The 122,691-nt window shown below is 38.6% G+C and overlaps 1 protein-coding gene across 6 annotated transcripts; it reads left to right on the forward strand.

The window, feature by feature from the left end:
• The first annotated feature begins 29,101 nt into the window (after window positions 1–29,101).
• RAP1GDS1 (Rap1 GTPase-GDP dissociation stimulator 1) lies at window positions 29,102–119,883 on the forward strand. 6 transcript variants are annotated; one of them, XM_041424543.1, is made up of 15 exons: window positions 29,102–29,341; window positions 60,952–61,062; window positions 76,162–76,284; window positions 81,259–81,384; window positions 93,898–94,044; window positions 101,830–101,958; window positions 104,294–104,419; window positions 106,991–107,134; window positions 107,398–107,529; window positions 107,933–108,067; window positions 109,644–109,769; window positions 110,749–110,888; window positions 113,620–113,746; window positions 115,029–115,157; window positions 119,215–119,883. In XM_041424543.1, the coding sequence occupies exons 1-15, from the start codon at window positions 29,338–29,340 to the stop codon at window positions 119,340–119,342; spliced, it is 1,827 nt and encodes a 608-aa protein (XP_041280477.1). In that variant the 5' UTR covers window positions 29,102–29,337; the 3' UTR covers window positions 119,343–119,883. The 6 variants fall into 6 exon arrangements, with proteins under 6 accessions (XP_041280477.1, XP_041280478.1, XP_041280480.1 ...); XM_041424544.1 differs by having other exon boundaries at window positions 60,955–61,062; XM_041424545.1 differs by lacking the exon at window positions 29,102–29,341 and adding an exon at window positions 53,515–53,545 and having other exon boundaries at window positions 60,955–61,062.
• Window positions 119,884–122,691: the final 2,808 nt, after the last annotated feature.

Genomic DNA, 122,691 nt, shown 5'->3' on the forward strand with positions numbered 1-122,691 from the left:
TTCTTTGAGAGCAATAAGATGTACTGCCTGAGGCAAAGAGCATCCCTGCTCAGCTCCCAGTAGCAAGAGACACTGCTCCCATACATTTATGTTTGCTAGCAGCTAGGGGGAAAAAAAAGTCAAAAAAACCTCCAACACAACGCTTAGAAATACTCAAAACAGCACGAGGAACATCAGATTTCTGCACCCTCCCTAGAGGTTCTTAAAAGATAAGTAGATGTGGCACTTAGGGGCATGGTTTAGTGCCAGACTTGGCAGCGTGGGGTTAGGGGTAGGACTCTGTGACCTTAAGTCTTTTCCAATAAACTATTCTGGTTTTCCAGGAACAGGACTGCAATTGCGGCACTTTGTGGTGCAAGGATGAAGGAGGGAGAAGGACTGAAAATGCATCTCTTTCCACAGATTGCACAAGAGTCACATCCTGGATTGGTTTTTTTTCACCCAATCCCCACTTCACACTTCCCAGCCAAAATACCTGCAGTCCATGTGGCATCAACCCGGGACCTTCAGCCTTGAGACCTCCCAAAATGGCAGGTCAGGCTCCAAGGCAGGAGAGAGCAGAATTTCTGCTTTAGCTGCTCTCTCTGATCACATAACTGTGCATCCTTTTGCTCTGAACATTCCACTGGATTTCTCAACATCCCTTGTTTTTTGCATTGAGAAGAAAAAATAAATCACAAACAGTGACTTCCATTCATCTGCTCTATGGAACTCAACACTACACAAACATCCATCTTGGCTGTAACTTTTTCAAGATGATAAACATAACCTATGTAATGAATCCTTTAAAAAAGTACTTGCAGATCTCCGATCATTCTTGATGTCCTTCTTCATTCACTCTAAATTTCAAAATACACTTTCAGGACACAGCTAAACCAGAACTTCAGGTAAAAATGAATCTGCAGGCAAATTATGGCATTTATACAAAGCATAAGTTTTGTTCCTTTTCTAATGCTTCTTAATAGTCTGCTTGTCTTTTTTTTTTTTTTTTTTTGACTGCTACTGTGCTTTGAGCTAGCTAGCTGATTTGTATAGAACGGTGTTCAAATTTTAAGTTCTTGAGCAAAATTTAATTCACTGTCACTGAATTTTATGTTTTAATGCAGAAAATTAAGATTGGATCCCAAGTGCATTTATCTGCACTAAATCTCACACACCATTTTATCACTCCATCATGCATTATCATCGAGTCTTTTTACAGCTGTTTGCAACTACATTTCATTTTTGCTACTTTGAATAAAGCAGTGCAGAGTACAAACTTTACAATCTCAGTCATCCCTTTTCCAGATAACTTATGAGAATATTGAATATCAGTGAACCTAGAATAAATTTCTTGAGACTCCCTTACACAGTAAAGCCAGGAAGTTTCTCACATTATTTTCTATTTTGTTGACATTTACTAAACCTCTATACATAGAACTTTAATTTCTTTAAACCCATTTGATGACACCAAAGTCTTTGTCAAAATGTTTACAGAATAGATTAATTAAATCAAAATTACTTCTTGTTTCTGTTGGAAAAATCTTCTAAAATGTGTGTCATGCACATCCTCATCTCATCTGTTACTAACCAAATTGTAATAATTTGCATACCATAGTTACTCAGTAGTTTCATAAGTGAGTTTCATTAAAACTATTATAAGTTCTTTGCTATATTGCCAATATTATTTTTTAAGAGGTATGTGTAAAATAAAGTGGTAAAACCTGTGTACCTTGGAAAGGTCTCTCCGCATCATTGAATTCACTTCTCTTTCAGAGACAAGGGTTTAATAAAACTAATGCACAGCTTCTCTTTATTTAGAAATTGTGCTCTTGTTACTTCATTGAGCTACAAGGACATTTTTAGCTACAGCAAAATCTAACTTCAGATAAGTAGCAAAAAACAATTTAGGAAATATGACAGCCATCAAAAACAACAAATGCAAAACTGATTTTTAAACATCAGATAACATTCACCTTCAGGGGCTGCATTATAAGAATCTTACTACAGAAAAATAAAAGAAACTAAGGGAAACCAGATACATGAGATAAATAATTGTAACAAATGGTGCCTTCCTACATTCTTTCCATTGTTGGCCACCTTACTTGAAAGAAGAGAATACTTTAATCAAATCCATTATAAGATTGCTGATGACTGTTGCTATGGTAAGTACAAGGTTTCAAACTTTCCATCTCCAACTCCCCACTATTGTTCACCCCTGAAGTTGCAAGGGAACTTAAACAGGTTAAACTGGAATCACTATAATCACATATGGTACCATAAGTAAAAAGTGTCAGATCAAGAAAAACACGGAGAATAACTAAGATTGAACCTGTTTCCCTGTGAGCAAAGCAATGCCTAATTGAAAATTTATTTTCAGCTGAGATTTTGCTGTGCTCATGTTACTGTCTGGGGTAACACTGAGAACTGCTGCAGTAGAGTCAATTTATTGTTAATTTATTTCTAAACAGCAGTAAAAGTGAAAGATCAAGAAAAATATATCAACAAGGCTCAAAAGCAGCTAAACCATCAGCTGGAATGATTATTGCTAACTGTTATAAGTTATTATATGTGCTGTTTCCATCTTTGTTTCCCAAGTCTGAAGTGACAGATGCTGACCACGACATTTTCTGCTCCCACAGCACAGTGGCTGAGCTACATGGACCCTTCCAGGCCTGCCCAGCACTCATTCCCAGGCTGCTGACAGCAGCCTCAGTGCTGGCCCTCAAAATGCAGTGCTCTACTCAAACGTGCCCCCTTCCTGCTTGCACCCCAGGAGCAGCTGGATGAGCTGGTTCTTTGCACGAGGTCTGCCATTAAAGACCTCGTGCACAGATTATTTCCTAAAGACACCTGAAACCACATCCAGGGAGATCTTTCCAAACCACAGGGAAATAAGGGAAGATAAAAAAAGGAACACATTTCCTCCTCTGACACTCAATTTAAATTCAGAGGGATCTCATTCTCCATAGATTTTTTTTTCCTTACCATTAGACTGGAGAGTTTCTTGAAAAAAGGAAGAAAAAAAATAAAAAAGGCAACATACAAAGATTAAAAATATTCAAAATATTCACTGTCCTTCCTTGGTACTAAGAGGTAGAATTTCTCGCCAAAGTTTTCAGCAACGGATTTGTAGAAAAGACTGACAAAGCCGCACACAACCGCAGGAAAAGAACTACTACAGAGGTGGCTATAGATGGCGCATTTCCCCAATTTTTCTCAGGCTAGGTGGGTGAATTCTGCCCACTTCACCATTGCAAACGTGATGCAGCAGAAAGCTTTGCCCTTTCCAGTGCCTCCAGTAATTTAAAAAAAAATTTATAAATAGTAACTTCAAGCTACTGCAACGCCAAGAATAAACATATCCATACTGCACCCACATGAAGAAATCACACTATCAACATTTGTTCCAGAATTACAGACAGTAAGGATCACTCTAGAAAGTTGCTACAAGTGGAGCTCAGTAATGAAGCTCTTCCCTCATAAGTGATATTCTTCCCATTTCGGTGAAGTATTCATGATTTTTATTGGGGTTACATATGTGAAATGTTAATGGAGCTCTCACATGACAAATGTCTCAAATGTGCAGTCAGAGCTCAGCCAGTGTGGTGATCCAGGAGAGCCAATAACTGCAGTCAGGGTATGGAAACCTCTGCTCCTCTAATCATTCCTGGAGAAGGCTTTGTGCAACAGAAACTGCTCCTCCCTCTATCTGCTGTCACCCTTATTTGAATTGAGCAGCAATATATATCTACCTGAGGCTGGAAAGAAACTGCTGTGATATAAAGATCTCATGAAGACAGTAAGCCAATAAAAATAAAAGCTTTTTTATTTTGTCTCTGGTGAAAGTTTTACACAATTCACACAGACATCCCCATAGAAAACCAATTTCATGGCATGAAGCTAGCACATCTAAAGTTTTTCAAAATATCAGAATAAAGATATAAAAAGTAATTGTATTTTGGCTGGTTTACATGAGAAGTCCCAGGCTTCAAATTCAGTATCAGAGACAGAGCCATTAGACATGAAGGAAAGTTTCCTAGTTAAATGTGCTTTATGAAACTTGAAAAAATAAAATAATGTAAATACTTTGAAAATGACAATTTAAAAAATAAAGCACCAAATATATTTTTAAAAGGTGCCTAAGCAGTGTGAAAAGGTGCTTTAGTAATGCTGCATTACTATTTCTGATGCACCTAAGATCATGCAGATTTTGAATTTAATCTACTCTGAATTGCACTACACAAAGATGCTGATTAAAGAATGTAGCAGTGAGACATGAGTACATTTAAAGTTAAAAAAAAAAGGGGGGGTGGGGAAAGAGGGACACAGGAAAAATGGCTTATTACAAAAAGAAAGTGATCAGGGAAGCTGAACATCATCAAATCACTGTGAGAATAAATTATAAATGTTTTAAGACACTGCAGATGAAATAGTCCAGATTTCTAATCCTGAGCCAGATGTTTTTTTATTGTTGGGAATATTCCCGAGAGATGATTCTCCTTACCCTAGCATTTCTTTCTACATCCTGCAAATTCAGCATCTGTTTCATTTTTCAAGCTTGTCATGTGAAAATACCTAGCCACAGCTTTCCACCAGAATACTTCCTGCAGCTCAGACCTCACTCTGCTCACATTATCTTCTTCCAACCTGGTGTGAGATTTTTTTTTTTGTTAATTTTCTTTTCCTATTGCAGCTGAAAGCAATGTTGCCTATTGGGTTATTGAATGGATAAATTGCATGTATAGTGTTTGTCTGGAGAAAAGGAGATGCTGGTCTGGTTGAGGACAAGTTTGGTATAAAGACACACTTGTTCCAATTGCTTTCCCTGGTTCCAATACTGTCTTCTAAATTTTTCATGCAGCTTTTCTATTTATCATTATTTATATATATATTTCAGTTGCACCCTAAACATCAAACTCAGGATTAAATTCTCAATGCAGTTACGTACAGTTCATACATATGAAAAACACAAAGATTCTGCAGCTCAAGAAATGCCAATGCCATCACCAGAACAATTTTTAAAATAAGCAAGTTGTTTGATGAGTGCAGTCCCAGATTTGCAGTTCATAGTGCCACAATATGTCAATGACAATTGCACAACATCTAAAACATGCTCTGGAGAGTGTGAAAGGTCCCATGTTGTGTTACTTGCTGAAGCTGAATATTAAATTTCTATAGTGGGGGGAAAAACTAAAGTAGTGGGGTTTGAGTTTTCATTGTTTGCTTGTTTTAAAGGTTGTTTTCCCAATCAATGATCCCGTAAAAGAAAAAATGTTATAAACAAAAAGCATTATATTACAGATGTGGCTCAGGAGATGTTCTCAGCTTTCACACCATGTAATATAAACGCATTACATATTGTAATTCTCTCCAAAAGGGTGATTATTAGATATAAAATGCTTTGGAGGTTGCCTTTGACAGCTTAGTATTTTCTATTAACACATGTAATGTGTGCATCTATGTATGTAATGCCCTTTGCATTCAACCATGCATGTCAAAAAGAATTCCAGCAGGTTTCTCTTATCACATGAGCATTACTAGAAATAAAAATCTATTGCTATAAACCATGGAGTCCCATAATGAGTACTGAAAATGGATTTATATTAGGAAGAAAAAATAAATGCTTATTGGCATCCAAGAGTGTCACAAGCCCACCCTTCTCAGCTGAAGCTGCTTAAACAGTATCATCAACACAGCTAGCTGAATTTAGTACATTCTACTGTTTTCATTAGGAACCAGACACTGACAATATACATGTGTCACCAGAGTATTCTCATCTTACCTGTAAACTTTCCTTTGTTAATAAATTAGTGGCATTTGGCTTTTTTTTTTTCCCCATCTGATAGCTGAGAAACTTCTCTTTCAAGTTCCATAGTCTTACAGAACAGATTAAAAGTATTAAAATGGTGGGGTTTAAAAATCACAGTGTTCAGGATATGGGAATTTTTCTTTATCATGTTAGAATCATAGTAATTCCAAAAGAAAAATAAAACCATTCTGGAAAATACAACTACTAATGAGTTTTATTAGGTTGAGTAAGACCCACTAAAGTATAGCGTGGAGGCTACACAAATATGATGTTGAAGGCTTTAGGAAAGTTGAATAGTACAGCGAGGAGGGGGAAGTCAGTCCTGTCTCATTCATAATGCATGAGGTGAAAAGCAAACATGAGTAAATCAGTGCACAACTTCAGACTCCTAACTATGAATGAGACCAGGCTGTAGCACCAGCAGTGACAAAGAGCAGGCAATGGGATCCAAAGCCACTCCTCATCCTGCTGCAGTCACAAGCCTCAATAGAAGGCAGCTGCCCCAACAGCTGCTCAGCAGCCGCTGGGAACTGAGAGCACAGTGTTCTTACTCCAGTTGCCAGTGAACAGCTGCCTGGCTTGGAAAAAAAGCAGCAGCACACACTGTCAGTGAGACAAATCAGCAGACTCAGCAGTTCTGGCCTTATTTAGCAGCATCCAAAACCACGTGGCTGCAGTAAGCCTCACGACAGCCCTGAACTATCTAGCCCCCTGAAAGTCTCAGCATCAGGCTTAGCTCATGATCATAGAGGTATTGTCACATCACTTGTGGTTGGCTTTAAGAGCAAGCTGTGCTTGCCCATGGCTGCCTGTACCAACCTTGTGGGTGTATAGGGTGCATGTCACCCCAGGACACCCTTTATAACCTTCCATCAAGAAATCAGTCAAGTAAGTAGAGCATTTTGTTCATTAAACCTTCTTCTAACTCGGCATCCACAAAATCCTGGACTAAATAGCTGATCCTAAAATCCTGAAGTAAATAGCTAACTAAATCTGTCTCCTGCTAAATCTTCAAGTTACCAAGCTGAGCCTTTAATAAATCCAAAGTGGGCTTTCTCCCAGTACCTTCCTACCACTGGAGAAACAGAACCCAAGAGCAAGACAAGAGCCAGAAGGAAAATGACTCAAGCTTCCAGCTCCTCAGTGTTCTGGGCACGCAGAACCATCGCTTCAGTGCCACCCAAAATCCCACCCACATTCAGAAGCAGCACGGATTGCTGAGCCTGATCTTGGATGTCTCAGTTGCTGTTACATTCCCCAGCTGCAGGTTTGCCAGGCTGCAGCTTTCCTCAGCCTTTCCTCCTGCCACTCACACATTATGTGATCACTCACACCAAGTCTATAAATTGCCCCCAGTGCAGAATACCTGTGCTCAACATTCACATCACCCAGCTGAAAACAACCACCCACACCCTAAAGCTGCAGGACATTTAGGATCACCCACTTTCAAAGGAAAAACTGGATTTTGTTTCAGAACTGAAGCAAGCTGCATTCAATCTCGTTCACCAAGCCAAGAGATCCTTGTACAAGCCTGCACAAATGCAAAAGAGACCAAGATTTTCACCTATTCAAATACCATCAAACTACCTCACAGCACCACCAAAATTCATGCTTGGCTCTGTATGTGTCCTTGAAAATTAAAGTGTTATTTGTTCTCAATCCTACACTTATTATTCTATTTCAGGAACTAAAAGGCTTCTCCCTTCTTCCTTGTCTCATCAGTGGCTTTATGCAGCCTGTGGCCTGTTTCCATGGTAACCACAAAGCCAGGTGGAATGCACAGATGCCATGGAAAAGTGCACTCCCAGCAGCAGGCAGCAAGGGGTCAAGGTGAAAGGACTTCATGGATATATGTTTCTTAAAGCCTTTAGAAGTTAGATCAACATGTCAGAGGTGAAGGGAAAAGAGAGGGTCCAAAGCTAAGCAAAAAGTGATTACAAGGCGAAAAAGAAGAAAGAAAAAATTGAAAACTAAGACCACAAAAGTGAAAACTTATTTGGAGTATAAGGTGGAAAGCTGTTACCCATCTCCAGAAGCAACACTTGCATCAGCAAAACCCAATATTTGTACTTTGTTCTGCAAAGACATGTTCATAACTGAAATAGGACTTGCGCAATTGGGGTTTTGCTTGGCCCTTCCCCTCTACTTAGCGTTGGACACATTTTTATTTTCAAAAAAGCACTAGTAATTTTACAGAGAGGCTTTTACTAAAATCCCACTGCTAATCCCCTTTGGGATATTTGATAGCATGCCAGCTGTATTGTGAGCTCAGAGGCAAACAATGTAGGCATTTTACACAGCAAGCACTATAGGCTGTACAGCTGCATTCCATACCCCCCTCTCTGCCCCCTAATACCCAAACAGCACTTCAGGAGACTCCTTTTCCTGTGCATGAGCCGCCCTCCACCTCATCTGTAAATGAGTTTCTCACTCCCATTTGTGAATGCATAGCATCATTTGGTAATTCAGCCCTTAAGTACAGGCAAAAGTTACAATAGAAATTACTTTTCTGGAAAAGTAACAGGAAAGAAACAGCAAGTCAGCACAACTTGTCTGATCACTGTGGACAAGGGCTTGTGAGGCTCAAAAATCTTTCAGTGTGCTCCAGCTAGTAGCCACATGCACATCCAATGGCAAAAGAGTCTGTCAGAGCTGGCAGCAAAGGAGAAACAGCATTAGGGTGAATCAAGTGGGATGGCAAAAGGTTGACTTTGTCCTTCTGAGCTCCTAGGTTTTCCCCTGCCTGCACTCATTTACTTCCATACGTTTCCTTCTTCTGGAAAATAAAGTGCAAATCCTCCTTTTGTCTTTCAATTTAAGTCAGATCTCTCCCAAGCAAATCTCAGCTCAATATTAATAAATATAGAAACAAAAGTAATGCACTGTAGATCTAACAGGTTATTCCACTAATGTATGTACAAAGAATATGTGGAAAGGAGGACACACCATATTAATCCCTCTAAAAACATAAGTTCTTCAGGGAGTGAAAGACCTTAGCTGAGGTCTATACATGCTAAAATACCTACTTTGTAAACAAAGATAAAGACACAGCAGTGGCACAGAATTTAAGATCCAGTCTACATGCGTGAAGGTTACTGATGAGATGGGAAATAAGTATTTCTTTTGTTTTAAACACACTTCAAGACAGTTTAAGTATAAAAATCTGAGTAGTAACTGACAAGTCAAATCAGCACTTTGCAGAAGTAAAGATCATAATCAAAATGCTAAGCAACATTGTGCATTTCTACTGTTATACTTGGAAAGCAATTATGTAAATGTTTCCTCTGACATGAAATCAAACTTTTACAAATATTTTCTGAATTATTGATGTTTTTTACAAAATACAAATGTTTTGCCAGGTGGCTGACTTCATATGATAAAAGCTTTTCTGGATACTTCCAATTTTGATCTCAAATCCTACCTTCAGCAGTTGGATTTGTTTCAGTTACTAATTTTGCAGCAAAATATAAGGAATTCTCTTTAGAAACATATCCAATTCAGTTCCACTTCATTAGATATACTTTAAAATCCCAGAATTTATAAAAACTTCCAAATCCAAGCATAAAATAAAGCAATTTTAAACATGGGAAGGAGATGAGTGCCCCAGTGATTAAATATGCATTGATGTTGTGTTCTTCTCTACTTGTTCACTTCTGCTATCTGGTTACCTTATGTGCTTAACTTACCATGGACAAGCACAGCTGCAGCTAGCCTGTGGAGCCTGTTTTCTTCTTCTCAAACTAAGTTTCTATTCCTCTCACATAAGCATTCATGACACAGGATCCCAGGCAAAGACTTTTGAGGTTTTAGCAATCTTATTCAATAATGTGGACTGTCTCTTCTATTTAGCTTTTAGGGAGGATGTCCATGCACTTGAATTCATCTTAAATGAAGTCCACAATTGCTTCCTAGTGCTTCTCCCACATAATGCAGTTTCCTCCCCTGCTTTGCAATCCTAGCTCACAACTAACTCAGTTAGCAAAGTACATTCTGCCGATATTCACTGGGCCCTTTGCAAGGTCTCTGGAAATGGAAAGGTTGCTGTATTAACCATGCCTGTGGGGTCACAATTCATCAAATGTTATTTACTGTGTGCCCGAAAACCACAGAGGCTGACAGGCACCCTATCAGCAGTCCACAGTGATATCAACCCAGAGCTCGCATGGGCAGTTTTAGCTACCGAATTATCTCAAGTACCCAAAGGCTATTTTGGCTTTGACATTACACACAATGAATCAGGGAGTCCTCACAGTCTGCAACACCTTCCAGCTTCTTCCCCCACGCAGTTCCTTCCTTCTCCAAACCACCAGAGCAAACAAAGCTTCCAGCACTTCCTTGTGCAAGCTACCATCTCATCAGAGAACTGAAAGCAGCCTTCAGCCTGCTCCCAGATGGAAACTGAACTCTAGAGGTGTTTTGCTGGGTTGGCATGCATTCAGCAGGACAATTACGGAATCAAAGCTCATACAGCTGCCTCTTTCCTCACTAATTTCTTACCATGTGCTTAAGTGGCCCATTGCTTTGCTCTGTCAAAGGCTTCACATATCAGGTGCAGTACAAAAGCCTGCAGTCACCTTAGATCCATCGCTGCAACCAAGCTAATCAGGTCTTTTCAAAAACCTGATTAATAGGCAAGTCATATTCGTGCACCTCAGCTGCCTGGTGAGAAACCAGAGAAAACCTGGGCAAGGTTTCAAGCTTTGGCTCTTGGCCAACTCTGCAATGTTCTTCAGTCTCTGTGTTTCAACACCAACACCTGAATTAGCCAGGGTTTCTCTTATTTGCAAAGTTACCCTATTTCTTTGCTACTCTCAGAAGCTGAGAGCAGCCTGTGCAAGAGATTATGGTATGCCACACTGTTGATGGGTGAGTCTGTCTTCAATAGAAACAGTAGTTAGCAGATTCACATCCTTTTATTTCCCTGCTGACTTGAGGAAAAAGCTAGGATGGCTGATATTTCAGTCCCTTTTTATGTCTACTTAGAATTAAATATTTGTAAATCAGATTCTCAAGTGCAGTGACGAACACCTGAGGTAGTGTTACAATATTTCTACCTCCTTATGGCAGAATTTCCAACTGTTTTATAAAATACTCTTCTAGCCCAGATACTAGAGAACACTGACTTTCAGACTTTCTCAAGCAAGACCATATCACATCAGTATTCATACAAAACACTCTTTAGTATATTCTCACTAGCATTTGTTTTGTCTTATGCTGGGGCTTTTCATCTTTAGCCTTAAATTCCAATGAACAAGAAATTGGCATGCTACCAATTTACTCTAGAATGCCTCATGGGGTTTCAGCTAGGTAAGGAGCAAATACCATTTCATACCTTTAACAGTTCAAATTTCTTTTTTCTTTCTAGTTCTGAACTGTCTCTTGGCCAGCTGTGATGGATGAGTAGTTCTAAGGCACATATTACAGACTTATTTGAGCTCTGGGTAATGAGGTTTCTTTTCCTGCAGGTAAGCTCTGCAGCATCCTCAGAGGTGGGTCACTTCAGCTGTCTACCAAAATTCTTCTTTTCATCCATTACAGTAAAATAATCATCACAAGGAGTTCTCTCTTCAAACATAGTAATTTAAACTAAGGCAATCTAATTTCTTGGCTCTGCCTTCTGCACATAGGATATTTTCCCAGCCTGCTCTTACTGTACACCCTTGCTTACCTAAGCCCTTTGAATGTTCAGCACATCTTATGCAGAAGGCAGTCCAAAACCTTCTTGTTTGTTTGCAAGCTAATTATTTAGTTCCTTCACTACTTACAGCATCTTATCTCAGCATTTTCCAAGCTGACCAGCATTTTCAACGTCTCCTTCATTTCCTGGAAAACTTTCTGGGCCATGACAGCCAGGTCACTGAGCACCTCATCAATCTGTCTTGCTCTCACAGACAGAGCTCTGTGATTTGGCTTCCACATTCACTCAGACACTTTAAATTACAGGGTCAACAGAGTGTTTATCTCCCCTGACAAAGCATTGGAAGTATCCCAGAAGAGACTGGGAAAGAATATTTGATTTCTCAAAATCTCTAGTTTCCGGGCTCATTTCTTGAACTCCTTTTAGGGTGGGGGTTTTTTGTTGCTTTTTTCACCTTTCAGTGCTTTCAGCATCTCTAACTGTTCTGTTCGGGTTTACTGGGAATATCAGTTCAGTAACTTTCTTCTTGGAAACTCTCTGACACCAGCACACCAAATTTCAGCCTTCCTTTAATGGAGAAAATTATAGGGTCTCTGTGTAGGTTGAACGCCTTGGGTAGCACTTTCATTGTTTCATATCTTACGGCACTTAGAAGTGACTGAAGAACAGGGACAGGGATAGCAAGGCCCACTACTGTCCAGCTGGACAAGTCCATCTGAGTGTCCCAACACCTGCCTTCTGTCTGTCCCCGACATAGCACCTGAGCAGCAGGCTGGCTGTGGAGGGCATCAGCATGCAAAGCCAGCAGCCCAAAGTTTCTGGGATACAGCCACACCTTTTACCTACCAATTCCCTCTCTGCTGGCATCTGGAGAATGTAGAATCATTCTATAATCTCTGCATCCTGCCTGGGCTGTGATGCTGCTGTGAAGGCACCTGTAGGGCTGCCTCCTGTCTGGCACAGAGCAGAGACTGCTCATCTGCAGGGCAGCATTCCTGTTCGGGGTCAGATAAATCTTAAAGCAAACAGTAACAAAAACTCACACACCACACCGAACTAAACATGCACAGACAGAAAGAAAAACTGCACTAGTCTAAGGACTAGCTCTTGTCTGGATCAGTGCCACAAGATACCAGACATTAGAAAGAACTAATTGAATTCCAATTGCTTATCATTCCTATAACACTACAAACTCCAACTCACTCAAAAACTGAGTACCTCACCTTGTTGATGTTGATAAATTAAGAGATGTGTTGTCCAACTGCCATCTATTTGCAACAGCACAGGTTATAAGCCACTTTTAGTACAGAGACTCCATTTTCCTGTAAACCAAATTTGAATTTGCCTTTCCTGGACATGGGTGATCATACTTATGTAGAGATCCTAAATAAGATCTAACCACTACGACAACTTACAGCTTGAATTTTCATGCTGGAAACAGATCAAGACATCAGTGAGATGCTAAAGAGGAGGTATTATTAAGTATCTGTATATTTGACAACCTAAGAGGAGATAAAGCCCTGGATTAATGCACATGTCCCTCTTAACTGAAGCCTCTTAAGCCCGATGTTATCCATTGCAAAAGAAAAAAATCAGATCCTTGATTAGAGGCTAGACTGAAAGAAGTGCAAGATGCAGCCAATATTTATTCCCTTGTTTCACTGAAGTAGAAAGACTGAAAAGTCTGAAAAAGTTGGGTTTAACCACTTTCTGTGGGTTTAACCCTTTGCTGCTCGTGCATCTGGTTAATGCAAGCAGGCTCAGGAAGAACACCAAGTTACATTTTGAAATAATTTTTTTGTTGATGTTTATTTATACTTCTTTTTCATTTCTGGCTTGTCCACACAGATTTTTGTGCTGCTTTAACTAAGGACCAGATGCAGCAAAAGAGATACAAAAACACACATACAGAAGGATTCTATCTATGCCAGGGCAACATCCAGTTCTAATGCCTGTAATCAAAATTAACGTTGGCAGAAAATTAACACTGAACTAGTAAATATTAAACTGTACTTGGTACTGACACAACTGAACTACAACACAACTCTTTAGCTTACAACCACTGTTCCTGCCAAAATACTCAATTTCAGCAATTATTGTCCAAGTATTATGAAAATTGCCTCCATTATCATCAGTACCAGAGTGCTTGCTATCTTTTAGATCCCTTTCCTTATCAGTCCAAGATGCAGCAGTCAAACAATTTCCTCAGTGTTGTCTGAGAGCCATAATTAGGCTCAGCCCATTCCAAAACCTCATGCCCAGTCCATTTAATTTCCCTGACGACCTCTCACGAGGCACAAGTCTGTTTCTCTCACCAAGCTCATTAGTATCTATTCCCACTCCAGCAGGTAGATCTCAGACTTCCAGGGTCTTTTACTTGAAAGGCTATTTTATTGACAAGTGTATAATAAGAAAAGGATTATTATGAATAAAAGATGAAAGGAAATCAGTGGCTATCAACCATTCAATAAAAGTAACAGCTATGCCAGCAAAACTCTGTAGTGCAAATTTGACCTAAATGACTACTTGAACCAAGTTTGAGAAAGAAAAGTGGGTTTACATCCTAATATGCAATGGATATAGTTAAACAAAACCTATTTTACTGACACACTGATGTCTGCATAAAGGTGACAGCTACTGCTAGTTATAGATGTTTAAAGCATCTCTTCCTTATAAAATTGCTTCCACAATCAGGATTTTATCAGTGTGTTAGTTTTGTATTTAAAGGGGAAAAAAATCATATCTTTATTTACTAAAGCCATAGCACCACACAATATTTGGATCTGCTCTTTAAAGCTTTGGATAAGATATAACTTAAACGAAGCAATTAGAAGACAAGGATAAACACCCTTTCCCTCAGCTACAGAACATTTAACATTTTCCAAGGTTTAGTCATGCTTTGATAGCTTTCTGTCTCTGCCCAGAAAAATAACAGATTTTCTTCCACTAGATATACTTGCATCTCAATATATGTCCTTAGTAACTCTCAATAAGACTTCACTGGGTTTTTCTGAATGAAAAAATTCTCTGTATGTCTTAAAAATACAGCATACTCTTGCACTTAAGTGTTTCATAGCATAAAATATACAGCTCTGTCTCTGAATTGTAAATCGTTTTTTAAAAAATTATCTCACAGAGGAATGGTAAATTCAGATTCTGGAAGAGGTACTAATTCATATAGGAAGAAGAATGACTCATCTTTTGTGAAAAATTATCTCAATGTATTCAGCCAACACCAGCCTCATATCTGTCAGGCTCAGAGAATTTCTGGGAATCTAAAGAGCCTGACATTCCTGTCAGCTCCAACAATGTGTACCCTTAATCAAGATATGCACACGTACATTGATGAGACATCATTCCTGTCAACTGATCTGAGGGTTTGCCTGCCAAGAGCAGCTACCCCAGGACTCACAAGGGTGTGAATGCAGCCTGTCCACACCAGGAGCTTGCATTGAACTGGTATCCTGGGGTAGCTCTTTGATCCTTTTTCCTCTTTAACAAAGGACAAATATGAAAGCCATCAGTATTTTTCTGGGTTTTATCAACTTTAAGTCATATTTGAAGTCTTATTTATGTCCAGATCTGGATTTTAATAGGGTACTATATGTGGTACATTGGGGAAAAATATAGTACTTACATAAAAAGAAAAAAAAAATATGTTCAGATTAAGACTCAATAGAGTCAGAACACCAAAAGAAGTGAGAACACATACTTTTAACTGAAACACATTACCTACAGTGTTAAAGACGCTTGCAGCAGTACAGAAATCTCTTATTAAAATTAAAGACTGAAGTTTTACTGGGGATTACATGATAAACTTGCTGAATCAGTTTCTGGATATATAGGATAGCCCACAGGCTGTAAGTATTTGCAAGGAGGCCATCCTTAGAACAGCTCAAGGACTAACTTCCTGTATATCTTTTGCAACCATTTATTTTAGATTGTTTCAAATACAAATCACGTACAGAAAAAACACAGCAAACCCACAACAATTCTTGTGCTTGCTGTCTGGAGTATTTCTTCTTCAATAAACTCTGAGAAGTGGAACATGAAAGATGGCAATTTGATAGCCTAAATCTATAGGCCTGGATTTTTTTTTTCTCCAAAGAAAATTAAAAGGAGACAGGGCATTGCATATATCCCTCCCAGTCTGGATACTTCTATCTGTGGTTCACATTCACCCTAAAATAGAGACAGACAGCATAAAATGCCTGGAACGCAGTCTGTCTGCTCTTTTTCCTTCCTAATTATTTTCCTGCACTATCTGTGATGAGACACAAGTGACAGTCTAGTTTCAGTCTGGAATTTCATTTTAGTAAGCCCAAGCATGACAAGTTAATTCTGCTATAGAGAACGTCTGCTGAAGGCTTTGCAAAGCCCCCAAAAATAACATCTTGGATGTGTGCCTCAGCAGGGCAGCCAGCAGCACCCACACCTTGCTGCCAGAACACAGTCAAGACCACCAAGAGCCCTACAACCAACCAAACACATACACAAGAATTACTTTGATAAGTTTTAGAAGGCAAAAATTAGAATAATAAACATTGGCCATCCTTCTTATCTTAATTTAGCTCTACACTACACAGTGAAATGGCATAAGTTCCCTACATATTTCAGGAGTTAAGAATAATTTTTTTCCTCAGACTTGTTTATCACCATTTTGCTCAGTTAATACACCTTACAGAAATTTAAGCCTACATGATGAAAGATTATCACAGTTCCTACCCAACTGAACAAAACTACTATAATTCAGCAACTGCTCTGAAGAGTAGGAAGGAAGATTAACTATTATTTTCAACATCAAAACACAACTCCAAAGGCATAGCAGTCACAAAAAACCAAGATAGCAGGTGTACCACATCGCATGTTGCCACTTGTGTCATTATAATGTTCCTCTCACTTAGCAATTACAAGTTTCAGCCTGCAGTAACTCCATTTAAAGAACTGCTACAAGAGCCAACAGCAAATCTAGGCATTGAGCCTGCCCTGAGTACATTGGTTAAACCACTTAGGATCATACAGACCAGCTATACCTGAAAATTATTATTTTTAAAAAAGTCATATATATAACCAAGCTTATTTCTGGTATATGGTTTAAGTTCAGAGCAGAGAGAGTGGGAAGAAAAAGAAAAGCTGGAGCTAATGATTCTGAACAGCATGGCAGCCAAGTAAATTGCCATCTTTTCCTCAATCTCAAGATAACACCCTCCCACCTACAAGGCAGAGACAAGTTCCTTTTAAATAGGACTCAAAGGACGTGTGCAACCTCTGGCTGCAGGACTTGGCAATTGTGAACAGCATAAAACATCACAGGCAAGGATTCTGCAGTGGGGCAAGAAAAAGAAAAGGTAGGGGAACCTACAAGTGTTGATAAAGCTGATAGAAGAAATAGTCCACAGTTCAATGTATTTCTAATGTCAGTAGAAAATGTCAAGTTCAATTTATACACTTCTAGTTTTCTCCTAAGATTCTACAAAATCAACAAGCCATTTTAAGATGCCATGAATGCTAACAAAAATACCTTAATAAAGCCTCTTCTTTTTTAAGACCAGTCATGGAGGTTTTCTACACTACAGGTTAGAGTGTTGCATTCAGGCTTTTCAAAGAATAAGAAGGGATGTTTTCCTTCTTGTCCAAAACCACCACATAAAATGTAGCCTCAGTGTAAATAAAAGGCAACCTCTTCAAAATTACAATATAAATCAGCATGAAAGAGAGCTTAAAAAGCAAACTCCATTTTATTCTTAAGCACATATCTGTTCAAATAATCTCCTTTGATTTAATTGGAACTTTATCTTTTGCACTGAAATAAGAACACTGGAAAGCATGGTTAATTACCTTTTCATTTTTCTATATTTTTATGGTCATGTCTTAGAAACCCAAAAATCATGGCTGCAAACATAGAAATGATTAGAAGAGTTCATTCTCCTTCCAGACACAGTACATCTGAGTCAGTAAAAATGCACGGAAAGTTACAGTAGGTTATAAGGACTCCATGAAGGGGTTATTTGAACTCATTTTCAATACAGAAAACAATAATTTTTCACATCACTGGCCAATTAAATGAGTTCAAACAAACCTCTCATATCCTGGGGCAATGCAGATTTGCAAAAAAATAGCACTCAATCTTAGAAATCCGAAGTAGGAGATCAAAGGAAAACACATAACAATGCCATAATGCAAATGAGTTTTTGCCTGAGAAATAAAAAGCTCTGCTAAAAAGTCCACGACAGCAGAATTCCTAGAGCTCAGAGTTCTATAAAGCCAGTTAGCAGGGTTTGACTCATCTTCTTTGAGAACAAAAGCCTGACCCTGTGGAAAAGTGCTGGGCTGTTGGAAAAGCAGTTTCAGCTCCCCAAAGTCTGAAGCTTTGGAAATGCTTAACTTCCACTAAAACATTATCTATGACTTTTTTTTGTTCATATTGAAGTGATTGCATCCTATCTGCCCTGCACAACAAGAACAAAAAAAAAAAATCCATTAAAATAAGCAACCTCAGGAACAGCAGAATTTTTCAGTCAGAATAAAGACCTAGGGGTCCAAAAGACTACAAGGAACCGCAGTACATTATTCCCTTATTTTAAACTCTGACAACCATCTTAATAAATAATGCTTCTAATTTGGTAGAGTAAGATATCAGGGGAAAGCAGATGAAATATTCCATTGAAACTCTGAGGCAGAAGTTACAGTTATTGAAGGCTCCAGTTATTTATGTTTGTTCCCTCCTGTAAAATTACCCAAGGACTTTTCACTTGCAAGCCTTCCAATTTATCAGGGTAATAAGCTATCGCTATGCTACTCACTGGTTATTGTTTGCTCTCACTTCCAGATCCTTTATGTAGATAAGCTGTTAGTGATGCTGAATTTTGATAGCCTTGGATCCCACAGGAGTCAGAGTATGAGTGTGGGCTCTAGGAGGCTCACCTTAGACTTGGGTGAGCATTGATGCTGTCAGAACACACAGCCATGAAGGCTCAGGTCTCACTGCTAGTCCTAGAGGAGACACAGAGGTCACCTGGAGGCAGACAAGCACAAAGAGGAGAAGAGGCTTCCCTGCACAACACACAGCCCTACAGTCTCTGCTGAGGAGGCGAACTAGCAAAACCGCAATGTATACAAGACAGTACAAGGGACCAGGTGGGCAGGAGAAAAAAAAAGGAACAAAAAGATGAGGCAGGCACAGCTCTCCAGCTACGCAATTTCAAGCGTTTTGCAACAGAGGAGAATTCAGAGTTTTCAGACTTACATCGCCATTAATCTGCAGGTGAGATTTGAATTTTTTTTTGCACATACTTCACTTGAATGTACTTGTGAATTACACATCCAAGTCCACTCTTTTCACAATATTAGCATAACACACAGGTGTAAGCACAGGCCCAGCTCCAGCTGATCCCTGAACTATTCCTGGCACATCACCAAGCAGCAGCGACTATAACGAATGACAACAGCAAAGACACGATAGCCTTATCTTTCTGGCAAGAGCTCTGAAAGCTCCAGAAACTCATCATCACTAATGCAAACCCAAGAAAGGAGGGCAATATGCTTTCACTAAGCAGCAGTCTCAGTGGGGCCTCCACTTACGATAACGTTCACAGCAGCTTAGAAAACTTCCTCTAATAAAACACTCAGTAAAGGCTCATACAGGACAAGTGCATCCAAGTAAACAGAAAAGCAAATAGCCATTTTAACTACACTGGTTCATTACTTTTCTGTTTCCTGCTAATTTTTCATTTGTTAACTAGGTCTGTTGAAAAATAAATTTTTTTCAGGCCTGTTAATTAAGAGCCCCTAAAGCTAATTTAAAATTTAAATCTTGGTTAGTTACCAGCTTCATACACAAAAAAAAAGGCCATGACCTCAAACATAACATCAAAAAAATCCAAAAATCCAGCAATACAAAGCAGATATACAGATACAAAACATTACTTGAAACCCCTTCTTTCACTGAAACATTCTTGCAGCTCTTGCCACCAAGAAGTGCAGGAAGTGCAGCTGTAATCAGCCCTGCAGCAAGAAGTTTAAGACTTCAAAGCTAATTTTTCAAAGGCCTCTCCGTTTGTTGTTGACAACAGTGTTTTTGTTGCAACTCCAGAGGTCCTTCATAACTAAAAATACTAAGATACAGGTACATATAGGGTTGTTAGTACATATATGGTTGTCCCTGAATGCAGACTAGGATCAAATAAGAGACTTTTTTATAGAGTAACAAACAACAGGCAAACCACAGTACCATTTGAGGTGACAGAGCTCAGGACTGTAAGAAAGGCAATAGTAGACAATAGCGGCAAACTACCATTTAAATCAAAATTTTCTTTGTAAGGCTAAAATATGAACACACCCCTTATAAAACTTTCATTTTTAAATCTCCTCCTTTATAGGGTCTCCCTCCCATCACCTCCCCTGCAGCATCAGCGTACCCCCCCCATTGCTGATGGGCTCTATGTCCTCTTCCAGATGGCAGCTCGTGTGCTGCTGCAGTTCTCCTCACCATGCCAAAAACCACAGAGTGCACCGAGTCAGCACTGCTGACTCCCACCTCCCCCTTCTCCCCTGAGGGAAAGCCCTCCTAACCACAATCTCCACTGCCTGAAGATCAAGATATGTGGTAATTACCTTTGCTGCAACTTCCACCCCCACCTGCAGTGTTCAGGATAATGTTTTCAGGCATGACAAGTACCTGCACGGTCTTGCAGCGTGTCACAGTGCCTGACAGGCTAAATTAACACTGGTGGTGGGAAAAATATGCTATCAGAAATACACAGCACTAAAATAGGGCAGCTTCAAATCAGCTTCAAGCTTTAAAATTAGAAAGCCTGATGAGTAAAACCAGTACATTAATACCTGTTATTAGGAAAAGGAGCTATCCAGCAGTTTTTAGAAATAAAGCTGTGACTGTGAAGACAAATGTACCTGTACAATACATCTACGCTGTTAAAGGGTCATGCTCAGCATTTGATCCACAATTACCTAGGAATGGCCCCAAGCACACCCATACAGTTCCTGGAAAACAAGATCCAAGTTCCTTCACATGGAGTCAGAACACAAATCTGTCACAGTCCCACATCTGTCCCACAATATTCTCCTCAGTAACAACAAGAACAATGAAAATTTCTATTCTTGCACCTTCTTATATTATGTCAATTTTGAGACTTCCACATGAGTAACCCAGACTTTGGCATACAACACTGATGAAAATAATCTTTAAATTATTCAACAGTGTGGATTTGATTTAATTGTAATTTAATTATTTTTCTATTTTGTTTGGATAGCTTGTCCAGGAGACAATAAAGGAATGGAAATATGAAAGAGTCTCTGCATTTCTAATTGTGGTGCCATTCACTTCTGCCTATAATCTGCCTCTCTTAATGCTGCTATAGCCAGGATGTTTTCTAGTTTAGCAGCTTTCCCTACATGTCAGAACACTACTGTTGACCACAAACCCTTTTCCATCCTGCTTTTTAAGTGTCAGATTCTTTTAGTCTCTCTATTGTATTCTTTTCTCCTGATGCACCAGATCAGGTTTCTCCCACAAACTGGAGTATAATAGATAATATTTTTTCTTGATCTCAGGTCTAAGTTTACACTACAGTTGGTATGTCTTACTCTCTAGTCCCTTCATAGTCCAACTGGTGCAGCAGCTGTCAAACCACTGTCATATACTCGGAATTATCATCCATCAAGCCAAACCATCCTCACAGCCCTTTCAGATATCATCTTAAAGAGTCTAGAGTAAGCAACACCTCTTTCACACTCACCAGCAATCCTGATGCCCTGTGCTATTCCTCAGCTTGTTCTATTGAAATCTCCATCTTTCCCAAGACAAAAGGCTTACATACAACGCCAGGAACTTAGAGGCAACTGAACCTGTTCCCATAAGCATGATTTTTAACAATAGTGGTTTTGTGTTTCTACTCCCACTGGGGAAGGTAAGAATATTTTTTGATACTGGAATATCCTTATGTTTAGTTTTTAACATGGATCAAACCTTAGAAAGGCAAGCAAGAAGTGATAAACCTGGCTCAGTGAAATTGGTTTAGCACACTTGAAAACTTTTGAGGTCCTACTACTACATATGTAGATTAATGCCCTTTTTGAGGAAAAGTAAAGGGCATTAAGGAAGGAGAAACTGATACCAACATTTTGAGATATAAAGGCCTCTGTTGAAGCAAATCCTAAGAAATCAACAGAATCAAACATCTAGATTTAACTTTTCAAGCAGCAGCAAAGTGAAATGCTTCAACATCTTGAGAGTAGCTCTTGTGGGCATTTGAGTGTCTCAGAACTGGCCTTCTGAAATTCTCAGCCTCAGCAAACAGGCAGGCTTGCTAAGCACTTGCTAAAATATTCAGAGGAGATAATGGTCTCACTGCCAGTGCCTAGGTACAGATTTTCCCTAATTCTAGTTTTGGAAGCCACTGTCTTCCTTCAAGAAATGCTACAGTTTATTCTTAATGCTATCATGGTTGTGGGTTTATTGGTAATATCATTACTGGTACATAGATTTCAACATTAAAAACAAATTCAAAATTTGCAATCTGAGGCACTTGCCCCACCCTTCATGGAGACCAGAATCTTCATTGCCTAAAGCAGCACCTTACAACTATAGCTCCATCATGTACATTTTACACACATGTGCTGATACACATTAATCACTTTTACAGCATGATGTGCTTTCCCACCCCAACTTCTTCAGCTGTATGGTCTAAGGAAATTAAAAAAAAAACCTTGAGAGTGAGAAGCTCAGACCAGAACTCAACATCTGTCTGAAAATTCAGTTCTCAGATTTGCCCAACTGCATGATTTCAGCTAGAGATATGACAGATGCTATTGCAGGCTAAATTTCTTGCAGTATCTCAAATACATTATGAATTTTGAGAGCTTTCCCACGAAAAATGACAACTCAAAAAGTTACTTTGATCACCAGGATGTACCCAGACTTGCCTGTTGGTAAAGGGGGCTCTACCTCCAAGACCCAGAAACAAGATATAACTAATTATTTACATTCTGGAATTCAGTCCAAGAAATGTGATTTGCAGCAGCTTAAGGCAAAGAAAAACCAAAAAAAAAAAAATTAACCAAAAAAAAAAAAAAATAACCAAAAAAAAAAAAAAATAACCAAAAAAAAAAAAAAATAACCAAAAAAAAAAAAAAACCCAACAACCCACAAAACAAAACCAGAAAAGACTAAGGCATGCAGCTGCAGCAAAATGCTGTCTTCAACAGGAATGTGAAGACTAACTTCTTTGGGAAAATGACTAATTCTGTAGCATGGAAAAATGTAAGCCTAAGGATTTTGTCTGTGGTATTCAAAGTTATTATTTCATGCTCCCACAAATGCAAAAAACCACTTTTTTTCCATTCCTATGCAATTCATACTTTTAAGATATCCAAGAAATAACTATATATGAACACATTTGTGTGCATGCAGATAGACATATACATTAAATATTTGTGAGGATAGGTAGATAGATGCATATATTGAAAGTTATTTTATTAAATTCAATTAAATCTATAGCCAGTTTTACAGTTAAGGAACCACTGAACATACAGGGTCCTTCACACATAAACATACTAAACCATTTTTGCTACCTTAAGATACAGCCTGAACTCCTATACCAAGGAACCAAAAATTAAAAACTACAGAGTTCATATTTTATCTGCCTCAACAAAAGACAGGCTTTAAAAGGACACATCCCAGGCAGAAGAAGATTGGTAATGTTCATATGGAGAAAGGAAAATCCAGATTAACACTACCAATAATGCTGTGGGCAATAAAAAGGCAAGTCACTGCCTCAGAGTTGCAAATGCCTCTGAAGAGAGTTATCTGACAAATACACTATTCATTTCCTAACTCCAATCAGAATTAAATCAGTCGTCACATGTGGCAAAAATTATTTCCTGACAGGGACAAAGAAAATGGAGTCAAAATTAAAGGGCACCAAGGAAGCCCAAGCTCACTGAATTGCAGTACTGAGAAATGGCAGAAAGATTTTTAAAAGGCTGTAAAAAAATCTCTGGAATTTATTTAAATTCTGAAAGCTTAGAGATGTTGGTAAAGCACTGCAGTATTTTGTCTGGCAGAGAGCACTAGTGGGATTTTTCTTGGACTTTTGGGGGTTCTGGCCATTTGGTTCTAGCAAAATACAGGCAGTTAACAACAGACCACTCGTTCCCCATCGATTGTTGAATGGGCATGCTCACGACCCCACAATCACAGACCAAAGTAACTTGCCTATACCACCTAAGAAGTATAAACATGATATTTCAAACCAGATTTTGCATAACTCTACTTTAAAATGTGATTTTCCTTGTATTGCAAGCTTATGGTTTAGGCATCACTCAGGGCTGAACACAGCGGCGTTACCTAACAACAGCTTTGCTATTATAATTATTATTGCTCAGGTAGAATTCAAATTATTTCCACTGGTATTCTCATGTCTACAGTAGCTTTCACAAATTAGAAGTTACTTACAGAGCTTACTTTTAATTGCCTTAGAGAAATTAATGGAACCAGAGAAACAAATAGGGCATAATTGTCCTAACAGAGGAGTATTATTTGTGCTGTACTAAATAATATTTAAGTATAAAATGCCTCATGCTACTAAAATAAAACTCAGCATAGCAAACTGCTGCAGATGTATTTCCTACACTAGCTTCAGCCTAAAAACATTTATCTGCAAGTGCAGAAGTACTAAAGGTATACAATTAAAAATAAAGAGCACTGTGTAATTGCTTTGTACAGCTAACCCCAAACAAGCTGACCCCCAAACAAGCCTTACACAAGAACATGATTGTGTATTAGCACTTACTCATAAAGAGCACTGTGAATCAATAAAGGGGATTTTCGCAATGTAGCTCACACACCTCTGATTTAATAAGGAAAAACAGTAAAATTAGGAGTTGCTATCAGCCCACATGGGGAAGAATATACTTACAAGAAAGTTGGAAATATCTGCAGACAAACTTGATTTTTGGTGAATATTTTAACCCCTCTCATTTCATGGTATTTAAATTTGCTGAGGGAAGCTGAGCTCTCACCAGCCTTGAGGGGGAATACAAACTCTCCAGAATTCTCCTTCATAGTTTTCAACTTTTTGTCTCACAGCTGTTGTGAATAACTTCTGTGAGCACAATACCAGCAGAGGCCATCAGGCCAACAATTTAACCTAAATGTTTCATAATTAGTCTCACTTAACTCACCTGAACCCTACCGGGATTTAGTCAGATCCAGCTATGTGCCATCACTGAGGAACAGCAATCACCTGCCCAAATTCTCCTACCGAAGACAGCTGCACACCTGGAGGCCAGTCAGGCGAGATTTACAGACAGAAGTCCAGCTGGCAAACCACCTCCATAGTGAAGGGAAAGGCAAATATTAGCAAGGCCCTACCAATTTCACCTGGAAGCAAAATCCTTCCAAAGGCCTTCCAAAGGCCAGACCTTATGACTAGGTCATTCAAAGAGATTCTAACCAGATAAAGTCATCTTAGAACAGTTTTTCCCTTCAGTTGCTCTCCTATCTCTTCTTGAGGGCTGTAGAAAAAGCCATAACAAATACAAAACCCTAACAAGAAAACAAAACACAATACAACTGTCCAGTTAAATCTGAGAGCAAGGAGGAAGAAAATCCTTTTTGACTATGCAGGAAATTTCTTTCAGCTCTAAAGTGTGAGTCAAGCCTACACCTACCATAACTTCATGAGCTATGAATGCACCAAACATCATATGCCATTTTTACTGTCCCCAATACACATAGAAACACTGCCATTGAAAAAAGCCCCAAATTTTTAGGCCAGAAAGGGTTACTGTATTCTTGCAGCATAACACACAATGCATACAAACTCACATACAGACTTTTGTTTTTCCTTCAGACAGATTTAAGCATTGTTTTTTGAAAGCTGGCATTTAAAAAAAAAAAAAAACTCATTTCTCAGATTCCATTTTCCACGGTCAGCCACTCTTGCATTTAAATTGCACTCCAAAATAGAAAGGGTACCTGTCATAGCATCTGGCGCAGTTGAGACAGCCACAATATGCAGAGTATCACCATACAATTCCAGAAAGCTTCAACCCATAGAGAGTAACATCCCTTCAGATGGCTGCAAGCATCTACTCCTCCTGTGCTTTAGCCCAGCCTTTTATAGTCTTCATCTTACATGCAGTGCCCCTGTGTGCCCTCTGCTCCCTTTGGTGGGTGCTCAGTGCACCTGGGCACTCCATGGCTCATTGCTTTCACCTGCTTTTCACAGCTGTAGCCTACTGGGGATGAGGCTTGGCCACAGTCCCACTCCCAATTACTACAAACTGTGTGGTAATTTTTAAATTACCTTTTTCAGGTGCCTTTTTTAAATTTCAACTTACCAGACAGGCATATCATGAATACTTACACAGCAGATATGGGAATATGAATGAGTTAGCATAGAAAAAATTAAGATGTTCACTTCTCAATCAATAACTGCTTTGATCCCATGGACCATGTGAGGCAGCTTACCTTCAGGGAGAAGGTTGCCAGCCATCCCTTGGGAGTACTCTTCCCTCTGCACACTTTTATTGTCTCCCCATTCACATACCACAGGAAGGTCTCAAGAAGTAGCTTGTCCTATTTTCCATATGCAAGCTCACAGATAGCCCTGCACTATTTTTATTTTTATGGCCTCTAGTTTTACAAAAACTGACATTTCTCAGGGTGCCAGGATTCAAAATGTTGCCTGTACCTCTAACAGGAGTAAAGTGCTACCCACACTTTTGCTTTCTTTGCCCTTCATTACTGAACAAGCTGTGATAGCCCATTCCCATCAGATGATGGGACTTCCACTAAATTACAGTAGCATATCATATTTCCTTATGTATTTGAGTATCCCAGCATGCTCCTGTAGCCTTCTAGCATCCACACAGAGGCAATTTAAAATATATTCCTTACATGTGCCTTTGTGCCAAATTAAATGGTATAATGTATTCGAGAAGATATTCAAGGAGATGTGCTGAGAATTTGAAATTGGTGCAAGATCTGAGAAAGAACATTCATGAAGTGGTAAGCACTGGAAGGTCACTTGGTCAAAAAAAATTTTCCATTTCCTTGCAGGACATCAGACACAGTCAATGTTTGGGAGTGCAGAGAAAGCATTCATTAATGACTTCCTAATTTCTGTAGTATGCAACTCAATTTTCACAGCTGTGTTAGAAGTGCAGAAAGAAAAGCAGTGGTAAGCCATCTAAAGGATATTTTTATGAACAAATTTTTCAGTCTTTCCCCCACTGCTGAAATTAAACAACTTCTGAAATCCACAGAAAACACTTGTACAGGCTCCTTCCCAATTTCTACTGCAAACCTCACCAGTAACCCAATACGTTGTTTCCAGTTGCCTGTTTTTCTCAAAAACCTGGGTTTTAATTTTTTTTCCTTCAGGAATACATCAGGAGTATCCTAATTTCATTGTTTTTAATGATATATTCTAGCAGGTATCACTGGACCACACTTTGCAGGTGATGACCACATTTTAAAAAGTCAGGACACTGATTTTGTGTATGATCTTCTATACATATGCTATCTAAGCCTAAGGGCCCAAAACTCTTCTATATAGTGTTTTGGGGATGGACATTCCTCTCATGAGGATTCCTCTCCCTTTTGAACTATTCCATGTGTAACCATACATGCAGGACCTTGCATTCAACTTTAAGAATGGCACGACTTGGAGGATTTTTTTAACAACACCCCTTTTTCCTGTTGTAATCTTGTACCTAATTAAGGGATTGACAAAAATCGAGCCATCAGCTTGTTTAGAGCTTTCACTTTCTGTTCTAGAATTAATAAGTATTCAGTCAAAAGAACAAAAGGTCTCCCTAGTTTTGCATGGTTCTTTTCAATCCACTGAAACTAATTAAAATCAAAGACATTCTATCGTCTCTTTCTGGAAGTGTTTTTGAAAGCAGAATTCTTTAGAAGTTCACTGCCCTCAAAATCCTTTCTTGAAGCAGGCAATGGTCCTACCTTTCCGGGTCTTGCAAAGGTATACGTGTGCATTTCAGTTAGGACAGATAAGTAAACTAGAGCAACCTGAGCATTTCACAGTTTCTCCAGTTTATCCTACATGGGATTTATCCCACAAGAAATAATATGTGGAATATATCCTCCATAACCCCTCAAAGACAGATCATTAAGAAGAGAATTTCACTGCTTTTTCCCCCAGACAAGTGGAGGAGACATCTGGGATACAGTTAAAAAGCCAAAGCAAAATTTATTGCTGAGTGAAAGAAATAAGGAGGTAAAAACATAGGACAAAGATGAATTTCAAACAAGGTTTGAAAATAGAGGAAAGCAGAATAAAAAAAACAGCTTTTCACCACTTAGACTCATTTAAGAAACCTGTGTTTTTTTAAAGTACTGAATTAGATAAACCCTGCAGTTAAAAACCCAACATGTTCTGGTTTGAATTTCCTGCAGTCTCAGTCAACGAAAACAATAACAAAAGTGGTTGTGTTGTCCAGCTTTATAAAACATACTAATTTTTAGCATCAGTTGATCATAAATTTACATATCTTCAGTGTCAAGTTCTGCATACTGGGACAGTGGTTAACCCTGCTGAAGTCAACTACAAAATTCCGCTGCGTCCTAAGGAAAGAGGTGGTGAATCATAGGGCTACAGCAAAGTAAATGGATAAACCCCAACGTGTTCAGTCTGGACACTGCAGAAAGACTGATGAATTATTCTTTGCTTGTCACATCACACTGCCCTTTTACAGGCATGAAAGCTCCTGGGATGTGTTCCAGAGAGGAAATCCCTGGCAGCTGCTGACTGCTGGTGAGAGGGACTACTGGTGTCACTTGTGAAGCCACTGTGGGGGATGATTCAACTAAAACTTTTTTTTTCATCACTCATCAGAATTGTCCTTGGCCTATCCATTTCTACACCGCAAGCAAACCCCTCTTACCATGCTCTGTGGTCCTACTCTATTTAACCACACTTTAGGATTTACTCAGGTAATACCATGAATACATAACCATGAGATTTGGCAAATGCCACAAAAGCTACTCAGTTCAGCATCTCCTTCCCCCTCAAATGCTTCCCACTGAAAATGCTATGAGAACTGCTACAGCGAACAGTTCCTTACTGTTCCTCACTTTACAGATTCTGAACCCGAGGGCAGATAGGAATCGGGACCACTGAACACAGACATTGGTTTTCTTGTTAAAAATGCCTTCCACACAGAACTACCTCGTGCCTTTCAGTTTCGGATGTAAAACCTATCACGTTGATTCAGCAAAATATGCAGCACTTGGACATCACCGCTGATCCTTTCCTTATACAGACCACCTCAAAAAAAAAAAAAAAAAAAACGAAAAAACCCCATTTTTCATCCAGCATAATCCCCTCCTTCTTGGAAAACGCTCCTCCTTTGAGTCCGTATCATTAAACACGAACTTTAGAACGGCGAGCGCTGTGTTTAAACCACCCCACGTTCCTAGCGGACCGAGGAACACGCAGCGACGACGGAGCGGGGATGTGCAGACCGCGCCGCGCCCTCGGTCACCGGCGGGGCCGCACCCAGCCCCGGTAACAAAGGAGGCCCGAGGGGCGGCAGCCGCGCTGTGCCGGCCCCGCCCCGCCGCCGCCTCCTCCCCAGCCGGGGGCGCTGCCGCCGGCCCCGCGCCGCCTCCTCCCTCCCTGCGCGGCTCCCGCCCTTCCCCGGCGGCGGCGGCTCGGTGCGGCCGGGCGGGCGGGCTGTCGGGCGGGGTGTCTCCCGGCCGTGCCCGGATGTGCTGCCCTGACTCATAGCCCGCCGCACGCAGGCTCCGCGCCGCGCCCCGCTCCGCGCACACGCCTCCCGCGCCTCCCTCCGCGCCGGCGGAGAGGCGGCGGCTGCAGAAGCAGCAGCAGCAGCAGGAGGCGGAGGAGGCCGCGGCGGCACCATGGGTAAGTCGCCCCAGCCCCGCGCTGTGCAGCCCCTGCCGCCGCCCCTCTGCCCCGGAGGCCGCCGCCCTCTCGTCTCAGGCGGGCGGGAAGAGGTGGCCGGTGCAACTTTCGGATCGGCCGCCTCCCTCGCAGCGCCGGGGAGGAGGCTCGGGGCTCTGCCGAGCCCCCCCGGTTCCCCCGGCGCTGCCGCGGCCGCTGCCCGGCCCCTGCGGCGCAAAGTTTCCGCGGCTGCCGCTGCGCTGCCGCCGCCCGCCGGCTGCGCCCAGCCCGGGGAGCGCCCGCACGGCACTGGCGGAGCCGGGGCTGCGATCGCGCCTGGGGGAAAGATCAACTCCCCGGGTGCCGAGGGGGGCTCAGAGCAAGGAGTTATGTAAGGCACCCCCAGGACGCTTTCCCAGTTACTGTTTGCGTAATGGAGATAAGTTGGGGTAGTACGCTTAGAATGTTTTATAATCTCTGCTCATTGTTTGAGGGAGACAAGGGTCCTCGTATTTCTCCGTCTTTTGGAACGTTAATCGTGGGTAAAAATGCAGCCATATTACCTCTCCCTTTTTTGTCTTAAGATTATAAATTAAGTAGTTTCACGCTGATTGACACTTGTATGGAGTGCCCAACAAATGCCGCACGAGACCAGGAAGCATGGTATTTGGGTTTGTGTAACAGAGCTGCCGATGAATTTCTCTTGCTTTCTTCACCTCATCCTCTCGCACAAAGCTACATCACTCCCGGTATGAAACAGCTACCATAAAACAGATTTTCCAGAGATCTGGCTGTAATGTAGATCCTAGAGATGGGTAGGAGGTGCCCACGTTGAGCTGCCAAAGACCCAGCCAGTCTGCCAAACGTGATGGTGGGATCAAGGTTGCAGGTCCAGAGGGCGAGGAACTACGGTTCACAACCAGGCTAAGGAGGTGGCAGCTCCTGAACTCGGCTCGGGGATTTGCCATCAGCACTTCCTGTGGCCTTAGGTATATCAGTAGTTTCTTTGCAGATCACATGCATCTTTCACTTTTAACTAGAAGTTTCCATGGAAGGAAGCTGTTGCTGTGCCTCAGTTTTTCTGGTTGCGAAACAAGGTTAAATACTTATTTAACTCCTGCAAAGCAATAGAAAACCTTTGGAGAATCACTCAAACTAGAAGCTGCCGTGGTGAGATGCAAGGAATCGCAAGGAATAACTGTCAGAGTTAGGTTAAACTCTAACTATGTAGTGAAAATTTCTTTTTCATGAGGGTTGAAAATACCAAAATTTAGTTTGCCAGTGCTTCCAATCTCCATTCACAAAGTAAGACTACTAGTCTCATCATTCTGGTCAATGTCTAGCTATTTTGGCTTCCAGAAATAGTAACTTCAGGGCATCAGCTAAAACCTGCTCAGAAAAGCTGGTACAGAATAAGCACATCACTCCTTTTTGGAGGAAACTACACTTCAGTTGCAGGGACGTTTGTAAACAGCTTGAGAATCTGCTACTAAATCTTGCTGCAAAAGTAAGAGTAGTTATAATTATTTTCAGGAAAACTGAAATAACTTGCCTGTAGACTCTGTCAGCACCTGTCCATAACTGCCCAGAGAGATTGCTCGTGAATATACAGAGGAAGGGTTTTTTGGGGCTTCTTCTATTCTTCACATATCAGGGTCTCTAAAATCAAAGCAAACTGTAAGTAGCCTCTGCAGCAGCTCTTGTGAGCAGCAAAGATTGCAATCAGTTTCACCTTGGCTGACAACTCGAGTGACTTTAAATATCTAAGATCTATGTTTAAGCTTACACAGTCAATGCAGTAGATTCACTCCTTCAGGTTATAGCTTTCTTTTTGGTAGCACATAGCATAAAAGCTGAAAATCCTTAGAATTAAATCAAGGATGAATTTGTTCTTCCAATGGCTTTTATATCTTTCCAGAAATCATGCTCAACAAACAAGTGTTTGTGGCAAAGAGTGCAGTGATATCTTACATTTAAACATATAGTCTTTTCAGTATGTGTGCAGGTTGGCATAGTATTAACTGGTTTCTATACTAAAATATCACATGGAAGCCCGAGCAGATGTATTCTAAGTCAAATGAAAAGATTTCTGTAGTTAAAAATACTTGTTGTGCATGCATGGATCTGCCTTTACTGTGTAGAAATAAGTCTTCTGCTATACTGTTTCCATGTGTGTCTTCCTCTGAAGACATTACTATGGCAGATGTTTCCTACTGGAGGGTTGCTCTTTCAGTAACACAGGTTCTTTCCAAAATTTTAACTTCTGTTGCTTGCATTTATAGTTTGTAAAGCTGTGTGTGAGTAGAGTTTGAGCACTATTCAACTTCTGACTTTGAGAGGTGGGTGGCCTCAAGTAGAGCTGGCAGTAGAGAAGTTACAGTACTTTAGGTGACATGTGCTCCACCACTACTTTATTTCTGTTGTTACAAAAACACTTACAAGGCTTTGACTTTTCAGTTACTAATGTAATGCTGCAGTTTCACCATGAACGGTCCCTTTCCTCAGTCAGTTCTTGTTTTTAACCTCGAAAAACACAACTGGTGACCTTGTACAATCACACTGTATCGAAGAAAATCTGTCCATTTTAGAGCAGTGACCTATGGTGGTTATTGTAAGCAGGCTGCAATTATTCCTCGGATGTAAATTAATGAAATAAAAATTAGGAACTCTTTTACAATTTAACCACTCAGCAGTAATCCATTGAGCCCAAAAGATGGAAAAACACCACGGATGAGAGTTTGTATGCAGAATACAAGTACAGGATACAGTTGTTTTCATGTCACTTAACACTTTGTTTGAAGTGCCAGTTACAGTCTGTAATAGTGAAAGCTCATAAAAATATTCTTCCATTTTGAGGACCTGGGTCTTGTTAGCAGGAAATGGAAGGCAGCCTCTGCTCAGACATAGGTGTTCACTTGGGCAACAAACTGCAAAAGCAGCCTGCTGGGCTCTCTTTACAACAGCTAGCATTAAAAGCTCAGTGACAAAATATGTAAGATTCCCAGTCTATAATGCAGATGGATTTGTTTTAGTACTGTTCACTTAGTTGTCAGAACAAAGATTTCTATTACTGCTGTCCTCCCAGATATACTCAATTTTCCCTCCCACTTTCCCTGAAGAATTAGCACGTGCAACCAGCCTTGTGGTCATGAACCACTAAATTGAAACTGAACCACAGAGCCGGGTGTAACAAACCATTGTCTATCTTCAGGATGATGGTTCATGAAATAGAGGAAGCAGGAGGATGTAAAGCTTCAGCCGTGGCTGTGTCCAGTATTGCTTTTGGAAGATAGAGGTAGATCAACCTGCTTTTGATTAAAAAAAGTCATCAGTAGCTTCGGATGAGACAAATGAAAATTAATGGGAAAAAGTCTTCCATCTTGGGCTCTTTTGCTAGTTTTCTTTCATGAAATGCAAATCTGACAAGAGTTGTGTCAATTGCACAAAAAGATAATTTTTAATTCTCTTAAAAGTTTTGCTAACAGTGAGACTTCTAACACCACCAGCATATTAGTTCTAGCCAGCCAGAATACACCAGTTTAAGCCAGTATAAAGCGTTGTTAGCATTTTTGAAAAAATGAGGCTGCTTTTGATAAGAGTCTTCTCTTTAAAACATAAACAGAGAAGAAGCTGCTTTTAGACTGCGTCTTTTGCTTCAGTTATGTTCCTTGAAGTGTGCTTTTAAAGCAGCCAGAAGGTGAGGTTACTTCTGACTGACCTTCCTCAATGAATAACTGTTCCTGTGATCAGGCCAGTATTTGTGATCTTCTGTTACTATGTGAGACTGAAACCAACCAATTTTGTCTTTAGCTTTAGGTTAAAGGCTTCATTCACGAGTATGTTTCCTGAGAACAGAAGATTCAGAGTTAGTTTCAGAAGTCTGTGAGGAACGTCTGGCTTTCTGTAGCATCACACTGAAAGAGGAAAGGGCAGAAGAACAGCTGAAACCTGACAGAAACAAAAGCTGTAATAATGGAAATGAGAAAGGTACCAAGACAAGAATAGAAGAGAACAGAAGTCCCTTAAGGGGAATGCATGAAGGGAGAGAAATACTAGAACTAAAGATGGATGAATAGAACAACAGAGGACAGAAATAGGAGGAAGAAAGAAGGAGGTCTACTCTATGTCCCTCCCCCCAGTATAAAGACAATAGCTAGGATAATGTAAATAAAATCAGATAATTATTTCTTTTTTTTATAGTACCAATTGTATGCTGCTGACAGTGCTTGAGAAGACTCATTGTAGTTTTCCATCTTTCTCAAGTAAAGCTGAATTATTTCTGGAAGTTCTCAGAATTTAGTTATATATAAATATGTAAAACAAAAAGAAGAGATCAGCATAAACAAGTATTTGTTCAAAAGAAAAGGAAAACAATGTAATTACTGTTTGACAGGAGAGAAGGCTATGGAGATTGTTCTGTGGCATCTGTCAAGGAGGTTGATTGTTATCCCTTCTTAACTGTCACAGGGTGAAGTTCATGTTTTAGGATAACCAAGGGACATTAGATGGTGACCTAGTTACTTATGTAAGAGGAAGCCCACTTTTCACTGCTGACTGGTCCACCTGGGTCTGTTCGCATGCTGTGCTCTAGAAAATGAGCATTCCTGCTGTCTTGATACTGTTGAAGGCATTAAATTTTAGATGCTAACTTGTTTCCAGATTAAAATAGATTAGGAACTACATTTAAGATTCTGGAAATTAGGTGTCTTAAAATGTTAATATGTGTTCTCCAGCTAATGGAGAAGTTTTTCTAATGGTGGTGTGAATTTTAATTAGACAAGGAGCTTTTCATACTAAAGGATTTTATAAGTAGCAGCTTTCACTGCAAGGACAATCTCCCAGGACCTCTTTTTGTTAAATACGGTATAGAAATTTTTTTCTATTTACAGATTTTATTATAATTGCAACCAAATGAAATTTGTTTTGGTAGAGTAAAATGGTAGTTAAAAGCCATTATTTCTGAATGCTGAAGTTCTTTTTAGTGCAGAAACATAGCTGATGTGTATTAGAATTTACGTGTGCTCCAGATATGCCTAATAGAATTTGTAAACCCTCTGGAACAAGTGGCTGTAGTTCAAGGAGCCTCAAAGCTGTGCACAGAGCCTGGCAACGTTTGTTCAGTCTGAGAACTGCACAGCTCTGCCTTAGGGAGCTTTGAAGTTGTGCAGAAACCCTGGTGATCTCATATGGTTCTTAAGCTATAGTTCAAGTAGATTACAAAGTTGGCAGATGCCCAGAAGAATTTGTCAAATCTATAAACCAGATAACTGCTGTTCATTTTATCTCCAGGTAGAGGACAGAATTTAATGCATGAAGCTTTGGGACTTGCAAATAACTACAGTGTGCCTTAACTGTACAAGTGTAAGTGTGCACAGGCAAGGCATGTATCTTAGAAATATCTCTGACCTGAAGCACTTTCAGATACAGCTCCACAAATTATGATAAGTAAGAAATGTCATGAAAAAAAAGTGTTTATGTCTGAAGTAGTTAAAGTTAACAGTATGCATAAACTGACAGCATGGATGCATGTACAAAGTTGTGTTAAACTTTGCAGTTCAAAATAAGTGAAATGCTTTAATGATTTCTGTTTCCAGGTCAGAAAAATGTATTATAAAAATTACACTTACACATTTAGAAATCAGGTGAAATGAAATATTTTAAAAATTGCACTCTTGCAAAGGAAATTTTTTTAGTGATCCACTGCAACAGTAGGTCTCATTTGCTTCACATTCAACAGCTCATACAAACTTACTGCCTCCTAGCTGTGTATTATAGGAACATCTGAGGCATTTGTCAGTTCTGAGTTTTTATCAAAACACTGAGCTATTCATTGTGTTAGCAATAACTCAGGGAGGTTCATGGAAGTTAATCAGTGTTTGAATTCATCAGTCGGTTCCATCCGCTGATACTTACCAGTCTGACGGACACAATGATTTTGAAGACATATACAAAATTTATATATAATTTAAATTTTTTGTTGACCCTTCCTATCAGTTGACTTAGGTTTGACAAGTCTTTTCAGTATGTGATTAAATCCAGTTGATCAAGTACTTAAATTCACATGGTTAATAACAGCATTTCTTTCAGTTTTCCTGTCTGTGCTCTGCAAATATATTTAGGAGTAAGACTGGACAGAGACATGGAGACTGAGAAGACTGGGATTGAAGGAGGAAAGCAGCTAAGCATTATAGGATGGATGGTGTGATGAGGACTGAACAAAACCCTTTAGAAATTTGTCAGGGCTGCCAGTGAGCCTGTGGGAAACAGACCTGTGCTTGGGAGACCTGGGGAGGTGACAGCTCAGCATCTCGTGGTAGTCTTGAGTTCTTATTTCCACTGTCAGGTGCCTGTACATTTAAGGTCTTCATGATGTACTAGCATGGAGCATCAAGGCACAAAACCTGCAGTTGAAAACCCTGTCCTTATTGCCTTCTTTATCTTTCAGTAATTGCCTTTACCTCTAGAAGACATCCATCCAGAAAGAACACAATGTACAATGGAGTACTCACCTTTCTCTCATCCTGTCTTCTGTACATTAGAGAATTACTCTTGGAAGAGAGCTCTTACTCTCAGCACAGGACAAACTCTGTTCTACCCCTTTTGCCCTTAATTATACCTAGGCTGGGAACTAAAATTGTACCATATGAATTAATTCTGTGAATGGGAACTGAAAATGCTGCCAGCCTAGATCTTTTACCTAAATATCAAAATCACGACACGAACATCTGCAAGCCTTTGTAATCTCTAGGGTAAGTGAAGTGTTTGGCCGGGGAGCTCTGCCTATTGCTGAGGGTGCCTTGCTCTCCAGCAGCTGGGAACTCCTCTTGGGAGCATATTTAGAAATGCTTCCTGTCTTTGATGTTGAATACGACAGTCCAGTGACTTTAATTAGACTATTTTAACTTTCCTAGCCTTAAATGCAACCTTACAAGTACATGCTACTATTTACAGGACCAGTAGCTTACCTTCTCCTTGCTGAGTTCATTCCTGTATCCCTTCTCCTGTGGAGAAATTCCATAATGTTCACTGTCAATAGCACCCAGTACCCTGCAGGCAAAGCTTGAGTTCAGTACTGCCAAATAGCTGCTTTTGCTACATGAAGGCTTTGGAATGATTCCTTAAATCAAAATGCTGCTTTATCTTGACAGCAGGAACAAAGCATGGGAAGAGAAAAGGGCTTTTAAACCAAAGCAGGATTGTACACATCTTTTTTATCTAAATCTTTCCTGTCCACAGAATGTTTAACTTACCCCTCCTGGGCCTTTGGAGGAGCTGACTGAAGTCAGTCTTCTGAGTCTGCTCTATTGGTGGTAGCATCTTCTGTATCTGACCTCTTCCTTCTGCAGTCCTTCATGTGCACTCTGGGCATCACTGGATTGCTGGTCATGGTAGAACTCTGTGGTTTAAATACCTGAGACACCCTGCCTGGACTGCCTGAGCAAGTTAAGAGGAGATGCAGTGAGCGACTGTGACCCTCAAGAGGGGTGGCAGCAGCAGTGTAACAGTGATGAGGCACTTTCATACTTCCTGTTCTCTCTTTTTTTCCTTCTCCCTCAAGTGATTGGGAGCCATGATTTTTCCTCCTTCCTCTTCCTTGCTTGTGTTGAACGATTTTAGGATCAGGGCGTTGTTCTGTGGGAGGAAAAAAGGACAACGGGAACAGAAAACCAGTCTGTGAACACATTTGTTGTAAAAATGTCTGGTACAATCAAATTAATTTAGAAATCCACTAATACACTTTATACAGATACAAATTTGCTCTCATCCTGCGAAGCTTGTCAGGTTTTCTTACCCGTTTCTCTGCAAAGCTCAGGGAGAACATATAGACATGCTGGCTCCTGCCATATGGAATTACAGGAAAAGCAGGGAAGCATTGGTGATTGAGAGAAAGAGGAAGAATGTGTATGTAAGGAGTTGCTGGCAGGAATCAAGCAGGTTTGGGGCAAGAGGGTTGGCTTTTTTTTTAAGCTTTTGCAATGAAAATCCTGTCACCCATTTACAGCAAGATAGTGCCTCAGTTGAACCAAAAATAATAATCAATTTATGTGCAGTAGTGCCCAAAATACAGTGTACACTTTCCAGGCAGAGCCCACGGATCTCTATCTGATGTTACAATGTATTTATTCAATTCTTTCCTAGTTTGCCTAATACTCTTTTTTTCCTCTTTGTACTCCCTTTTCACAGCTTTCCTATTCCTTCAGACTTCTTTATTTTGTTGCCCAGTTTTCTGTATCGTCTGCTTCCAGTTACCTGTTCTTTTCCATCTTCCCTTCCATCTCACATTCTCTCCTCATCAGGTTCTTTCTTTTTTAGTTGAAAACATGACAGCTTCTTTTACCGTGTACCCTTTTCACCGTCTTTGTTAGGGAAAGAATTGAAAAACTGGTGTTCAGCTTTGTAATTTCAAGAGTTTTGAAGTGTTTTGGATTTTGGGTTTTTTTTAATGTTCTTTTCTTTAGTTAAATATCAAGTTATTTACAACCAGCTTAAAATCATGCTTCAGTTCTGCCTAATGTACAATAGGTACATTATATAAAAGAATGTGTCTTGTAGGAAAGAAATTGTACAGAATTGAGCCCTATTTGTGTAAATGCTATTTATACAGCATTCTTGTACCCCCACTAAGCCCACACTGAGCACCACTGAAGTCATTGGGCTCCTGCTTTTTTCACTTGGCTGTGCTACAGCCTCAACTGTCCTGTTTTGGTGAAAGTATGTGAAATGGCATGGGTCACTCCACCCTTTCGTGGCATAGTAACATTGGCTCCCCAGCTGATGCAGCTGGGGGAGGAATGCAGACATGGAATTGATTTTGACCATCAGAAGCACTTTTTTCTAGGAACTTTCTGTTCCTAGATATGGTGTTATACTAATACACAGCCTCTGAAGCAACTTGCTAAATGAAGAAAGAGCTGTATTTGATGATAGAGAAAACAATTTGGTAAACTTGATTTTTCTTTTAAATTGAGGGAATTATGTAGTTTATGTAATTTGTTATATCAAAGAAGAAACCAATTTAACGTGGAGATCATTATGTTAGAACATCCTCCTGTAAAAGGAACAGTAAGCACGGTGCCATAAGCTATTAATTTACATACAGTGACCTTTGTTCTATCTTGTAGCAGCATAGAGAAAATACTACACTTCCAGAATGAAAGTCACTTTGTAGCCATTAGGTGATGGCTTTTGATGTTTTCTGGTATTCCCAGAAAATGTTAGGAATTTCTCTTTGCAAGACTTCTACACGTTATGCTTCTAATTACACATACCTTAGTCTGGACACTTACTTACTGAAGGCAAGAATGGTGGAAACAAACAAAAAGCAATTCAGTAGAGTTCTTTGGAATGCAGCTTTATCCCACACATCATCTGAAGTGTCTGCTTACCTTTATGAAGGTCATAACTTCTCCCTTTACAAGGTATCACAGTTCTTTTTTCTGCTGTTGGGAACAAGGTAGAATTTGAGACTTGTCATACAGTCTCTGGAAGAAGGAGGTAGAGTTCTCTGGTGAACATAAAATTTGAGTTCAGTGCATGCACCCACCTCAAAACAGATGGCTGGAGAGAGAAATGCCCTAGATTATGCAGCACTTCAGTTAAGCAAGGGGTGGCCTGTTTCAGGTTTTCGTTTTTTTTCTTTAAATTGATATTAAATAGGCTTTTAAAAGCAACAGCTGTGGACTACTGGATTGGTTTTAACCTACTTTTAGCTCTTCCACTTCTGAACAGTTTTCTGTACTTCAGTGATCACAACAGTGAGATATCTCTTGGAAGTGAGCATACCTAGCAACTGCTTAAACTACTTTATTTCTAAAATCAGAAGTTGTTATCAACAAAACAGCATCTTTGGCTGTACACAAAGAACTTGCTGGATTTTTGAAAGCTGGTCAATAGGCACATTTAAAAAATTACTTAGTTTTGGCAGGTTTTTTGAAACATAGGGCTTTTCTGCTTGACCCTTTTTATTTCTTAAAAAATATATAGATGAGCCTATTGTTTTTTTCCCATCACCAGAAGTTTACTTTTTACAATCCAAAATAAGCTGAGGAGCCTGCTTCCAGATTAAGATTAGACTCTCTTTGGGTGGAGATGTAAATCTGAGTTCAAGGACTAGATAGCAAAATTGAAAACTCAGAAATTCTTGCAAGCCCCTGATTTTTTAATTTCTTTTAGCCCTCTGACTTCTGGCAAAAGCAGCTTTATAACATAAAGGCCTCTTCTGAGCTAGGTCACAATTTGGAATGAAAATATTTATGTTTTAACAATATTTGTTTTAACACTCATTTGTCAGCATCTCCAAGAACAACCAGAATGGGGCTTTGATGTCCACTGTGGTGTTGTGTTTATGTAACAGATTCTGTACCGCTCAGGCTTTGAGCACGTAGCACGTGTTGGTGTTGGACTTCGGTTAAGTTCTAACTTTCCAAGGCTCTGTTCAAGTTCAGAATCCCATTTCTGCTTGTTTAGGTGAGCATACTATTCTGCTCTGTATCTGAGGAACTAATTTGTTCCCAGAATTCAGCATATCGTCTGAATCTTTTCATTCTAGATGTTTCTGCTGCTTCATCTAATGTAATGTAAGGGTGATGTAAAGCCATCAGACAGAAAAGTGTGGTTGCTTTGACAAGAAAGATCTGCATGCTCAACACAGCTTATCAAGAGGCATTGAGGCATTAATTTAATGAAAGTAAAACTTATATTCAGTGCTGAGACACGGCTTCTTTAAATTGAAATCAAATGACTGGTTTACATGTGTGTTGTAGGCTTAAGTGATGCTGTATTGCAGTGCCTTAAATGACCTGGTTGCAGAGCATTTAGAAAAGGTAATCTGTTGAAACCAGCTTTGCTGCTGAAACCTCAGTGTAGTCAGATTATAGCCTCAGTTCCCCATTGCCCTGTATTATGCATAGAGACTGCAGATTTGACTTAAGATGGTATTTGGGCCCAAATTGTAGGTTTTGTATTCTGCCTGAGCATATATGACCACAGGATAATGGGTAATTAAGTGCTGCATAACAAAATTATGCCCATAGTGCCTTCATACTTGAGATGACTTGTCAGTTTCATGTTTCAATACTCATAATGGTTTAGTAGAATTCATGACTATATGATCTACAGACAGAGGGGTTTGGGGTTTTTTTCATCTGTGGAAACCAGAAAAAGTTGCAGATGTTTAGTACTCTGGAGAATTTGTGGCACAGCGGAATTAGTTGTATTCTCAAATGACAAGACAGTTCAGTGTATCATGTTGTCAGATAAAGATGAGAAAATCTGACTTCTTGTGTATTAGAGAGAAAATGTAGATATGCCACCAAAGGGTGATGAACAGTTGCTAAAAAGATAAGAGAACTCAGCTCTAAAAAAAAGTCCTAAAAAAAAGTCCTCTGAAGAGGTATCTATAAACATTAATTCATCTAAATAACCTTTTAATTGCAAGAGTGTTTAATTGTGTAAAAAGTGAAGCAGGTAAATAAAACCAAGCTTAAATTTAGCCCGCTGTTATCTGTTTCTTTAAAAAAGGGGAAACAACAAGACCAAGAGAGTGAATTGTAAAAAGTTGTTTTCCTTTCTACTCCCATTCTCATGCAGGATTTAAAGTTAACATATTGCATAAGGCTGTGATTGACCCAGATGGGGAAATAGAAATTAAGTGAAAATGAGATTTTTACCTTGAACTCTGAAATGTGAAAGTAAACAAGTAACAAAACAAATGAAAGGCAGGCCATGCAAAGAAGTATTGGTTTGATACATGTGAAGACATTTGTTCCTAACATGTGGTTTTCTAGTGGGGCATTGCATCATTAATAGAGATTGCAAGGTGCAACATGTATTACAATGACAGCTACAGGTTAACTCAGCATTTTCAAAGGCTTATGTTCAGACCAAAACTCCTTATTCACTTCAAAATATAAAGTTTCTATGTATTATTTCATTACATATGCATCACCTCCTAACAGTTAATAAGCTGTGAGGTTCCTAACTGCTTGCTTTAATAGGAAAGTGGAGAGTTAATATCCTTTTGCAGCTCTACTAGTAAACAGTTCACGAAATAGCCTCTGTGGTACTCGTGTTCCATTTGTGTTGTGTATGCTGTCATCCCACAAATTCTGTGGGAATTTTTTAAAACCCAAATTCACATTTTTAATGCATTCTTTTTCTCTTCAAAGAAATAAATAATTTATACTCTTTCCTCAATACTGAAATATTTTAACAGAAGTCAAGCCTCATTCAAACTGCTTTTATTTTGCCTTTACAACTGAAGACCACAGTAAAAGGGAGTCTGTCTTCCCTGTTCTTCAAAGTTGTGCATTCTGGAATAATATGAAGGACATACTAAGTCAAGCTAATTTTACATCATAGTCACCAAGTTGCTTTTTCCTAGTAGTAAGACTTAGCTTGCATGGTATTTCACAATCACAGTCTATCTTCGTATATATAGGAGTTCAGGCAGTACCAAAACTGCATACACTGTTGAGTAAATATCATAATAAATGAACCATGATAAAAATCTTATACTAAAAAATAGCATATTGTTTGCAAGTGAAATGAAATCACTTTAGATGTAAAAGGGGTACTTTTTACTTGTGTTTGAGACCTTTTTTTTCATGAGTCCCAAACTGCTACCTGTTTTCTAGAGCAAAAGAGTACTTAACCTGTTTGGAAAGAAAAGGAAAATATTTATTAAATTAAAGTTAGATAGCAGGAATAGTCAGATCAGGAATTTTCCCAATTGTGCTCCCCAGAATGCTATTTTCTGTGCTCTGCTAACTTTTAGAAGGACCAAGCAGTTACAATTGTGACACAACAAGACTTAGGCATACCTGCGTGTCCTACTTGGAGACACTGCAGTAGAAACAGTGAAAGTGTTTTGAGATGAAATTTGAAAAAGGTTCATGGAATCATAGAACAAATACGGAACCATAATTTGGGAGAATTTTGAGGCAGTTGAACCAGGTCAGCTATGACTTTGTGCAGCTATTGCCTGAAACCTCTGTAGTTTCTGTAACATCCCTTCAGGTAGTTCCAGCTTTTCCCCTTAGCCTCCTCTTTGCCAGACTACAGAGGCTCCCAAGCTCTTACACATCATGAGTTGTGGGAACATGACCATTTTGATAGTTCTGCCCAGTCTTGCAGTGTCCTTGATCTGGGACATACGGACCTAGACACAGAATTGTGGGAGACACAAATCCTTGCAGGTGTCAAGCAGAGCCTCAGTGTGCTGGTCACGCTCCTGATGTAACCAATGTACAGTTTACTTTGGGAACACGCTGCTGCCTCATGTTTTATTTGGCATCCCCTGTAACCCCTGGGTCTTTCCAGCAGTGTGTTCTCAGCCTGCCCTGGTGCTTGGGGTTATTTTGTTGTAGAATTCTGCAGAACTTGACACTTACCGCTGTTGAACTTCAGGAGACTTCTGTTGATCCAGGCCCCAGGTTTCTGTACAGTGCCTCTGGACGACTCTTCGGTGTGCCAGTTGTTTCTTCAAATTTAGTGTTGTTTGCAAAGATTATAAATGTGTATCTGCCTTTAGGCTATAGTGGTTCCAAGCACAAACTGCATACTCAAAATCTGCTGTTCAGCCAGCCTGAATAGGGCTGGCAGATTTATGTTTGACTTCTTGATAGTATGTAAAGCAATGATGAGCCCCTTCATAACTGTGACTCCAGGAAAATTAAAGTTTATTATCTATAAAATACAAAACCTATTTTTTTATTAAGAACAGTTAAAGTGTGTATACTTGAAAAATTGCCGAGGAGTGTTTGTTGTTTACTACAAGTAACTGTGCCTCATACTGACCACAGTTACAAGTAAACACAAGTTAATGCAAGTGGATAGAGAATGGCAAACCTTTGTCAGTACACACCCAACAGACTGAATTCTGCAAAATCACACTGGGGATGAAAGATGGAATATAAGGTGTAGCCTAAATAGGATTTTCAGCTCTTTGTGCTGCATTACTTATTTAGCTGGATGAGAAATGCGTTCAGATTGACTTGCAGCAGCAGTTAATGGGAAACCAATGGGTTCAGATCTCCCAGTCATTCTCATGAAAGCCCTACTGAGCTCCCACCCCGTCTACATGTTGTTGATGTAATCTTTTTGGATTTTAATACAGCTTTCAGTGCTGTTTCTATGATTCTATGGCATGACCATGTTCCTTTCCAGCTTAGCAGGGGAGAGTGCATACCTTTCATTCTCTGACATGAAATATGATGATCCAGAACATATAAGCTCTCCTGAGTCCCGCACTTCAGTCATATCCACACTGGCTGTCATGGGCTGTGCCTGTATTAATTAGAGAGGTAAAAGCCTCTACACAAATTAAGTTCATTTATCCCAACACACAGGGGTTTTACTTGTGGAATATGACTAATTTACTTTTTTAGCTTTGGTAATAAATTTTTGGCAACCTGGAGGAAAAGGAAGCTTTTCCAAGACAGATAAATCTATCCTTGCAAAGTTACTTGGTAGCATCTTCCAGTTTTTATCCTTCTAGAGCACCTATGGTGTTGATTGGAGAACAATCAGAAGTTCTGCTCAACTAGATCAGAGGATAGTTCCTTTTGACAGAGGCATTTAATACTTCTCTAGTGGGACATAACTGGATTGTTTTGCTAGAGATTATCACAGAAGACAAACTTCAGTCTAAAAGGGTGGTGGTGACCTGGAATGTTTTAGATTTTTCTAGAACATTTTGAAAACATTTAGATGTGTTCCCTAGAATATTTTGGATTTTTCAGCACTAGTAGTTTTTAGTTCCCTGTCTCCGGGCTTTCTTGTACCCTTTTCTGTGGATGAGTCTGGCTCTGGTTATGTGTGACAGTGCTGATGTAGAGTGGGAGAGTGCTTAGTCTGAGAAGGTCTGATACCTAGATAAGATGTAGAAGGAGCTAAGCGTGTCCTTGTGCTGGATTTGTAGCAGATTTTAAATTATCAATAGTAACCAAACTACTATTCATTGTGCCCAGCTGCTTGGTTCAAAGGGACCTTAGGAAGGAGAAAGACTTTTTATATCTTGTTCTTATAGCTGAATTATCAACTTTCCTGATAAATGCTGCTTTAAGGATCAATTGCTTACTGTATGAATTAATAACATTCAATAACATTGCACATGATGCTTTTAAGTGTTAATGAAATGAAAAGTAAGAATGTTTCACCTGCTAATGTTCTTTTAAATTTTTATTCTTATATGCAGCTTCTGGGAATAAATGGGATATGGCAAGCAACAAAGCTGCTTTGCTCTGCGCCTGCTGATTCAGAAAAACCCTTTTCCTTTATTAATTTCATTAAAATATCAGCATATCTACAGTAGTTAAAATTGACGACAGCTTTTGGTTTGTGCATAATCCACACATTATTCCATAAAATGTCTCTAAGCTTTACCCCGTAAAGTGGACAACTTCTGAACTATTGTTTTCTCTACTTCCCCTTTCTTTCACTTTCAAAGGAGTTATGATTGCAAACAAAAAGATGCAGGAGAAAGAAAACAACCACAAAACTTACTAGAAGAGAGATTCTTTTCCTAACTATGGTCCCTTTGTGGCTGGCATCTGTGGGAGTTATAGATGCTGAAGGAGAGGAATTTCCCTGGTGTAAACACTCTAAACAGAGGGTATAGAAAGGACTGTGCTGTTCCTTAATGTTGGTGCAAGATGCAAGTGGAGGATGGCCTAGGGCACATTGGTGAAGTTTTTCAGACTACTGACAGACCATTACAAAGATTTTTAGTGCCTCTTGACTATTTACCAGTCCATAAATAAGTGCACTCAGTTATGCCAAAGGCTGCAACATCCTTGTTACGTGCAGGAGCTGGTCAGGAATTGCCTCAAAAATCATGGTGGGTTTTGACTTCTGTTGTTTGTGTCTTCCTTCTGAAGTATCACTGCTTCTTTACTTCCTATTGGCAAAAGGACTGGCAGCTGATCAGTAGCTCAGTCCTCCTAAGACTCTGTATGAAATAAATACCATTAATATCCTGGAATACTGCAGTGGCAGTTTCTCTGTAGATGCCTGGTTAGGGGCAGACTGCATTTTGCATATGCTCTGAATTTTAGGTGCTGGTTTCCAATGTGGCATTCAGAAACCTGAGCCAGGAGTTCTGGCTGTGTAAATAAAAAGTGCTTGGAGAGTCCAGAATAGGATGAACTTCCAAGCTCAGCAGGAAATCACCCTTAATTAATATGCATGCCATTTTCTGATCAGCATGATTTCTGCCTTAAGCCCAGGGCTTGAAATTATTTCTTAGAGCTGGATGCCTGCATGTTTTCTAAGGAAGTTTGAAACCTTTTTCTTTTCAAATGCCAGTGGAAGAAGAGGCACAAGTGGGTTACCAACTTTGCCTTCCTTGGGACAGGCATATCTTTATGTAGGAAAGAGCTTTCTGCCTGAAATTGAAACTGTACCCTCAAACTGACCAGGATATAAGACCCAATAATGATATGTGTTCATAGTGTGTTAGATAAGGCATATTTTTTAAAGGTGAAGGGTTTTAGTTCCATCACTTTTTCCTGTGACTACTCATTTGTTTTATGCAATAGCTGTTTAATATAGAATCATAGAATTTGTGGGGTTGGAAGGGATATCAAAAGTCATTTAGTCCCAAGCCCTCTGCCATGGGCAGGGATACTTTTCACTAGAACAGGTTGCTCAAGCCCCATCCAATATAAAATATGTCTCAATAGAAGAAGTGAGAAGTATTCAGTCCTCACGTGAAAAACACAAAAATCTGATTTGAGTATATTTTGGAAAAATTTTTATTAAATCCCTTTAGGTAGAGGGTAGCATTTGGTTTGTTTTCATGTTCACACTAATGTGCAAAAGGCACTTTCACATTGTTGCCACGTGCTTTGCGTTGGATTCTTTCTCCCAAGAATTCTTCTGTTGCCTGTGTTTACAGGATACATTAAAAGCAGGGCCTAGAAGAGCCATACCCTCAGAGATACCAATAAGAGTAATATATGAATTTGGTTAATAAGCTGCCTGAGAGTACTAAGAGAGTTCTGGATTTGGGCTTAAGCTATATGCATGTGGAACTTAAAAGGAAAAAAGGTAATATTTCTCCAGAATCTGTTGTCTGGTAAAAGAGTCCATGGGAGATAGGCTTGCTACAGTCATCTCTGCATAGAAACTTGATTTTTTTTCCTCCCCTGTGATTCAAGGATCAGTCAAGATTTTCATGGTTATCAAAGGGATAAACATCTCTGAGAGTACAGTGAGCATTCTTGATTTGGGGACATAGCATGTCCAACTGTATTGAGTTGACACAGATGCTTGCATCCCTTGTGAAATACATCCCAAGGACTTGTTTGTACTTCCCATCTGCCCTTCATCCTTGAGACCTGCAGATTGTGTGCAGAACCTGACCCCTTTCAGTTTCTGTCAATGTGACTCTTTGCCTAGTCTGAGAGATGGTTATTAAGCAGAGAAAGCAAAGCACTCCTCCACTTTGCACACAGTCAGATCCTGCTTGTGGGGGAAGCAAATGACTTGCAATTTAATCTAGTGAGTGGCATTTTGCAGAATTTTTTTGTCTTTAAAGATACATTTATTTTTGAAAAGAAAAGAAATTTTGCTTGCCTTTTTTATTGAGCTTCCTGTAAATATGTATCTCTTGGGAGCATTTCACTTGTTTTTGGGATGTTGCCCAAACACACTTGATTGAATGGGGGATTAATAGTTTAATTAAGAGTCCTGAGATTTAAGACATAGGAAGTAGCCCTCTCTTTCGGAGATTTTTCCCCCTGATTTGTAATGCCAGATTTTCTCTCTCCAAAACCATATTTTCAGTGCATACCTATTGCATCATCTCACTCATTCAAATATTCATCAGAGTTTTTTGAAGCAATACTTGAGGACCGTAACAACTGGATTGTGATTTATCCAACTGTGCTCATGTACCATAATGTGCTGCATCAGAACATCAGTATCATGTTTACTGGTTGTCACTCTTGTATGAATTGTACTAAATAAAGCTCTTAAAGGCTGGGCAGAGGTTAATGATCACTTCTAACTGCAGCAGTCATGCAGAATACTAGTGGGTTTTGTGAAAAGTTTTGTTTAAAACAGGGTTATATTGAGCAGTTTGTGCACCATTTTAATTTTGCTGTCTGATTCTGCAGTTTTATGTCAGCCTTACATGAAGACTCAGTTGAATTCTTTTCTTTTAGAGAGGATCTGAGCTGATCCGGTCAGTGTTTTTATTGATGCTCTGTATCCTGTGCATTCCTAGGTGAAAATAAATACCTGCATTAATAGTCAGCTATTTATCCCTAGAGGGATTAACCACTGATGTCTGCTAATCTTAATAATACCAGGTTTAAAGCCATACATTACATGTATAAAAGCAAACTAAAAACTCCAGAGTACATTTTGGCCCTAAAAGCTTATAGACGAATGATGCTGACAATGTAGCCTTCAATTTGTGATATGTGGGCACCACAATCTGCCTACAAAGTGCATATTGTTGATTTCAGGCCATTTTAGTAATTTTTACTAAACTGCTAAATTGGACGATTAGTGGCATTTCACCAGCCAAGAAGCAGGGATTTCCAAAACTGACTTCATTTCCTCTGTATCCTTCATTGACATTACAGAATACTAAAAGCCTTTTTGACCAATGCATGAGAAGTCTGTCACACATCTGTTGGCCCTTATGTGGTCAAAGGGAGTTTTTAAATTTCAGGCATTAACAGTTGTGTGTTTAGGTGGAAAGACTAGCATTTTTATTTGCTAGTCTTTCTCTCAGATTTTCTCCTTGGGACAAAAATGCTTTGATGAAAGTAACTTTTGGTAGGATAATAAACAGGCAAACAAGTACTTGCAACCATAAGAGTGTTTGATTGTAAGACATTTGTAAATAAAAGGGTTTAGAGGCACTTATTAGATTTGTAACTAATCTGTTTCTAAGAAACTTTCACTGAAAACCTAACAATAACACAAATGGCAGGTCACTTCCATTAGGAACTTACTTGTACACACTCATCAAATTTAAACAGTGTATTTTCAGAGTTAAAAGCTTTCATGCATGGTTTGTGATTATCATGCAGCTTGTAATTAAAAGTAGGGACTTTTTGGGTAATTTTGGGGAAAAAAAATTAAAACCAAATTAAACGCAAATTTTGAAGTCCTCTTGAGTACACCATAAATAACCATTAAGACTTTGTATCTAAGGAATATATACCCTTTGGAACATCATTGTGAAGTCCCCCAGTCTGACAAGATGCAGAGGCTGCAATTCAGCCTTCTGCTGGGATAGAGAACTGGAGAAAAACTGTATGTTTCCATAAAAAGATAGCTGCGGGGATGAGTGTAGTAGATCAGCTGGTTTAGGATATGTATCTTGTCAAGAAGGAAAATGGAACTTGCATGTGTGTTGTTGCATAACAGAATGCCTTATGTCTTTTTAATTAGGAACTGCTAAGCTAATTTAATTGCTACCTTTTTAAATTTGTTTCATTTTATATTTCTATGTTAAATGTAAAAGAATAGAATACAAAATGACCTTTATAATTATATCAGGGTAAATATTTACTTACTTTCCTTGCTGAGATTTCATTGAAGTGTTGTGTGAGCCCCCAGGCTTTTCAATATCTGGTGTCTGTTCTGTGTCGGACGTCAGAGATGTTTCTCACAGAGCTGACCTGCAAAGGGGACTCTTTCAGCACCAGACACTGTGGTAGCAGCTGCCACAGAGAAACTCAAGTTGATAGCTGGACCAGGAGAAAATGCATTGCTAGAGTGTTCTAATCAACCTTGAATTTAAAATGAGCTGCTTGAAGACCCAACAAACAAGACAGTTTCTTTGCCTGGAAAAGGACTGGGAAATTAAGTTATTAATTTATAAAAATGTAAGATCTCAGACCAAGAATACAAAAGCAGATTCCATAAATTATTTATTTCAATTACATCTTCATTTAAGGTGCCAAGATAGCTTTAAAATATAGCACACAGAATGTGTAGAAAGATCGTTATGTTCTGTTATTGGATCTATAATGGTCTTTCCTTAAATCTTCACAGCTTTTCCTAGGTTAGTCTCTATTTTCCACTGCTCAGATACATTTTATTTTCTCTCTTTGTTTTAGTCAAATGTTACCGCTTTGAATATTGGAGTTGCTAGTTTTAATTAAGTCCAAAGTAAAGAACTGAAAGAGAACGTCAAAGCCAAGATCTTTCTACTAAGATCCTTTCCAAAACTTCATTTGGTTGAATTGCCCACAATTTAATTAAAACAACAATAAAAATACTCTGTTGTTACAGGTTTATTCCCTTTATTACCTCACTGTATGTCAGGACCTTAGAGTGTATGCAGAAGTGCAAGACTACTCAGTTATCCATCTATAAATAGTGAGAGAATCAGACCCTTACCTGTATAATGAGTGCTTATCCTACAGAAATTTAAGATACAAATTGATTTCCTTAACTAACAGATTTTATACTTGATTCGGTTAAAAGAAGTGGAGGGATATGAATGAGGAGAAAGCATTACTAAACCACTTCAAGTGACAGAAATAGAATTCTTGTCTGACTGGATTTCTTGAATCCCAGACAACTGATCCTCAAGCTGAGAGCCTGGTGGACCATTCAGTGTTGTTTCACCTGTCCCTTTTGGCTCAGTATCACGCAGAAGTGGATGACCAGCATTACCCCTGCAAGACTTGTAACATATTGAATCCTCCCTGATAATTTGGCTATTATAATGATTGTTGGAGGCAATAGACCAGGCCAAGCAAATTCACTGTTACGTGTTAATGATTTGCACAGCCTCATCCCGTGGACTAACATTCACACAAAAAATGAAGTCATTGATGGCATCACCTAATACAGCCTCCTGTGCCAAGCTGGCTAACTTTGAAGCTGGATCAGATCACTCAGAAATTTTTCTTTTTTTTAATGGGGGGTGGGGTATTTTGGCAAACCAATTTTGATTTTCCAGTACAAATTTGAATATAAATTACAGTGTGAAATTATTTTTCTGTATTAAATACATATCTTTTATCATAGTGTCGAGAGAATAAATCTAGAACTGATTTTGGCACTAAAAGATACAAGGATAATATACACTGAGAATAGTCTCCATCTGCTGCTGAAGTCTCTCTCATTGCCCAGAGTGGTTCTTGGGATTTCTTTCCCTTGGAAGATTTTTGTCAGTGAACATTTCTTTAACTTGCTGTCTACTGAGACTTCAGCTCCCTTTCCCCTACTCCCATTCTGTTGGCTCTGAGGAGGTTGAGCAGATTCTTACTATGTTTGCAGTTTTAGAAAAACCAGGCACCAATTTTCACTTTCACTTTGTATTTGCCTAATAAGGAACTTGGAGCAGCAGTAGATTGAGCAATCCTAAATGTTAGAAAAAAACGTGTAACCCAAGCAACACCCCAAAGCAAAACCTCAGCAGTTTACTTTCAAGGTTAGTTTCAAGATTGCATACAAGTAAACTTGTTAGAACCTAGCCATCTGTATAGTATTAGGTGCATATTTGACAAAAAAAAAAGGTAAATAAAAAAGCTGTCAAATGACTCTTGAACATTCAAACAGCTTAAAAGCTCTTTGTGTGGTAATGTTGGCACAGTTCCTAAGTGACCAGATGGAATTTTATTAACAGCCAACAGGACAAGGGCTGATTTTGTTTCTCAACTTACTATTTTTGAAATGCTTGTAGAGGATGTGTCAGAAAGCTTGATGTACTTTCATACTGCACAAAATGACACATACACCTTCCCTTAATGCAAAGATGAAGACTGCTTCAGAGGTTGTCATTCCTGTAAGGTAGATAAGAAGATAGTTATGAGAGGTATGGTAATTTAGGTATCACTACTTTTTAGTGAATTTCAGAAAGGTGTTTTTATATACGCAGTTTGTGGTCATGTTAAAAGCAGAGCTTAGAAACAAGCTTTCTAATAAATAAACTTAAAGAATGTATTTTATAAAAAAAAAAGAACAAAAAATACCTAAATATTAAAGAGACTTGATTTCTGATATCAGTAACCACTGGTAATAGTGATGTCAGATTTCCATTTAAGGATCTGGTAAACATTAAGACCATGCAAATTTATGTGACTTCTCCTTTTGTGGCATCATCATGGATTTATTTATTATCAGTAAGAAATACCTGCAAACTGACAATCTCCGTTGTCTCCAGTAAATGACAGGATGAACATTAGCCCTACAGGGAGCAGCTGAGGGACCTGAGGTTGTTCAGTCTGGAGACAAGAATGGTAAGAGGTGACCAGATCAATCTCTACAACTCCCCAAAAGAAGGTTGTAGCAAGATGGGCATTGGCCCTTTCCCCCAGATAACTGGGACAAGAGGAAATGACCTCAAGTTGTGCTGAGGAGGCTCAGGTCAGATATTAGGAAAAAATTCTTCACTGAAAGCAGGAAAAGGCTCCCCAGAGAAGTGATAAAGTCACCATCCCTGGAAGTGTTCAAGAAATGGGTGGATGTGGCACTTCTCAATATGTTTTAGGGAGCATAGTGGTGTTCAGTCAAAGGGTTTTAGAGCCAGTGATCTTGGAGGTCTTCTCCAGCCTTAAAGAGCCCATGATTCTATGACCTTCAAACCAGACAGCCTAAAAGAAAAGAAACACAAAATCTGTAACACTCTGTGGACTCATGGTTGACCCTATTCCTTTCAGGTGCTTCCTTTCCATATTTAAGGTTTTCAGGGGACTCATGATAGCTAGAAAATAGCTGTCTAGTCAGAGATTAGTATTTCATAACATCTGACAGAGCACTGATGTGACATACAATTAGAGCTAGCAGTACCAATTTTGAACCTAGGTATCTTACCCAGACAAAAATTCTCCCTGTTGCTGTTGAAAGATGTGCCTGAGGGCTTTATACAGAATCAAATCCTGTATTTGTTCAGTAACTCAAGCTGGTATAAGTATAGTTAGGACAGGTATTGCACCATGTACTTGTACAGTTGATGTGGATTTGCAGAGGGTGAAAGACCAGAACCAGAGCTTGTTGAAGTCAAAGGAAATTTTACTTAGTTCTAGAACTTTGTATCCATTACCTGGTTTTTATTTATTTATTTGGTTGATTGGTTTGGTTTTAGGCTCAGTAAGAGGAAAATGTAATTTTAACTTGTTTATCTAAAAAACTAACAGTAGAGTAAACTGGTCAAATTGATTAGGAATGTATACTTCAAGTCTAAATTGTTGTCCTGCATTACAACATCCTACAGAAGTCCACTCAGACTAACTTGTAGCATTCCATATGTGTTATTTTGTTGGTTAATAAGCCATATTTTGTATAGAACTTGCAAAATGTACAGAGGATTGGCAGCCTCGTTAAATTATGCCACAAACGAAATCAGTGTTCTAATACAGTAAGGGAAATAATTTAACAAAAAAATTAAAAAGCTCTTTAGGAAAGTGTTTTCCTCTTATTTGTTTGTGTAATGTCTAGGCTGGCATTTGTAATCAACTAACTTGAGTCACATTAGGATCAAGACTTTTAGAGCAGGTACAGTCAGAAAAAGTTGGACACAGTAGTGTAGGCAAAGATCATCTCAAAGAAAAGATACAGCTGAAAAAGTTTGATACGCTTAGTTTTAAATGTGCTGTTTCTAGATTGTACTGTTTCAGTAGTTTCATTTTCTTCTGTTTGTTTTCTAGCGCTTGTTCTTGCTGTTGTGACTTGACAAAGTGACTCTTGTTTGCTAGATTAAAAGTGCTTCAGGCAGAAATCATCTGGAGGAGCAGAAAAGGAAGAGAAAGAAAACAAAATAACAGAATAAAGCACCTAAAATAAATCAAAAAAGAGCCAGTATAGAGATGCAAACCCTGCTCGCTGCATGTGCTTAGACACATGCAGACATGCAGCTTGTCTCTTCTAGACTGCCCCATATGATTATATGTAGTACAGCATTGTAGGGAACGATAGATGTGAATGGCATTAAGGTTACTTCTTTTTCCCCACAATCCTGTTTCAGTCATTCACTGGCTGTTCAGGAAGAGCTATATTCTGTCCCAACTGTCTGCTTTAGGCCGTTCATTTTGTTTCATGAGTTCTTGCATGAGCAAGAAACAGGTTTGGACTACTGTCTGAAGTAACAGTAGTCATTTCAGGTACTATTTTGGTCTTATTGTTTTTCTCCCACTAAATTTTTTTCATTCTGTGCACAGGGTGGGCAGTGATCTGGAATCATCTGGTGGAGACCTTCCCCTGCCTTTTATGTTGCAGTACTTTGAAGCCATGTCATAAACTAAGGAGGGGTGGGTATGTAGAGAGAAGCATTTACAGTTGAATGTTCCCACAAAAAGCAGGATTCCCTTTTGCCGCATGTGATACCTGACGCTCTCTTGATACCTGCCCATGATGTGCTGTGCTCTGCTTTATAGAAGTGCTGGGTGTCCTTTGAAGACTCCTGCAGAATCCAGAGTGTACAGGAATTCTGGAACCTGAAAATCTCATATTGAAAACCCCACTTCCCACACAGATACTTTTAACCCTAAATTTCCAGTCCTCCCATTGCTTCCCTCGTACTTTAAAAATACCTTCTGAAAGCAAGCACATTCCTATCTTTGAAGCATGACGGCATAATGTAATGATAGTAACTTTGTAATTGCCAGTGAGAAAGGAAATGATCCTTCATCTTTTAGTAGTACCTGGTAAATAAAAGGAGAACCACTTGCCAAGAAGGAGGATATGAAAAGACATTCAGCTGTTCTTTGACAGAACATTTGTCCTGAAAGAGAGAGGTGTCCCTTGGATAAAACAGTATTCTTCATGTGTACATCTTGGCATGCACTGTGTTGCATGGTAAATATTTTACATGGTGAAATATATGTGGGTTGATTTAATTTTGGAGCTTTCTGTGTTTAAAACCATTTTGATAATATGACTCAGTGAAGATCAGGCACGTGGAAGAAAAAAAGCTATATGAAAATAAAATATGCAAATACAAATGCAGTTTTGTCAATTAAATTGTAATTCTTTACAAATTGGTAGCCATCTTGATAGTTTTTTCAACTACTTCTAGTAATAAAGTATCAGAAAGGATCTTTCCATAAAGTGAGAACCAAATTATTTAGAATAATTTATTTTTCTATCATTAGCTGATTTTTAAATAAAATTTATCCACTACAGCCTCCCTTTATCAAGCAGTTTTCTATTAAATGAAAAAAAAAATCTATTTCATTCTTCTTCTAGGACTAGTTTTAAGCAAAATCTTTTAAGGCTTTTTGTAAAGCAGTAGAGTTATGTTGATTTCACTGAATTTTGATCAGTTTCTTTAGACCTTAAGATAATTCCAGATATGCAGTGTTTAATTATGGATAAAGATACCTAAATCTGTTCCATGTTTTCTTAGGAAAGAGAAAAAAAATTTTCCAAGGTTCTGCAAAATCTTTTGAAATGTCATTCTTATAGCCTTTGCAAGTCATGATTTAAGTAATAGATGATCATTAACGTGCACAACCCAATTACAGATCCATGTACCTTGGCATAGTGTAAATGTTTTTATGTTAGAATCTATTGTTTATCTGTGGCTACAGTAAAAATAATACATGAAATTATTTTCAAAGATATCAAATGTCCTCCAAGGGGCAGAGGGGAAGCAAACAGAAAATTTGCATTGGCAAGAAATTCCATGTGTACTGACTGCTGGTTGGTGCCACTTGTTTTAGGTTTCTCTCCTAATTTTGAATACAGATTGACTAAGTAGCTGTTAGTGTGTATAGGCTGACCTGATAATTACAAAAACAAATTAGGTAGCTTAGTGCTCAGGTGGCAGTGAGTCATGGCATGTCAGTATTTTCAGGTGATAAAAATGAAGCCCCATGTCAGAAGAAGAGATGCAGAAGATAGAGGATAAATGAAAGAGTAACAAGTCTCTAAGACCAGATGGCATATATCTAAGATTCAGAAAGTGTTTAAGAATGAAGCAGCTGAACTGCTGTCAAAAATAGACATTCATTAAAATTAGTTACTATGCTAGAAAAGTAGAGCAAATGTACCTAAGTAAAAAGCAGGTTGCAGAAGAAGCCCTGCAGTTAATGATCCATCATTATATCCCTGGAACTAGAAAATTTGTTGTCAAAAAAGCATTAACCCACCTCAATGAGCATGGTAGGACAGAAACAAACAGGGCTTCTGTTTCTAAAAAAAAGTTCTTTCCTGATTAAGATCTTGGTCTTGTATGTCTGTACAGGGGTTCTGGCATTACTAATAAAAAACTAATTCTTCACTGCTGCCCTCTGACAGCATATAAGTACCTCCTGATTAGATTCTAGGTTTAAAAATTTTGTGGATGGGCTAGGAGCAAAGAGTTGTCTCTAATGATGGGTTTGGGTGGTTTGGCAGAAAATATTGTACGCTTGGGAGTGCTTGAGGGAAGCTGCTACAAAGAAAGAAGGAGATAGAGTATTTTTTGGCAATGGACTGAATGTGAGAAAAAGATTCTTCTGTCCTCAATAAACTCTGTATTTGAAGTGTTTTTTATGCCGATGTGAACATTTGAATGGGACTAGGTATCTTCTGAAAAGTTACCGCGAGGATGTGTCTCAGTTTATATAGGTTCAAAAAGGACCCATGCTGTACATTTCTGCCAGCTTATTCCATGTTCTGGGAGCTAAAAGGTTCCCATGATTTGCACCAGTATTCCATTCTCTTTGGGGAAGTGGCATCTGGGGTCATCAAAGACCAAAGTTGTGCTACAGATCTCACCAGCTGCTGGGATTTCTGCTGCAAGAAGTCATTCAGGCCAAATATATAAATCTCACCCAAATGGATTATGTGTCTGATCTCTGTGTCAGGTTCTCAAATAATATCACATCAGAATACACTTTTCATCAAAAACTGTGGTGAGCCTGGGTGGGATTTCCCGTATGGGTTAGTTTGGACTGAAAGTCTAGTAAGTTCAAGTCTGTACAAGAAAATGAAGTAATTTCTGCAGTCTAGCCCATGTGCATTTATGTTCTTACATTTTAAGAGATTTATGCTGTTATAACACAAGGAGACCCATAAAGTGGCACCATTCCTTCTGCTCAATTTTGATGTCTCATTGTTTCCTGAGAGGCAGTGAAACAGACTCAAAAGACTCTGATGTTAATACAGGCACCATCCCTGTAATAGCAGAATTGCTGGAACTTGGTTTTTTATCTGATCAGCCTGTTTCAGTATGTCCCATTTCAATATCTATTAATTTCGAATTCCTTATCTGTTAAGTTGCATGTATAATGCAATAGTCTGTTTAATAACAACACGTCTATATCTATGAAATGTCAATCAAAAGATGCAGTCAATATTAATGATATATTCAAAATCCTTATTTTGTAGAGAAAATGTCTATACTGGATAAAATGTTATGAGATATATGGAAAATGAAACAGTCCAGAGAAAAACTGACCATCTAAGGGCTTGGCTAAGACATTCTACATACTTTATTAACATCAGTATTGGAATAGGGATTTTCCTGCGATTTGGGTGAAGATGCTGTGGACTCAGCAAAATTGGCAAGTTGGTTCTTACCCTCAGAAGCTGCATTATTAGAAAAACTATTGGGTACCTTTTCAAACTTTTTGCAGTCTAACCAGCCCTCCTGTGGCCCTGACCCTAAACAAAGTTGATGAACTATCAAATTTTTACAGATGAAAGAACAGTTCTTTTGTATAAAACAAGTCAGTGACTGCAAATAGGAGTGAGTCACAGAAAAGCTCTTAGAAAAGAGAGTACATTGAAGTGAAATAGAATATTAAAACATTCACTAATGTTAGTTTCTTACTAATTTTCTCTGTAAAAATGCCTGCACAAGAGATAGCAAAAGGTTGCAGGAGACAGTAGTAATAGTGTGCTACCAAAATGCAATGTGGGTAATCAAAGAATTTAAACCGCCTCATTTTTTATGACTGTTTGTGCAGGAGTAGCTATTGGGGAAAACAAAATGTAACCGTAGGTGGAATGGGCCAGACAGGTCTGACAGCTCTTGGCAGACTCCACTTGCTAACTTATCAGTTTGTAACATTAGGATATACAGGATTAAGGTGTGTGGGATTCAGAGCTTCCTGTCCAGATAAGATAGCTTATTTTCTGAAAGCAACACAGTAAACCAGATATGAGAGACTCCCTGTGATTAGGGTCATTAACAAAATAGTTGATACTTGTATTGAATTTCAGACTTCATGCCACACATATTCACAACTTGATACCACATTACTGACCAACTGTACCACAGGGAACATTACTAGCCAATTTTTACCTCAGCCATCCTAATCTTGCGCCCTTAAATCTTCCTAATGTGAGCTTCACACGACTTGCATGTTGACACATGTACCAACTCACGTTTCTGATGCTCGGCCAAAAAGATTCCTTATATTGCTTTTTATTTCATGGGGTTTTATTGCTGACAATCTGATCAGCCTGTGCAGCAACGAGCCTATTGGAAACAGCTTCTATAGAAGGAGAGGAGGAGACACAAAAGTAAGCAGGAGATGATCACAAGAAAACATCAGGTGATTTGTACTTGGAAAAGAAGCATTTGCAGCTTCTTCCCTAAACAGTGGGTTTGGGGCAACGGTGAGCAGCAGGAGTCGGAAAGCCTTGTGTGATTATGTGGTGAGACCCCTCTGGAACACTGCAGCGCTTCTCTGAATATCCCTGTCAGTGTCATCTCAGACTAAGGGTTTGTTCTTTTCAGGACAACAAAAGGGAAAAAAAAAAAAGATAACAAAACCTCTGAATCTGTTGAAGATCTGTTTCCACATGTCCAGGATTCTTGGATTTCAAAAGTAACTGTTTCTTTCGAAGTATCAGCTCAGTTTAGAAAGGAGATGGGCAGAAAGAACCAAAGTAAACAAATAAGTTCTTTCTTGAAGGATGGTTTCTTCCCTCTGTGCTCTTGGCCTTGTGGCATTGAGTCAAGAGATCTGTTGTTTCTACAGTATTCTTATTATATTTTCTTCTTTAGTACAGAGTGATGAAGTGTCAAGCTGCAAGAAGTTTAGAGTTGTAGGCTTATTAGGAGATCAAGAATTATTTTAATTTATTTAGAAGTACACTTTATGCGTATGGTTTCTAAATTAATCTCTCCAGTTATTTTTTAAAAATACTCACAGCACCCAGGTATACCTAGTGGAAGGCAATTTGGCACACATTGCAGCATTGTTTCATAAGATATTTTAAAAGTAGTATGGTCACAAGTACCATTGTCACAAGTGCCCATCGATACTTGAAGTTTGTCTAAAGTTGCAGTTAAATGTCCGTGTATGTCAGTGGGATGTGCGCATGCTTGGTACCATGAAAAATTGAGTTCTTTGTCCTAGGAAATGAAATATTTAGATTGTCACATTTGACTGCAAAAATGTGTAATTTTGCGTATCATCTGTAATTGTGTAGTATTAAAATAGTGGACTTTCCCCAGAAAAACTTTACATGGCACTGTGCAGAAAGGAGTGGTAGGAAAATAGACTGGGGAGACTTCTAACCATTGCAGGTTCTGATGATGAATGGAGTGAAAGAAACAACAAGTATTTTATATAAAGCACTCATCTCTGAACAGAAAAATGAAATAATAAGTGGGATCTTTTGATTTATTGAGTACAAGTGCAGTAGAACAGGCTGTAAGAGAGAAATAAAATCTGGGTGTGCTCTCTGACAGTAGGCTGCAAAATCTGGTGTGACAGTGAATTTCTTATCTTTGAATTTTCTTCTTCCCCAGATTATAGGAACCCTTGCTTTCATATATATAGTAGATTGAGTCTTCTTATTGTAAATGTTGCTATAGCTTCAAATTTAAGTGTGTGAATATACAAGAAGATGAGATGCCTGTAAGGAAGGAATCGAATTAGTGCTATGTTAGCAGAAAATTGAAGAGAAGAATATGAAAAGGAGGCAGGTGAAGAAGGTGTGAGAGGAGGTGGGGTGCACAATGTAAAATTGTAGTGCTGGGGCTGGTCATTGACAAGTTGTGTCTTTTGACAAATTCTAGTGGTACATTCTGAATATATTTAAGCAATGAAACTTTGCAGTGCATGTTCAACTTTACTGTTGGCTGAAGATGATTCAAGAAAAGTGCTGTGTAAGGCTGCTAGAGAGTAATGTGAGTATGAGGGGAAATCAAATTTAGGGTTTTTTTCCCAGCTAACTTGTTCCAGAAGGTGGCAGTTCAGTGTAGTGAGGAGGTGAGAGGGAGGAAGGTTTTTAAAATCTGGAGGAGCCACAACCAAGTGTGGTTGCATTGAGTACTGACACTCCTGGCTGTAGTGTTGCTAAGAACGTGTTTATTACTGAATAGACAAAATAACTGCCTGATCATAGAAACATGTAAGCAATTTCATATATAAATACTGAGTACTTTAGAAAGTTACGTATCTCACTTTTTTCTGTATGGAATAATGAACTACAAAAGCATATGCTAAATAAAAATTGGAGGTGGAACAAAAGCCACGGCTTTGGCTGAGAAGCAAAGCAGCTCCAGGAGTGAGATTCCACCCTTTTCATGGAATGCCTGCTGTGTCTTCACTCTTTTCCTTTGCACCATCCCATACATAGGCAAGTGAAGAGGAGGCAGAGCACAGCAGGTGCCAGCTCACCTGTCAAGGAGGCTTCCTACGCTGGTGGGAAGCTCTAAGCAGCACTGGCAGCTAGTCAGGCTCAGAAGATACCAGTGATGCACTGAAAAGAAACTGCACCTATGGCTGTGTCGGGCTTGGGTTAAGGCTCTTGATCAGCCACTGGGAACAAGAGACAGTGAGACACTATTTAACATTATTTGTTTTTAGTAACACTTTCTGCTTGCTGTCAGAGTTGGCATGGAAACTGAATCAGAACTCCTTTTGAAAAGAATGGTCCATTCAGAGTGAGGTTAGTCATCAGTGGGCTTACCAGAGGCTCAGGCTGCAGCTGCAGCCTTAAACCTTGCTCACGAAAGGATAGAATCCTCAAAATGGTAACAGTCATACTACTCCAACCATTACTGAGCAAATAGGTGTCTTTTGAGAATGATGTAATCTCATTTGCATTTGGGTGGTGGTGGGTTTTTTAAAGAGGGAAGAGTTAATTATCTGAAATCCACAAGAGAACTTTCTTATTTCAAGAAGATGCCATCTGTTTCTATAGATCAGTTGAATTTAAAGAGTTAACACAATTCCTATAAACAATGATGCTTGTAACATTGTGGTGGAAAGTGGCATAATTCTTAAAAGGCTCCAAGCTTAGCACTAGGCATCTGTGAATAGTCAAGATGGAAGCCTACACAGCATGCAGAAATTGGCATTTTCAATTACTTTGCCTCTATTGATGAAGAAGATCAAGATATGCTTATTTCTATTCTATTTTATTCCCACACACAAGGGGAGAAGAAGAAACAGCTGCTGGTTTTCTGTACCAGCGAGGCTGAGAAAACACTGAGAGATAAATTGCTGTTCTGTGGCATTTCATAAAGCCATGTCACCTGCTGTGACATCCTGTTCTCAGATGCAAAATGATAAATGTATATATAAATTTGAAAAGTTTCATTTCATCTATAACCTTCGCCTCCTGGCTTTTTTGTATCCTCAGAATACAGACCATGCATGTCTTCTTCATTGATACAGGAACTGCTTACACTAACTATTTACATTCAAGACTATAGTGCTATTACCAAATTGATGAGGACACTTACTTCTTTTTCCTTTGTGTTTCTCAAGCAGATAATTTAAATGAAGCCCTGAAAAAGCTGAAGATAACATCCACTGACAGCACAGCAGATAGCTTGGAGGGATGCTTGGACTGTCTGCTTCAAGCTCTGGCACAAAACAGTAAGTTGTGTGGACCTTTCACATTTTAAATCATATGAAATCAGTGAATTAAAATGTGGCAGAAAGACTGACTCAAGCAGTAGGCTGATAGATTGCCTCTAGTGAGTTTTGGGGGTTTTTAACCCATATGTCTGTAATGTTCTGGTAGCAACGAAGACAGTGACAGGTAAATACCTGAATATTTGGAACAGCTGTAGTCCACTCCTTTCTCCACTATGAAGTAGAACACTTTTTTAATTGATCATTCAAGAAAAAAAAGAACAGAGGTGGAGAAATAAGCCTCATAATATGGGGAAAAGGATAAGGGAGCTACTTGCTAATTCTGGTTGAAAGACCATAGTTTCCCATTTGTAATGTATTTCTCCTCACATTTCTGATCACAGATTTCTTAATTCCAGGAGTTTCAATTAGAACTAGGCTGGATATCCAAAAACAGTCCAAGTTTGATATGTAGTTTGTAACAAAAATAACATCAGAATGGAACAAGATGTTATTTTCACCAAAAACTTTAGAATGGTTGTCCCCATTCCCGATAGACAGAAAGGTAAGGTTAATGAAGATGACAATTTATAAGACTTTTCACTATTTAACTTTCATAGTGCTTCAGATTGTGGCAGAAGAAGAATATGTGTACAATTTCAGGTTGAAAAACTTCTCAGGATAGGTACAAGCCACGACTAAAACTTCTTTTATTTAAAAAAGAGCCCTCTGGAAGTATCAATACACTCAAAAGTACAAAGTATTAATAAGTCTTGGCTTTTTTCACATGATAGTATTGTACAAATCAAAGCCTTTTGGATTAGTTGGTGTAAAATACTTGATGAGGATTTTCACAACTGAATACAAGCACCATCCAGATCAAGTCAAAAATTGATTATAACAGTGTTTGCATTTAACTAGTATTCTGTTTTTAATTATCACTATTTTAGAAGGAGATTATCAGCCAGAAAGTAATAAAATCTTTAAGGTTTAGATCAGTCATTTTTTGAAGGCTCTGGATTTATTTACAAGGTATATCCAATACTTTAATCCAACCTCCAACTGGATTTACTTCCACTACTTTCAAGCCTAATACTTAAACAATAAGTTCTAAAAAGATCATATGAAAAGTGACAGCTTACTCATGTAAATAACAGAGTTTGCTGTTTTGCCTATGAAGGTCACATAGCTGTGTCAGAGAACAAGTCTGGCAGATGCAAAGTAATTTTACTAATGTACAGCAAATTTACTGATGCTTCCTTGCAACAAGACTCTTCTGTCTCAGTCTAGGGCTTTGCTCTTCCTTCCAAAATTTGTTCTTTTCTAGATTTGTAGTTGCCAGGTCAGATAAACAGATTATTAGGATTTTGACCTCTCTCTTTGGGGTAGTTCTAGAAAATATATTCTCTCCATAATTTCCCATGCTCTTTGTGTGTAAGTCAGTGCCATGGATATAGCCCTGCTGAGCTGCCCTATGGTACACATCTCCATATATTTGCATTTGCCCAAGATTGAGGGCAAGTGAAATAATGCACTGAAAATTAAATGAGTCAGATAGGACAGGTTTTTTAAACAGCTTGCTGGTAATTTAGGATCCAGTATATCAATTCTGTTTCAGGGGAACTGGACACTTCCATACCTAAGTTTTGCTAAGTCTCTTTGGACAATGGGCTTTAGTTATCAAGGTTGTCTGATGATTTGGGGAGCAGACTTCTGGCTTGAGATAATTTTATGAGAACAGCAGTACATTTAAAAGACTTCAGAGACTGATTCAACAAATAAAATACATAATCAGCTTTCTAAATGCTTTCTCACAGCTCTCATCCATCCAGTTAACATCTTAATATGGATTTAGCTGATTGATTTTTAATGATTGTCTATATTATCATATATACAATCCCTAGTTATGAGAGACACACTGTACCTTTGTGTCTGCGTATAAATTATTATACAATAATAATGAGAAATCAAATTGTTTATATAAAAGTACATGTTAATTGTAATGCAGAAATCATTTAAATAATATTTTGCAAACAGTTATTCTGCTCTCTTTTAGTATATTTCCATGTGTATGATTAAATTAATGAAGTATACATTTATATTATAGTTCAGTAAATCATCGTATTAATGTATTAATGTGAGAGAAACAAGCCATTCAAGGAAGAGTTCATTTTAAGATAATTTTATAAACTGTGATTTTGTTGGGAGTTCATGGTTGTATTGGTAATCACAGAAGTTAAAGTTTTATTCACTGCTTTAAGACTTAGAGATAAAAATACTATTTTATCTTATATAAAATTTAGTACATTACTAATATGCTAATGCAATCACTCCCATCTACTGCCAGCCAAAATCAGTAGTTAAACCCAATGATACTACAACAAATTGAGATTTTCAGTAAAGGACAACTTCAGTTTTGCATAGTGCATGTACACATGAATGTTTTAGTGACCATTACACCACTGTCTGTTGGTATCTGCATGCAGCATAGGTTTGTGCCTGCTGCAGAATATTAAATTCCCTAGTCTCTAAATGTACAGTGAAAATTATAGTTCCATTTATTTTGCATACAATACTTATGTTTTCATTATGCTAAAACATTACTTTCTTCTCATTTTTTCTACTGTATAGAAAGAGAAGACAAAGTTGTGATGACTATCGTAACTTTTCATTTCATTCTATGTAATCTGCTGTGTTTTCTTTTGTTTTTCACTCTCCTTGTCAAAACTGATCTGTTGATAATCCTAGACAGGTGTAATGCTCTGGAACATGATACGTCCTGCCTGACTTTAGGAGCTATTCTGCCATTTGTCCCAGCAGTCAAATTAGGGTGCATGCACACACACATACGCTATACTACAGAAGGGCGAGTCAAATCAGCTGAATGTGATAACTGCTGGTAAATATTTGGCAAGCCAAATTCAAATTGTTTTAACTACGGTTTGTCTAGGAGAAACTTGCATAGCTCTTCACATCTGAGCCCTGGGAAAATCCTGCACAGATGGTTTCCTTAGGAAACATTGTTTTGAAATATATATATTCCTATTTATGCAGATATTTTAGTTCTTGTCTGTCACCAGCTCTTCTGTCTGAGGCCATTCATGTATGGTCTAGCTTGTGGCACTAGAGAAAACTGAGGGGTTGTTTTTGAAGATGAAAGAGGCAACAATGACAGAAGAAAGAGACATAAATATGCATTTGAAATGCTTTAGAATAATGACATACCTCATTTTGTGTGGAGTTCCTTCAGCATTCCCAGTGAAGTTAACTAGCATTTCTGGGGACTTGGCAGCCATAAAGCTGCCGTAACCTAAGTCAAGATTCACAGGTAATGTAAGAGCTCCTTTCACCTCCATGGATCTACCTTATTCACAGAAGCTGAGATTCTGTCCACCTTTCTTCTGAAAGAAAAACACAAATATTTGATCTCTGTCCACCTGCAAGCACTCACCATCTGCTAAACTTCCTATAATTCAGATTTTTAAGGAAAGGCTGAGGTACGTGATTCATAAACATTGTTAGCAGCAAAAAACCAGAGCCAGCCATGCACTAAATGAGTTACTGGCTTATATTCAATCAAGAGGTGAAAGGTGTGTATTACTGTGTTTTCTTTTAACAACTGTACATTAAAACAAGTTATTCCACTGTCTGCTCCATATAATCTGGATTAGTTCTATACAGACATGAATTGATTGTGTTATTTTCAAAGAATTTTGGTGATCTGGAAGCAGACTGTTTACAGTGATATGGAGTGTGGAATGATCATAACAATCAGAAAGGGCACAAACCTCCTCAAAAGTATGAGTAAGACATGTACTGAAGAAAATTAATTTGAAAGATCATATGGTTACATTTCTGGAACAAAGTAAGTGAAGTATTATTGCTTTATTCTGTATCTTGCACCCAAGGAAACTATGGGTATGTACTACTATTGGATATTGGGAACAATTGGTTAATTGTATAAGGAATTACAGGAGAAAACAATACTGGCCATTCTATTCATTCAGCATATACAAATTTATACTTGTTAAGAGCCATTTCATAAATACTATGCCTGTCAAAAAAGTGCTTTTATCCTAACATCTCTAAATAAATGTCCTGCCTGAGAGAAAGAAAGCAAAAAGGAAATAGAGGTTTTCTTTTAAACAGCAGGTTCTCTGGAACACAATTATTGCAGTAACAACAACAAAAAAGTTACTGCTAGTCCAGACATGCTGTGTTTCAGATACAGGAAGTTATAGCAGACATAAATAACCCAGTTTGGATAAATGAGAAATCTGAAAAATCTGCTGAGAATGTTATTTTTAGCTCTGCTGTACTCAGCATAAGAGGCTGAAAATGCCCAGTAATCCCAGCTTTCAGCACCTGGCTCTGAAAATGTCTTGACATGTAGCTGAAGTGGAAAGGCTGGCACGTGCATTTGAAATATTTTTTACATGCACTTTTTAGAAGATTAAGAATATGAGTTTACATGTGTGTGTGAAAAAATAGTTTTGCAAAATCGCAGCAATAAAGGTAAGCTTACGTGAGAGGTCGAGGCCCCAGTTTTGAAAAGGATTTCGAAACATTGGAAATATTTGAAATAATGGACTTAAAGATGTGGCTGACTAAGATGCCTTATTTTCTACTTGTTGAGCTTTGCTGATACCTGGTAACTCAAGGAACCATCACATGGCACATGAAAATTTTTAATTCATGCATGAAACTGGAAATCTCAGCATTATTCAAAGGCTACTTCAGAGTACCATTTTTCTTCCCATAATGCACACAGTTTCGTAACAGTATTTTGCTTTGCCCCAGAATGTATATGCTGGAGCCATGCTTTGTTTAGAATATACTGGCTGTGTTGTATCAGGGAAAATAACATTGTTACAAATTACCTGAGCAATTTCTTGTAAGCTTTTGCCATCACTTCCTGCTGTTCCAGCGTTTAGGGACCGATGGCTTATCCCGTCTACCTAAAGCTTCTTGTTCAGGTTTTCTCTTGGGAGTCACCAGTGAGTTTTCTGAAATGAGTTTGTTCCTATTTGATGGCATCCCAGAGGAGGATCTAGAGTGCTTAAGAAAATCTTGGATATCTGGAGACACAGCAGATTTCTCACATTCCTTTGTCAGTGGTGAAACTTCTCATTGAATGCCCTAAAACTTTGGTAGGCACCTGCTCTAACAGACATCTAGTTTTCTCTTTTTAATTATTTTGGTGGATTTCCACTTCTCACAACCATATGTTTACACAGAGGTTATATTGCAGTTGGAAATTCATTTTATTCTGTTCTTCTTAGCCATGGCTTCCATATGTTGTTGAATATAGTTAGTGCTTGTTCTTCCTATACTTGATGTTCGTTTTTCTGATCTTCAGTGGCCATAGAAAATTGAACAATTCCTCTACTGGAGCAGAAAAATCATAAAGAATTGAAAATTTTGTAATTCTGTAATTCAGGGCTCAACTAAAAAAAACCTGAACTTTTAAAATATATTATTCTTGCTATTAATACCTTTGATTTATGAAAGAAAAAAAAGCAAGATGTACCTATTTTTATCTATTTACCTCTTTTTTTTTGGACATTCTTGATAGTTCTGTGTACACACTTATTTATTCATTGCAGAGTCAGGTAGGCAGCTGTCTGCTTAACTAGTAACACTAAGTCCATCTGATTTCAGTGAAGCCTTGTACCTATTTAGTACACAGAGGATTAAGAAGCAGTCATTTCATCTTTTGTTTCCACAGTCCTCTCACATTAGCATGAAAATATCTATCCTCCTACCCCAAACATAGAAAAAATTAAGTTGTAGAACCTTTTGTCATAGCAGAGTTATTCTACGGCACAAACAACTAAAATCACTTTCATTTTTTCCTATTGGCTAAACATCTTAAGCTTTCTCCATTCCCTTTTGTGGAACGGAGCATGGAGAAAAAGCTCCACATTTCAGAGCATGCTAAAACAAACATATTCCTAAACATCAGCACACTAATCTTTCTCTGTTTTAAAGAAAGTGTATGAACAGAATAAGGGTAAAATGATGCAACTGTTGTTTCATGCAAATTGTGGCCAACGAACAATGCTTTCCTGATTGTGAATGCTTGCACAGTATTAAAGCTTAAAACAATAACTGTCTATAGGCCCTATTCTGATCACAGTTGTTTTGTATAAATATAAAAAGAGCTTTCAGCATCTCTGCAGATTTAGCAAACTTTACATGTAAGCTGTGACAAGGCAGTGCATAAGCACATCAAGAGAGCTTAGCACAACCAAGAGGGTAGACAGTGGTACTAATTGGATTAGTGGCCTTAAAATAACTGATAACTAGTAGAATTAAGTTCACTGACAAATAGCATTTCCCTGCTTTCTTATTCCTCTTTGATCTTTAGCATATCTCTTCTGAGTAGCAGTCTCCCTTCCAGGAGGATTTTTGATCCTCCTTGGGTGTGCCCTGCAGTGATCCCTGGTATGTCTCCCAGCTGTGGTGTTGGAAGGAGAAGGAGGCCATCTGGTGCCTTAAGTTTTAGCTTCCATATTTTTTCAGATTCTGTGCTGCCTTGGGTGTACTACAGTAACTCTGAACTTCATGTTAAGTGTTGGTAAGTTGTCTTCACAGGGTAGGTAGACAAAACAATCCTTTTCCAGCCTGAGAACCAAGGACAGCTGTTGCAAGCCTGAAGCACAAAAACCATAAACAACAACAAATTGAAGAGAGTGAGCAGGGAGGATGGGACTTCATGACCAGAAGCTGTAATTGTACAATTAACCCAAATATATAAATGGACCAAAACTTACAGAAGTGTGGGATCACGTGATCAGTCATCCATTTTGTGACCATTTTGGGTCCATCTTGGGTGTAGCCCTTGCCAGGCTCTTGTGCTGCCCAAGGTGTATCCTTTAATAAACACCTGCTTTGTTCTTTAACTCTGTCTAGCCTCTGTTCTGTGTCAGCCTCTCTAGGCATCACACCCATGGATGTACACTCAGACCCAGCAGGCATGGACCTGCATGTTAGTCCTGACATGTAAATGTCTCCTCTTGAACATTCAGACAAGCAACAGACATTTATTGTGTTATCCATGAAGAGTAAATACTCAGATGAAAGCTACAACATCCTCCTCCAATAAGATAAAAACTAAACAGTATCATTGCTAACTGTCTCCTGAAATGTATAGTTCTCTGCTGAGATTAAAGTATTCTTTAGGTAGATGGTATCCTTAGCCTATGACAAAGATTTTAGGACGTTATCATTATTCCTGGTTTGACTTGGAAACTGAAAAAATATTAAGAGTAGCACTAAGGCATCATAGTACCTTGTAGGACTTGTTTTCTTTGCGTATTGAAGACATGAACTAATGTCTGTTTAGCTACTACTAAACCTTGATTCAGCATCTTTGGAATTCAGTGGAGTGGGCATAATGCATTTAACATCTATTCAAACCAAGGGAGGGAAAGGGAGTAGAAATGAAAAAGGAAGAAATGAAAGTAAGTGGATGAGTAACAAGGAATACAGTGGAACATAATATTTTTATTTTAGAGGAAGAAGAGAAATGACAGAAGAGGGAAACAGATATAAAGATAAAATTTTTGAAGGAAAAAACCCCAAAAAAACAAGATAAATGCATGTACCTGAGTGGCTGGTAGGAAGCAGTCAAACCAAAACCCCTCATCTCAGACCAGCAAGAATTTCTAGTCTGCTTCTGACACAGATAATCTCTTGTAACAGAGGCAGGGGTTCAAATTTGATTGGGCCAGCTCAGCCAATCAAGCCATTAATCTTACCTGCAAAGATTTCTAGTCAAATGCCCTGATAAAAGTTGGGAATCCTGATGAATATTTTTTAATAGGGAGTTTTGGCTCAAATACTGTGTTATAAAGTGTTCCTTCTTTTTGCAGAAGAAGGATGTTTGTTGCATTTTAGCTCATGGACTGTTGCCTTGTCATGATACTGTACACACATAATCCAGAAATGTTTCCTCATGAAGAGCTGGATATAATATATTTTTACAGTATAACTCTACTAAATCAAGGTGACTGCTTTTTATTGGACTGTCTCCCAGTAAACTGGCTTACCCTAATGATACTGAATGGTAATCACTGCTGCTTAGTGGGATTATATTTTACATAAAGTCCCCTTAATAGTGATGTATTTAGTTAGTGCCAGATAGTTAAATGTTTATCCAAGTGTTAAATTCCAAGTGCTATTCATTGAATACACAATGTGCCAAATAAAGATTAACTATTATATTATTTTTCTTTGCAGAAGGCATCAGTGAATAGCGGTTCCAGATAATAGAATTGACATACCTTTTTTTTTAGATTGCCTCTGTATTGCATTTTCAGTGAAAGAAAATGAAGAAAAAGCAGATCTTTTCTTTTGCTTCTATATTACATTTCAAAAATGCAAAGGAAAACGCCTACATTTTACAAAAAAAATTATATTTAGAGATCATGTAATTCACAATTTCAGGTCTGCAGTTTCATTCTTAGCTTTGCTCCAGTCCCTTATAATTTAAAAATGTGATCTTTTTAAGATTAGGTTTTTCTTAAGCTACTCAGATGTCACAGCTCACTAAAAACACCAGCAGATTAAAAAATTTCTGTATGTGTAGATGTACTCTTTCAATAAGCAAAGGGTGGAATTTCACAGCAGGCATTTCAGCTCACTTAAGAGCACTCTTAAGAGATTGCTTTAAAGGAACATGAAACATTTCCTGCATATAAAATGATCAGATTTCAAATTTGATTTGATGTTAATAAACTAAATCAAATTTGAAGAAAGGATTTTACTCCATAGGACTAGAATTTGTTATAAATTTGAAGAATTAAAGCATGAGAATACCTTTTACCCTGGGACCTGTACTGGGTTCAGTCAGTACAAGTAAGAGAGGAGGCAGGGGAAAATGTCCATGGAAGCATAATACAAAACATGAAGATGTGAGTGTATGACATTTGTACTAGGATGCCAGACAACAAACTTGGCAGCTGAGGCACTGACCTCAAACTCTTTCAGCAGCCTTGCTACTGAAGTGGTTACATCCTGGAGGGGTGAGTCAGAAAGGGGGAACAGCTCAGATAAATCTACCAGCTACATGCCAGGGCTCGATGCTGGATACAGTTCAGGAACTCAGGGGTGCCAAGCTGCCTAACTTTAATATTCTGCCTCGTGCTGTGACCTATTCATGGAAGTATACGTGCATTTCTCTTCATTGAAGGCAAAGATGTCACATATTTTTTACTTCATTGGTGCTTGTAACAGACTATTCAACCGGTAGAATCTCATCCTGAAATTCACTTTTATCCTTTGGATGTAGCTTTTGGAGAATTTAATCATCGGGACTCATGCAGCTAGTTGATTGATAAATCTGTCTCTCCATCTGTCCTTCCTTCCTTGTTAAAGCTGAGATTTTAATTACAAACATCTGTGTACTGTCTCTTTCTTCGTTAAAAATAGGAAGTGAAGTTGCCCTGTAGCTGCTGACAGATACAAAACAGAGCAAACACCATGATGGAAACATTTGTACAGCTGAGGGAGAATCCTCCCTCCTTGCCTGATAGGTGTCTAATTTCAAGGATAAGTGAACAGGCAGATTTTGGGGATTTCCCCATGTGAGGAGGAGCATGCCAAAAAGAAATCAAATGTCTACAGTTATTTTTATTCATAAATTATTAGTAGGAAAGGACTTTTTTCCCCCCGTTTAAGTAACTCTTGATAATTGGAAAAGACTCTGTGGTTAAGGTTTATTAAGCAAAACCACCTTATCAGTGGTGCATTCTTTGTTTCATGAGAGCATATAATTTGTTTTTCTGAGCTTCTTAACAACTCACTTTTTGTGCTTTTTTAGCCAGACTAAAATCTTCATTTAGTGGTTTGAAAAATATAGTGGCAGGCTGAGGAGAGAGGGACAATGTTTCTTGACTTAGGCTGAGAGAGCATCAGTGCTTGTGCTTGGTCACATGAAGCTTCTTGCTGTGGTGGTTAGGAGCATGTGCCAGTTCAAAAGATATCCCTTGTTCCCTTCATTCTCTTCCCTTCTGCCTTTTGAAAGAGCAGATGGAAGGTTCCTTTCATGATATATGTGGTTCATCATTATTTATTCATGTGTTCATCTTTCTGATGAGAGTACATGTAGGAGGAACAGGCAAGGTAAATTATCAAGCCAAGGTAAATTTCTGCAGTAGTTCCAGTAGGTTTATAAAATATCTTTGCCGTTAGAAAGACATGCATTTTTCGAAAGACTGCGTGGCAAACACAGTTTGCTTAATAAAGAGGACGCTCATGAAGCTGTTTATTTATAATTCTGTGGTGTGAAGCTCCAAAACATGGGAATTATTGCAATGCTAGCCACCACAACTGTAGGGTTACTAATAATAGTATAACTTAGACTCATTGTTCATAGGGGATAATGGTGAGTCTCCAGCTTTCTTCTGTTAGCAAGGCATTGTTGAGAGATATGCCTTGCCTTTCCCTTCCTCCTTTCTGGCTTTGATTTCACTTTTAGTTGTACAAAATAATACACCTTCTCTCCGAGAAGAGAGAAGAGTGAATAGAGGGAAGTAAAATTTCAGAGGAAAGAGAGCTGAGAGGGAAGAGAGTGTAGAATTTTAATTTGAAACACATTAGATTTTTTCCTATGATTTCTGCGACTTAATTAACCAGTCTGATAGCCACAGTGCTCAGCTATCCAGCTCTGATCTGTGGCATTAAAGATTTTCCTGCCCACACCCTTAACTATTGTGACTTTAGGCACTGCAAAAACCACAAAAAACAAGCATATTGACATTTTAATCACTCAGCTGTGACATCAATAAGATTTTGACACTACATGATCTGACATACTCTTTGTCTTGATATGGAGTGATACAAGGAGGCATCTAAAGCAGCACGCTTAACCTTACATGGTTTCCCCCTCCAATTATGCTGTGTTAGACTGTGTGCAAAAGGGCTACTTTTAATGCAGCATTATTACAGTCCTACAGTTTCTTTGCTTTAAGATGGGACAGCTCTAGGTGTGGGCTGGTGTAAGCAGACTGAAAATCAGCCTTTATAAAAAGCATTTGAAATCACAGATACAGATAGCAAAGGGATTATGAGGTGTGGCACCCTAATGTCATTGCTAGGTTTCTTTCAGACACAAATATAATGGATTTTAAAGGGGATGCAATTCTACTAAAAGATTGTTGGCTGTGATTTCCTTTTTGGCCAGTATAGAAACACAGGAGGAGAATATGTGGTAGAGATTTGCCTAGGTCTTTCTTGCTCCTGGAGAATTTTTTTTGGCTGACATGCTCCAACTACAATTGAAATAGCAATTTAAAAGATGACAGCTGAAATAAGTTTTCAAAATAGTTTACCCTCTAATAATTTACTAGGAAGCCCAGAATGAAACTGGCATGCAGAAGATTGATAATCTTAATGAATAATACCTCTTTAGTGCATACAGAGAGACAGGAAGCCAGGCAGGCTTTCTCCAGCCTCTGAAGTGAACAAATAAAAGCAAGAGTTGAGAGTTGCCTATGCTAAAGCCACTAGCAGTTTCTAATTCTCAGCAAAGCCTACCTTATTTCTCCTAGAATCAGGCAATGGTAGGGGTACCAGCCCTGTGGCAGCATTGGTGTGTGGTCTTCCAGTCTCAGGTTCTGCAGAATCAAAAACAACTGATGGTTTTTACAATCATAGTGAAAATACTGCTGCATAAACATGAAAATCTATTGTCCACTCCAAAGAATAACACCACACACACTTCCTATCATTTTTGTTCCTATATCTCTGTATGTTTTATGTATTTATACAGGACAGGTGTTATGTGAAGTTGAGCTCAAAGGAGAGTCACACACAGGACTGTTCTCTCATGTTTTGTAAGTGAAGCAATTGTCCCATTTGGGCACTATAAGAAATACTTATGTACCTACAGCTGTGCTGAAATCATCTTCAAGACCTCCAGCTTGGTATTCTCTTCTGCAGACATGCATTTTAATACTTAGTACCTGAACTGAGTGTACAGTTGATTCTGCAGACAAGCAAAGGGTGGTTGAAGATCTTAGTTTAGACTTCACAGGGCAGCCCTGTGAATTATTTGCCTGTTAAGTCTTCCTCCTTTAAAAGAATATAAAAAATACTGAGCAAAAATGCTATATACTTAACAAGGCAATTTTAGGTTTATAAATAAGACATCTTGTTCCAATTAAAATACCCTTCCTTGTTTAAGCATTTCAAAACTCCAGAAAGATTGGTTTCCTGTAACAAAAATATCAGCTAATAACATGTGACTTGTGAAATTAATTTGTATATTACAGCACATTCTTTTTCCCAACTTCTTTATTAGAACTTCAGTATGATGAACACAGAATCCCTGGGAAAAATGGATATTTTTTGCAGATACTAAACAGAGTAATGTACATGAGGATGGAAGAGTAATTTTCCTGGCACATTCTCTGAAGATGCCTTATATGGAGGGTCTACTATAAACTACTTGCAAAGATTTAGTGTCATACTGTCATCTCTCTATTTTGAAACTGAATTACTTTGTATATTACACCAAGTGTAAGTTGTATGTGTTCTGCAGAGGAAGAGAAGTGCTTACTTAGACTTGGAGTATTTGTATATTACACCAAGTGTATGTGTTCTGCAGAGGAAGAGAAGTGCTTACTTAGACTTGGAGTAGACAAGCTGAAGCACCCTGTGGCATTTTTTACACCTAAGGCAATTCCTGGCAAAAATGCCTCAGAGAGCACTGTGGGCTGATAGTAGTAATTCTCTTCTGCCTGATGCCAGAGTAATGTGCTTTTCCTCGAAATAATGATGCTTGAGCACTCACCCAGGGTACAGTAGAGGTGGGGTGTTCTGCACTCACTGCTGGTCTAATTAATCCATCTTCCCTCTTTTATGACTAGCAAAAGTTTGACATTGATACCCAACTGACTAACAAGAAACATTAGGATTTTGGTTTGAAGGGATGAGTGAGGTATGGCATATGCAGGTGAAGGGATATGTGAGGTGAAGGGATATGCAGGTGTGCCTCCTCTACTGCTTCAGAGTAGGAATAAGTCACTGGTCAGTTTTCATCTGTTTGATCCCAGGTAACTTATTTCCCAGTTTCTGAGAGGTCTGTTAGGGCTGTGCTTTTATGGTGCTCACTTGCTTTTCTTAATAAAATAAATCAGGCTGTATCTGCTGCACACAACTTGCCTGGAGAAGCACTTAATTTTATTTTCCCACTTCTTGCAGGATATATTTAGTTCTACTTATGTAATTTATGCTTTGCACAGTAATGAGTCCATCAAACTACAGACCAAAAAAATAGGACTGGATACTGTATATCTCAGCAGCGTGACAGGAGAAAATGCATTAATGTCTCCTGCCTAATACATGTTCACACATATCCATATTTTGCATTTTGAATTCTGTGCTTTGAGTTTTGAACTTAAGGGAGAGAGAAGCTCTTCCTTAACAGATATCTAAGATGTCTGGACTAGTCTTTAGTCCTGATATGATTTTCTCTAAATTCAGACTTTCATTTTGCATGCCTATATCCATTGGAAAATATTGCTACTAAGTATATGCTATATGTCAGAGTTTTTAAAAGCTTTCAAATAAGCCATAAGCTTCTTTACATTATATCTTCCAAGAGGTTTTTTTCAGTGTATTTCAAAAATTGCTGTTAACTAGATTGTAAGCAGGTTAATAATAGTTAGCACTTACATTATGCATGAGATGCTGAGATTGCTCTTTACTGATGCCTGATCTGTTTGTAATCAGATGTCATCACTGACATACTGTAGCTGAGTGGTCCTAGCCAAACACCAACATCCCAAATTGGAATTATATACAGAAATGGGAGGCATAACTGCAGTCCAGACTTGAAGTTCTCTGTTTTCAGTCTGTTTTCTGTCATGTAGACATAACCAGCTCTCAGACACTGAGGCATGTATATACTCTGTGTGAGCCACAAAACCCATGGGAGTCACCTCTGCCAGGCTTGTGCTGGCTTCTGTTCATGGGCGGCTTGAGTGGATCTCTCCCATTCTCAGAGGCAGCAGAGTGTTCCTGGGGCTGCCACAAATCAAATTCACTTGCAGCCCTGAGAGTGGGGAAAGGAAGGAGGAAAAGAAGAGAGAGGGTGGTATGTTATTATCAATTTACAGGTGAAGCACAGCAAAAGAGAGGTTGCAAACTGCATTCAGATGGATTTGTTTTGCTTTGCAAAAGTCATCAAGTGGAGCATCTCACAGTAAACTCTGTAGAATGCAAATAATTTCCCTTATAAATGGCTTAAGAAGTCACGCTGCTTTCTAAAATTATAGCTGCCATCTAGTTGTACTGTCACACTAAGATTCATCTCAAGTAGGCCATTTTTAAAAGCATTATCAAAATATGTCGTATCATCTAGTAGCTTGTCTTTAACTGCAGTTGAATCAAAGTTGTTTTTCAGTTTGTTACAGAGCATTGCTGTTGGCCAGCAATGTTAGGTGGGGCCCTGTTAGGGAGCAGCTACACAATTTCTCTTACTACATACAGAAAGGGGAAAGCTTTTGTCACAAGTCTTTGATATCTACTACAGGAAATCGGTGTTTTTCCCTTTGTCATCTACTGAGTCTATACTGGAGCCACTCAGTAACAGAGTAACATAGAAGATATTTTAGTGAGTGTAAGAGGAGTCTACAACCAGGATCATCCTAGCTCTCCCTCTTCTCCAGTTTCTGATTCCTACACTGCATTAAGCTGTACCCTAAACTGTAAGAACTTTCACCATCATTCCTTGAACATTTCCAATAATTCAACTCTTCAAAGAGTCATTCCTTGACCTTCACATAATACTTTTACCTGCTGCATATCACTTTATGACCTTTACTCTTACAGTCTCTCCAGTGTTTTTCACATGTAAGCGCGAGTACGTATCTGTATATACTTACATAGCAGTCACCTTAAAAAGGTGAATTGATTAGAAATAGCAAAGTGTTAAGTTCTATGAGTACATCAGATAAAATAAGTATGGTTACTGAACTTACAGTTGGCTTCTTATATGGGAAATAATGACTGTCATAATTACTTTTGAGAAGACTTCCCTTCTGCTTTTCTTTCTGTTCTTCCCCAAAGCAATTTGATGCATAAGTCATTTTTGTGTGATGTGTTTTTCAGATATGGAGACAAGTGAAAAAATCCAGAAAAGTGGAGTGCTTCAGGTGTTCGCGAGTCTGTTGACGCCACAATCTTCCTGCACAGCAAAAGTAGCTAACATCATAGCAGAAGTAGCCAGAAATGGTGAGGTTTTCTACAAGAACTTTTCTGCTGGAACATCTTCAGTTTTTCACCTCACTTGTCAGTATGTTTTACTTCATTTATGTTTTCATTTTATAGATTAGACACCTTTCATGTCCCTCCCTTTCACTCTTTTTGTTTTGTCTAATTTTTTTTCTGTGCTTTTTAATACAATCAGAACAGCAGTTGGCTGCTGGAATTTCTCTTACGTGCATTCTGTTTAGTTTTTAAAACAGTAATGTAATTTACTGGACAGAAATAGCTGATGAAATGCATTTCTATATGAAAAGCGTGTAGAAAAAGAGACATGCACAACGTGTGCAGCCAGTTATGCACAGAGCCCATAGTTATAGCAGTAGCATCTATACAGGTGGTTAAGGGATAGTAGATAATTTCTTTGGTCTGAGATTTGTCCTGAGATTGTAACCATTATTAGTCTTTGATACCACACTGAAACCAATTAGTCCCACCTAAAGAGCATTGTATGTGTTAGAGAAAGAGCCCAAAGTCCCAAATAAGAATCAGGTCCATTTTTTTATGTATTATATACATACAATATATATACAACATTGGATGTAATCAAAAAACTATTTAAATTTTTCTTTAGACAGGACTATCTTAAAGCTCACCCAATACCTGCATATCTTGAGCCCAAAAGAATGACCTCATACCTGCCAGCAGACACTATGGGCAGACCCTGTGATGAGGGTGGAGGACATTTGTGGCTAAATTTCTCACTCCTGGACTTGCTCCTGTCACAGCTGAAGAGACGCAGATTGCATTTTGACTTTCCTTCCCTGCAGGCCAGAGAGAGAACAGTAGAATGTTACTTAACTGCTGTCCTGGCAGCCTCATCCCTCACCCTTTGTAAACTCTCATGCTGATGCCTCTTCAGGGAAAGGGCTGCATTTTTGCTGACTCCTTTTACATTCCATTTCCACCTTTTCTGAGGAATCACAAACTACAGCTTTTTACTGATACCCCATGGTGATCTCCACCCATTTTACTGATTTTAAGACAGACCTATAGATGATTATTCAGAAACAACACAAATGAGAAAAGAAAAGAGATATGTTCAGTTTTTAAGTGTTAAAATTATTTAGATAAAGAGGCAATAAAATATGTATACATAGAAATTTAAATTTAGAAATGTTTCAGAATAATAGAGATTTAGGCAAATATATCACAGATTTTTTTCTGTACTTAGTGAATTCATAATAAGTATTTTTAGGACAGCACTGTCAACCATGTGTCCTCACAGTTGGTCCTTTTAGCCCCTACCCAAGGAGGGAAAAGTTAAGAATAAGATCAATGTTCACAATAGCTAAACTGATTACTATCTATTGTTTCTGCAAAGATTCCCTTACAGAGCATTTTAGCCAGTATCTGAAACCACACATGAAATGTCTGAATAGTTTCTAATGTGTCCTTTTCCCTGACAGCTTTTAAACTGATACATTATATACACTCTCAGAAAAGCTGGCATTTTACCTGGTTCATCATACCAAATAGCTTTTGTCTTTTCCTTGGAGTCATTAGCAGGTGTAACTGGGACCTCTGTCAGTCAAGGTAAAAGTGAAGGTATTCAGAAACTACTTAAGGTCCCAGTGCTTTCAAGACTGAGATCATCTGGGTATTTCTCATTGGATTCTAACTCTGTTGAAATAGTTTCTTAAGCAGGATAGGAGAGAATACCTCATTTGAATTCTGTTGCTTTCTTTGCTTTATTGCATAAAAATACAAGAGTTTAATGCTTATATTATACCCATTTTCAACAAACTTCAGGGCACTTTGAGAAATTTGTGTTATCAACATTCAATGGGTAGTAGGCATTAAACCCATTCCCTGAGTGGTCATGCCATGCGGTACTGCCAGAACTGGGAGCAGAGACTGTGATTTTGGGTCTTACTGATACAAGAGCATCTTTTCCTTCCCACTTGTTTTCCTCTTACATTCCCCTCATCTGATCATAGGCACATGCATCTAATCACATCAAATCTCTCTACTTGCCTGGGCACCTTTGTTGTTTTTCATCTTTTCACCTCTTCATGCTCTTGCTATTTCACCTCTTCTGCTCACATGACTCTTTCTCCTCCCAGCTTGAGCTCATATTTATTTCTCCTATTTTAAACACCCAAACATACAAAACTCCCTTTAGTCATTCATGTCTCTCCAACTACAGCCATTTGCCTTTCGACTGTGAGCATCATGAAGGCTAAGATGGACTTGTTACATGGAGTTTCTCTCTCCACTGTGGACCTTTTAAACCCTTTTCCAAGGTTTTTAGTTTTGTCTTCTTTGCCAGGTGCAGGAATGAGAGAACATCATCTTCACAGTCTGTAATACTACAACACAATTGCATTTCACTTTCAAAATCTTGTCCTTTTGGTTTATATTACTCTGCCCTCAGTGGTTGTTCTCCTAACTTGTTAAGAGATTCTTTGCTGTTTTCTTCAAAGGATCTGCTTCATTTCTCTCCCAGTTTAGTGGAAACCTTTCAAAGACTCTGTTCTCAACTACTTTCTCATCCTTCTATTAGTTCTGTATAGTATCTGTTGCAAAAGTAGTTGCAGTTACCACATCTTTGTTCTTGTTTCACAGATTATTTTGATACATATGGCACCATTTATTTTACTTCTTGCTCTTACATGACCTTGATAAATACAAGTTTGCTCAGTGATTGACCAATTATTTTGTTGCTGAAAAAGCTTCCGCTCACTCCAAATGGAGGGAGGGTGGAGGAAAGGTTTCTTACTCCTTTTCACCACGTGAGGAAGAACCTTAACAAAGAGCAGAACAGACTGAGACCTCTCAGTCTTTTAGGAGAGAACACGTTTCATTTCCTGATACAGATTAGGAGAAAAAAATCCGCCTGACTTTGATGATGAAAAGACTATGGTAAGTTGGTGTAAAAGAAAATTGTGTGGGGATAGCTGAGGAACAGGGAAGAGTTTTTACAGGCAATTGAGAGGAAGAGGCTGAGGGGACAGAGAAGACAGAGGAAGAAACTAAATACATCTAATAAATAAACACTGCAATGAAGGTGAAAGTGGGTGATAAAGAAATATACTGAATGTTACAAGGACATGGCAAGACCAGTTTTAAAGACCAGATGTATCTGATATTGTTATGTTCATTACAATGGATATTATCACCATCTACCACACTATAGCATCTAGTCACAGTTCTAAAATTTTGCAGTATCTTGGGAAGGTGGATTAATTGTGTTCACATCTATCTTTTCTTGGACCTTGCAAGTGTAGAGATATTGCTGATTCTTCTTAATCTGTGTGTTGATGTATCAGAGTTATATCATCACATGATAATTGCTTACCTCTGACAATTCTTTAGCTAAAATAACACTGCAGGATTAAATACAAAAGAGATTAGATTTTGTAGCTACCAAAGCATCAAAGAATGTTGTAATAGATCCAACAAACTGAGTATTTGAGAAGATCTATTTGTACTTCAAGCATTGTATGAAATGTTTGAGTTATTGGCATGAGGAATTCTGTTGATCCAGAATCAGAAAAATTTTCTCATCTGTTTTTAGGTTCATTCTGTCTCATAAATGATTAAGTAACACAAAGGTAAACTGTCTGTGAAAGATCCAATATTATTTAGGATCAGGAAGAGATATAACTTGCCCCTCTACTCAGCCCTGGTGAGGCTGCATCCTGCTTAGTGTCCAGTTTTGGGCTCTTCTGTACGAGAGAGACATGGAGTTCCTGGAGCAGGTCCAGCAGAGGCCACAAGGATGAGAGGGAACTGGAGCATCTGTTACAAGGAGAGGCTGAGGGAGCTGGGTCTGTTCAGTCTTGAGAAGGGATGACAGAGAGGGGACCTTACCAATGTATGCGGAAGAACTCCTTTATTGTATGGGTGACCAAGCACTGCAACAGATTGCCCAGAGAGGTTGTGGAGTCCCTTTCACTGCAGATATCCAAGAACCATGTGGATGCAATCCTATGCCCTGTGCTCTAGGATGACCCTGCTTAAGCAGGAAAGTTGGACCAGATGAGCCATTGCAGTCCCTTCCAATCTTACCCACTCTGATTCTGTGATAATTTGCAGTTCAGAACTAATCAAAAACATATTGACCATTTGCCTTACAATACTACATCTCTAAAGGCTGCTCTGTAGTAAACTGAGAAATAACACTGGTGTTATCAGGTGGTTCCTTCTATGAACCACCTTCTTAAAATGTGCAGCACAGTGCCTGCCTAGCTGTCATCTCCTTCTCTAGAACTGCTCTTTATGTCTCTGACACCAGGATAGTTCTCTATGACTTGCACAGTGTCAAATAATTCCTTGGTTCTTTGTAGTATTGCAGGAAAGAAGGGCAGAGAGCTTCCCAGTGGATGGGTCCTCTATCTTTCCTCCCATGGTGGGCATTAGTTAGATTGTGGAAAGCTACAGGCCTTTGGGCTCACATAAACTCTTGTATATCTCATTCTCTTTTTCTGTTCTTTTCTTCACCTTCCAAATAAAAGCCTGTTACTGAGCTTTTTGGTGTTTGCTTCTTCTTTTTTTTTTTTTTAATTCTCTTAAAACAAAAGCTTTTCTGGAATTGTAATTAAGGCAATAGAGAGTAAAAAATGCTGCTCTAGAATACTAGTTTTAAGTCATCTTTTGTGTTATTTAGAAATTCAAGTTTGTGTTGAATTTGTTGTGAATTCACTGTTCTTTGCAGCACTTCTTTGTGATGCTAAAAATATGCTTAGACTGATCTATGTTAAATTAGTTTCCATGGAAGTCAATTAAACGCCCTTAATTCCTTCTAAATTAGTAAATAATGGAAAGAATTAAGCCCAAATCCTCACTTGGGCTTATTCTCTAGAAACCTGCATGAGAATTTCCACTGTCTGTGCACATGTTTAGGGCACAGAAAAGGCCCAGTTGCCAGGCCAGCGTAACTGGAATTGATGAAGTCAGGAATAGCTGGCCTGGCATTAAGAGGCTTTGCTTTATTTGCAGAATTCATGCGGAACCCCTGTGTGGATGCTGGGTTGATCCCTCCCTTGGTGCAGCTGTTAAACTGCAAAGACCAGGAAGTTTTGCTTCAAACAGGACGTGCCCTGGGCAATATATGCTACGATAGCCGTGAGTGTTGAAATCTGCTGTATTTTGTACTTGCTCTTGTGGAAGGGAGGGGTGTGTTTTGGTGCTCTGTATATTGTGTGCTGCGGGGTCGTTTTCCTCTTTTCTTGGTTTTTATTTATCCCACGATTCTTCTGATTGGATGAGAAAATTGAGCGTCACACTTGCGTAATGCTTATGTGATAGAAAGATTAAAATGCGTTTTCAATATTGTAATATAACTGGATATAAAATAGAAAGGTTTTCTGATCCTTGGTTTGGCTTTTTGGCTTGTCTTTTTTTTTTTTTTCAAACATAATAAACTAGGTTTTTAAGGAACAGATGCTACATATGCAGAGGCACTGAACAGTTAATTTTTTCTCAGACAGAATGTGTTAGAATGGAACAGAGTCAGAATGGAACACTCATATTCTAACCAGTCTCAAATCTGTGCAGAACTGCATATGTGGCTGAAATGATGCCTGAGTTATGTTGCTGATTCTCAAAATTCTTATGTGGCTAATCAGTTACTCCAGGATTATATATTTGTATTTTTGGTAGTCAAGGGGTGTGGGGGGATGTTGGTGAGGCTTTTTAGCTTTTTATGGGCACAATAAATTTTTGCAATGAGAAGCAATTGAGTTTTGAAATGCAATTGTTGACTGCATGTGCTGATTACATGCATGGGTGTGTCATCTGCAAAAACCAAACTAGTGGTTGCAGTGTTTTGAAAATGCAGCCTCATTATCCCTTACTTCAAATGTTTTTTAAAAAGTCAGTCCACAATAAATATGGTGCAGAAGCAGAGACAGCAGGAACATGTTGCACATGAAGGAATTGTGGATGTCTGCAGATGGGAAGTGAGATGAAATTGTAAAATCATTTTGTTATCCTGAGAGTTAGTGACTTACTTTATATGGTGAGAATTTTTCTGCATATTATGTTGCATTTACCAAAAGTTCTGCTGAATGAATACTGACTGTAACCTTTCTCCTTGCTACATTTTTTCATCTGAGTTCAAAAATATACATTTTATGTTGTTTTAAATTACCTTGCCTTTGACCTCACGGAAGTTAATCATATATTGGCATTTCCAGTTACAGACAACTACTGCTTGAGGATGTTAATGTAAAATTCTTTCATTTAGGGTTTTCTTTAAGGTGACCAATCAACTGAACAGCTGCTTCGCAATGGAAACTTCACAAAGAAGCTGTTAAGCTTCCTATAACATAATTTATTTGCTATATTCTCTTTCAGGATTATGTATAAGATCAAGGTCACTCTCAGGTGCACTGGTTTATTTCATATAAGTAAAATCTCTGTAACTGTTCATGTCATTATTGTTCATCCCACATTTTTTTCATTAAATACAATAAGGGCACATAGAAATGGTTTTGTAGTGTGAGGTTTTGTGGACTGCTGCTGGCTTTTACATTGCAGAATTTATCCTGTAAAGAAAACTGTATTACTCACCTTGTGTTGTCCTTCTGTGGAGCAAAGCTAGCACTGATAAAATCTACAGTAGGCAGTGATGTGTTCTGTGTGCCATGTGTTGTCGTGCTCCTGTGGGAGGACAGTCACTACCTTCCCTGTGTATGTGAATAAAATTAATGAGTAAAGTGTAATAAAATGCGACAAAAATCAAGGTTAGCATTTGGATTGGAGTGGAAGAGACTATTTACAGTGCTTAGTTGTCACATCCATCCTATCTGACATTTTCTGTTAACTTAATGTGTAATTATTAAATAGTTATGCACTCTATCCTAAATTCTTCTTTAGGACAAATACTTTCACTATGCTTATTACTAGAAAATTTAATATATTTCAGGTTTTTACTATTGGTTTTTTCTAACAAGGAAATATAAAGTATAACAAAGATAAGATGTAGAAGCCAGTAGTCCTATTTAAAAATGTTACATATCAATAGTATTTTTTTTTTCCAATTGAGACAAAAGCATCTGTTACCCTTCTGGTAATTGTGATTTGTACAAGAACTTGGAACTATATTTTTCCAATTACATGAGCTTTTTTTTGGACTTCTACTGGCTATGTAACTATAACATATGGCAATGAGGAATGTCTCCAAGTCCTAAATCAGTGTTATGCTGAGTCTGTGCAATAAAGCCCATATTGGATGGCTCAAAGCAATATCTCTTTATAGTGAAAGCCCACTTATCCTGTATTTCATCCCAGCAAGCATGCATCACTTTGTTTAGTGGCAGCTTGTGCCAAAGTGAGTTTCTGAGAGAAGTTGGCGTGGTGCAGGATGAAACAGCTGGAACAAACAGCTGCTTCTGCAGGGAAAGCCCCTTAAAACTGGCCTTGAAGAAGAGAAGGATTGCCTGAATTGTTTTTCCAAAGGAAAATGGCAATGGTTCCTCAGTGTTCACAGATCCCTGAATAGCTGCAGGAAGGCAAGACCATTTCTCTGTAAGTTCAGGAGTGGCTACTCCTGGCTACAGCTGCTATGGAAAGGTAATTCATGACTAAGTCCCAATGCTGAAAGAAATCTAGTACCTTCCATGAGTTAAAGGGGAATTACACCTGGCCAAAGACATCCCTGAATAGATTCATTTCCACAGAAAACATGACATGAAAACCTGTTGACTTACTGATAGATTTTCTTGTCTGTTATGTTTGAGGTAGGCCTCTTATTGTCTGGGTGCTCATATGTGTTAGCCCTCAAAAATACTACTCAAATAGTTACCTATTTGAACATGGAACAAAGTACAAAGAATTAAATGCATTACATAAAAGTTAAAGGGGAAAAAATAGGTCAGACTTATACCAAGCAGCCTTGAGAGCATTCTTTTTAAAGTATTTTTTGAATTTGTATTTGTATTTTGTATTTGTTTTGAAGAAATCTGTGTTATGTGAATCTCTGAACATCAAGAATACAGGCAAATATAATTGCAAAGCAGGGCAGGAGGAAGCTTTGTTAGTACTGATGAGGTTCTGGTCTCCCAGCCTTCCTCTTGTATGCAAAGATGCAAGAAACAATTGAGGCAGATAAAAAGATTTTAAGTCAGAAGTAATGAATTGTAGACTGTCAGAAGCAACTGACAGTATGCAGATTGTTCAGTGCAGCCCTGCAGTTTAAGAACAGATACATTACTGCATGTTCCTGTACAGCCTGTAATTTTTCTACACACTTTATCTAGTAAATGCCACACACACCTCAGCCCCCAAATTTTCATCAAAGCAGAAAGTGCAAAGTAAAGAATTGGAGACATAATCTGTCCTTCCTCCTGCTTTCTCCCACGTTGTATCTACAACCTGTACCAAGTGCAGCTGCTTGTATTTCCAAATTCCCAGACAACAGAGTCCTTGGCCTCATTCATGGGCAGAATTTTATCAGACCTATATTATTAGTTGCAAAACTCCTAGCCCATTGTTTCCTTTTAACCACCAGTTATGTGGTTTTGCTTATAGTCAATGCTCAATTCTTGGGAATTGTCCAGTCAGAGCATAACAGCTATCCTAGCTGCTTCACCACTCTTTATCCATGAGTCAAACTATAGGTACCTTTCTAGTGTCTGTCTGTCCATCCCCTCCTGTCATTCTTCCTGGTGCTGTTTCTTTAGGAAGTTTTCTCTTTAAGGGGTATTGCAGAGGTACAGATATTACAAATACCTCCCAAACTCTTCTACGATGTCCCTGCACCTTGGCTCCACATGCAACGTAAAGTTCTCATCTCCATTTTTTGGAAAAGGTTATGTTTAATATGGTTCTTGCTGCAAAAAGCAATGTCTTAAGTCAGTGCAGAATGGCTAATTCTGCTATAGATAAAGCCTAAGAATCATTTGCTACCATCAGCTCTGGCCATTGGGGTATTAAGTTAAAGCAAAGCATTATCCAAATTGCACCTCGTGATCATGTAATGAACACCCTGGCGATTAGTACACCCTTTGGCTCTCTCTGGTGGCTTTTTCACAGTAGGCTGGCAAGAGTCTGGTGACTGGTCTCATGTGATGATCAAGTGCATGGGGGACAGGGAAACTCAGACTACAGTTTTCAACTTAGGCCTACTTTCTTGCAAGACCAACAAAACAATTGGGGAGAAAGACAAAAACCTGTCTGTAGCCAGGTCTCTCTCCTACTCTGACACGCCCCACAGCAGTGCAGTTTGTCTGGGTGAAAGATCAGGCCAATCAAATAATATTTATCAAGAATTTTAGTGGACGATGATGCTATATTAAATTAGTAGTATTTTCTTAGGAAATAATAGCCTCACTGTATTTTTTATCATGAAGTTTGCAATGCACATGCTATCCTAATCTCAGTGATCTTTGCACAGGTAACTTGTTAAATACTTCAGTTCTGAAGTGATTGACAAACTACTTTCCTGTGTTTTTATATAGCACTGTGCACATGATAGAGGCTGCCATACTTGTGCTATTAAAGCGATAATCTAAGAGGAAGGGAAAGGCTGGGATATTTAGAGCCTGCATTGGAAGCCATACAAACTAGAGGGAGGCATTCTGATTGACTTCAGTTGAGATTAGATTAGGCTCTTAGAAAATATTAGAAAACATTTCCTTTTCCTGTTAGAAAATATTTCCTTCTTGTTGTTTAGAGCATTCACATATTCTGAAAGCTAGCACAGGGAATTAAGTTCTCCATATATCTTGTAGTGGAAGTGAAAAATTTCCCATTCTGCCCTTCCATAATATACATATTAATGGTAGTGTTTAGAGACCTTGTGTAACCTAGAAGTTACTTCTTTTTGTACCACAGCCTTGTTTCTTCATGAAACTGCCAGTTTGGCTACATGTTCTTAGCAATAATACTTGGTATGTAAGGATCTTATAGAGCTGGAAAGAAGCTAAAAATGCCAGCTCATTCTGTATCTCCTCTGACAGCTGCTTATCTACCTTTCTCAGCAGGAGATTTATTGGGTCCTTTTCTCATTTCCCATGCTATGTATTTCTTTGTTATCTATGCAGTCTTACTTGTATTGATTGCAAGCCTCCTAGCTGAATTTCAGCTATGTGGCCTTTCACATAAAACCAGATCCCTGTTCATCTCAGCCTCAACTCCAGAACATGAACATTTTATCATTTCTTGTTAAAAAGGTCCTATACATGCTGTAAATTCCGTAACCTCAGCTGCCTATCTTATAAGAATGTACAGATCTCTTGCAGGGACCTGCTACGAAGGGCTAAGTATAAAAATAAGAAACAGCTCAATGTTACAGTTGTGTTCTCTCAGGAGATACGATTAATTTCAGATCTACAGGAGAAAATCAGACGCTTTAAAATAAAACATACTGGAAAGAAGTCAAATTCAGTTTTCTTCAAAAAATGGCATAACCTTTTTCATTACCATATGGAAAACCAGCAGAATCCTAGAACACAACTGGTGTAGATAATGGTACACTACTGGCTAATCATTTTTATGAAGGTCACCCTGATTCATGCAGCTAGGCAGCATCTTAGCACGATTTTTCACTTATCATTGTACTAGATCCTACCAAATGCATATGCCACCCACTAAGATGTTTCCCAAGAAATACCAAGAAATTAAGATCAGTCATTAAATTGTTGCTTGAAAACGGAGTGTTTTGCTTGCAGAGAATTCAAATTCAAGGTTTTGACTGTACAGTAATAGTGCTTTACCTTTAGATGCCACAGTCTTAGAAAACCATAGCATTTTTACTTTGGAGGTCCTTGATAGTGCAGGTTTTTCTCCAAGGCTCTGCACACAAGTATTGCATCAGCTAGAAACTGGAGTGTATGTATGCCAACATATACTTCCTCAGTAATATTGAGTTCTTACTAGCAATTAATCATGAATGTTCTTAGAAAGCAGTTAAACAATATTATTCTAACTTCTTATTTTACAGATGGCCTAAATGGTATCAGAATGATGAGGAAATCTTTCTAGATCATCAGAAAAAAGACATTTGAGAGGTGATGCAAAACCCATGAGTTTTCAGGCTAGGGTCCTCCTAGGCTTCATGATTTTGGACAAATAGCACTGACCCCAAACCAAGGACCTGCCTCAGCTGTTTGCAGATCTCAGGTCCACTTATTAATTTTTCAATTCTTGGAATAATTGTGTTTCTTTTTCTAGCAGGGAAAGAAAAGTACCCTGGTAGAATCCACAAATATGCTTTATGGTGGACTCTTTTTCCTTCTTGGGTTTTTCCCAACCTATTCCAAATTCCCATGGGTTTCACACTTTCTGGGACTGCTCCTCTGGCTGCTTTGGTGGAGACTCACAGCTCATTGGGCTGCTTTCAGTAGCAGCCAGCAGCAGACTGTGACCATACCATGCTCACTTCACACCCTTCCTCTTGGAGAGTTTGAAGCTGAGAGACAACATTGCACTGCAGGCCTGGGAGTAGGAATTCTAAATTAATTGTGGTGTGTGGGTCTATTCTGTTAATATAGCAAGAGATTCTATAAATGCCTATTTTCCAGTGTAGAAAAACTGCCTGCTGTTTTGCTATGTAATTGTGTTCCACAATTTATTTTGTGCTGTATGAAATACTAAGCTGACTTCAGCTCTGACTTACACTCTCATAAACCTAGAGTAATTTGTTTGACTGCAATGGAATTACTGAGGAGTTTCATAGAGTTATAAAATCAACTGAAGAGTCTGCTGTAAGCATATTGTATATGAAAAGGAAAGCAAAGCCACATTCAGCTTTGAGGACCTTTACCTGACTTCAGTATATCTACGTAGAACATTCTCTTCTCTAAGTTGGCTTCTTTAATTTCAAACAGAATTCAGTAGCAGTAATTACTACATTTTAATTACACACTGAAGTATCCTTGGAATCCAGAACAAATTACTTGCCAGTACTGAGTCTAGTAGTGTTGTATGTCTTGTTGTTGATAAAAACATTTCTGCTGCTATATTAGAATATCAGATCCACTAGTAGCATTTGACTGGAAGTAAAGTATTGAGGTCTTGAGCAGTAAATTCATCACTGTTCTTTTGTCTGGAATCAGAAACACCATTATTTTTCTTGTATTAATATTACATAAGAGGAATATGGCTAATAAGCAAATGTTATTGAAGGTAAATTGTGGTCTTGAATCCAGCTTGAATTTGAGTGCTACCTCAGCCTAGCATTTGGGAGATTTCAATACCTGCATAATTACCTTTCCCTTCAAATATTCTGCCAGGCTCCTTACTCTGTAGACAAAAGAAATCATGAAAGAGATTAGGGCTTGATAGCATTGATATCCCGTGGTCCACATATTGAACATATTATGAAGAGTCTAGCAAAAATATCCCTAGATCTCTGTTTGGATACATTTAAAAATTGTATTTGTCTGTTAGTATAAACTAGTTGCATAAGAGGGCCAATACACTGCTGCATCAGTTATCATCAGCCAAAAAAATTGCTGGCAACAGTTTTATCCAAAAAGATCAATTCTGCCTATTTTCAGTCCTTGAATGGACTGTATTAAAATATAATGTTCTCCTAGTTTACTGTTTACATATTTATTATTTTAGCAATTATTCTAATAGAATAACTTATCAAACAGTACCCTCAATGTTTACTCTTAGGGCTAAGGATAGCTGCCAGCATTTTAAGATGAACTGACTACAGGACAATTCTGTTATCTGAAACAAGCATAACTAATTCAAGATTGTTTTTTTCTTTATAAAGCAAAACTTTTAGGATTATGCTGATTGATTTTAACCAGCAAGCAAAATAAAACAAAACTGTACTTCTGGTAATCAGCATTATAATTCCTAAAGGAATTAATAAAGGAAAGGGAAGTTTCAGTACAAGAGAGAGCAACCCCAAAAATTATATTTCAAATTATAAAAACATGAATCTCAAAATACAGTATTGCTGTGCAATGTCCCTCTAAGACAATTGCACAGAAGACATGGGAAAAGCAGCAAACAATGGTAGTGCAGTATAATCACATGAAGCTTTCTTTCTTGAAAAATAAAATTAATGAAATGCTACTATGTGTTGTGTAAGAGGGTTATGGTCTGTAGTCATGCAGTCAGAGACCTGACAGGGGCAGTGACCAACAAGCATACACAAACCAGACTGAGGATAAAAAGTAGAGTCAAGTGTTAAAACTGAATGACAGCATGGCGTGGAAAGTCTTTATCTGACAGTGTTCAGACAGGGAAAAAAAAGGTAAAGTCCCAGTTTATATAAGTGGCAGTATTTTTTCTGGTGTCTACATAGATAATGTCATTTACAGTAGCTCAGGTTTGCCATTGTTTTTTGAATATTTTCTTTCTTTTTTTTCCACATGTGTCCAGGATTTTTTTTTCCTTTGGAGTTCTACTCCTGCAGTTTTATCCTTGCACGTGTTTGTAATATTCTGTCACATCATAATTTCCTTGCAGCAGCCAGCTTGCTATCACATACCATTATGGTTTCAGGTGAAAGAATAAGCAGCAGGAACAAACGAGTGTCTCACCACAAAAGTCTTGCAGGAAGGACCTAATTAGAAAACAGGGGAAAGTAGTAATAGAAGACATAGAAAGAACAGTCCCTTCCACCCCCCAACTTGGGCTAATGTAGATTAGTTCACCTTTTTAATTAAGAAAAGAAAGAAAGAGTTATCTGTAAAGCACTGTCCAATCTAAGCATTTTTGGTCAAAAAATTCAGGATTGTAGCCAAAAGAAATAAAGATGAAGTAATTAAAGTTAAATGGCAGTATGTCACTTAAATTATTTGATCATTACACAAGTAAAAAGAATTTTAAAAGAAATACTGTATTTTTCTCATGTCACCCACATTTGCTTTCTTGGCAATTTGGTTTATGCAAGTCAGGGACCTTGATCATGCAGATGATCCTTTCCCTCTCTGACTTGCATCATTTATACTAATGCAACTATTTAAACCAATAAAGTTGTGCAGAACATGAATGGGAGAAAGGACAGTTCAGGTATCCAGTTGCAAGACAAAACTAGAACCAAAAGTATAAATCTGATACTGCTGATCATAAAGCTAATACTAGCTGATTATCTGAGAAATGGGTGCATTTTTTAAGCCTAAATATTTTCTGATATATCTTTCTATTATGGCACAGCCTTTTCTCCTAACTTAGATTCTTGTTAACATTTTGTGACTTAATGATTTGTTTTAGGGCTTGGTGGATTAGGGGAAAAAACTTGAGGGAAAGGGATGCAAATGGCTTGGGAAAAGCAAATTGAAACCACTCTAAGTGCTACATTGTAAAGATTTAACAATCCCATACATTTAAAAGTTTGGTTGTTGACTTTGGGCATAGTTGAGCAACAGAAAGATTTGACAAGACTGTTTGTAGAGGGAATGTCAACAGTTACAGTAATTTGATAATCCACTTAAAACCCTTTTTTGCATAAAACGCCTTTGAGCAACTCAAGATAGAAAAATGGACTGTACTAATTCTTAGAGACAGTTGTGTTGAATTAGGCTAGAGAAAATTGTGAAGTAATAACTCATTCTGTAATAAATCTTACTGTACATTTTACAGGGAAAAAAATCTGTCTGGTTTCTTAGATTCTCATTCTGGCATCTTTAGATTGTATTACATGTACTTAAAAAAAGCTATAGAGCAGCATTGCCCTTTGTGAGCTGCAGAGAAGCATTTTTAAGCAGAAATGTGAATGCTGTCATTAAACTGTTCAATCACTGTTCTCTTAGGAATAGCAAATGTTTATTTAAAAAGGTCACAGAAAAAAAATTCAACACAGCTTCTGGGAGGCTTGGAAGCACATTAAGTGTGGGAGTTCGTAGAGCTGCTGAACTGCAAGGTAATAGTTGGATTGAGAACAAGATGCAGCAACATGCTGTGGGCTTGTTTTGACTGTAAATGATTTGGAGTTTGATGAGTATTCTTGTGTGCAAAATCTGTTCCTTAGCGACAGAGGACTAGTGAGAAGCGAGTTGGTGAAATGCACACGAAGCATTCTGAGTCAGGACTACACTTCCTGCTTGGGGATGCAGCAGAGTGTCACAGCAGTGCTGCCAGTGGGTAGGCAGCACCTTCCTCCTACACCTGGCACAGGATTCTTTGTGGCCCTGCACTAATGAGCTGAGTTAATCCTCTTGGGCAAAGAAGGCAGCACCAGGAGGTCCTAATTATAACACTCACCCAGGTCTGTTCTTCACTCAGCTGCCTGGGGCAGAGAAGCAGCCATGCAGGGTGAGCTCCAGCATGGGAGAGAGGGAGAGCAACAAACTCAGTTATGGCATCTCCTTTACAAGTCTGCCAGCACATGTAGTCCTGTCAAAGGCTGGCTCTTACAGCCTGCCACCTTCTGAGGTTCATTTGTACCTAACTTTTTGAGTATACCATAAGGCCAGACTTATCTTGGAGTGAGATTTGTTTCTGAATCTTCCTGCTTTTCTTTTGCTGTGTGTACAGGAGAAGCTGGTGATCTGTTTACTTAACAAAAACATTGTGTGGATAAGAGTTTTGTCATGTATTTGAAGTGAGAGACTGTGCAGCAGTTTTTAACAAACCAGAGATATTTGAATTTAAAGGATATATGACTTAGAATTTTTGTAAAATATTATCACACCATAATTTTCAGTAGAATTCTGCAAAATTCTGTCCAGGTAAGAAACTTGGCTTGTAACTATTTTTTTTGTGTTTTAACACTTGTTTCCAAACACTCACCAAACTCTACCTTTCTATTGTACTTTGCTTACATATTTTACATGTAGTCCATCAACATCAAGACACAGAGTTGAGCTTGACATGTGATTCTTACCTGAATTTATCTTTGTTTGTTGATTTAAGTTGCATGATAGTAATTTGAGGACCACATTCAGTGCATCTGATCCAGAATCAGTGAATCAATTTCATACAGATGAGTTAAATACAAAATCATGTATTTACATAAATTTTCTAGTAGAAAATACCAGAAGAGGATAAATAAAGCAGAATGCTTGAATATTCCAACCCAAATTACTTTTTATTCTCTGCTGATTTGGTACATGTAAGCACTGAGTCTAAATACCTGACTATATTGTTTCACTGTATTTTGATGTAGGACTTCCTTTTGTTGCAGCATTAGAGCTATGTTTGTTATGGCATCAAGGATCTGAGAAATTTCTTTTCTGTTTGTCCTTTTTTTTAATAGTTGTACCTTGACACACAGTCCTACCTTGAATTTAACTGTTTAATAGATTATAATTTCTCCCTTTTCAAAATGAAATCAACATGCCAGCAGCAAAACAGTTTTTTGACATCCTGATCCTGTCCAAGGTGGAAGCAATCACAGCAGTGAATTTATTCTGCAAAATACTTACTACTTTGGTAATAATTTAAGACCTGCCAAGAATTACCATTCCTTCAGCTCCATTCAGCAAACTTTCTGAAGTCCCTATATGCAACACTTAGAATCCTGGTTTTTATATATAGTATAAGGGGTATATAAAGTTCATGAATAGTATTAACAAGAATTGGAAGATTTAGAAACTTCTTTTTGCAGAGCTGTGGAACATTTTACAGTGGAAGATCATGTTATAAATGTGTACAGCTTTGGGTTTCATGCTGAATATGCTGCAAAATGATGAAAACTTTGTAGCTTGACCTGCACATATGATGGGGAGAGAGAGGAGGGATGGTGGTGGTGGAATAACAAGGAAAAGAGAAGATTTGCTTTGGGGCCATGAAGAAATTGAGGAGAGGGCATTTTGTTTTTCTTATATTGCAAAACTTAGATAGTCCCTCCTCCTTCCCCTCCAAGGTTTTGTTTCCATCCAGATTTTCCAGCTGATTCCAGTGGTAGCTCACATGGAAATTTCTCCTTTTGGAAGCTCTGGAGCTTAGTTTATTGACTGTTGTCTATTGCTTATTGCTTACTGCTGGGGAAGGAAGCAGTATTGATGATTACTGTAATAGAAGGCCTATTTTTCCTTTATTCCTACACTGTTGTGTCAAATCTGATTTGTTCTATAGGAGGAGTTCCATACAAAGATTATGATGTGTTATTTACAACCCTTCAGAACACTGCAGTCTTTTATAGATGCAGAGTAAATTTTTCTTTAGCCATACAAAAAAGTATCTGATAGTGGTATTAAATTTCAGCTATAGAAGTGTAGAGAACATGCTGTGTGGCAGACTGAGTGCAAGAACAGTTGCCACTGGGAACTAGCACCTCTCTTTGCTTTGTCCATTTTATTCCCCTTTTTGTTTTTAAGTAATCCAAGTAATTTATTTTCTGTATTTCAATTTCTTGATCAGTGACAGTAAGAGTAATTTACCTGTGTACGGACGAAGCTGTGTCAAGTGCTCAGAACCTCCCTCTCGCAAAACTCAGTGCATCTTCAAAATATTATTTATCAGCTCTAGCAGCTCTGCCTCAAACACTGAATTTCTTTACAAAGGTATTAGTGCCAGGTGGTTAATCCTTTTTGTTATAGGTGTTTTCACTTTCCTAGCTCTGTTGCACTAAAAATTGGCCCTCAGGCATCTCTCTAGATGAATTTGACAACACTGGAGGAATGGCTTTACTCTGTTTTAAAGCTTCATTTTATATGATTACTGTTCCGTTCGGGATTCGACGGTGGGGTTTGGTTTCATTTTTTTTTAATGTAACTCTTTGTTTTACAGATGAGGGCAGGAACGCAGTTGACCATGCAGGTGGTGCACATATTGTAGTAGACCATTTAAGGTCACTGTGCAGTAAAACAGATCCAGCCAGTGAGAAGCTCTTGACTGTCTTTTGTGGCATGCTGATGAACTATAGCAATGAGAATGGTAAACAACACCGAAAATTTGCTTTATGTCTACCAGGAGAAAAATCCCAACAAAAAAAGATAAAAAGTTAAAATCATCTGTAGGTTTACATTGTGGATGCTTAACATTAAGTTATTCTGAAGAGATCAGGGACCTAATTCACATATACAATTTTCTGTTTCAGTAAAATTATGTTCCCAAAAATACTAGATATATTCCTGACACAATTCCATATAACATAAATTGTGTGAAGTTTTAAGATCAGCGTCTGGAATTTACTTCTTTACCTAAAAGCAAAACATAAAAATGTATCACACAGATTTACAAATGCTAATTAGAAGGCTACACTAAGTCCTCTCTCAAATAGCATCAACATCATAACACTAATTTGTTGCAGACGTCAGTGTTGTTAATTATTTAAGGATACATATGCCAAACAGTTAATATTTTTTCTCCTTGTGAAATGTATATAAAACCATATGTTACATTGTTTTAAGATAAATAGGGAATAATTTATAGGTATGTTCAACACTGTTCTGTGTCTACAAATTATAAGTTTACGTTCATTATCCCATTAATTGGAGATGTTTAGGGACTGGGACAAAAACATGAGAGTATATTAAATGAGAAACCCTTGACCACTGACAGTAACACAACAGCATTCTACATTAGTAGTACAAACTAGTGCCTAGCTTGCTTCTGCACACAAGTGTTTTAATGTGCCAAAATATATTTACAGCATTCACACATTTTCACATTTTCAAAATGTGAAGAAAATTGGATACATTAGGAAGGCTACAGAGAAGCTGTTTTCCTGACTTGCAATGGCACAGATTACAAATACAGTTAGTAATTATATCATTTTCAGTCCTGCCCATTTCCTGAATTGCAGTGTTTCATTTTAGGAATAAATATCTTCTTTATTAGTTACTCACCATTTCCTGAGAGATAGCACTTGCTGTAACTCACTTTCCAATCCTATGTCCCCAAAACTTTTCTTCTTTTCAGGATGGTCCACAGGCTTTATTGTATACATTTTTAATCTGCTTTATCATCTCTTCTAGCATAGTTTCCATGTGTGTTTTCTGTGCCATATCTCTGGAGATCTCAGCTCTTTGTGTTACTCATCCAGCTCCAAATATAACTGTTGTATGTGTCTCATCTTTCGCTTGTTCTTACATTGAGTTTTTTCCTCCTCTTTTCTTTATATTATCTAAGAATTCTTGTTTACAGTACTTCTTCCATTCTTTTCTAGTTCCTTCATTTCATATAGTTTCCAGGAACTGTTTTGCTTGACCACTTTGCATGAGTATCACATTTACTATATTTCATAGTGTTAACTCACTACTTTTCTTTGTTACAATATTTGGAGCGAATTGATATTCTCACTTCTAAGCTACCAGAATGCTCTGTATTAATTAAGACTAATGAGCATACAGAAGAGTTGGTAGCTCAAGACAGACAAATCCAAAAGCAATGTGTAGAGATATTGTTATCAGTTTTGCTTCAGTGACCAAGCTCCCAGCAGATCTTCTCTAGGAAAACTAATTATGAGATAAATCTCCCAAACAAGCAGCTTCTGAACAGCTTAACTGTTAGGAACATTGAACAAATGACTCATTCCATCTAGTAAGAGAGCTTATTCTGATGCAATTAATAAAGCAGTTTGTGTGGTTCAGTGACAGCTAGGAGGATTCACTAGCTGCTCTCCTCTCTGCTAAAGGACATCTTTCATCTCACGCTATTCACAGGAGCCACTGAAGCAGTGTCAGAAGTGAGAAATGCAGGAGTATTCCTTTTGGATCAGGGTGCTCACCAGCCCCATGTTCTACCATCACATCAGGGAGGAGTGCTGGGAGTTGACCAAACCTCCACCTTACCCCACACACTTGGTTGTCTCCATGAGGAGGGGTTCCTTTTGCAGGAACCAGCTCATGTTTGGCCCAGCATTCGTGGGTAGACTGTGTAAGATTTGTGTCCTCTAGTTTCATTGTGAATTTGCTCACTGACTGGGGCAACCATTGAATTAAACCCCAAATGATATGACAAATCAATATTAAAAGAAAAAAGAAAAGTGATTTAGCGAACTAAATTTTTAGAAGAAAATCTATTGACCATACCTGTAGCATGTGAATGGAGAAATGGGTACTTGACCTGTCTTGCTAGTTTTAAGAGTCATGAGTACAATTGGACCGTAATTGTGAGCTGGTCTAAAAATATCACCTGTGGGCCATTGTGAATTTTCAGGACAGCAGTCAATGTCAACTAGGAGCCTGAGTCAACCACTTACTTCCATGCATTGCAGCAGCAGGTGAATAATAGTCTGACTAAATCCTTTGCTGACCTGTTAAACATCAAAACTGAGATTGCCCTGACAGTTAATTATGCTCACAACTTAGTGAATACAATTTTTGGGATTTACTTGCAAAGGTTTGATCCCAGCTACTTACAAAGAAGATAAAAAACTGCACTGGTTTTGTTGAAGGACGAGCAGTAAGGGATTGCAGCCTAGAGTTACAGATTTCTTTGTCCGTAGTTATGGAAACCAATTGGACAAAAATAAAAGAAAAAATATTAAGTAAAGAGGAAGTGTTTCAGTCTTTGAAACAGCACTTCTGCATTCTCTTTTCATGTTTCTATAATATTTTCCAGCTTGGCATGCTGTGTTAAAAAGTTACAGGTGGGGACTTGGAAGATTTCTTTAACTGCTCTTAATGACTTGCACTCTTTTAATTTGTACTAGCTATCCAGATAAGGACCATTACAGCACAGTTGGTTCTTAGTTGCATCTAATTATCTGTGAACACCCTAGTACTTTCTAATCATCAGCATTTTATGAGCAAAAGAGTATATAAATTGTCTTAGTTGATTCCAAACAGTTTGTCATTCCCCGTCATCTAATTGCCCTCTTTTTCCAATAGCTACTATTTCATTATTAGTAACTATCAACTGCCTTATTTTTTTAAACATGAGAGACTCAGTCTTGAGTACTTTAAGGGATTTATCACACATGAGTTTTACAAAAGAGGCAACTAAGGAGCAGCTACAAGTAAGACTTCCTTTTCCTAAACAGAGCAAATTAATGGAGCATCTTGTATCTCATCCTGATTCTGGACACTCAGCTTGCAATTGTAACTCCAGTCATAACATTGTTGTCTAAGCTTTAAAAATAAGATTCCTTTTACAACATTCTTGTGTCATCTGCTTGTGTTCAGGAATTATTTTTGCTTACTGTCTCTCAATTCTTTCTTTCCTTCCTTGGTATCTTATCATTTCAGTAGTAGCTACAATTGTTAAGACAACAAACTCAAACTTTGGCATTCCTTGCAGTTCTTTTAAGCTTAAAAAAAAGTGTTGATATTTAATTGCACTGCTAGAAATTAGAGGGTTTTATCTGATGGAAAACATCCCTTTGCCTTCAGCCCAGGTTATCTCAACCATCTTGTCATAATTGTATTTTACTACCCAAATTAAATCAGACACAAATAGCTCATCCCTGCTTTCAGTTATTAGCTTCTGTGTAGCCATTTATCTGCTTGAGAGCAAGAAGCAAAGCAGGCTTGGATAAAGAGGGGAAAACTAATAACTAATCTAATAAAACTAACAATCATATGCAAACACTCACGTAAGAGTTAGAAATATGAATGGTTATTCTGAAGATCCCATAATCCTGCGAGGCAAGACTATTTGCAAGTAAATGGGATCAATCCATAAGGTAACAAATTGTCTCTTGAGATCTCTAAAACAAACCAAGAAGGCTTTTTAAAGAAATGCAGAAATTATGGAAGAACTAGGCCAATTGGTTTATTAGATAGTCAAATTGGAGATCAGGAGTTAACTGGATACAGTATGCATGTGTGAAAATATACGTACATTTATATATGTGAGCATATATATGTAGATAAAAATAATCACCTTTATAGACTGCTGCCTCATTTCATTTCATGGCAAACTTCAGTCTGTCAAGATTGTCTTTCCTTCAGCACCTTCGTAAAATGTGTCATCCTGATGTTAAATCATATAACTGCTGAGCCTTTCTTATTCTCACAAAACTCTTAGCAACTGGAATGAATGTTGGGGTCTGATTGCACTGCTGACCATCTGCAGAAGTTATGTAAATATACAAGAAATGAAGGGGAGATTTATGGCACCATTATTATGGTCTGACAGCAATATTTCAGTAATGCTTCCTCCTAAGACTTACCTTTGCTAATTTTCATGCTTGTCATTTTGTTTCATTTACATCACAGCTAGAGATGCCTAGCATGCTCAAGACCTAAATATACCAAATTGCAAAGTAACCTAAAGTATGCAAAAGCAGATAAAAAGTATGTTCCTTACCACAGTGAAATACTCAATACAATCACTTTTATGTTCTGTCATGATTTAACATAGCTGCGGGGATTGCAAGCAGGTTTCTCTGGGGTATGAAATTATGCCATCAATTTGTACAAAACTACTTTTCCTTCAGTATTATCATCACAGTTATTGATGGGACACAAATGATGAGTTGTTTTCTGAAATTCTTTTCAAGATCATGAATTAGCCTAAATCAGCATTTTTAACTAAAATGCCCCCAATAAAGTTCTCAATTTGGGATATTCTCCTCAGATCTTACTATTTGGAGTTTCCATGTGTGTCACCGAAGGACATGGAGCCATTGAAATTCAAGTTTTAGGTAGGTAATTCTTTGTGCTGGCGCATGTATTGATTGCCTTTTATCTACCTGTATATGCATCTGTACAGCATCACTGTCAGTGCTTTTCACCCCAAAAGAACACACAGACATAGTGCAACACGTGATAGCAGTGTAAATTGTGGTTTTAAGTCATAAATTCAGGAGAGGCATTCAGTTTTTCATGCTTCCTGCTCTCTGTGCATAAAGTTCTGCTTAGGAAGTGGACAGAAGTGCTGTTTCATCCTGAAACACAACGTTGCCTGGCACCACAGCTTGCTTTAGTCCTGTGTCAGGCAACTGATTGTAGGATGGATGCATGTTTCCCCAAAATGGTCTCCTGCTCAAGCAGGGCATTTACACTTCCTGCAGTGAAAGGCCAAGATACACAGTTAGTCCAAGTTACCCAGTCTGAGGTTTTCCTAGGGCAGAGAGAGAACTGCTGGCAGTTCCTCCAGCTGAGACTGAACCACTTAGGTATTTTTAATTTATCTGAACTAAAAAGTGCTGTAGGTCTCCATACCAGTGAGATGCCTCATACTTTTCTCTTAAAATGCTTAACAGACTTTGCTAGAGAGAGAGCCTCCTGCTGGTGATAATGACAGATGTAAATGTCAGGTCCAGAATTTGTAAGGCAAGCCCAGGCTTAAGTATAAACATAGCAAATAGCTGCTGTTTATTAGCAGCCTTTTATTTTCAAAGGTCTTGCTTCCTGTGCAGCTTTGTGACTCACAGGGTTGCCCTTTGTCAAAGGAGAAAATTTATAAGTTTTAAATTAACGCTTACTGCTGTTAAGGCAATGTTTACCTTACTGTCAGTTCTTGTAATGCCCTTCTTATCACTGTAGATATTGCCTGTACTCAGGTGCCATCCTTCTACTCTGGGAAAATCAGACTGGTATAGAGTCTGGTATAATACCTGACTTTTGACCCAATACAATTGTTCTTTTTTAGCATATGGTTTTTTTCATTTTTTTAGTTTAGAAATTCTAGAGGTCCTTTAGTCAGTGCACTCCATGCTCTCTTGAACAATGATATATCTTTCTATCTGACTCTTAAGATTCCTATTTCCTTTCAAAGGTTATGTGGTTTTCCTCCATGATTTTTTTTATATTTTGTATTAAGAAAGAGACAGAAGAACTAAAAACCTGCTCAAAATGGAGAGTTTATGCTTCTGATGTTGGAATGAATTCCATAGAGATTGTCTCTTTATCACTTACAGTTGGATAAAGAGATTTTTAGAGTGACTAAAGATATAGTCTAGTAACAAAACAATTTCTTTCCAAATAATTTTCTATGGCATTTGTGGTTTGTGTCTTTGTTCTCCCACTCTCCATGACGACCAGTTTTCCTTCAGAATTTCTGTGTTTACAGGGGACAATCACAAACCAAGGACAAAAACAGATTATTTACCAGTAACTTGAGTTCTCCTACACAACAATTTTCTCTGTAGAACCATTCCATCTCCCTCTCTCCCCAGGTTTCCTATTGAAAGACAGATTTTTCCAGTCAGTTTGGAATGAAGTAGGAGGGTGTAGTAGTGACTCACACATCTGCCAGAGGTAAAATGGCATTCAATGCATGCGCTAGTACAATTTGTACTTACCTGAAATTTGACAACTTCAACAGCTCTTTGGTGTCTGACATGGCGTTCTCATAAATTTCACTAAAGACCATGAATCTGTGGAAGAGGTAATCCCTCCCCCCAAAAAGGGAAATTCAGTTACTGGTAAGTAATACAGTTTTATTAAAAATGTCAAGCCATAAGGATTCCTGCTCATCCCCAATAACCTATAATAACCATGCCATTTACTTACTTGGTATACCAAATTCATAATTATTATCAAAGTATTTTATACTGAATACAAATGAGCTAAACATTCTGAAATCTTTCATAATTTTCATTATATGAAAGTTTCAAAGAGATTTTTGAGAGCATGAGATGATTCTAAATTTACTAAACTTCAGATGTCATATGTTTTTATCTCCCTGTAAAATCTGCAATTTTTTATGGCTCTGAAGCCACAGATATAAGAACTCCAACTGATTTCAGTTGTGTAGAATGAATTCCTTAACAAGAAAACCACACTAAAAAAACTCCAACAATCAAACAAATGAAAAAAAACCAAACAAACAACAACAACAACAAAAACCCCACCCCAGAATTCCCCAGTAGGGCTTCACCAAAAGCTAAATTAAGTAATACAATTCTCTTGACATCACTGGGCTTTGGAACCTTTTCTTTTGAGTCTGTAACATGTAAACATAGTTGAAGTGCTTTAGAAACAAAGGAAAAAAAGATGCTTAGGAAAATTACTAAACAACATCTGGTGTGTTTATGTCTGCTTCATTCTATTCAACTGTGAAACAATGTTTTTCTTCTTTGCTATGTTATAGGTAAAATGTGTAAGAGGAAGTACTGTTATAAATAATCTTTTAAACCAATCATGTTTCTGCCTAACCATCAAAGCATCTTTCTATTTTCAGACACCTAGGAGCAATACTTTTCTTACTTGTAAATACTATAAACTTTCATCCTATGCAAGAAATTATCAGAATGGCTTCTAAGGACTTTTCTTAAACCTTCCATTTTTTGTCTTTATTAAACTTTCTTTTTTTCTCAAGCTCTTCATAATCTACATTGTGACTTCCTGTGTTTATAAAACTTTTCATGTTTATTTCAGTGCCAGTTTATATTCATTCTAATTTTAATTTTCCAGTTTTGGTCTTTAATTTTAGAAAGAGTATATAGAAAAAGCTCTCAGATAAATCACTGTTTCATTGACCTAGGTCAGGTCAATTTCAGTCAGGTAGTCTCAGTGAACCCAGAATCAAACCTGACATTTATTAGGAACCTGATAACCACAAAATTGTCAGTAGCTGCATAATTCACTATACCCTATGAACAGATCAGGAAGGAATATTTCTGGAAGTACATTCCATTGCCAGGGACAAGAATTATGAGTTTGTATCTCAAATCTGAACCAAGTCCTAGTCTGAAGAGTAGAGGAGTCAGGCAATTTAATGCTGCTTAGCCTAGAAGTTGCTTTGTGTGAAAAATGCTTTTTTGATTAAAAGAACAGTACTATGAAGAGAAATGCTAACTCACTGTTGTACTCTCTTTTTATGTAGATACCTTGCAGTCACAGCTTATCAATATGGGTGTTATTCCTACGTTAGTGAAATTGTTGGGCATTCATTGCCAAAATGCAGCTCTGACAGAAATGTGCCTTGTTGCATTTGGCAATTTAGCAGAACTCGGTAAGTCCACAATACTAATCTCAAATTTACATCCAGTTTTCTTAATGTTATGTCTTAGTTAAAGACTAACAAAAGCTCGTTCAAGTCCTTTTGAGTCCTTTTCAAGTACATTCAACAATAATAGACATGTAATTTTTGCTTATTTTCTCTAGAATATATAGTTGTCTCTTTTTCTTCCCCCTTCAGTAACTGAAATTTATTTCGGTACTTAATTCAACCTTATGTTTTATGTTACTGTGCTTCAGTGCAACTAAGCACATTTTAAATCATCTAAACAGTATTTCCATAGCACTGCTACCAAATGTGAATTATTTATTAATAATATAAATACTGTATTCTGGTGTAGCTCTACAAAGTTTTATCAAGACTACATTTGGCTCATGAAAATCTCTGAATGAAATTGAGACAGGCACAGTTCATTAATCTGCATATACATTATTATTTTAGGTGCAGGATTTTAATATATTCTAGTCTAATTACCTCCTGTAAATCACTAATAGATGTTAATTTTAGTTATAACTTCATTTAAATTGAAGTTTGTGGCCCTGCTTTGATCTGATGTCTTTGCAAGCACATCAGTTTTCACTGGAATTCAACCATGTGTAAATAAATGGGTTGTTAAGGCCTGTGTTTTATTAACATTTGTGGTTTATATTTTTCTTTTGCTAACATATTTGGGGAAATTCTAGTTTTATGAGTTGAGGTTTTTTTACACTGGAGTAAATAATACGTAGCACTTGCAATGTCATCTAAGAACATTCAGCAGTTCAAAATACGAAAAAAGTATCTCTGAGTTTGTAGTACTTGGTGGCCTGAGTTCACAGATTTCAAGGCCAGAGGAAGTATTGTGTTAGCTAGTTTAGTTTGATCATACACATAATAAATTTATTTACAGCAGGCAATTCTTTATAACAAATCAACAGCAGAAAAAGCCATCAAGGTAGCACTAAAGAAATTAACAAATCAGAGGACTGCAGGATGGACACTGTACTCTGTCTGCACAGCAGAAAGTATAAGAGTCATACACTGAAAGTTCTAGTGCTTAAATGCAACCAAATCCATAATGATATTAAATATAATAAATGGTAGACTCACTGAGAATTTTCTTTCCCTCTTTGGAAAGATGCAGCTCTGTCTTGTTGAGTAATGAGAACCATGGGAAAGAAACTTTATAGCAGCTGCTTCCCTTCCAGTTCTACACATTGAAAAGGTGTTTGTTTTCTAAGACTGACACAAAATAAATTTACTTTGTAATACTTTATTCTCCCTTAAGAAATAGTCAATCACATTGTGACTGTATTATTTTATTTTTGCCTTGTAACTTCAGGGAATTTTTTAGGTGAGGTTATAATTTTTCATCACTTACGAGACAACAGCCTTGCACAAATCCCTTGAAAAGCATTATGTGACTCTAATTCTGTGTCAAAGCAGGGCACAAACCAGTGATGGATCTGCTAAAATGCTGGAAAGATCAAAAATCCACATAGACTATACTATGCAACCATGCACAGCGAGAGAAAATGATGAGATGTGCACAAAAGTGTCTAGGATTGCAGATCATGCTTTTCCCAAGTCCTTGGTGTCAGTTCTACAGTAAAGTAATCCCTAAGCATTCATCAGAGCAATAGCAAAGGTGCTGGAAGGTTTTCTGGCTACAGATGGCCCTCAGGAGGTGGCAACTGGAGAATGCAGAACACCAGCCCTACCACCTGCATCCCTTGTAATACTGCCAGTGAGGAGGAATATGATACAGGCAATGGAATAAGAGATGCTTTTGTTGAATGTACATTTGAAGATCTGCTGGCTAATCTGTTAGGAGCCTCGCCCATCTGTAAAGCTGCTTTATGCTCTATCTGTGCGGTATGAGATGGCCCAGCAACAGCCACACACAGGTTTCAAAAGAAATGTCACCATCATGAGACCATGTAAATATTAAACCATTTGGTGCAAATCTTCATCTCTCCCATAGAAGATGCAGCATATAACTTGCTCTTCTTTCTATTAAGATGAGGGAAATCAAAGACTTCTTTTTGTACTATTACTGTTTCTATAGCTAGCTTATATTTTGGTGCGCAAAACCAGACCAAACAGCCTTGAATCATGTATTTATATATTTTTAACAGCCTTAACCAAAACTAATTCAGGTCAGCACATTTAAAGTGTTAGACATTTATCTTTTCATTTTGTGACAAGCACGAGTCTATTGCTCTTGTCTGCGAAGAGCAGTTAGTCATCTTACTGAATAAACCTGGTAACAAAGAGAAAAAGGAGTTCTCCTTTCTTATGTGATTTGTTTACTTTATACTGTTTTATTTTATCTCCTTTTGCTTCACAGAGTCAAGTAAGGAGCAGTTTGCCTACACAAACATTGCTGAAGAGCTTGTGAAACTGTTCAAGAAGCAAATAGAGCATGATAAAAAAGAGATGATTTTTGAAGTTTTGGCCCCCCTGGCAGAAAATGGTGAGAATTTTTTTTTCTTACTCTTTTACTCATTCCCTTATGTGTATTTTTTATTTCAATATATCAATATGTTCTTCAGGCACTAAATGCAGAGTAATGAGCTGTCTCCTTCCAAAGCCACCACAGCTGATTCTTGTGACTGTAGTGTCATGAAAAGTGAATGGGTCTTAATTGTTGAGCATATGACAGGAGCCAGCACATTGTTGATGCTAATTCCATCACTGAATCACTTTGTATACAATTATGTTATATTTTATTGCCCTGTGCCCACAGTGGGAATATCAAAAACTGCTTTTTAAAGAGCTTCACAACATTTGTCTGCAAACATTGGCTCAAGTGTTCATAGACCATTGGAGCACCAGGACATAATTTCCTGGAATTGCAGAGCCACTGGCAGTTCCATTTCCTATAACCTTATTTTTTTCTAGGGGCATGTCAATTGCAGAGCTAAGGGCTGGACACTCTGCCCTTACTGTTCATTGAGAGATCATATGAATTTAATTTGGGTGTTTGGTGGCGTGTCTTACATAGCCCCAGGCAGCCCCTGGGAGTTTGACTCACTGCTCAAGCCAGAGCAGGAATTGATGTGCACCCCTGATCATCCCTCCAGGATGTTCCTCCAGAGGAGCAAAGGATCAGACAAAGGTTGCTTGTACAATGTATCATCTGCCCTTAATGGAAATAAAGAAATGAGTTAACAGGTGGAGCTGAACTGATGTGGGAAGGAGTTCTGTGTAGGGAAGACATCACAGTATTTGATGGCTCTCTAACCTTGTTTTACCCACTTCAGCATTAAAGCTTTTTTTTAATTGAATAGATTGTTAGATCGAACTGAAACTCAGATTTATGTTTCATCCTACTCTATTGTGCATGCACACTCTGCGTGTGTCTGTTTTACAATGTGTAAGTCAGGATAAACTTTCTCTTCAATTTAAAAAGGTATTTTGACTTTTATTTTAAGTGGCATGGAAAAGCAATTCCTTTTTTCAGCTCTAAAAAGGCACATCTTTCCAAAACATATCATTTTTTATATAATAATTTAAAATCTGCTGTAATATAGCTCCATCCTCAGAATGTCATAAAACAGGGTTGAACTTTTTGTGTGTTTGATATATGTCAGTTCAAATGCTTAATTTTTCTTAAGAGTATGGTTTTTAGTTGCTATAAGATTTGAGAAATTCATTGCTGCTGACCCTAACTCAGATGCTCAGATGTTGAGAGGCAGTCAGAAAAACATTTCCACTGTGGATTCAAGGCATACTTAAATGAGTTCACTTTGCTGGTACTGTTTAGGTGCTTTTGATTGTAGATAATTAGCAATAGGTCAGAAGGGAAAAACATCTCAATGAAGTATTTGCAGAGTCTGGATTTTGGTGGTTGGGGTGTTTTAAGGCTTTTTTTCTAATTTACTTGTTGATTAAGCATGCTGGTGTAGCAATTTTAATTTCAAATCACAGAACATCTGCAACCCTGTATTCTATAGCTAAGGGAATTCTCTATTTTTAAAAGCACCTCAGTGCAAAAGAGCCTATTTAAAAAAAAATCCCAACTGGAGATTTTGCATTTCCTTACGAAGTTCATGAGAAGGTCAGCCGCTCTTAAAGGAACAATGAATTTCACTGAGGCAAAAAGCCTAGTGACACCAGGAAACAGAGTCAGACACATCCTTTACCAGAGGTAGAACACACTTCCTCTCCCAAGTGTGGCTTGTAAACTGTATGAAAAAAATATTTCCAAATCCCTGGCCTAAAAATATTTTAACTTGGGTTGAACACCTTTTTGTAAAAATACTATTTTATGTAGAAAACCAAGAGAAATCTATTTATTTGGCACACTTCTGCAGAGTTTTGTGACTGTTTTTCAAAATCAGCCTGCAAAAACTACCAGAATCATTTCCATATATGAAGAGACCTAGCATAGCATAAGACAGACTGCCATTCCCTCTTAACAGAAAGGGAGTTTAGGCATGTAGATTCCAAGGGAAATATCTGTTAAATATTTTGTTATTTTAGAAACAAGGGAAAAAATATTGTTCCCAGATTCTATGTCACCTGAAATAAAAATGTATTACCTTCTCAAGCCTTGTTTTGAATGACAACTAAGAAATAGTTTGCCTCATCAGTTTCCAGAAGAAACTTCTCTGCCAACCGAACCTTTTGGATTTGGCCTTTCTGCACTCTTCCTGCAGCCCTTGCATCAAATGGCAGATATACTGTCTGTCTTTGGAAAGCATGAGCACAGCACAGTCCTTAGGAGTCTGGTGTGCCATGACTGAGATGCCAGAAGTTTGCTGTAGAGAAATATCCTCATTTTTAGAAGTGAAGAGCTTCATACACCTTCAGCTTATGACTGTGCTCTAAAGGCAGTCCAGAGCCAGGGAGGGCCTGTTAGATGAATAATAACAGAAGCTGGCCATAAGAATTTCAGATAAAGAACTTGTGGTTTTATGTACACAAGTTGTCAGTGAAAACACCGACATCACTGTTTCTTACAGCCTGTCTTGCATATGTGTGTAGGATAGATGCATTTCAAATCCTGATTCCGACTCCTATTATCCATGCTATTTTCCAGATGTCATTAAACTGCAGCTGGTTGAAGCAGGTTTGGTGGAGTGCTTACTTGAGATCGTCCAGAAGACTGTGGACAGTGATAAAGAGGATGATATTGCAGAGCTTAAAACAGCTTCTGATCTTATGGTTCTGCTATTGCTTGGAGGTAAGGATGGGCTGTCACTATGTTCTGCAAAGCAACAGCAGATACTTGTAATGCTGTTTGGATGCTGAATTTCACTATTTATTAATTTTCCAAATAACCTAGATGACCTGCTACCCACCAGGCAAACTTTTAACAGGTCAGATTTTGTCCCTCATTGCAGGACTGGACTAATTGTACTGGAACCAGCAGAGCTTCACTGATATAAAGAGAAGTTTCCCTAACAAACACTTTGGCTTGCTGACTCTCTGTGCTTTTTACCCCAGATGAATCCATGCAAAAGTTATTTGAAGGAGGAAAAGGCAGTGTGTTCCAAAGAGTACTTTCATGGATTCCTTCCAATAGTCATCAGCTACAGCTTGCAGGAGCACTGGCTATTGCAAATTTTGCCAGAAATGGTAAGAACATGCCATAATAGCTTATGTAAATTTATGTGTTCCCCTTTATCATGGTGTCTGTACAGCTGCAAATAAGAACTGTGTTGCAGTAAAGCTGCCGTTGACTTACACAGTAACATGACTAGTTTTAACCTTTACAATCCTCAAAAGCATTAAACCTGCTTTAAAATATTATTTTGCATTTGTAGAGGGGTATAGGGGATTTCTGCCTTCTTCAGTATTTCTTCTATCACTTTTGTAAGTTTGTCATGAGCACTGCAATTCTCACAGATGATGGTGGTCAAATTCTCAACAATGAAATCTAAAAAGGACCAAGGAAACAACCTTTCTATTCATAAGAAGCTATTGTAGTAATCTTAGTAATAATCTTCCCTTTACAAATGACTTGTTACATCTCGCACAGATGGAAACTGCATCCATATGGTGGATAATGGCATAGTTCAAAAGCTGATGGATCTGCTAGACAGACATGTGGAGGATGGAAATGTAACTGTGCAGCACGCTGCACTGAGTGCTCTCAGAAACCTGGCTATTCCTGGTAAGCCTCTCTTTGCATTGCTAACCACCCAAAGGTGAAATTCTGTTCTCCCACTGTACCCCCCAGGGAATGTGGGTGGGAGCACTGACTGACAGTCTTAGAGGCAGGTCAAACTGCTGCTTTTCATGCTTTTCATTCTGACCCATCACTGCTTTTGTGTCTGTTGCACAGCAGTTCAGACAAGCAGTTCTGAATACATGACAGGCATGGTGACTGTCCCTTGCCACTATGATCACACAGTATCCCCCACCAAAGAAAGGGCAGCCTTGTAATTGGTGAGGAGCTGAGGAGGCCTTGAATATGATTTCTCAACACTTTTTGTCCAGAGCACTGCATATTTACTTTTCTTTCTGCTTGCTTCATTTGCAATCTGTCTCACAGCTGAGGGTCTCCACCAGAGAACAGTACCCACTTTGTTAAAACACTGCATCTTACTTAAGACACTGAAAATTGCTAAATTATATATAGAGCTGGAGGTAGACTGACAGAATAGCCAGCCTATTGCAGTTAGTTACTGTGTGTTGGCAGTAAGCTGAATGCTAATTTTGTCGTTTACAGTAACTTAATTTGTGTGAGTTTTGATTACCCAAGCATATAGGTAGAGCACGCACACAACACAACAAAGCAAATCCGTAACACTTGTGTATGGGTTCTTGTGCCAAGCCAAAATTAAGTCTTTCATCCATATAACCTTATTTTACTATTTTTGGTTTTTACAAATCATAACTTTTAGAAATGATCACGCATACATAACTAAACCCACTGAGGTTTAGCAGTATTCCATTTGCTTACCTTTCTCAGGTGAGTCATTCTTTTCACTTCCATCAGTCAGCTTTCCTGTAACCTATGCTGAAGGATGTCTGCCAGAGACCTACATAACCATCCCTGTACATTGTTAGAAAGAAACGAGCAAGTAATAACTGACCTCAGTGATGAGCTCTGTGTCAAAACACTATTTCAAATACCTAATAAGTATTTTTTTCCAAGTACACTATGGGGCAAGGTTTGCACCTTAAATGCATTTCAGAGAGTTATGTGAAAGTGGAGAACATAGACTAGTGGAGGGGATGAAAGAGAGGTTGGAGAGGGGAAGAAGGCAACAAAAGACAACTGATTCCAGCATGTCAGGCCAGCGTGTTATTTGTATGAAGCATTGGAACTGGGTGAGAGGTTATTCTGCTAATTGGATGCTTTAGTTCCTTTGCCTATGAGAAGCAGAAGAGTATGGTTGGGACTCAGAGAAGTTTCCTCATATTTGGGGGGGCAAGTATTAGCCTGGGCTTCTACCTGATGGATTTTGTGGAAGATGCCTTTCCTACACCAAAGGGAGGAGTCTACTCCTTCAGTGGTGCTCAAGCTGAATACAGAAATCTAGATGTGCATGCTAGGAAAAAGCACTTAATTTCACAGGAACCATGACATTTCTCCACAACACAGTATCACACTGTTCCTGAAGTCTGTGCTCACAACCTCTTTTTCAAACCACATCTGAAAATGTGCTTCAAGACCAGCTCTGAAATAAACTGCATCTTCCAGAAATGTTTTTGAGATTAATCCCTGTTCTTTATTCATGCAGTCGTAAATAAGGCTAAGATGCTATCAGCTGGCGTTGCAGAAGCTGTATTGAAATTTCTCAGATCGGAGATGCCCCCCGTTCAGTTCAAGCTGCTGGGAACATTAAGAATGTTAATAGATGCACAAGGTAAAAATAAACTGTTCTCTATGTTAAGTGATTCTCTTTGGTTCAGTCTGTGATACGCTGCCAAGATTCTTAGAGAAGCAGAGTTTTTCTAAATTTCATTCCTGAAGTCATGGAATAAATCTAATACATATGCAAAAGGAGAGGAATATGCGTTGATTTTTTTTTTTTCAGAACTCCTAAACTGACTACCAGGGACCCTCCAAATAGGTGTCAAATGCTTATTTATTTTTGAACTTCTTTACACTGTCACATTACAAGTGTGCATTGAGGTGTGAGTGTTTTGAGCTACCACTCCTGTTTTGCTGTTCACTTACTGTGTTCCCTGGCTGTACCTCGGTCCTTGGAACAGGATAATACTCTATTAATTGATAGACTGCAATTCCAAAATGAAAAAGCACCTTTTAGTTACCAGCTTGTTCCAGGATATATAAAATCAGAAGTCTGCTAAAAACCAGAAATAGTTCATGTGCTAAATAAGCTGTGTATTTTTGACTCAGTCCTACAGATTTTTTCAAAAGATCCATTCTAGTGCTGGCAAAGCTATTGGATGTGAAATAGACATTTTTTGACAAAACTTACGTGACTTACAGTCTATCAAACCTGATCTAACTGACCACAGTGCTCCCTTCTGGCAGCAGTCCCTCCTGGTTTTTAATTCTTGAGCTGGCTCACAGCTCAGCTGGGGGTGTGATATCACCTGTATTTTCCCTGCTCTTCATCAGTGCACAAGCTTCATTAACTGGGCTGATAAATTGTTTCAAAAACTGGATTATGAATGTTTTACTGGATTTTTTTTTATTTCTTTTAATTTTGACTGGCTTTACTTGCTTCAATGGAACCTAGACTTTTCCCACTAGTAGTATAGGCTAGTGAAGTTCTTCTAACACCTCCAAGTTAGTAACTTTCAGCTTGTTTTTCTAGCACTTGCTTAAAAAAGTGACAACCTTTTTGTTGTGTTGTTGGCTCCGGCATCATGTAGCAGAAGCAGCTGAACAGCTGGGCAAAAACGTAAAACTGGTGGAACGATTGGTGGAGTGGTGTGAAGCCAAGGATCACGCAGGTGTGATGGGAGAGTCCAACAGACTACTTTCTGCACTTATACGACACAGCAAATCAAAAGTAAGTTAGTGGAGAAAAAGGTCAGCTTGTCAGAACCAAGTTACCTGTGCACTTGCTGTTGGTAACCAACCCTCCACCTCGCAATCCTTCCAGCGAGCCAGCTTGGGTATTAATATGTTACATCTCCTCTGCCCAAGGCTTGACTCTTTCTTATTTTAAATGTATCCTGCAGAAGTTCAGCATGCTGTATTCTCTATGTTTTAATGGTGCTCTATATGAGGAATCAGTGAACTCAGTTGTTAGGATCTTGCTATGTATTTATATAAAACTGAGATCCAGAAATAGTCTGTCTCCCTACTCCTCATACAGCATATTTCAGAGTTTTAAGATTCTGATGGACCATTAGAAATGATAATTTATTCCAAAATCTAACAAAAGCTTGCTTGTATATGGCAAAAAGTATAACATTAGGAAAAATTCATCTGCCCCTCCCATCACCTTCACATCAATCAAATATCTTTACCTAAGCAGTCCCAAGTCCCTCATTCTTGCTCAGCTGATTATTAGACAAAGCAACCTTATAAAGGACAAACACATCTCTGGAGACAGGCTATTTCAGGCTCAGACTTCCTTTAGCATGTTCACTGATATGAACACAGGCTGCATTACTGAACTTAAATAGCAAGTGTGATTTGGAGAGCTCGGACTGTAACAGTGACCTCTTCATTCATCCATGGCATTTATGAAGTGAAAAATATAGAAGGGGCCTGATGTGTACTGAGTGTCTCCAAGAACAAATCAGCAGGCCTCACAGGGATTTAAATCTTTGCTGATTACTAATATCACTTCTCTGTCTAATACCCTTTCTCCATTTTATGTTCAGCCTCTAAAACTGATCAGGGTTCATTTTTCTGGTTCTCACTTCTTCTGCCTCCCTCCCCAAAGTCCCCAACATGTATGCGTGGATGGCAAACACCACCACAGATGTGAAACATAAAAAATATTCTCTATAGGGCAACAGATTCAATTCTAAATATGGAGACACTACTGATGACATCAAATAGATATTAAGTCAGAAATTAACAGCATTATCACAGCTGAATTAATTTTTGTGGGGTGCATGTACTCACAGAGGAAATTTGACATTAAGAGAATAACAGCTGAGAGGGTGGGGTTTTTTAAGCTTTTGCTGCCCTCTAGGTTTGAATATGAGTACAGCTGTATGGTTCTTAACAACATCAGATTCGAATTGGACTTTTAATTTTAAATGCTTTGGGGTAATATTTACAAAGGCAACCGCCAGTTTTAGTCATTCTACAAAACTGGAGTAGGTACCTGTGATTTCAGCCACACTAGCACCAAACCTGATGGTGGTCATCTATTCAGTACTGCCTTTTAAAGGGTGAGGTTCAACTACAATATAAAAAATTTTGATGTCAAAGATGCTGATTGGTTCCTGAGACTTATATACCCAAAATTCCACACCAATTCAAGTAGAACTTAGCAGTCCCAGATTGTCTCAGTCTGAAAACTACTTTGAAGTGCTGGTTTTTGGTTTTTGGGGTTGTGTTTTGGTTTTTTTTGTTGTTGTTGAGGTTGGGATTAAAGGTATTTAAGATGGTATTTTGTGTTTAGGTTTAGATGTTTGGGGTTTTTTATTTATGTTAAAGTCACACAGTAGGGGGACTATACATCTCACTATTTTGGCTTGTGGCTGGTATAAGAAAGGGGATGTGTTTTAAATGGAAATTTAAGATACAGATGAAAAATTTAAATCGTATTCTTGTTTCAAGAAATAAATGCTACTTCAAACCTATGTGCTCTCACAGAATAAAAATAATAAAAAACCAATCCATATTTCCTTGAACAGTTTCCTTTCAGTGTGCCAAGTAACCTGACTTTTCAGGCAAACAATTTGCAAGTATTTTTGGGATATAAGATGGTGAAAATATGAGGTGCACAACCACTTGTGAAATTATAACTAACACCTGTAGAGTATTAGTCTACTATAATCTTTATCTCTTGTCACGTAAGTTGGACTTGAAAAAATTTTGGACTTGAAAACAGAATCCCAGCTGTGTATTTTTATCTATTTTAGACACATTTAACCCAGTTAAGTAACATTTTAAGTTCCTAGATATTGGGCAGCAGTACTGCACAACAGTTCATTTGAACAGCTGGCTTTAGAATAGAAACCAACACATTGGTGTCCCATACATACCTTTTCCTTACCTCCTTTGTATTTGAAGAAAAATTCCATATTAAGATACCACTGCTCCTTTTCCTGTCTTATGTCTAAACAGCTTTTCAAGTACACCATTTCTGTTACATAGTAAGGTGTCATATTTGTAATCTCACCTCTCTGAACATTTTGAAGAAACTGAAAATTCGTGGAGAGAGATAAAGCATTTAATAACTATTATGACTAGGTTTGTGTGTTGCCTTACCCCAAGTATATAGTTTGTTGGATACTTCGAACCCCTAATTATTTGATGATTGATGGCACAGCGTGAGAACTTGAGTTACACCATAGAACCTGGAAAAGAGTTCATTATGTGTGTCTTAACATAGTTATGGGGTCACCTGCCTTGATTTAACACCCTGTACCTTACAATTGCAGAGCAGTAACAGATAATACATAGGCCTGCATATTGATGTATAAAGTGATTCTATGTGCACAAAGCCAAGAGTACCCTTACCCAAAGATAACACAGCATCCCTGACAGTTCCCTTATTTAATACAGTTTGCATGCAATGCAGAATTTTGTCATCTTTGCATTATTTATTTTAGGATGTAATTAGGACCATTGTACAGAGTGGTGGCATCAAGCATTTAGTAACCATGGCGACCAGCGAACACGTAATAATGCAAAACGAAGCTCTCGTTGCACTGGCATTGATAGCGGCTCTAGAGTTAGGTGAGTATTCCAGGAGTTCATTCCACCTGTTTCCTTTCCAGTCTGTGCCCAAGAGAAGCCATGGAGGGAGAATGCAATGTAGAATAACCTCCTCCTTCCACCTGCCTTTCAGTATTTCTGTGGTGATTCATGCAGACACAGGCAAGCCATCATGTTATGCAGGAAACTGGAGAGTGCTGGTTAGACGGGATCTGCTCCATCATTCTGGTAGATGGTGGAGTGATCTAGAAAGGCCCTCGGCTTAACTTTCAGATTTGGGGTAAAACTCAGAAAACAAACATACCTTAGACTAGAAACTATATGACCTGACCACATTCCTACACTGGAATGTTCATCTGCTTTTGAGAGAGCTTTTCAAAGTGAAGAGTCCACTTACCTAATAAGTAAGAACTAGAGAATACAAAGAGGTGGTTAATGCCCCCAACATATCTTCATTAAATTACCCAGGATTAAGTGCAAGAATTGCCATAAGAAGGCAAACATGATTTCCATGTCTTGAGCTGCATTTGTAGTGCCTCAGCTTTTGAAACAGGAAAGTAAATGTTCAGCAGAAGTTTTGTTTATCCTGTTTACTTACTTATTAAATCAGGAACTAAGCAAACAACTTACATATTTTTGTTCTTGATTTCATCTCTTGCCATTGTGTACTACAGGAATGCTCTGTTCAACTTTCAAATCACTGCCAATACATCAAGGGATTGTTTTAAATAAAAGGAAAGATGTTCCTATTCACATGAATCATCTCTTTGTCTTGTCTTCAGGCATTTAAAGGTCGAGCCCAAATTCAATACATGTATCTTAGAAAGCTACAGAGGCAGTAACTCAGATGGAAATCTTGAAAAGTTTTCCATAGGCTTTATAATGGACCTGGAGCTCCCTCTACCAAGGAATCAAGAACTACGCAATCTTTATTTACTCAGACAGAATTTCCAAAAGCAAATTCAGGCAATGGAAGTGTTGAAAGCTGAAATATTCCAGGTGTTGGCTTAAATGGCTAGAAAGCCTCATGGCTTTTCCATCAGCTTACTGAACATTAAGACTGCAATTCATCATTAAACTCTGTGACCATCCTTTCAAGCAGTTAGACAAATTCACATTTTTATAGCGAGAGCTGTGATTCTTGTCATCATACCATCACATATGTGCTTGAGTTTTATACCAATGAGTTATGTACCACAGCCTTTCACTCTGGTGAGAGATCATGTTTCAATAAAGGGATAACACATGGAAGCGTCAAAGCAAGTGGCACTTCCAGACTTACGAATTTTCACTTGTATTTCAGTCACTGCTGAAAAGGATCTTGAAAATGCTCAGCTTGTTCAGATTCTACACAGACTGCTCTCAGACGACAGGAGTGCTCCAGAAATAAAATATAACTCCATGGTGCTGATCTGTGCTCTTATAGGATCTGGTGAGTATTCAGGAGAGGCTACTTCCCAAGATTTATGTATGCAATATAGTTCTCCCCTACAGCTGAACACAGAGTATGTGGAAACACACTGTGACTGGTTCTCTGTTCACAATGGATATAAACACAAAGGTTCAGTTTACTATGACTCTAATGTCTATCTATAGTGCCAAGGATGAAGCTGTTAACTCAGTTTTGGATATTAACTGCAGAAACTTGACTGTGGCTTCTGTAGGATGCAGCTAGCTCAAACTTAGACAGGAAAGAAATGAAAGCATTTAAAACTGCACAATATCAAGTTGTCTTTGCAAATATGCGGATCGCAAGAATTTCATTTTCATTTCTAGCTGCAAGTTCCCTGTAATTGATGTGTGATGGTGCTTTAAGGATCCTTACATTTATGTCACTAGGAAGGACTCCTTCCCTCAACAGCCCTCGCATGCTCTGCCGAGCGAGGCACAACGTGCACTAACACACATCAGTGCTGGACACTGTAAACTCTCATTTCTCTGAGCTTACCCTCTGCTAAAGGTCAGGCTGTTTACAGGCTTTTCGAGCAGGCTGTGGTTTGATATTGCAACTTCCCACCTGTGTTTGGGCAAACAAACAAAAACCACAAAACAAAAAAGAGCAAGGTGTAATGGGGAAAATTTCATTCAAGGTTTCAAGAAGTTGCTATGTTTCTTTCATTCAGTTCTAAGAAAGATTGAATCTGTGGAGAGAGAAAAATTTCATTCCGTAAAGGTCTAGGCATGTACAGTCAACTAAGATGACAAAGAACTGGAATAATTACAGAAAGGTGAAAAGTCAGAGCCTGTCTGCATAACTTGCCAAGTGTGAAATATATAAAGGTTCTCTAGAGGATAGTTTACACCAATTCAATTAATAGATTAAAAGTTACCACAGCTAAATGTGTGCTGTCTCTGTAAACAAAGGTGCTTTTTCATTTAAACAGAGTTCACCATGTCTACTGCAAGTGTAATTTTGGAGACCTGTACATCCATGCAAGTGAATATTGTATTCCTGCCATCTTATAGGAGCAAATACCCAGTTTTAGAGAGTATACACATCTCAGTGTGCAAAGATTGTGCTCAAAATTTGCTAACAAGCCTCAGCTCTCAGTAGGCACTCACTTTAATGCTAAGACCTGTAACTTAATTGTTACTCACAACCTTCTTGAGCCATTTCATGCCTGGGACTATACATGCATTTTAGAGCACAAGCCTTTTGCCAAAGGTTCACAGTCAGCCTCACTGTCTTGATCTTTATTTCCACTGCTTCCAACTAAAATAATCATCTTCAGAAAATCTGCCTGACAGCTGCATTTTCCCTTCCCGAATCTTGTCACCTGCAAGACTGACAGAGTTATTTAAAGTCAAATACCTGTCTCTCTTGTCCAACAGAGTACAGCGCAGTCTTATCTCAGGGGGCATATTTTAGGGTTATCTGAGTGGCAGAGTTCAGTCTGCCACCGCACTGTAAGCTTTGCCTAGACATAAGGCTCTTTACCCTACTCCCAGAGAACAGAATGTCACTGCATTATGCAGCTGTGAAGTTAAGGCCCAGTATTTGACTGACCCAGTGTTCTGTCCTGCTTCCTGATGAACAGATCTGTGTAAAAACAGTGAGGACACAGAATAACAACTGAGCAACCCTGGTATTAACTTCTAAGTTGGGCGGGAGGGGGGGTTACTATTTTAACCAAGGAGAGGAGAATCAAGGAGCTGATTGCACTTTACAAGGGAAAATACTAATGTGCACCTCTTAAAGCTCTGTTGCCTCTAAACTGTTTTTATAACCATCTCCACATCACGAGCCACATTTCCTTATTTTACTGTGAACAGACCTGTGTAGTTATTTTTAAAGTAACTGACCCCAGTATAGTTCAATAAAGACTAGAAGCAGCTCCACTGGCTTAATTATTGGTTTCATTTAGTTCACCAGTGACTGCTGTTGTTACTATGCTTTGTTATGGGGTATCACATTTAACCACACTGACGGTGTTGCCAACATCTGTGTGTTCACAGACTGGGTCAATTTGGAAGGGACCACAGTGGTCCAGCCTCCCTGCTCAAGCAGAGCCTTCCAAGAGCACATGGCACAGGATTGCATCCACAAAGTTCCAGTGAGGGAGACTCCAGAACCTCTCTGGGCAATCTGTTCAGTGCTCAATCACCTGCACAGTGAAACAGTTCTTCCTCATGTTCAGGTGAAACTTCCTCTGCATCAAGCTTCTGCCTGTTGCCTCTTGTCCTGTTACTTGGCATCACTGAGCAGAGCCTGGTTCTGTCTTCTTCACACCCTCCCTTCAGATAGTCATAGCCATTGATGAGTTTCCTTCTCTATCATCTCTTCTTGAGGCTGAACAGACCCAGCTCCCTCAGCCTTTCCTTCTGAGAGATGCTCCAGTCCCTTCATCATCTTTGTCACCCTCCAGTGGACCCACTCCAGGAGCTCCATGTCTCTCTTGTACTCAGGAGCCCAGAAGTGGACAAAAGCACTGCAGACGGTGCTTTATCAGGACTGAGCAGAGGGCCCCTTGACCTGCTGTCCATGTTCTTCCTAATGCACCCCAGGATACTAATGGCCTTCATGGCTACATGGACAGCTGTTTGTCTACCAGGACACACCTCTCCTCAGAGATGCTTTCCCCGGATCAGCCCCCAGCCTGTGCTGGTGCCTGGGGTTATTCTTCCCCAGGTGAAGAACTCTGCATTTGCCTTTGCTGAACTTCAGATGGTGTTAAGCAGTTAACAGATACCTATTTTTACGTGATTCTTTCAATCTAGAAGTTCCTCTTGCAACTGAGTAAATGGATAGGGAAAGAAAAATGAGTACAATGGAAAATGGATCATCCAAAGCACTGCATTCTTAGCTAGCACACTCTTTTGTGGGCAAGAGTCTCCATGAAACTGGATGTTACCAGCCATGTTAAAGCACAGTGAAATACCTGCTTAAACATGTTGATATCTCAGCAGAAAGCAGGAAGTGCATACATAGCATAAACACTCCAACAGCTTCACTGACATCAGTCTGTACATACACGTTCCCAGGTGCACAGCAGCAGGAGAGGTGCCAGCTCTTACATGATAGGGATTAAGCTGCATGAGAACTAAAAACATGTGAACAAGAAAGTAGGTAGGGATGGGAACAAATGCCAAAGCTTGCTTTAAAAAAAAAAAAAGTAAATAGCACAGCATAAAGCATAGCTATCTGAAACAGGTGGTTGGGTTTTCTCCTGGGGAATTCAGAGATTAGGCCCCCAGCAACATGTGGAAAACAAAATAATATGCATTTGTTGCTGAGTGGGATTTCACTAGAGAGGCATGTAACAAAACCAGCCATTTTCGATCAAAACATTTTAGGTGTTCAGAATACAGGGTTTAGAGAAAACCTGTCAAATTTCTTACAATTTCTGCTCAATTTTATGAGTTGCTGCCAACCTCTCTTAAATAATACAAAAAGTAACATGCAATCCAGGATCAGAATCATCAGACAGTGTCTCCTAGTTTTGAGTAGAACATACACACCGCATCCATATGCACAGCACTGGGCAATGCTCTGCGTGTTGTCATTTGCATTAACTTCAGACTGAGCTGTAAAGGGACAGCAAACAGTGACCAGGTGGTGACACATCCATTAAGGACCCATCTCACACCCCCACACAACCACTAAGAGTTGACACAGACAAATGATGCAGTGAGCCTGTCACAGCCAGCTCACTTAGGCTAGTTTAAAGAATAAAAGAGAAAATGTTTCACTAAAAATACTTCCTAAGCATCTGTTTTGGAAGGCAATCCAGGTGGATGTTCTTAACTGCTATGCAGCAGCTTCATCATTCATCATGACATGAAATCCATGGATTTCCATGTTTGTGTGTGTTGGAGGCCCTGAAAAGTTCTCTCTATCATCAAAAGCAATTCAAAAAGTAAACAACAACCAGATTATGTGTACTCACAGGTGTGTGCTTGTGTGTACAGGATTTAATAGAAAAGTTTCTCACAGTTTTCTTCTGCCTATCTCATACAAAGCACTGTTTCTCTTATATTTCCTTTTCCAGAACCTCTTCAAAAGGAAGTGCAGAGCATGGCATTTCTAGAAGTCGTATCAAAACTCCGCAGCCATGAGAACAAAACTGTTGCCCAGCAGGCCTCGCTAACAGAGCAGAGACTTGCTGTAGAAAGCTGAGGAAGGTCTCTTGTTTCCAGTGCATCCCATCACAGATTTCACCTTTGTCCTCCGTCCTGCTGCCGCTCCTGCTATGTTTTCCACTGTATCACTTGTGCATGCGTGTAACGTTCCCACACAAATTGATGAACTGCTGTAGGTACCTGTCCAAAAAGGTTTCTACAAATTCATAGGTGGTGTTAACATGAACTTGTCTCCACCCGTAACTGTTCTACTTGTATTCTTGTTGCTTGGGCCACATAGTAGAATGTGCATGTTGTAGTCCTATGATGATGTAGAAGTGGTACTACACAACTGACTCTTTCCTCATGCCCCCTAACTGCATAAAAATGTACTACTAAATTAGGGACAACACGAGATGCAGCAGCTGCAGACTAGTGTGCTGACTATAGGATTAAGAAAGTAAATCTAGCTCAATTTTTGGTGCTTTGGAGAAGCAGGTTTGAATGCAATGTACTGCTGCTCATTCACTGGTCTTGGCTATTAATGTCAAACTCGTGGTACCTAGAGGTAACAAATAAAAATTTCAGTGCTCTCACTTTACCCTGTGGTTTGTCCTTTTTTCTAATTGCACACAGAAGCCGCGACTGCACTACCATGCACTGGTGAGTTCTTTTTGTTCCTGGCTCTGGCCCGACCACGATCACTGCCTTTCAGCTGAGCAGATAGAAAGGAAGCTATTCCAAGCACTTTCACTGTGTGCTCACACAGAGGCACTGTGTGGCATAACAATCATGCATTTTAGCAGCAATGCATGATACAATCCTTACCTTACAAAGCCATGTGCATATGAATGCTCCTGGGCTTGCTTGGGATTGCGTCTTTGTTTACTGGGGGAGTTTTGTAGATGGATTTTTAAAATAATATCTTGCAGCAGCTGTTCATCAGAAGCCCATCAAGTGAGAAATGGAAGATGCAAGAGACTTCCTTTTTCTCCTTTCCTAGGTAAGGGAGATGGAAAACTGCCAGTCTGAGCATCTTATCTCACAGCTGCTCTTTTGTAGGTCTATAACATGCCAGCGATCAAACCAGCAGACAACACTTTGGCAAAACAAGGAGCCAGTTGGGACAGTGGTTTCCAACAAGCCAGCAGATGTTATTTTGGACTGTGTGATACCATTACCTAGCTTGATCAAGCCCACCATGCATGAAGGTCACAAGATCTATAACATTGTTAAGTGAATTCAGCATTCCCAGTGCTGAAGTGTCAACATCAGAAGTTTCAAGTTCCTTTTCTTACCAGCAGAGGCAGCAAACCCAAAGTTCAAGCACCTATGAGATGCCATGCCAGGTAATTGCAAACCACTGCTTTTGACCTTCACAAATTCACTCCCCAGCTCCATGAAACCACTGCTTATCCCTCAGATACTGTGATGGGAGGATGCCAATCATGAGGGTAAAAAGATTTTTTACACAAGCTGGGTATGAAAAGAAACTTGCTTTCAATAGCCAGCTTAAGGTCCCAGGTTATACCAAAACACAGCAGATGCTACAGAAGTTTTTACACTGCAGAGACTCCACATCCATTTAATCTAGTGCTAGAAACATGCAGATAAAGCCTCCAATACCAAACTGCACAACAGCAAAAAAACAAAACAACAAAACACATCCAAAAAGACATTTGCTAGTACTAGTGCAATAAAGCCACTGACAGAGTGCAGAACTGTCAGCACAGACCAGGAGCTCGTGACATCAGGCTCCAAATAACACAGAACCTCTGCACTGCTGCCGAACATAACCAGCATGTTTACAATCATGGCTCACAGGCCCCCACAAGCCCAAGTTCTCTCAGGCACAGAAACTTTACTGACTTAAAACAGAAGCCAAAATAACATTTGAAAGGCCAGTTATCAACAACCTGCCTGGTTCTCAGAAGAGACTATTCCTTTTGACGTTGGTATAAACTGCAAGTGCTCATACAAACTGGTTGTGACGTTGACAGAATTCCCATTTGGTTGTCTAACTGGAACTGTGGTTAAGCATTAGTTCCATTCTCATCAACAGATGTTTATCAGGAATACCACTGTCACAGGAAGCATATATGACCACAGGCCAAAGGTGATACCCTACTTTCAGATGGTTTCCCTGGACGGAATATCAAATGACTTGCATTCCTAGAAAAAAATCTGTGCTGAGCCCCCATAAGGGCAAACGTGTGTTTGTCACAGTAGAAGGAGGTAACTGAAGAGACTATCTAGCCACACAAACGCTGTGCTGTCCTGAGGTGTGCTGCAGTCTGCAGATTACTCTGAGCACCCTTAAAAAACAAATGAGATCTAAGGACATTATTATCACCGTGCTGCAGTCTGCAGATTAAAAAACAAATGAGCACCCTTAAAAAACAAATGAGATCTAAGGACATTATTATCACATGCATTTCACTGGACTGAAGTCAAGGGAAGTGAAAAGCCTGACAGTAATTCCAATTAGATGCTTACTAGCTAGATTGCATCTAAGCAAACCTTGACATCTGCTGCTCAGACTGTTTCTATGACAGCAATGCCAGACATGAGGCCTTGTCTTTGTCTTAGTGCCACCACAGCCAAGCCTGAACAATCCCTATGGCCATAACACAGGGCAGGCAGCACCTCCCTCGAGTGTCATGCTCATTGGCATCTGTACAAACTTCGGCCCAGCATCTCACTGTCAGGAGGGTGAACACATCCATGTGTTTTTACATTTCAGTGTCCTTAATACAAGGAGAAGCTTCACTCTGGGTAAGGCACAAACCCCAACAATACTGGCCTTGCATCCAGAGCACCCATTGGAAAAGGTCATTTGTTTTAAAATGGTAACCAGCCTCAACTTCAAGACTCAGTGTACCAGTCTGTTAAGAGTCTGACAGATGGCAGGTAGCCACTCCTAGTATCCCTATCATGAAAATGCTTATTCAAGTTTGTCACATCTATTAGGCAATGCCCTTGGCTTTTCTTCTTTTTTTGTTAACTTTTGGTCATTCCTGTGTTTGTGTGTCAGTCTGTCCCAAACGGAGATGCTTATTTTGCCAAATAATTTCCATACATTCAGATAAATGTCATATGCCTGAAATACACAAAAGGCATTAGACTTCAGTCTCAATACAGACATGCTTTTAAATTGATCACAGTGCCATTTTGTGTACAAAACCTAGAGATTTTGAAATACTTTTTTTTAAAAAGTCTGCTTCCTCCTCTATCCCAAGTAGCACAAGACACGATTACCCATTTTTACCTGCACAATAATGTAAGCCAGTTCTCACTACTTCTGTTTAAGGACATGTTGCACTTATTTAAACTTTTGAGAAAGGAGGTGGGAACTTCATTTGTCTAAGTCTTGCAAAGCATCAACTTCTGAACACACCAGGGTGACC

The sequence above is a fragment of the Onychostruthus taczanowskii genome, unplaced genomic scaffold, assembly GCF_017590055.1.
Source record: "Onychostruthus taczanowskii isolate IOZ18803 unplaced genomic scaffold, ASM1759005v1 scaffold82, whole genome shotgun sequence".
Taxonomy (NCBI): domain Eukaryota; kingdom Metazoa; phylum Chordata; class Aves; order Passeriformes; family Passeridae; genus Onychostruthus; species Onychostruthus taczanowskii.

Coding starts and splice junctions, on each gene's coding strand:
- RAP1GDS1 (XM_041424543.1), top strand. Junction 109,770..110,748: donor AATGTTAATAGATGCACAAG/GTAAAAATAAAC, acceptor GGCATCATGTAG/CAGAAGCAGCTGAACAGCTG. Junction 115,158..119,214: donor CTGTGCTCTTATAGGATCTG/GTGAGTATTCAG, acceptor TTCCTTTTCCAG/AACCTCTTCAAAAGGAAGTG.